This window comes from Cibotium barometz, chromosome 12 (assembly GCF_041138505.1).
Source record: "Cibotium barometz isolate CiBa-2024 chromosome 12, ASM4113850v1, whole genome shotgun sequence".
NCBI classification, from domain to species: domain Eukaryota; kingdom Viridiplantae; phylum Streptophyta; class Polypodiopsida; order Cyatheales; family Cibotiaceae; genus Cibotium; species Cibotium barometz.
This window is the reverse complement of record NC_141057.1, coordinates 34,117,666-34,261,844: the sequence shown is the minus strand read 5'-3', so window position 1 is coordinate 34,261,844 and position 144,179 is coordinate 34,117,666. Positions and strand designations below refer to the sequence as shown.

The 144,179-nt window shown below is 43.3% G+C and overlaps 3 protein-coding genes across 6 annotated transcripts in view; 1 reads left to right on the top strand and 2 right to left on the bottom strand.

The window, feature by feature from the left end:
- Positions 1 to 23,042: 23,042 nt before the first annotated feature.
- LOC147633333 (isoprenylcysteine alpha-carbonyl methylesterase ICME-like) lies at positions 23,043 to 37,134 on the top strand. Of its 3 annotated transcripts, none has more exons than XM_086806391.1 (10): positions 23,043 to 23,545; positions 24,193 to 24,269; positions 24,550 to 24,619; positions 25,054 to 25,134; positions 34,790 to 34,864; positions 34,940 to 35,041; positions 35,114 to 35,293; positions 35,951 to 36,016; positions 36,327 to 36,470; positions 36,654 to 37,134. In XM_086806391.1, exons 1-10 carry the CDS (start codon positions 23,253 to 23,255, stop codon positions 36,904 to 36,906), a joined length of 1,341 nt encoding a protein of 446 aa, XP_086662517.1. In that variant the 5' UTR covers positions 23,043 to 23,252; the 3' UTR covers positions 36,907 to 37,134. The 3 variants fall into 3 exon arrangements, with proteins under 3 accessions (XP_086662517.1, XP_086662519.1, XP_086662518.1); XM_086806392.1 differs by having other exon boundaries at positions 23,080 to 23,545; positions 24,196 to 24,269; XM_086806393.1 differs by lacking the exon at positions 35,114 to 35,293.
- A 21,412-nt stretch (positions 37,135 to 58,546) lies between these two features.
- Positions 58,547 to 120,400, bottom strand: LOC147633332 (uncharacterized). Its single transcript, XM_086805838.1, has 10 exons — positions 120,235 to 120,400; positions 102,563 to 102,635; positions 102,199 to 102,257; positions 93,320 to 93,379; positions 92,951 to 93,014; positions 63,548 to 63,601; positions 63,418 to 63,470; positions 63,239 to 63,328; positions 63,075 to 63,145; positions 58,547 to 58,800 (listed from the first exon to the last, which is right to left on the bottom strand). The coding sequence occupies exons 1-10, from the start codon at positions 120,322 to 120,324 to the stop codon at positions 58,749 to 58,751; spliced, it is 666 nt and encodes a 221-aa protein (XP_086661964.1). The 5' UTR covers positions 120,325 to 120,400; the 3' UTR covers positions 58,547 to 58,748.
- Positions 120,401 to 144,026: 23,626 nt separating this feature from the next.
- The window catches only part of LOC147633331 (small COPII coat GTPase SAR1A-like), a 19,089-nt gene continuing 18,936 nt past the window's right edge, over positions 144,027 to 144,179 (bottom strand). The window contains exon 4 of one of the 2 annotated variants that reach the window (XM_086806389.1): positions 144,027 to 144,179. This exon is cut by the window's right edge and continues 594 nt beyond it. The gene's annotated coding sequence lies outside the window, so the exon portion shown is untranslated. The other variant, XM_086806390.1, reaches the window with a different exon arrangement.

The following is a 144,179-nucleotide window of genomic DNA, read 5'->3' as shown; positions in this document are numbered from 1 at the left end:
TAAAAGTAATCTCGAGCTGTGAAAGTAATCTCAGGAACCCGAGATTACTTTTACAGCAGAGCACTTTCATTAAGTAATCTCGGGTTTCCGAGATTACTTTCACAGCCCAAGATTACTTTATACAACATTATAGTTTACGTCAATAAACATAATTAGCAATAGAGTTAATAGTTGAGATTACAACAGTACACTCAGGTCTCTGTTGTAAAAGTAATCTCGGGCTGTGAAAGTAATCTCAAGAACCTGAGATTACTTTCACAGCCCGAGATTACTTTTATAGCAGAGCACTTAGGTGTCTGTTTCATTAAGTAATCTCGAGCTGTGAAAGTAATCTCGGATTCTCGACATTACTTTCACAACCTGAGATTACTTTATACAACATTGTAGTTTAGGTCAATAAACATAATTAGCAATAGAGTTAATAGTTGAGAATACTTTACAATAGAGGTAATAGTGTGGTCAGTAAACCAAAAGATGTCGAATCTCATATAGAAGATGTTGAATCTCATATATAGAAGATGTAGAATGTCATAAATAAGATATCGAATCTCAATGACCGTCTCTTTTACAATACTTATGAAAAAATATAAAATTCAAAACCATAACTTGCGTCGTTTGACAATACATGAGCCATGACTCATACAAAAGTTGCAAAATCTCATATAAAAGAGGTTGAATCTCATATAGAAGATGTATAATGTCATAAATAAGATGTGGAATCTCAATGACTGTCTTTCTTACAATTCTTATATGAAAAAATATAAAATCCAAAACCATAACTTGCGTTTGACAAGATTACACGAGCCATGACTCATACAAAAGTTACAAAATCTCATACAAAAGAGGTTGAATCTCATATAGAAGATGTAGAATGTCATAAATAAGATGTGGAATCCGCCCTTGATCAAAAACCACATGGTAGACATAACATAATATCCACAATCATATCCATTAGGTTATTGAGGAATCTTATACAGAAATTATAAAACCACATAAGCAAAAAAGCAGTTTTGTTTTCTATAATAGCTAATTGTTAAATGGTAAACATACGTCCACTATCGCGCGGTCTGATACAACTTATTTGGATCCAAAAGCTCACTCTATACCACAGCATGAGAACTATGGTGTGCTAAAAATGCAAGCACCCTGCAATAATAACATAACCTCCATCTTAACAAACTTGTGGGATTACTTCTTTGCACAACGTATACAATAAAATACTAAAAGTAGATTTACACCTGTAAACACGTGGCAAGTAATCTGTCAAACAGTGCAAAAACAAGGAATCAAAAATAAGATTGCACTTTGCTCTCTAGGTAACCCATTGACACGTTGAATGTAGAATGCCAGTAGGGTCCAATGAGATCTGTATTATTACAATTATCACAAGTGATTTCACTATACAAATGAAGTTAGCAACATTCAAGATTTACAAATCACAAGTGGGCCTACCTATCGAGGATCGGGAAACACCTGTCAATATCCTCTACCATCCTGCTCATCACCTATTAGAGATTTTTTGTTTCTCGCTCCCTTTTGCGGAGCAAAAGGCACATGCACATTCTCAGAGAGTCTCAGACCCTAAACTAAAAGAAATAACAATTACGAATTTTGAAAAAAATAAAAATTTCTTGGTATAGTATTTCTTGAACAAAGGCTTACTGGGGTAGTGACAACATCATCTCTCATGTCATGGACATCGACATCTCCCACTCCATTCAAACCAGCCTCATCATCGTCTTGAACATCGGCCTTGTCGCTATCATGAACATCCATATCTCCCAACTCATGGATATCGACCTCATCATCGTCCCCCATCTCATGGACATCGATCTCTTCTTGATTTGGCTCATTTCTCCTCTATAAAACCTTATGAATATTAGTATCTAAACAAACGCTTTATGCATAATTTACCATTGCGAAAAGACTAAATAACTATACGTACCGCAACATTATAGCCTTGTGCAATTCTTCTTTGCATGCCGGCAATGCGAGGAGGCATTCCCTTCTCGCACTCCATCCTTTTCTTTACACAAGCTTCTTCCCACTCCTCATAGGAACGCTTTTCCTTGTCATCCTTCGACTCCCAAAGAGAGTGTGCTTTTTTTACCACCTCTTTGTGGAATTTCTTCTTTGTATTTTTAATCTTTAGATCAATGTTTGTAAAACGAGCTTCACATTGATGAGAGGATCGTGTGGGTAGAAGCCTAGGGGGCCTTTTTATTGTCTTGGTCTACCCATGGGACGCTCTGGAATCTCAACATCAAGCATATGATCCTTTTTTAGGTGACGTATCATATCTACTCTTTTACTATAAATGATATGTCTTTTGAGGCACGCTGGCAAATAACATGCCTATTATCTCTCGATCTTAACATAAAAGGGAGATTCCTAAAAGGAAAGCCATATGCATGGTTACGAAGTGACTCACACTTTATTCTACTATTATAGAAGCAACATGAAGTCATAATGTCAAAGACCTTGTACAAAAACTAGATTCCACTTTATTTTTAAAATTTTAAAGATCTCTTACAAATTACACAAATGAGACTAACCTGTGTTTGAATAGTGCCACAAGAGTAGTCTTAGTTGACAAAGGTACTTTTTGAAAATCTGCACTACAGGAAAGAGAAATACACATATATTAGCGGAGGTGTTTGCATACCACTTACATGTTAAGCATTCATACATACAAAAGACACATACACACACACACACACACAATCTCTCTCTCTCTCTCTCTCTCGTTTAGACACATACAAAGAGTGTTTGCTTATATCCGCCTCTCTTCCACGCACATTTCATTTTGATATCATGTACATGCGTATGGCACACATACATATCCAATCACATTATCTCTTAATAAGAGGGTGTTCACACACCACTAGACTCTCTAAAATATCCAACATCTAAAACTTGCTAAAACCTCAATCCAAATGAGGTAAGAGTCCCAATGGTTATTGCACCAAACATATTCAATCATGTTATCTTTCTTTTCTTAATTTTGATGCCCTTCACTTTTTTATGTTGTTTTTCGTTGCAAGTTCTACGAGTTGATATGCCCTCTGGGTAGAGAACAAGATAGACGAGCCTACAATAAGCAATCGAGCGCTTCAATTGTACAAGTGTGGTCCAATGCCAAACTCGTCGATTTTGAAGAACAAGGGTGCTCGACAAAAATCAATGCCCTCATATGGATCACATGTGGTCTAATGACGGCTATGATGTTAGAACTCCTCTCTCTCTCTCTCTCTCTCTCTCTCTCTCTCTCTCTCATGCCACACGCATGCATATGTTTGGCCATTCTAAATATGGGAAATTCACAAAGCAATAGGTGGTCCTGCAATGATAGAAGCTACACCTATCTCACAAGAATTAGAAGGGAAATAAGAAAAGGAGGAATAACAAAGTGCTAATTCCACGTTTGGTATTCCAAACTAGTTGCTATCATTCATGACTACCAACTGAGATTGCCACGGACCTATCTGCCACCCTTTCATGGATTGTTGGCACTTCTAATGATCAAGACTGTTCCTTCCAAGCATTTATGACTCCCCCTCACAAAAAAAAACATATGTTGCATGCAAAAAGCTAGAGACGCTTCCATTGTTGTATATTACATTTACTGTATTACTTGTAATAGAAAGCCATGTCATGCACTATCTATCCAACTCGAAACCCCTCCACTAACTACTTAGTACCTACTAAGGTTTAGGGATGACCATGAACATACCCAAAAGATTCTCTCTCTTTTATTAAATGCAACTAAGGTTCAACCTACCTGGCTGGCAATCGAGAGCAGGCTGGAGCTGTATGTTAACGTAGGCGCAGCAGCTGGGCTGGGGATATATTTCATGCGCTCCCCCTTGTCGTGTAGCGGGGGAGTGCATGACCACCTGGAACCCTCATGCCAGCTCAGCAGAACCACCTCGGATGCTGCCACGCCCGTAATTTCCCGCCAGCCTCAAGATAATAGAAAATGTTTTCAACCGGCTCCATTAACTGCGGGATTCATTCCCCGAACAATTTTTGAATTTGTTTTAGAATAATCCAACTCGAATTTTTGTAATTAGCGGGGGATAATAAATATCAAATTATTTACGTCTCGACTCACATTTTATTTATTTATTTTCAAAGGTACTATAATCTCTCGCTGGCTGCAGTGTGCATGGCATGCATGGGAAAAAGGGAAAAGTCTAAGAAAAAAAGAGAGAGAAAAAAAGAGGTATATATTGCATGGCTGGAGGAGAAGAAGGCTACCCCACAAAGAGCTGGAGAAGAAGGCGACCGCCCGCAAGAAACCGAGCCATTCTCGCCCAGGTAGAGCAGAGTCAGCAGACGACCACCGTAATTGTTTATTTTTGGTTAAATTTGTTGCTATATCTAATTTTAATTTTATGACAAATTTAATTGAGTTCTGAAATCTCCTGTTTAAAAATAAATAAAATTGGTGCCAAACAGAGAAAGATTTCCAAAGTCAAAACATCAAGCCCAAGCTCGAAAAGAATATATCATTTCTCTCATTAGCCTTGTTTTGCAAATAATGATCATACACAAACATGATCATTTCTCTCATTAGCCTTGTTTTCCTAATAATGATCATACACAAACATGAAGACGGTGTCTTTTTTCTCAACATTGTCTTATTTCAACTTGGCGGACAACCTTCTTTACATATTATATAAAGGAAACCTTTCACCAAGCTGACAAGGAAGGGAGGCTCTTAGTGAGGTTACTCTTTTTTTTTAAAAGCTTTGAATTTGTATCTCTAAAATTTAAAATTGAGAAAAGAGTTTTCTTCCATCTCGAATTTCACATGAATGCAAATCAACAAATATATGAGTACACTATAATACACAATCAATTGAGTCTCGTTCACATGCCCACATTCACAATCGGCATAATACACAATTGCCAAGGTGCTTTTTATAAGAAAGACTTTTCGATCAACATGCATCAATGCTATACATGGTTCAAAAAAGTTCATATCCATTAAAAGGAAGCTACTTGAAAAAAAAGCACTAACATAAGCATAATGAAGAACAAAATAAAGCCCAAGTGTTTCATGTCACTAGCTACAATGATCACTATGCATCCCCATCCAAAGATTTGGCATCCAAAGTCGCTTGCATGGAGCGTTTTTTGGTAGCTGCGGGCCGTGGAAAAGGAAGAGCACTATTTTCTGTATATGCTTTTCTCCCAAGAGGACGCTCAATGAATGGTCTTGCTCGTTGTATAGAATTTCCAAAACCGTCTTGTATAATCTGAAAATTCTCAGCAGGATGCAATGCTCCATGCTCGTCCCTTGCTTGCACCTCTTGCATTTGAAGCAATAACCTTTGCATTAATGCATCAAAATGTGCTTGTAAGCTTGGTTTTCCTTCCACCATGTGTACAATGCGCTCATAGCAATCTGTCGCATTAGGCTTCTTCGCATTTGGCTCTTGAGTACCTTGTTGAGAATGGTCTACATTCTCAATGCTATGAGTCTCCTCCATGACAGAAATACAATTTGAGCCAATACGTGTCATGGCCATTGTCATACAACTCAAAACACTTACCAATGATAGTATTTAAATTAAAACCATTTAGTAGCATGACCTTTACTTGGTGCTTACACATATTGCCCTTCATTGCCCATCCACAATTACAACAATCCCAATCACAATCGGCATTATACACAATGTAATGGATCTTGGCGCCCGAAGATTGACTTTTTACCTTTGCCATAACCCTTGTGCCTTCATTAAAAAATAGTACATCTCCATCTGGGATGCTCTGAGCTCTTTCCAGTGAATGCTCAATCAATCTTTTTATGGCTTTATTTTTGACAAAGCCACACTTCTTTGCCTCATCTATATACCAAAAATACGACAAACATGCCGTCATAAGTTTGTGCAAAAGCCAATCAATTCTATGTCCCCATATGTACTTCTTGCCACATAAGAAACGAGACTTTAAAGTAGCATGATATGACTCGATAGCTCCATTTGTATCTTGATTTGCATGTGGAAACATCCTCAAGCTTCTTGCCCACATCTCTACAAAAAGATAAGGCCCAGGTGAGTACTAATGCATAAAAAGTACATTAGGTTCCAATGATGTATTAAAGCTTCAATCAAACTTTTAACTTCTTAAGCTCAGAAGGTTGAACTTACCAACTTTTGAAACCCAATAAGTACGGAAATATTCAATAAAGGCCTCCTCATGTGAAAAGTCGGCCAAGAACTCCAATACACTATCTTTTATATTGTCTATGATGGCCTCCGAAGCTCCCCCTTGGACACGCATGTTCATAATTGCACCTAGGCGTCTAAACATGATAGCTCTAACTTTCCAATCTTGTACCTTCTTCACTAAGTGCTTCAACCAACTTCGACGAACGTGCCATAAACATAAATAAATTGGTATATTGAATACCACCCTATTTTCAAGATTGTAATAAATTAGAAATAAAAGTTAGCTAGTTTGACAAAGAGAAAGAGATAATACTTTGTGAGCAATACTGTGGGCATGCACATGATTTACCTGATGGCATTTATCTCGGCGATTACATCATCAACAAAAAAGGCATTTGGATCCCATGATTTGTTGTAGTCAAGTATTTTATTGCGAAGACTTGTAAGCCATTGGACAATAGTGTCCATATCAAAGCTTGATGTTATGATCCACGCAACTGGGACTCCATTTTGATAGTTATCAAATACTAGCACAGTGTAGAGTTGGAACTAAACAAAAAATATTCAATGAGATAGAATCTTAACATTTCTACATATAAAGTAGCATGCGAACACTTTGGGCATCACTAGAATGCAGCTCATGAGTACTACTTGGATGCTTCCTAGCAATATTTAAGATGTCTCTAAGTGATAGGAAATCATCTCGTGACAATGTATAGCTAGGATTGTTCACTTTTTTTTTGTGAACAACTTGAATATGTGCCTCATGCACTTGCATTGGAGTGTAACGTTTGCAAAGCATTTCAAAGACCCATGATTTTATTTCCAAAGAGAGCCATGGTGCAAAGGATAGGTTGTGGCCCAAAGTTGCTTTGATGCCTTCATTCTCATCAACATGATGCATTTGAATATAACGAATGCAAGCTACATCTTCTAATAGATACAATCTTTTTACAAAGAAATGACATTGACAACCACACATATTTCCCTGTCTTTGGTGTCTTTTCATTGCGAGGAACCATGATCTCCTTTCCACGCACATCTTTAGGACCATAAGCACACCAAAACAAAGTCTCCTCTAAGTAGCTATATGAAGAGTTGGTTGCTTTAAGCTACCCTTTTCATGCCTTCGCACGGATTGCCGTCTAAAATTTGTTTCTGCATCTGTAAGAGACTCTTCTCCTTTTAAAAAATCTGTTAAGCGATCCCAGTGAAAATAGGCTACCCGAACATATCCATATATAGACTTTTCACACTTTTTATCGGTCCATTGTAGATGATTAGCATTGAAAGGACCCAGCGATGGATATTGAAGGTGGATCCTAGTGTCCATTCTGCGCACACACAGACTAGCACTCGAACAAATAGAGACGGTAGCCTTGGCGCTTTGCTTCTTGTCAGCAATAAACCTGTGCTACACAGAGCCTACAAGAGTTCGGCCAGTGGTGATAAGCATTCCAAGGTTTTGAGCTGAAGTGCCTAGGAGAGTCCCACCTGCCAAAATTCAGGGCGAAATTCCAAGTGATTAAATTAATCCCCGTTGGGCTGGTACGCTGCTCAAAGGAAATTAAAATCGTGCTTCACAATATATATTATTGTGTGCTTTTTACAATAACCAGACTCACCCGAATTCGAAACCCGACCCACATGCATATGAAAATGGCGCCCTTGGCGTGCACCGCCTCCACTATAGGCTTCCACGCCTGGACGTGAGCTGGCTCGTAGATTGTAGGTGAGTAGGACTGCCTGCAATGCGAACAGACAGTACACCGCCACGAATCAATCAAAGTAGCCACTTTCATTGGGAGCACTCCATTATTGTGCAAGTGAAGTGTATGCAGATTCAAGCCACTATCAACAGGCAGGATCCTGGATACGGCACTGACCAATAAAATGGAAACAGATTTTATAAATTCAATGATTACATTTCAGCATGCAGCCGCGGCCATCATCCGTCGGAAGGAGGTGGAGTCACAGTTGTTGAAGGCTCAGTCAGCCATTACCCAGCTCTCCATGGCTTGTCTCGCTAGAGCAAACTGCCTCTGCATCAATTCTTCCTGAGCCTTTTAAACAAAACAGACAGCCTTTTAAACAAAACAGAACTCAATTAAATTTGTCATAAAATTAAAATTAGATATAGCAACAAATTTAACCAAAAATAAACAATTACGGTGGTCGTCTGCTGACTCTGCTCTGCCTAGGCGGCGGGAATGCTCGGTTTCTTGCGGGCGGTCACCTTCTTCTCCAGCTCTTTGTGGGGTCGCCTTCTTCTCCACGGCTAGGGATATGCGTCCCTTGCGATCTACTCGATAAACAGCTATTCAACTCAAACCCGATATGAGTCCATGGACGCGGCGACAAGAGAAGAAGCTCCGGCAGCAGCCGGCTATGGCGCAGATGGGGGTGTGAGCCATGAGAGAAGGGCTAGGTCAACTTTCCACGCGCTTTTTCGGGCTTCGCTTCTGGGAGCATGTACCACGCTCCCCCCCCCTCAAAGATACAGTTTTGAAGAAGCTAGCAGCAGCAGGCGGAAAGCAGATACGACTTCCAGCTCACCCTACGCCCTTGAATGAATTCAAAAATTGTTCGGGGAATGAATCCCGCAGTTAATGGAGCCCGTTGAAAACATTTTCTATTATCTTGAGGCTGGCGAGAAATTACGGGCGTGGCAGCATCCGAGGTGGTTCTGCTGAGCTGGCATGAGGGTTCCAGGTGGTCATGCACTCCCCCGCTGGGAGCGCATGAAATATATCCCCAGCCGGGCGCACCGGTCAGGCGGCAGGTAATCTGGGTGAACTTTCGGCGCAGTAATGTCAGCCGATGCAAATCATAATCGCCAAAGCTGAGTAATCTGGGGCGCACCAGTCAGGCACAGCTAGCGCACCCTCCTGCTGCGCTCGGCATACAGAGCTTGGAGAGGACTGAGAAGCATTGAAGTAAGAGAGGGAAAGCAACGCGTGCAAAGAAGAAGCATCGCCTGAGGAGGTAATGCACCAAAAGAAGTAGAGCTAGTACAAGAGGAGGCGCTGCAGTGGTAGTGCTGTAGAAGGGAGGAGACATCCCATTGGGCAAGCTCAGCAAGGTGGCAGCAGAATCGTGGCATCGCACGGCAAGAAGTGGAAGCTCCATTTGATGCAACACAACCTGGCACTCAGAGAGCAAGGCGATCGACATAGCTCAACAGTGAAGAGAGGAGCTGGTCATCATGGCTTAGCAAAGGAGAGAAGAGGACGCAAGTGGCAGTAGCCGTCGTGGTTCTCAACAGAGGAAAGGCGGTAACCTTGCGGCTCTGTAAGGAGCGGGCAGCCTGCCCCTTAAATACCCACTAACAGCCTACTAATAATATGTGTGACACTTTTTTGGCAGTGTTGTGCCATAGTTTTTAATTTAATTCCTTTGCTCTTGTTTGATCTCTTCGCTGAAAAAAAAAGCATGCCAAAGGAGAGGAGTAGGTTGGTCATTTGTGGTTGCACAGTGTGCAGAGAGCAAAGAGATTGCCATAATGGCCGTCGGCTGCCCAGTAGAGAGAGAAGAGAGGCTGTGGGCAAGTGGTAGCTTTCTACAGACTACGAGAGAGATGAAGACCATGTGGACATAATTGCGCCTCCCCCATGGCAGAGGACCTCCTCCTCCTCCAGCCGAGCAGTAGGCTTACCAGCTCTGAGTTCCAGGGAAATAACTGCCTCAACCTCCAGCAACTGTCTAAGTGATGGCAATTCAAGCTCCAAGCATCTATGACAAATGCATCGAGTGCGGGGAGCATCTTTCTCATGCAAAGCTGAAAGTAGAAGGCAACATTTCAAACCTACAAGGAGGTTGTTGGTTCAGCATGGTCTTATTATGGGATGCAAGGCCAAGATTGTTCATGTCTGAGCTCTCATTATTGAGAACTTCTTGGAGCATCGGCTGCAAACCCTAGTTTTCAACTCTAGGAAGGAAAAGACCACCCAGGGTAAGCCAACTCCTTTCTTGCTCAAGAAGATTCACAGAAGTAAATTGATTACCTTGGGTAGCCTAAGACTCTTTTCACAAAAGCATGCAAGTAGAGCTACCCACTTGGTAGTAGTATAGAGAGCCCTCAAGCATGCACAATTAAAATAAAGCAAATCAAAAAGCCCTCAACTACTCAAGGTAAAAATAAAGCAAATCAAAGTTGCCCCCGAGCAGAGCAGAATGAATCCTTGCGCCTCACAATATATCTGCCTCTTCATAGATGATTGCAAGGGCCTCAAGTAGAAAGAAGCCAAGCAGACCACCGGGACACTTTTTCCCTCACTAGGAGGTTTTTTCCCTCGTGCGTATGTACATCCTCTTATCTACTCATTTTGGGGGATATACTTATTTTTTGTATCCGGCACACATTTGTTTATTCTTATCTAGTGAGTTTGTGTACTCTCAAGCTTCTCTATCTTGTGTGTGTGCAGTGTTGCAACCCTAGCTTCCTTGACACTTGCTCTGGTAGTCTGCCTCTCTCCTCTCACGATCTTGTTTTTCTATCTCCAATTGAGATATCCTCTTAGGAGAAAAAGGTATATACTGTAGTGTGTTGTATTTGGAGTATACAAAGTTTTCGGGGTCCGTAGCACGATTCGGGTGCGTTTCGGGCACCGCAAGGTTTCTGCAAACATTCTGGAGAGGCATCATTTTGGATTAGTGCTGCTCGATTTTGGGTGTTTGCGCTGTGTAGCGACAAAGATTTGGTGTGTAGCAACATCTACAGTGTCTTGAACAACATCGACCATCATACTTTCGCTAGTAACACTCTATTCTGTATTCTGTGCTATTTTTCATACACTGTGCAAGTGATTCAGTCAGTTGGTAGCCATCCGGGGGGTTGCATTCTGTGAATACTGAGTACTTGGAGTGTGTTGAAAGATTTTGCATTTGGTAGACAGTCATGGTTGGCAGTAGTGATGTATTCAACATGTTGTTTGCTGAAGATAAACTTGATGGGACTAACTACCCATTGTAGTCCTATATGATGAGGCATGTACTAGTTACTAAAGGCTTTTGGAATGTGGTCAGTGGTAGTAAAACTCGTCCTGTTTCACAACTACCAGTGCAACCAAGTGCTGCAGGTACATCTGAAAGTAGAATCTGATACAAATGTGACTCCTCCACATGCACCACCAGTACCTCCCACTGTTGCTCAAACGAGATGGGATGGAAGAGATGCACATGCACATGCACATGCATAGCTTGCACTTTCTATGAAATGAAGCAGCATTCCTCATATTCGATCATGTAAGACTTCAAAATAGGCATGGGATGCACTTGCTGTATTATACTAGGTGTGCAATGAAGCACCTGTTGCATATCTGTGCAAACAGGTGGAGTTCGAGCACATAAATAAGGGAGACTCAATGGACAGCTTCTTGACCAAGATCAAAGATTTTAAGGAGCAACTCGCTAGTGTGAATGAGATATATCCTGATAGGACATTGGTGCCCACAGTTCTCAATGCATTGTCAGATTCTTATCATAGTTTTGCCTCTACCCTTAGACTCATGATGAAGGGAAATCTAAATGCCCTTACATTTAATGAGCTGGTTTCAGTACTCTTGAAAAGAACAGCAGTCTAGGCAAAACAGATATGTTATGCGAGTTGGTGAGCAAGCTTTTGTTGCCATTCAAAAAGACAAAGGTAAAGCTTCTTTGCATGGTGGCTTTAAGCCAAAATCAGAATCCTCGAGTAAGGATGCAGAGAAAGAAGGTGATAAGCCTAAAAAGAAGGGCAAGTGTTACTATTGCATGAAACCAGGGCACTACATAAATCAGTGCAAAAAAGACTAGAGAAGGAGAAAAATAAAGAATCGAGCATGGCTGTGGTGGTTGATGCATCTGCACCAACAAGTGCAAAGAAGAAGGAATCTGTAAGTTTTGCTTAAGATGATTGGGCATGGACTGTACATTGCAGTTATGACCCTTCTGTTCATGATGTATGCTTGTCAATGGCAAAATCGAATGCTTGGTACTTTGATAATGGTGCTAGTAAGCACATTACTTCACAAAAAAAAATTATTCTTATCTTTGGAATCTGTCCCAAGTACAGGAACCGTCACATGTGCAAATGGTTCCTCATATCTTGTCAAAGGAGTTGGTAGAATTGTTCCCATTGCTATAAATGGCATTAAGAAGAACTTGCTGCCAGTTTCAGCCTTAGCCTTGTCAGGCTTGATGGTGAAGTTTGTGGATGATAGATGTACAGTTCAAAATAGAAATGATGGTTATTCTATCATTACCTTAGGTACCTTGTTACATGGCCTATACAAGATAGATGTATTTGAGAAGTTGCAGCATGATGCTTGCTTAGTCTCTATAACTCGTGCTATGAGTGATCCAAAATTATGGCATGCACGATTTGGCCATCTCAATTATGGCAGTTTGTTACACTTTCAAATATATGATATGCTGTCTGAGTTGCCAATGCTTGAGACCCCTGCGAGACATGTATGTGAGGGGTGCATTCTTGGTAAAATGCATCGAGCATCATTTCCAAAGGATGGATCTGTGAGAGCTGTTAAGAAATTATAGCTTATACATAGTGATGTATGTGGTCCTATGAGGACACCATCTATTGGGGGATATTTCTACTTCGTCACTTTTATTTATGATTACTCCAGATATAGCTGGGTGTATCTATTAAAGCAAAAGTCAGAGGTTTTTATGTACTTTAGGAACTTTGTATCCATGGCTGAAAAATGCATGTGAATGTAAAGTTGGCACCCTTCGTTCAGATCGAGGGGAGGAGTACATGTCCAAGGAATTTCATGCATATATGGCTGAAAAAGGCATAAGGCATCAATACACAGTGCCATACCAAGGAAGAACAAGTCTCTCATGGAGATGGTATGATGTATGGTGAAAGCCCAAGATTTACCTCATGGTTTTTGGTTAGAGGCAACTATGTACGCAAACTATATGTTGAACAAATGCCCTACCAAGGCCTTGAAGTCTAAAACTCCTTATGAAGCTTAGCATGGTAGGAAGCCTTATGTGGCTCATTTGTATGTTTTTGGTTGTCTTGCTTATGCTCTTGTGCCTGAGCAACAATGCAATAAGCTTGATAATAAGGCAGTTAAATGTATATTTGTGGGATACAATTCAGAAAGCAAGGGATATAGACTCTACCATCCGATCTCAAAGCAGATTCTGGTAAGTAGAGATGTTGTTTTTGTCGAAAACTCAATTCAGCCGATGCTTTCATGCAAAAAACATCAGAATGTATGCTCATAGGACATGTTTGATTCGTTCCTACCTTTGTTTAATGGAGGGTAGCCATATGTAGAGCACTTGAATGCTTAACCAAGTGTTGAAGCTTAGCCTTTACAGGTGCAAAATCAGCCTTTTGATGAGGCAATTATTGAGGATGTAGTGGATGAGGAGAGAGCAACCATAGAAGAATCTGGGCGTATGCCAAAATGGCTTGTGCAGACATTGAGGGATAGCAAGTTGGCAGCTCCTTTACTAGCACAACTCGTACAGGTTCTCATCATGCAGATTATTCTCATGTGGATCATGTTCTCATTTCTACTTTATGTACTGAAGAGGAACCTGTTTCCTTTGAGAAAGCACAGGATGATGATCATTAGATGCATGCTATGCAGGATGAGTATAACTCTATACTCAAGAATGACACCTGGTATTTGACAGATCTACCTCATGGCAAGAAGGCCATTAATACTAAGTGGGTTTACAAGTTAAAACGCAAAGCAGATGGTAGCATTGATTGCTATAAGGTCAGACTTGTTACAAAGGGGTATGCCCAGCAAAAGGGAATTGATTATGATGAGACCTTTGCACCCACATCTCATATGACTACCATTAGGTGTCTCATTGCTTTGGCAGCACATTATGGGTGGAATGTACATCAGTTGGATATTAAGACTACATTCTTGAATGGTGATTTACATGAGGAGGTATATGTATCACAACCTCATGGTTTTGCTGTGAAAGGAGAAGAGTCGAAAGTATGCCAGTTGAAAAAGGCCCTTTATGGCCTTAAGCAGGCTCCTAGAGCATGGTGTAAGAAGATTCATGCATACTTGGTTGCAAATGATTATTACAGCAACAGTCCAACAGAGAGTGCTCTCTATGTGAAGAGGAGTAAGGACACATTTTTGGTCATCATTCTATACGTTAATGACATGCTGCTCATGGGACCCGATAATAGATCAGATTTCAGCCTTTAAGACTCTGTCATCATTTGAGATGTCAGATTTGGGCCCCTTACATTACTATTTGGGGATTCAGTTTATGCAGTGCAATGCCAATGGCATTGTTATGCTGGAGTATAGATATATACAGAAGCTATTGAAGAGGTTTAATATTGAAGACTGTAAACCTGTGGCTACACCTATGGAGATAGGTACTCGACTTAGTCTTCAAGATGCAGGAGACTCTTTTGATGCTAGTTTGTATCATTAGGCTGTTGGATCCCTTCTTTATGTGTGCAACACGAGGTATATATACAGTATGCGGTCTCACAGTTGAGCAGATTTATGCATAGCCCAGGTACAAAGCATTGGTAGGCTATTAAGCAGGTTTTTCGCTATTTACAGGGCACTCAGTATTTTGGATTATTTTATCCAAAGGGGGGTGAGTCACAGCTACATGCTTTCAGTAATTCAGATTGGCCTGGATGTTATGACACACGAGTTCCACTAGTAGGTTTTACTTTCACCTTGGTAACTCATGTATATCATGGCTCAACGAAGCAGCCTACAATGGCCACTTCTAACTGTGAAGCTGAGTACAGGGCAGATTTTATAGCTACAGTTGAGTGTGTGTGGCTCAGACGTCTTATTGGATGATTTGGGTATTGGACAGGCATCTAGCACTACGATTTTCACTGATAACTAGAGCGCATTAGCAGTTTTACGAGGAACCTAGTGTTTCATGCTCACACTAAGCACATTGAGGTGCATTACCACTATGTCAGGGAAAGACTCTTTGCAACAACAGAGATCAGCTTGGTCTATGTGTCTACACATGACAACATGGCAGATTTTTTCACGAAGGCTTTTCATCGTGAATGATGTGTGTGAACACACTTAGGACCACCAGGGCACTTTCTCCCTCACTAGGAGGTTTTTTTTTTGCGTGCGTATGTACACCCTCTTATCTACTCATTTTGGGGTGTGTACTTATCTTTTGTATCTCGCACACATTTGTTTATTCTTATCTAGTAAGTTTGTGTGCTCTCAAGCTTCTCTATCTTGTGTGTGTGCATTGTTGCAACCCTAGCCTTAATTCCAACACTACAAAGCCTTTGAGGTAGAACACAAGCTTTGCGGTAGTGCACACCAAGCGTTTGATAGGCTACCAAGTTGGAACATTGTCTCATGGGACTGCAATGATTGCAAGATGTGCTGGACAAGGGTTGTTACAGGTATATATTTAATCATATTTTTGATGCATAATAGTCGTAGAAAAATATGATTGCAAATGGAATGTGCGAATGTGCACAAGGTTATTATATGTGTGAATGTGCACAAGGTTATTATATGTGCGAATGTGCACAAGGTTATTTTATGAGTTATTTTTGTTGGCCACGTGCCAAATGTTCGTACAAATTATTTATGCATGCTTGTGCATGGCGTTGCTATATTCTTAGCACATATGCTAGAAGAGTTTTCATTATTTACACTTAATGTGTGAATAAGCTCTAGCGTTTGAGCTCTTTCTGTAAAAAGTGAAAAAGCAAGCCCAATTTTGTATGCACAGCTATTAATAGCTCCTTGGACTATTTATTGAATATAATTCTCAAAATACTCATGTTGTGGAAGTGGAGCTACACGCATGAGGGGGGAGATTGCACCCAATAGTGTCTTAATGGTGATGTTGTTCTATTTCTCTTATTTTATGCTATGCTTTGTTCTATCATATCAATTTGGTTCAAGTCTATGCTTTCATCTTTGATGAATTTGTGAGTTTTTAATTATTTCTTCAAGAAGTACAAAAATGTCCTGTGCAGTGGTATCAGAGCCATGGGTACTTGCACTTGAAGAAAAGCAAGAAGCTCACAAAAGTCCAAAGGGTAAAGGAGACAAAGCTTCAAGAACTCTTGGAATGCTTCATGGGAATTTTGTAGACCCTTGGGATGGAGATTGAATGTTTCATTCATTTTGTCGGTTTCGTGTTTTGTAAAGGAACAAAATGGGTTTTCTTGTGACTATGATCAAGAGGGTGGGAAACCATGACAGAGTACCCTATTAAATAGCTCAGCTAGAAGAGGGGCAATGGGGTCACAAGCGTGGGTGATGTGCCCAGCGGAAAGGTCCTCATGGTCCCTGGATTATCTAGGCTGAAACTTATGGATGGCCTTAGTGACATTATGAATAGAGGGTGGCTTAGCAAGGTCAGGGTGGCTTAGCAGGGTCAGGGTGGCTGAGATGAAGTGATACTATGGCTGATGTTGGACGTGTAAAGATTTTAGGTATGATGGAACCAAATGTTGGGATGAGTAATTGGGGTGGCTGACCTACGTTCTTGGAGCTCCTTCCATGCCTCTTTGTTGTGGAAGAGAAACCACGCTTAGTTTCACAAAAGTGGTTTTCGCAAATTGAATATGGTTTGGAGATCCTTCTTTACAAATGTATGAGCAAGGCATGAGAATAATTCTCCTACACTTAGATTTCAGGATAGTGGCCAGGACGGGATTTCATTTCAATCAATTGGAAAACTCAATTTGCATTAAGCGTATGCTTAATTTTAATTCCCTTTTGCTTTTAAATTGGCAAATCATGGCATCAATAGTAGCAGCAGATTCAACGAATTCAGAAAAAAGACAAGTGCAGGTGGTTTCAAATTTACAGGTGTAACTCATGCAGCGGAGCAACGTTCAACATGGCAAAATTTCAATATACATACATACATACATACATATATATATATATATATATATATATCGTTGTCCATTGATTTCTCCTTTTTCTCTTAACCGGCAGACTGCACAGATTGTTGGCTGCTTTTCTATCTTCTTCTCCACCATGGCGACGAAGGCAAGCATTCGTGGGCAGTTTCTTTGTTTCTTTTGTTTTCTTTCTCACAACATGCGATGAACATGTTAGTATACACTCAATGCCCGCCTCTCAACATGTATCTCACTTTGATGTATAATGCACATTTGTTAGGCCCCCATTATGAGGAGTAGCCATGGTGCATATGTCTTTAGTGGGAACCCCGGCTTAGGCGCCGATGGGGTCATTATTGTGACCATTGATGATGGTTAGGAGATGGCCATGGGCCCCCCTGATGAGACGGGGGTTCGGGGGCGGGAGCCCCAGAGGCGACGATATGAGGAATATTCCCTCGAATACTAGGTCCATCATTAGTGGATGGTGGTTGGTCGGTGGTCGGTGGACCGCGTTCTTAATATGCGGGCGGTGACTGTGTCTATGCAGTGTAACCGCCCTCGTTGTATACGCGTCTACCACACCGGCTACAGTACTATAGATGGACATGGTTGCCATGAGCTAAGGTATCCAATGCTTGTGAGTATCCAACCCCTTCTACACCTCGTACGTACTCCATCTAGAGTCTGTCTAGATGCCATCTACGTTCTACTTGAGAGCGCACAGGTGGATAGCACCATCACTTATACCTCTTTGGTATAATCAGGATTTTAAATTCTCTCCATTATGTATCTATTGCATTGTCTATTGTGCTTTGTCTTGCTATCTCTTTTCGTTGTGCCATATTCTTATAGAACGTTGGGTAGGCTGCTTTGTGGAGTTAATATTAAGGTTTATGAAGTTTAAATAAGATTTAGCTTAAGTTTTTCTAAGCTTTGATCAAAGCCTAGTCTTAATGCTTTTATTCTTATAAATCTTACACAAGCTTTAAAATAAAGCTTTTGTATATCTTCTAAGAAGGATTACAAGTGGGCATCATTACTAATAATTCTAAATCCTTCTAGCTGCAAGTTTCCATCTCAGTTATTTGTTTTTAGAATTTATTGACTTATTTATGAATGGGAAGCAGTATTATATTTTCGACAATGATATTTTCTCTGAATATGGTGTTTATCGACTTCTTTGGCATACCAATAAAGGTGAACAGAAATATGTTTTATCTCTTAGGGATCAGTGGTTCATTTCGGCATCATTCATCCTCAAATTGGGAGAGGAAAGAAATGGGGTTTTCACAAAAGCAAAAGGAAATTCACCAAGTGGAAAATGGGATTTTTCTTCTTTAACAATTTTTGACTCTTAAGAAGGCTTTTTCAACAAGCTATTACTTGGACTATTTCGACATCAAGGAGTTACCTTCTACATTGGATGTATTTCTTGGTCAATATTCTCAAGTTTTTTTTTTTTGAGACTTTGGGAACCATGGCTTTTTCTTGGTTATTCAACATCAACAAAATTCAACCCACGAGCTCTATTTCGAATATATTTTGTCAACTTCTCAAATTCAAGCACATCAGCGACACTATGACTCCACATCACATGAGCTAAGTATTATTATTTTAGCAAATTTTCATTTCTACATTTTAAATATGCAAGCTCTATCTTTTCACATCTTTCTTTCAGCATGAATCCTTACCCCTACCATTCATCAAAAATAACTTAAGTAATTCCAAAAATCAGATAAGTTTATTACTTTTGTAAATTTTAAATTACCGTCTTACAAATTATTTTGCAATAAAAAAAGTACTAAAATTTGATGATGAAGAAGACTTCTACTATGACTACTCCGACTCAACGAATTTTGCATGTGCTAAGTGCCTATATTCTCTCTCTTTTTTATTTTTTAATTCATCAATTAATTACTATGTTATTTTGTTTGTTTCTTGGAATATCAATCCAACGTAGTTCAAGCTAAGTAATAACTACACTTTATAAGTTTTATAAATTAATAATTGAAGTTTGATATTATATTATGAATTGAAACTAACCTGCAGATTAGTAAATGCAAAATCTCTGATGATTTACTAGTTAAGTATTCGCCTTGTGTAATTTAACTACTTGTATAAAATAAAAAATTTTATTTGTTGATTCATTTTCTTCTAACTAATATTTTGCAGTCCAACCTAAGTAAGTTTCTCCATTTTCCATAATTTTAATGATCAATAAATTAAAACATTACATATGCTTGCGACATTTATGTCCTTTTAATGATGTATTTTTTAGCAAAGCTATCTGACACTTGCAAGTAAGTTGTTACCCTCTATAACTTAGTAAATAATTCCTCCAATATTTTTTATATAAACTTTATCTTTCAGACAATGATTCCAGTACTTTTCAAGTAAGCTTCTCATTACTATTCTTGCAATAGTGATCATACTTCAAATATAATCTTATTATATTTAACAAGTATAATATTTTTAATTCAATTGTTAAAGAAGTTCATAGTTATATCGACTAATTTTTTAGGTAAACCGATTTCTTATAATATTGTTCGAACTCTCTTTTGTGGCCGTGAATACAAATAACCAGTTTCATACAAATTCGATCATTTGACAAATTCGTATCCTTTTTCATATCTGACTCTTGAGGTAACATATTTATTTCATTTGATTATTCTTGCAATAAATTTTATTTAACACTTTTTGTAAATTTTAAGGAGAGTTTTTATGCATAAAAAGTAGAACTTCTTGAAGGAATTGACCCTTCCATCTTGAACTATACTTTATGATTTTTTTTCACTATGTATTAGTCTTGTGGTGGTATGTGCCACGAGATTAATCCTGTGTGAAGGATTCCGATGCATACTTATCTCTAGATTTGTGTGGAATAATTTTTGGTGGTATGGGACACTAGAATTTATTACACATAGAAGTCCTTGCTACAATGTCTTTCGTTATAATTAGAGAATATACTTGAATTTATATATTATACGATAATTGATCTCTTTTGCTCGCAAAGCAAACATGCAACTGAGGTCAATTGCTTATCTAGGTAGGAGGGATGTTACATAATGTTCACCCTTTAGTTGTACGGGGACGTCTGGACACTAGTGTGCCATATTAGTGAATTGATATTGTGGGTGACCCCACATTAAATACTAGTTACCTAGTGTTATTGGCATGGCTTGAGACCATGCTCGACGGGTGTATGTTGTTGAGGTGTAATAAGTAGTGCCATGCTTATTGTAACCAAAGTGAAACAAGTGGACTATGCTAGACAATTGCACGTGGCCGAAGTGTAGCAAGTGGTTTATGCAATTGATGTGCCATGCTAATTGAAAGTGCAACAAGTGGCAATACACTCCATGCTAGATGATGTGTATAATAATACTCTCATTGTAGTGAAACAAGTGGTAAGTGTATGTTGTGTTTTGTGCCTATTAATGTTTCATATTGGGATTAATTATAAAGAGGACAATTGATTGGAATAACTAATATGTTTACGTTTGAGAGATAGGTGATGAGCAACGTGTGTGTCGCACATAAGGGATCTTGTCTATATCATATTATTTCATATTATTATTTGTGATTTGATGATGAGTGCGAGGGTCACCAATTTAGGTGTCGCACGATGTTGCAGTCCATGTTCACCCGAGCCTCTGAGTCGTGCCTTTGTGCCTCTAAGCCATGCTCGGTCAATGAACCTTTGAGTATGTTTGTGGTATTCCATGTCTACAAGAACCTCTAAGCCATGCTTGATTAGCCTCTAAGCCATGTTCGTACCTGTGAGTTTACCTTGCAAATCAGCCTCTAAGCCATGCTTAATCAGCCTCTAAGCCATGCTTAATCAGCCTCTAAGCCATGTTCGGACCTCTGAAGTTACCTTGTAGGTTATGACGTTGATAGCAAAACGAGCACAGCATGACGTTGTTGTTGTAGCATTTTCTTCTACACAACTGACAACAGTTGCTTCCTCAAACGGGAGGACTTTTTACAGGTATATATTTTATCATATTTTTGTTACATAATAATCGTAGAAAAATATGCTTGATTTAATATACGTAGAAATCAGCCTAATAAATGGAATGTGCGAATGTGCACAAGGTTATTTTATAAGTCATTTTTGTTGGCCACATGCTAAATGTTTGTACAAATTATTTATGCACGCTTGTGCATTGTGTTGCTATATTCCTAACACACATGCTAGAAGAGTTTTGATTATTCACACTTAATGTGTGAACAAGCTATAGTGTTTGAGCTATTTTTGTAAAAGTGAAAAAGCAAGCCCAATTTTGTACGCACAACTATTAATTTGTATGCTTTATTCAAGTCTATGCTTTATTCTTTGATGAATTTGTATGTTAGGTGTCGCACGATGTTGCAATCCGTGTTCACCGGAGCCTCTGAGTCGTGCCTTTGTGCCTCTAAGCCATGCTCAGTCAATGAGCCTCTGATTGTATTTGTGGTATTCCATGTCTACAAGAACCTCTAAGCCATACTTGATTAGCCTCTAAGCCATGTTCGGACCCTTGAGTTTACCTTGCAGTTTATGACGTCGATAGCACAACGAGCATAGCATGATGTTGTTGTTGTAGCATTTTCTTCTACACAACTGAGGACAGTTGTTTCCTCAAACGGGAGGACTATTTACAAGTATATATTTTATCATATTTTTGTTGCATAATAATCGTTGAAAAATATGCTTGATTTCATATGCAAAGAAATCAGCCTAATAAATGGAATGTGCGAATGTGCACAAGGTTATTTTATAAGTTATTTTTGTTGGCCACATGCTAAATGTTTGTACAAATTATTTCTGCACACTTGTGCATTGCGTTGATATATTCCTAACACACATGCTAGAAGAGTTTTGATTATTCACACTTAATGTGTGAACAAGCTCTAGTGTTTGAGCTATTTTTGTAAAAGTGGAAAAGCAAGCCCAATTTTATACGCACAACTATTAATAACTCCTTGGGATATTTATTGAATACAATTCTCAAAATACTCATGTTGTAGAAGTGAAGCTACACGTATGAGGAGGGAGATTATACCTAATAGTGTCTTGATGGTGATGTTGTTCTATTTCTCTTGTTTTATGCTATGCTTTGTTCTATTATATCAATTTGATTCAAGTCTATGCTTTATTCTTTGATGAATTTGTGAGTTTTTAATTATTTCTTCAAGAATTACAAAAAGGTCCCGCAACAAGGGTAGGGTGGGCAAGCACTTTATTGTTATGAACAGTTGCAAATCAAGGGTGTCTTTGCAAACGATGTGATCTATGTTTGTTGCTTGAAAGCTTGTGGGACGGGAGTCACAGAAAAAGGGCAAGAAATACATGCTGAAATTGAATGGATGGGGGTGCTTGAAATAGATCTAGTTATTGGCAGTAACTTGGCTGATATGTATGCTAGAGGACAAGGTTACAGGCATGGACACGAAGAAGGGTTGTTCGGCGGGCGCGCAGGGAGAATGTAGAGGTGAGTGGGGGCGCTTTTTAAAAGAAACATTTAATTAAAGAACAATAGCCACTTGCAGTAGAAGCTTTGCTTGTATCTTGATTTTGTTCCTGATTTGGATTTTTTGGGCAGATTGCGGCTTTGGTTACTAGGTTGAAGATAACTCGTGCGCATTGACAGCGGTTATACCGGGAAGGGCACATTCCCTTATGCTTATAAAATTTTGGGGAGGACTGTGCCAACTCCCCGCCATACTTTATGTATGTTTTTTTTTCATTCGCACAAACAATCACAAAATTCATATGACTTGAACGACGTTTAACTCAGATTCAGATATGCTAACAAATTTGTAATAATTCTTTTTGCGAGGTGCTTCAAGATCTTCATCAATCAAAAGCAGAAGCGTGCATCGATACCAGATGTGGCTCTAGGACCCCTTCTAAATATGTTTAGAGATTCATGTTCGTTCGATCACTTGATGTACAAGCGGATGAAGTTTGGCATTCTAGTTTATTTAAAGGATTGGTTAATAATTAACTTATCCGCTTAATAATTAACTAATGCGCGCTTGTTCATTCTTGCACGCACAAGTTATTGCTGCGACGACGTGCGATCTAACTCGTCCTCTCCCGCTGCTGTCACACTTAACAACTGTGTATCCTCACCATCATAAACAACATAGCCAATTCAATTCAGGCAAAGAGGCCACGCAGGGCGAGAAATCGTCAAATTTTAGGGCAAGTTTAGCGTGTATGAAGCATGAAGATCGAACAAGAAGACTGCTACACAGACGCTGGGACGAATTTCGAGCACAAAATTGACATCAGGAATGTCGAAGAGATTCATCAAGACAGAATTGTCTCTGCAGATTTACAGGAAAACTCAGCTGAGCAACAGCCTCTTCTAACAGAGCAGAGAAGCCTTGCAGGAGGATTCCTTTCATCTTTGCCATCATTTCGGCAGGTTTCTTTCATCGGTGGTGTCCTTCGCAATGCTGTTGCAGACACTTGCTTATGCACACGGCTCAGCTTGACTCTTCTCAGATTCTTAGGGTAATAACGATGCATCTCTCTGTACATTCTCTTTTAACCTAGTATATAATTGATGTGCAGATTAAAATTTTAAGAAACTTTTTCCTTGCGCAGGTATGGGAAATAAGTAGCTTTTTTCGAGTAGAAATTATATAACGGCTGTTTTTTTAAAGAAATTTAAAATTATTAGTTTAAAACATTAAAAAACGGAGCTTTAATTAGTACAAATTCAGAATAATAAAACCTAAATTTCTAAACATGGAAAATCAGCAGTCTGGAAAAAATAGCTGTTTTTTTTTGGGGGGGGGGGGGTAGAGAATTGGCTGTTTTTTAAATGTTATTTTGAAAAACCTTTTTATAAAACTATTGTCAATATTTATTCCAAAAACAAAATTTACATTTTCAAACATCAAGAAAAAAATTATACGAAGGTGGTGGAGGAGTGGTGGTGGTATAGGCGCGACCAAATTGCTTTTGGCATTTGATGAAAAAAAAGAAAGAAAAAATGATGGAAAAAAAAAAGATTGGCGTTGCTTAACGGACCAAAATTCGGTAAAAACTAGAGAATGATGGAAAAAAGAAAAAAGAAAAGGCAGAGTTTTTTTTAAATAAAAATTTGATCATATGTATATGTTTGTTTATTCGCTAATTAATGCCTTGCATTGCAGCAGAGGGTATCGGTGGATGATAAATTTGGTGACACTTTTGCTTTATGGCTTGTTTATTCTGCCAGGAATAGTGCAAGGTTTGATTCCTGTGCACCTTAACACCTCAAATAGCCTTCTCCTCTTTATTGCAATTTGATTTCATAACCAAGTCTTCTCCTCTTTGCTTTAGCTCTGAGCTAGTGATAGAAAATCATGATTGTCGCCACTATAACATGCACTTACTCTCTGGTGTGGAGTTTATGAGTAAGTCCAGGTCACAAGAGGGTAGTTTCAATGTTGACATGTAAGATTGCTGTGTTAGATTTTGTGTATGAATACATGAAGTGATATTGACACTCATATCTTTACGACTTTCAGTTGGTTGGCACTACTTTTTTGACAAGCGGATCCATCGAAGCATCCCTTATGGACAAGAACCAAGGAACCGGTAGGTTCACAAATTGTTACATCATGTACTCTCTCCATTTGGTGTGGGCATATGAGGATGAAGAGTCTGGATAGGTCTATTGCGAGTATCGTGTGAGTGAAGCCCTTCAGGAGGCTTTGGTATGAGGCACTGAATCTATTGTGTCATCGGTTGATCTATTCCTCTATAACTCAGGGTTAAGCCCATAAGCTGTTCTTATTATAGATCCGTGGCTCCAGGTTGGGAGTTGAATGATATACTGATCCTTACCTGCTCCAATGATGGATGTTAATGCATCCCATGCTTGCTGTTAGTTGATTTCAGGTTAAGCCCTGGTTTGAGAAATCAGGTCTCTACGGGTCCAGGAAAACACATCTACAAATAGGCCTGATTGAGAATGTTGGAATGCTGTACTTAACCTTAAAGATTTGTTTTTGTTTTTGTTTTTGCACCAGGTTGGATCTCTACTTGCCAGAGAATCTTGAAACTCCAAAGCCAGTAGTAGCATTTGTGGCTGGTGGTGCTTGGGTAATTGGGTTAGTGTGGCACCTTTCAAAAATCTTAGCTTTGAATATTTCAATTCATGCTTTGATGGGGATGATGTAATTGTCAATATAAACTCTGCCTGCTCTTAAAATTGATGGCATGAGGCATTTGTGACCTGTGGTGGTGCGTGGAAACTATGGTTAGTACGCCATTTTGTTTATATTCTGAATTTCTCAAATTGATGCATATTAAGAATTTTCAATTTCATTGTGATTTTGAAAAACTTCGCATCAAGTACTGGTCATGATGAATATTTCTCCTAGATGGGTAGCTGCTCACAAGTGACGCCTTGTGGGAGACCTGTTAGAAGAGGTTCTTTGTGAGACTTGCATCCAGATCAGACAGAGACACGCCCTTCAGCACAGACCACCCTTTTTTATCTCATTGGGCTTCCATAGAAGATTCTCAACCCTTATCTTGTTGAAATTGATGGAGTCAATTACTTTATGTATCTGAGGTGCAGTAAGAACTTAGCTCCCTTGCTGAGAGACATGGATATAGAGCCCGGTTTCTGTAGGACATACTCCACATTGGATCACAATTTCACATTGAGGAGGCTAGAGTATAGAAACGCTGGGTTTATTGCTCCTTTGTAGACTTTCGCAAAGCGTTTGACATTGTACCTTGAGCTCGTCTCCTGAACGCTTACAGGATCCAGGTATACCATCGAGATGATTTGGGGCATCATAGCACCCTTTACTGGTCGGGTCAGACCCATGTCACAGGAGGTCTATAGCACGATTGGGGTGAAAGATCTCTTCGACTCTAGTTGGGCTCCACATTGACGAGGTCTGATTTTATTGACAGACTGGGCGGCACAGGTTCCCATTTGGTAGTCACCTTGATCCCCATTTTATTTTATGTGGATGATATAGTGCTTGTTTTAGACTTAGCCGAGGGGCTATAGAGACATCTGGATGTATTACACATGTTTTTTGAGCAACAAGACCTCACAGTGAACCTTGGCAAGACCAAGATGACGATTTTTAACACCTGACACTCATTGACATCCAGGTTGCACTTCACCTACATGGAAGATTCGGTGGATATAGTCACATCCTATGTATACTTGGGAGTAACCTTCTCTGGTCAGATTCTTACTATGCATCTGATACCGTGGACCAGGTTGATGAGGGGTTATGTAGTGCCCTTTTCGAGAGACAGTGCTTCTAGACACACTTCCAAGAACGAGCACTAAGGGATGGCTTTTTGACACCTTAGCAACTCCAGCGGCAATGTATGGGGTCTTTTTCTGGGGACCAGAACATGGGAAGGATGAGGATTGAGAAGCTTCACGTTCTGATGTTCTCTTGCATGATTTGCAGCAAACCATCAGTACCACACCCCATCGTCCTTGTAGAGTTTGGAGCAGCACCACTGAGGGTAGATGCACCCTTCCAGTCTGTGACAAATACATTGTCTCCATACTTGGACGTACACAGATTATGGAGGCTTGTTTTGGAGTTGTTTGACAGTTGGTAGTGCTCATGGTACAGTCTAGTTGCATCTCACTCGGTTGCTAACCGGGTTATCTGATCTGATATCCTTAGCCTACATACTCATGATATATGGTTAGCATCTCTGAATCCACAAACAAAGATACAGTTTTACCGAGATCACTTCCTGTAAACCACAGCGGATAGATTCAATTAGAGGCTGATATATCTGAACAGATAGATGCCACATGCCATGCTTATTTCATCACCTTAGAGTGGAGACAAGGAGCGCAAAGTCTATTGACGGGGAGGACAGGATTTATAAACTTTGCTCTACGGAGGTTGAGATGGAGGAGCATTACCTTTGTACATGCCCAGTGTGTACTATGAGATTTGGGGGAGTTTTCATTGCATATTCTGAAAGAGATTTAGCCCACTGTGCAGGATCATTGATTCCCCTGATCCATGATGCCTGGGACTTTACCTGATGGAGCTCCACACATATAGAGACTCCCTTTTTTCAGGGAGCAAAGTCTAGCTCCAGGACTCCTCCCGATCAGCCGTCACCGGAGGGTAGCACCAGATGATAACCTTGAGACATTGGAGCCTGAGGATCCCCCAATCCTCTTCCAGTCCCCTACCCCCACCCCAAAAAAGTGTAAAAAAATTAAAATAAAAAAATTAAAAGGACCAGACGCCATACCGAGCCAATAACACACGGCTCATCACGATGCCCTAAAGTCGCTTTGGATAGAGCCCACAAGTTGCGGTGCACCCTACATCCATGAGTTCTTGGTCTGCGATAGCCCTCCATGTGAGAGCTTCAGATCAAGATCAAGGAGGTCTTCAGGCACACAGGGACACGCTCCTCCACGTGCAGTGGATGTGGGAAGCCTCTCAGAAGTCATAGATTCATCTATTTTGGAGATTTTGGATAGATGAGGAGGATGTCCCCCGCCCACCCCCCCGAAAAAAAACTATTCTTCCATTGCGATGTGCAATTATTTTGTCCTTTGTATTCATACTCACATGAGCTCTACCTTGTATTGTATGCTCTTATGCATTCAGATAATTACTATGATGTTGAGATAGACATGTCGATTGCTAGTTTTTTACCTTATATTGGATTCTCACATGTATCCACATAATCACTACGATGTTGTCATGTGCAAGATTTGCCATGGACATTCTCTGAGGCTAGTCCTGAAGGGCAACAGATAAAGGACTTAAGAATCAGTTAGAACCAGATTTTGGAGCAACAGAGTGCAAAGCATGGAAAGTGTTGGACTAGGATTGGACCAGATGACCTGTTGGCTGCATGGAATGCTAGAAGAACCTGTCGGTGGCATGCTGTGCTGTCGGCTGCAAGAGAAGGCAGGTTGGGAAGAAATTTTGCAATTTGTGTCCAGTCGGCCAGCTCTCTAGTGTGTCCAAAGGCCTATATAAGGCACTCAAGGCTCATTGTGTTTTTCATTCACTCCACTAGGGAGTGGGTCCAACATTAGGACTATTTTGGGGTGTTTCCACCTTTTTATGGAAGGCAGCCTATGGCTGTAGAACCTAGGTACCTTTTTGTACCACATGAATATACTGAATTTCCAGCTATCTCTCTCTCTCTTCTGTCTTTTGTCTGCGTTTTTGCATCAGCATGTTCTAAGTGGTGTTTAGGGCTGAAAGAAGACTCTCAGAGCTTCCGTGTGTTACAGATGTTGAGATAGACAGATAGCTAGTCTTTTTTTAAAGTCTTTTCCATGACTCAGTATTTCATTTTTTTTTAAAAACTACTTTTGAAGACGTGAATATGGCTCTCTCTCTCTCTCTCTCTCTCTCTCTCTCTTACACACACACACACACACACACACACACTTGAAGAAAGATGGGTCTTCTCAATTGTGTGTCGATTATCGTGCACTCAATAAGCTGACTATCAAGAGTAGATTCCCGATGCCTCAAATAGATTATATTCTCGAGAGGCTGAATGGAGCTAAGGTGTTCTCGAAGCTCGATTTAAAGAGTGGGTACCACCAGGTGTGGATTGTGGAAGGGGACATCCCCAAGACAGCCTTCCGTACGGAACGGGCCCACTATGAATTTGTGGTCATGCCGTTTGGCTTGAGGAACGCCCCAGCTACATTCAACCGCATGATAATGCGTGTTTTCCGGGATTTAATTGGAAAGTGTGTTCATATTTCTGGACGACATACTCGTATTTTCAGCTATGGTTGAGTAGCATGACATTGATGTGGAGAAAGTCTTTAAGTTATTGGAAAGCAACGAGCTCTACGTCAATGAGAAGAAGTCGGAATTTTATTTGTTCCAGGTGCATTACTTGGGGTACATAATTAGTGCAGAAGGCATTTGACTTGATCCGGCTAAAGTGGCCGAGATTGTCAATTGGGAAGTACCTCAGACAGCATATGACATCAGATCCTTTGTGGGTATATGGTAGGCATACTCCACCCACATAGACAAGTTTTCTGACCTCTCGGCGGATCTCACCGATCTGCTAAAGGGTGTTAAGACAAGAAGGCAACGGATTCGAATGACCCCACGAGCGTTGGAGGCATTCAAGAACCTCAAGGTGGCTTTATCAGAAGCGCCTTGTTTAGCACTTGCTTCGTGGGACAAGCCATTTCAGGTGATCACCGATGCGAGTAAAATCGCAATTGGTAGTGTGTTACAACAGAATGGTCATCCAATAGCTTATATGTCTTGTAAGTTACTACCCGCAGAGAAAAAATACTCAGTCTACGATCGTGAACTCCTTGTAGTTATACAGGCCTTGAAACATTGAAAACATTTCTTTATGGTCGTGACTTTGAGGTTCGCACTGACCATCAGGCATTATACTGGATTCAGACAATGTTAAGTACACAATGGAGTGACCGACAACACCGCTGGAGTCGGATATTCCAGTAATTTGGTGGTATGATTGAGTACCTTCCAGGAAAGGCCAATCCAGTGGCCGATGCTTTGAGTAGGAAGGGACAAGTGTTTTCGATTCAGACCACTAGACTCGACCTTGTTGTAATGGGACTAGATGACATGAAGCACACGTACGCGGATTCTGAGGAATTCGGTACACAGTGGGAACATGCATTGAATGCCACAGGACCATGCCACTTTCTGATACGCGATGGTTGGCTTTTCTACAAAGGCTGACTGTGTGTCGTCATGAAGTCGTTCAGGGCAGCTCTTCTCCATGATATGATGTCATTACTGGTGGTCATAGGGGCATGAATTCGACTTTGGAGAATTTGGAACGGCAATATTATTGGCCAAAGATGAGGTGAGATGTGTTTTCATATGTACAACGTTGTGATATTTGTCAAAAGGTGAAAGCTCCTCCTGGAAAGAAGATAGGGTTATTACAGTCCTTGTCAATTTCTGAGGGACCTTTCCAAGGTATTTCAATGGACTTTGTCACGAATCTGCCTCCCCGTCCGAGTTGAAAGAGTGCACAAAGCGGGAGCAGAGTGGCACTAGAATGTGCTGAACAGCGAGTGCACGAGAGAGAGAGATATGGAGAAAACTATGCTGAATATACTGAAGCAAAACAGTCCCAAGCAAGAGACACTACACGTCTCATAAGTGAGGGAGAAAAATATGTACAAGATTGAATGAATGATAAGAGGCTAGCCCCACCTCTTTATAGGTGAGGAGGGTTGGCCAATTGGAGCTCAATAAGCTGGCCGACTGGAGCAGAGGAGCTGGCTGACTGGTAAAATACCAAAAGGACTGGGAAAAATCCCAGAAAAATATGGAAAAAAGGGGTGGCCAGCCCACAATCAAGGGCCATACGAATGGGACCAAAAGGACACTAGAAATGGGTAGAAATTGGGGATGAATGTACTAACACTCCCTCTCAGCACCAGATGCTGAACATAACTTCGAGAAGCCGAAGAAGTCATCCTCTGTCAAAGACAAAAGAAAGTAGCAACAACAGGTACCACGAAAGCTCTACAAGCAATCTCCACAGCAACTCAGCTACAAAATTAACAAAACAAGCTGCCAGGTACACTGTTCTTCTAGAAGATATCAACCATGAAGGTTGCATCGTGCTGCTCCAAATATCGGTGCCAAACCCAAATATAAACACAGTGTCACAGGAATCCCTAGAAGCCTGTAGCTCCAAGAAGATAATACCCTCAAAAGAAATAGAGTCCATCGGCTCCAACTCTGTACCAAGAGTAGCCAAATGCTGTATAATAGCACCCTCCTTGAAGGTCGGCATCGCCAGATGTAAGAACTCAACTGCCCCCTCTGAAAACTAATGTCGGGACTCCACAGGCCCAACCAAATCCAAATCCCAACCTTCAATCCTTGGAAGTACGATTGTGCCTCAGGCACGGTCGGGGACATACCTGACCACGATCCAAAATCCTCACATAGAGTAAGGGAAATAGAAACATTCACTGTAGTGGTAACTGAAGTAGTAGTAGCCTCCTCAATAGCATCACACAGCATAGAAGCAGGTTCCTCCATAGAAGGCAAAGGGACCAGCAACACATCCTGGTCACTGGTTGACGAAGAAAGAATCGAAGGCGAAGCAATAGGAGAAAAATTCCCCTCAGAAGCTGTGAGCAAAGATAGCCCACTGTCTTCCTCAAAAACATTACCAGAGATATCATCTTGGCAAGGAGAAGTATGCACAGAAACTGAAGGCAAGGCAACAGGAGAAACAAACCCCTCAGATGCAATGAGCAAAACTGGCCCAATATCCTTCGCTGCAGGAACATCTCCAAAAGAAGTATCCACAAGATCACTGGCTGCATAGCACCCAGAAGCAGAAAGCATCTGCCGATCACTGGCATCACCATACAGGTCACAAAGCAATTGCCACACATAGAAGGTAGAAGCATCATCAGGAGCATAGATGAAGTGTGGAAGAACCGAATCCTGACAATTTAGGAGGAGAAAGCCATAGATCTGTCCGTCTCAATCTTCCTCCACCAACACACATCCTCCGTAGAGGCAACGTCCGGCAAGCACCGATTCTTGTACGATAGAAACTCCATCAAACCATACTCCCTGAGAATAGAAGTAACCTGCAACTTCCATGACTGAAAGTTACCACCATCCAACTTGTCAGCCTCATCAAGGAAATAACAAGAGAGTGGTACGGGAGCCAAATCTGAAGCTGTCATCATTGATCCAATCAATAGGACCAACCCTCAAAAGATAAAAACTGTCCAAATCTCAAAAACGCTGATATAGGGTCTTTCCTCCCACCAAAACGCAGCCCTAAGAGGCTGGACAGCACCCGAGAATATGCTGTAAGAGGGTGCAAGAGGGAAAGGCAACAACAAGGACAGTAGCTTGGGCTCTCCTCAAGAAAAACGCACAAACTCTGAAGAAGAAGTGTCCTCCACAGGTACCAAGAGTGCCACCAAAGCCTGCAACACCAAATACCCCCTTTGCAAAGGAGAAAGCCCACTGGAGAGGAAAACGCAGCACACAGAAGGCTGCTTTCCTGAAAAAACAGGCCGCCTATGTCCAATCTCCACGTGGAAAAGAAAACACCGGTCAACAAGTACCTGATGGCTGTGTTGATGAAGCCAATCTGTAGGCGAAAAGACCAGCAGGTGCTGTCCAGAAAACGCAGCAGCAAAGGGCTGCAAATCTGAGAGAAAACGCAGAGGAGAGGGTGCTGAAAACAGTGCTGAATGTGGGGCAGCAAAGAGGTTGCTAAACCGGGAGCGATGATACTATGAAAGAGTGCACAGAGCGGAAGCAGAGTAGCACTAGAATGTGCTGAACAGAGAGTGCAAGAGAGAGAGAGATATGGAGAAAACTATGCTGAATATACTGAAGCAAAACAGTCCCAAGCAAGAGACACTACAAGTCTCATAAGTGAGGGAGCAAAATATGTACAAGACTGAATGAATGATAAGAGGCCAGCCCCACCGCTGAATATACTGAAGCAAAACAGTCCCAAGCAAGAGACACTACAAGTCTCATAAGTGAGGGAGCAAAATATGTACAAGACTGAATGAATGATAAGAGGCCAGCCCCACCTATTTATAGGTCAGGAAGGCTGGCCGACTGGAGCTCAATAAGCTGGCCGACTGGTAAAATACCAAAAGGGCTAGGAAAAATCCCAAAAAAATATGGAAAAAAGGGGTGGCTAGCCCACAATCAAGGGCCATACAAATGGGACCAAAAGGACACCAGAAATGGGGAGAAGCTGGGGATGAATGTGCTAACATGGTCATCAATAAGTGTTTGATAGCATTAACAGTTAAGCGTAACATGCGGAAGCTTCGGGGAAGATCGGTAACTTCAATGCTTAGAAATCAGCACACTTGTCGTGATGAAATTAACGCACAAAACTGAATGAAGATGTGCAAAAAAATAGAGAGAGAGAGAGAGAGAGAGAGAGAGAGAGAGAGAGAGAGAGAGGACACAATATTGGGTTCCGAATACCCTCTGTAGGGCCCCCACCACGAATGCTGTATTTGCTTTTATTAGAATGATGTAAAATACTGAAATAAAAGACTGACTGAACCTTCTTGGCTGAGATGAATCTCTGCCCTTGACCTTCAATCCTTCACCCCTTCTGCATTAGCTTGATCTAGGTTGTCCTGAACCTTGCTTCAGCTTCAGCACTTAGCAAATGATGAGATGAATGGAATGAACTGTGGGCTGGGTATTTATACCCTTTTTTGGACAGCAGTCGGCTGTCTCAAAATACTCCACGACTAGAAAATACAGCACAAATTCAGATTAAATGCTGCGCATGACTAATAATATGGCTGGGCAATTAGGCGCATGGATATAGGGGGGTTGGGCACTGTGTGCTTGCTGTACTGGCGGCTGGGCAGCCTGTATGGGCTGCCCCACACTTGCCCTACAGCCATCCCATGGCTAGATAACCAGTCGGCTACCCATGCCAAGCCCCTAGGCCTGTCTGTAGCCCTCCCATGACCTACCCATGGCTGGTGGGTACAGCCCGGGCCTTCTTGGCCCTTATGGGGATTGTCTTATACTTTTCCCATGCCCACATGAGTTCTTGGGGTAGCCCTATGGGCTGGCCCCTTTTCCTAAATGCAAACCCTAAGTGTCTACACAGTGTTCTGGCATCCGGTATCATACCAGATACACAGATTCGCTGACATCATTCCCGAGGGAGACTCACAGCGCGGACTGGCATTGTTTCATGTCCAAGACAATGCACACCTGACCTTGGACTCGTGCAGCACAATGCACACCTGCCGACAGACACTGATCTTTGGGCAGCTGGACAGTAAACAACCAGGCATGGACCAGCCATGTGTAGACAGCTTATGATACATTGTATCTAGTCGTGGACAACTAGTGCAGTTGGGCAACCAGCCAACCCTAGCAGCTGACCAGCCCTCAGTCCACTATATAAAGGCAGTTTGAGGGTCATTGTCACATTTGGATCTTTGAGCATTGTCAAGCCAACTTAATTGTCAGAGATAGGGTTTAGCAGCCAGTGCTCGAGTTTGCCAACAAGGTCACCTAGTTGCTCTTGTAGATGCACAAGTCCGATGACGACATGTTGAGAGTCTTCCTTTACAGGTTGGACTCCAGGTTCCAATGGGATGTCTGTTTTGGTGTTTCGAATCTGTAATCTTCAATCAGATGTTTGCACTTGCGCAAAAAAATGCTCAGATGAAATACAATCATGACAAACCGAAGACTGGGTTAATCCAAAACCACTGTGCCTAAGCCGCAAACCACTGGCAATTAAGTGTCAAATTCATTGTTTGCCAGGCTCCAGAAGCTTCTAGCTCCAAGCTGGCAGACACCACACTTGCACTGACCCCAAATCAGACGGCACAAGTAGGGGATGACAGGGGGCTGTTTGTGTGTCCACGCATGAGTTCCAAAAGCAAGCGGTTCCTCAACATGAGGACTTGCTTGAGGCCCTTGACAGTTATCATTACAATGGGGTCATCTGAATGCATTGCCTTTCAATCTTGACACCAATCAGCAAATCAGTGAAAATTGCTCAGATATTGAAGAATTTGTCAATAAAGGTCCTGTGATGTAAGGAGAATTATTACCAAAAGTAAGGGCATGGACTTGGACATTTAGTTTTACTAGAAATGAGAGGATATCAGTTTTAATCATATGTAACAGCTTTTGAAGGATTTTGGTACTTGGGAAATATGTTCATATGGAGGTTTTTTAGGCTCTCAAAGGAAATCATGTACACCTTGTGATGCTTGTGTTATACCAGGTATAAAGCATGGGGCTCCCTTTTAGCGCTTCAACTGGTGGAGGAGGATGTGATTGTTGCATGCATAGACTACAGGTGAGCTATGTTTAGAAACTTGCGAGCCATCAAGGATGCCCAGGTCTGTTCTTACAGTTAGGTTTGTTCTGGCAGAAACTTTCCTCAAGGGACCATAAGTGACATGGTGGAGGATGTCTCACAAGGAATCTCCTTCATCTGTAACAATATCGGTAATTACGGCGGTGACCTCGACAGGTAAGTAGGTTGCACCATAATTGAATTTTTAAATAGTTTCTCATTCTGCACTTAACATGGCGTCTCTGTCAGGTTATATTTAGTTGGACAATCTGCTGGAGCACATTTGGGAGCATGCGCATTGTTAGAGCAAGCAAAGAAACAAAGTGAAGGAGTGAGTGGGGGAGTATCAACTCAAGAGCATGGGAAAGAGGAGACGCTGCTGCTGTGGAGGGCTTCTCAGTTCAAAGCCTACGTTGGCATATCAGGCGGGTCAGTGCAAGTGGACTTGGCTTTGAGCTAGAAGAACGAGTCATGCATTTGTCAGTTGAATAGATGTATTTCCATGAGAAACGATTGGGCTTGTTGCACGAGCAGCCTTTGCCTATGACCTGAATCATGCTCAAGCAGGCTGTCCCTTGGATTAGCCTGCTGTAAGGGATGGGTTTTCTCAGCCCGAAGGTGGTTAAGGTTCTGTTGCAAATTGAATGCAGTTGTAGATGATTGGGTGGAGCTTCTTCTTGGGGACTCCTTGTTATGGCTGAATAGAGAGCAGCCGATGCTTGAAGTTGTGTTTCTATGTCAAAACTGTGGTGGATCAGTGTGAATTTAGTCCAGGAAGGGCTCAGAGCAAGTTTACAGCAAACGTGAACGGATGGCTGTTGATTGATGGGTGCACATGAGACTGTTGTCTGGGCAGGACGGCTGGTGCTGGTTAGTGCAGGAGGGTGGAGGGTGAAGGCAGGTAGGAACAGTATGAGCTGCAGCATGCTTGTCAAGGTGGAGGGGTGCTATAGGGGCTTCAGGAGTAGGAAAAGGCTTCCTTCCGATTTTTTATGTTAAGGCTTCTAGATGTGCTTTTGATTAATCAGATAGGATCTGAACTGTGTTTAGATGCCCCTAATGTTCCTGCAAACTCTTTTCCAACAGATATAATCTATACAAACTTGTGGATCACTTCCATAACAAAGGCATGTACCGCACCTTATTTTTCAGGTAAACTGGTGGTGGTGGTGGGCCTCTGCATTTTTTATTTATGTCATATGGGACAGCCTCATGCATTCCCACCACAGTATTCACACTTCTTGGCTACATGGGCCGTTTTGGACCCTTGACATTAATAGCACCCCCCCCCCCCCCCCCCCCCCTTCTCTGTCCCAGACAGAATGTGGGGAGGGTAGGCAAAAGTTGCAGAGATCGTCATATAGTAGATATGGTTTGCCATGCATTTGATTCTTGTGCTCATACAGCCAGCCCTTGCATTTACAATTCTGTTAAGTTTTTGCTTTGTAATTGATTGCTTCAGCATCATGGAAGGTGAGGGATCTCTCCTCCGCTACTCTCCAGAGCTTCGCTTGGAGAGCTTGTCTGTTGAGAAGGCAGGCTCTCTACTACCGCCTATCTATTTGTGCCATGGAACAGATGATCGTTCTATACCATGCAGTTCTAGGTAAATAAACACATCTCAAATGTGTAGTGTTCTGTATGTATCTTACACAGGAAGGTAGAGAGAGAGAGAGAGAGAGAGAGAGAGAGAGAGAGAGGTATTAACGTCGGTAGAATGCAACACGAGGGCATATACGACCAACGGTGGGACTTGAGAGAAGCCTGATATCTTGATTCTCTTTTACAGCACATCATTTGCAGAGGCCCTCACATCCGCTGGTGTCCAAGCAACAACCATACTTTATGAAGGCAAATCACACACAGACCTGTTCCTGCAGGATCCTATGCGAGGTGGCTACAATGCACTTCTGGAAGACATTCTTGTGGTTCTAAATTTGGGAGATACACAATCCCAGGGAAAAGATGCTTCCACACGCCTGCAAAGAAGAATGGTCCCAGAAGTTCTTCTACAGTTCGCTCACAAAATCAGCTTCTTTTGATATGGAGATGCAACCCCTTTATCGTCTCCTGCTGTGACAAGAGAGTATTCAAATAGGTCTCCTTATGACTCATGTATTTTGGTGTAAAGCCCAGCTCACCATCTTTTTAAAAAGTCATGTTGAACCAAACTTACAGTAACATGCACTATGGAACAAGAGCACCATTATGTGCTTCATAGAGTACATGTGCTCACATACTTGGTATATAGATTCATTTATTCACCCCAATTCTTTATGCATGTGCAAATGCCAAGGACTCCTTTTTTGCAATAATTGCAAAAAAGATGTTCATGAAACTCTTGAGACAATAATTGCAAGGGATGTGAGGCGTTGCATTGCATAAATCAAAATCCATGGTAGCTTTTGTGCCCTCAAGGTCAGTGTGATATCATCACACTTCATTTAGTAATGTGATGGCTTCCGAGAGAGAAAGAAAGAAAAAGTTATATTAAATGTCTTCAAAAGACCCAGTGGGTCTATGAGACCAAAAGTGATACGATAGTGTCCATGTAATCTCACCATGGTACAATAGAAAACAAAGACGAGAGCTATGAGCTGGGAATGTCAAATCCGAGCCATATGATACATAGTGGGACCGTCATCATCATACAACCTATGGAGCTAACGTCCCGGTAGGGGGAGGGGGCCATCAAGGATATCGAGCATGGGGTTAGCATGTAGAAGGCTCTGCTCTGTGCCTCCCCAAGATCTCCTCAAGTTGGGCTGATGTTTGTGTTGTTGGTGAGGTCCAGAAAGTATGGGGCGTTGGGCTAGTGGCCCGGTCTTGAGTCACACGAGAGAGAGAGAGAGAGAGAGAGAGAGAGAGAGAGAGAGAGAGAGGGTAAATGTCTGCTAAAACTCCAATGGGGCCTACGAGACCAAAGTGATAAAAAAATGTCCATGGCATATCTCATCATGGAACGGAAAATAAGATATAACAAATCAAAACTCTCACTGGATTGATACAAAGGTGTCCATGGTAATCTCACCGTGGAATACAAGGAACATGAAAGAAGAGAGGAGCATCAGCTCCCAATAGATGGTATACCACTGTCTAAAATATCAAAGCATGGGGCTAATGTGTATGGCCGAGAGGTCTCCCTCAATCTACGTCATGTGGAAAGGTAGCCCAATGGCGATGGAGCATGTCTTGGTTTTGAAGCTGATAAGGGGATCATGGCATGTTGGAATGTGGAGGTCCGGTTTGAGGCTCCTCTTGGCGGGCGAGGTGGGTCCGTAGCAGCCCGAGGTGGGTCCATGGGATCCACTGTATCGGGTGCCCTCCTCTTGGGTCTTGAAGAAGCTGGTCATGGTTGGTTGGCAAGAGAGGGGTCGGGGTGCTGGGGCCGAAGCTCTCTCAAGAAAGTGTCCTTGTGTGTTTGCGGAGCTTGAGTAGGAAGAGCTCTAGGCAGCGAAGTTAGTGATCTCGGAAAGTGGCCAAATCTTTCATGGAACAGACAGTGAAACCTCCCGCGGATTTCGTAGTATACTAGACATTCACATATGTAATGCTCCTCTGTCTTAACCTCTCTGTGGCATAATTGGCATATCCTCTCCTCCTTGGGTCTCCATATGAGCTCCCTAGCTTTGAAGGTGCGCTCAGCTCTTCTTGTCTCCACTGAAATCCGTATTTGGCCAATTGCAATCCGCATGGCATGGGCATGTGAACACTCACGTAGCCTGGTTGCTGGATGAATCCATCCTCAAAGTGCTTTAGGAAGTGATCTTTGTAGAGGTGCATCTTTGTTGGGAGCTCCGAAGGTGTGATCCATGTGCAGTGGGCGTAGAGGTTGAGAAGATCTCACCGGATAACCCGGTTGGTGTCCTCATGAGAGAGCTAGAGAAAGGGGGAGTCCAAACTGTACTGAAGGGGTGGGAGGTGGTCCATGCGGAGCCCATATCCTGAGAACTAAGTGGAAACTCGGGCATACTATACTCTAGGGTGGCCCTCGAGTGCTAGCTGTCTCGAGGACTCAAGGGCAAGCCTCGGGTACTTTTGGGGATCCATGTGACTCATGCAATGGAGGTGTGTGACTGTTGGAAGAGTGCATCCATTACCATCGAGGCCGCAACAAACTCTGCCTGGATAATCTGGTGTGGGACTTTGTAGATCGTACGGGACAACATCATGACCTGGGGAATGTGTTGCCAATCCTCATCGATACATCTGGCCCTCAGAAGGCTGCTTCATACACCAAGGGTGGTGTGATGAGGGTGTCAAAAGCTACCCCTTCGTCCTGGGCTCTTGGAAATGTGCCTAGAAGCACTGCCGCTCAAGTAAAATCAAGGCTGTATATCCTTGTGTCACTCTAGCATGTGTTGCGGGAACCATGGTGAAGCGTGAGCCATTGAAAGTGACACCAAGGTAAGACATTGGATGAGACAATCTCCACAGGATCCCCTCTGTATGTGAAGCTCAATCTGGATGTGTAGGGGCGGGAGGCATAGTAGCAGGGGAACGCCGTTTCCACCCCTTGGGAACGGTGGAACGCGTTCCCCCAAGGCTGAGGTGCCTAAACCGGGTGGAACGTGCATGGGGGAAAGATTTGGCATGGGAATGGCCAGGGGACGTGGGGGAACATGGGGGAACGGTTTCATGGACAAAGGACCAACAAGGCTTGTGCATGGAGTGTCTATTGATGTCTTATAGATTTTCCCATAGGATCTTCAATGGGAGGTGTTCTAGGTGTTCCACCATGGAATGCATTGACAGATGATCACTACCTTTACTCATTGTTGGGTGTGACTGCTGCATCAATAGATGACAATGGTTGGACTCTTGTTTTGTGTTGTGCATTAAGTGTGGCAATGGTAGAGCGCTCTGCAGCACATGTAAAATTGGAGATATGTTTTAGGTGGGTTCAACAACTCCCAAAGCTTACTCCATCAATGAGAAATATGGCTTCAAAGTGAAGGTGAAGTCTTAAACTTTAATCTTTAAGAGTAATGCCTAATGCCTCCTCCTCTTAAAAAAAATCATATCTCTTGATCCGCTAAGGCTATCGACAATCTGCTTCCATAGATAATTGTTTCTAGATGTAGAAAAAAGTCCTATGGAGGAAAATTCTCCCATTGAGGTATCGCCTATAGCTTATGGTCTCGTGTGTGCAGCCTATCAGGTCCTCAGGTCCTTCAACTCCTCCACGCCATTCCTTTCATATAAAGCTGTGTCACCATCACGTTCCTCTCACTCGCCTCCGCAAACTCTTACACACTTTTGTCAACCTTGACATCATGATGCAACAACCTTGCTAAAGTCAGATTCACAATCGTAGACCCGGGCTTCAATTTCCACGGCCTACTCAACGACGCCCCTGTTGCAACCTTCTTCGTCTCCATTGGCTCAACACATTCCTTTGTAAAGGAAGATGTCATAGCCAGGGTAGGCCTATAGTTCTCGTCCACCATGCCCAAGCTCTACCAGGGGGTGAGAGAGAGAAGAGAAACATGTTGGCGCATGGGTGTGAGAGAGCGAGCCATCTTTATTTATTTTTAAACTGCCAAGGTTGTGACGTTTCAAAAGAGATTTTTTTTTTCTGATTAAGGTTAACATAAACCTTAATATCAAATGTTTTTTAAAAATCCATCACCTAATTAATGAATTTGATTTTTCACTCATTGTAGGCCCCTATTGTCAGATTTTCTTTGGCATCCTAGGAGTTCTCTAAGCTTCTTGTTTATAATTCTTGGAAATGGTCTATGGATTAAGAAGGAGAATGCATTCCATGTAATGGTTTGTGCAATCTTGGTTGCAAACCACCTGTGTATGAGTCCCAAGGTCGAGCCATTGCTCATGAGTTGAAGAAATCATTGGACTCCTACATGTTGGACTCCTTTATGTTTTTGTTAATATTGTTCTTGCTAGCCATTGTACTGAGAAAAAAAAAATCAATTTTTGGCTTCTATAGATGATGCTAATGTCAATGGTGGCTTCAATTTATGATGCTTTGTGGGTAATTATTACTACTATTTTTCTAAGTGGTGATGGTTGAATTTGAGCTTGACCTCTCTATTGATGTGGTAGGCTCATTGATGGCATAACTTTTTTATAGTTCAAGTGTTGTTTATTGTGACTCAACTTTTTATGGTTCAATTTTGGCTGGAGTCGTCGGGCTTACTTTATATCATCTTGTGTTACCAATTGATAGATGGACTCATGGTTTAAGTTTGATGGATAAATGTCTATAAGGATAACTAGTAACAACCAATAACTAAATAAAAACAAATTTTATCTTTTTTAATGTCAATAATAAAGGCATTTTTTCTCAAATTTCTACACCACAATAATAAAGGCATCTTTTGTACTTTTTTGGGGAAGAGCAAGTATGTATTATTTAGATTTTTCTAAATACATGCAATTTCAGATAAGGGGTTGTGTGTTTTGTGGAGCACTTTGACCCTCTCTCTTCTCTATGTAGCTCGCCGTTCCCCTCTCATTTTCGTAAGATTTCAAACCGATGAATGCTCATAACGTGAATACCATTCATCAATACACATGACCACGTTCTAGAATACCATACCTGCTTGAAAATACACAACCCATAGCAAGAGGGGAAAGAGGGAGGGAGGTGGGGAGAAAGATATTGCACAATCGAACGCTCTACAATGAGGTTGCTTCCATAGAGGTTACAAAACTCCCAAAATACTACAGGTCAAATGATAATCCATGCATTCAATTGTCTAAATTAGGGTAGGTTCTATGAGACAAGGCATTATAAAGCTCAAGGTCCGATAGGATAGGTTGGTGGATGAACATTTTCTCATTCTGGCTCAAGCCTAGCACACGTAATTAAATGAAGCACAAGTGCTTGCATGCAAGATATGGCTTCTTCTTAGGTTCTCTATCTGCAAAATCTAGACATGTACAAAATGGTTTTCACATGCACATCATATTTTCCCATGTGTGCATCATCCCCGTGCGATTCGATCTTGAAAACTTCATACTTGTGCTCCAGTCTTTGCACTTCTTCTACCACCATAGCTTTCATTTTCAAAGTAGCCTTTATTTTGTTTTTTGCCGCTTCCTCTGATATCGACTTGTAGTACTTACACTTATGCCATTTCGCATGCTTGAGCCACTAGCCTCTGTTTTAATAGTGGGCCCATATGGTGGTTCTTTGGAAGTTGCAGTTGTAAAGAACCTTGAAGTCCCACCGCTACTTGGTGGGGTGGGCATAACACCTTCTGCATTCTTGCTCTCCACCTTGGTATCCACATTCCCATAATGAATATACCTCCTCATCTGTGAGGTTAGTTCCTATAGAAACTGACCATATCTTGGGTGGTGGATTGGGCTTTGGGTCTATGTTGGTATCCACAATATAGCAATGAAGCATGTGGTTAGGCAGGTCAGAACCCCATCCATTGTCTAATGAGACCATTAGGGTGCTTGTTGATAGCCTTCAAAAGATGGTACAAGCACACCCTTTATAGATGTGTTGCCCACACCTCTTGCCCACACCTCTTACCCCCATAAGGCATTCTGCTACATGTGACCTTGTTGCCCAATGCATGTCCTTTGGAGTGCCCACATTGTTTCATTCACCTTGTGCTCAATGACATTGCACTCTGTGACTTCCACTATTCTTTATGGAGTACTTCTTGTATCATGCTCCTTAAAAATGATCTTCAGTGGCCACTTGTCTTCCACCAGTGGTCCCATCTCCTCTGCAATGTTGATGAACTCTTGTTCCCCAATGAAATGTGAGGAACCACCTTCTTACACTAGTGCTGCCATTACGATTTCTTTGGCCTCACACATTTGTACCTTCCTTGCTCTAGCATTGCGATTTACTCCTAGCACTCTGGACACCATTTGCTTTGTCCTATCAATTAGTGCCTGCCCGTACATTATGTTAATGGAAAAACCGATGTGTATCATTAATCAACTCATTGTCTTGTTGGAGGGCATCATATAATAGATGTAGAAATTGCATGTAGTAATGCACATTGCTCGACACACTGAGCAGTAATGGCAAAGGAGCTTTCCAGATGCATTGCTACACTCCTCTCCAGTGGTCAGTGCCTTTAGCATGCTTTCAGTAAAATGTGATGTATTTGACACCCTATGGTTCTTTAAACTCGAGCAAAGTTTATTCACACATTTCAAACTACCTAGGCAATGGCTTCTCTGCCGACACACTCCAGGGAAGGCAATGCTAGAGGTTTGCAGCTTTGACCACTAGTGGTGATCGTACTTATGCTCCATGGAGTCCATTCCCGAACGTGTTCCCATGGTTGGTGGGAACTCAAATGCAATATCACCATTATATTGCCTAGGAATCTCCACGGCCTTAATAACCTCTTTGACATTCAACAAAATATTTGTTAATGTGTTTCCCTTCTTCATGCTCCAAAGGTATTACAAAATGCTCTTACCATATCAGTGGATGAGCCTGATGCACTGGTTTTGTGGTTAGCTTGTAAGGGGCTACATAAATCTATCACACACATTAGTCTGAGTTCGTAGTCCTTTGGGCGCGGCAGGCTATCTAAGATGGCTATTGGTTGTGGGTTTGAGTTTAATGAAGCATCAACTATTACAGAGTAATTGGTTGAAAGAGAGTCCTCAAGTATATAGAGCTCCTCCCCCTCATGATTAGAGATTGCCTCTAGAGGGACATGCAACTCTCGGGACCCAATATTTACTATTACTTGCAATCCATAGAATGAGTGGGGAGCTACTTGTTCTTGTGAGAACTTTGCACTCACGAGAACTTGAGCATTGCTGAAACTCATTGTGAGAATATGGGTATGTGATTGTACAACTCATTGTAAAGAGGAACAAAAAAGAAGTACACAAGAATAAGAAAGAATGACACAACAGGTACCAAGTACACACAAAATGAATGGTGATTAACATCCTTAAATAAGTTGGCCATTTTTAATTTGATTGTTTTAAAGTAATTATTATTTTTACAAAAAAATAATAAAATAATAATTCTGTGATTTATATACATATATTTTTAAAAAAAATTTAGCATCCCTACATTTGATGTCCCTAATGTTCTTACTAAATCTAGTGAGTCAAATCGGAACCATGTTAGCTCCACAAATGATGTCATCCACATCATAGAAATAATAGTAGGAAATAAGACACTAAGGATATTTCATCTGCATCCCTTGGTGTTGTGGTTTTCCACATGCAATTCTAAAAGAGAATCCATATCTAGAAAATAAACAATATGCATATCTCCAAATGTAAAAGAATTATTGTATATTATATAACAACCATTAAAACCCTGATATAGACAACCAAATGGAGGAATTTTGGAGTATATTACCTCCTTGTGTTTTGCTTGCAAATTTTATCATTTTTTGGTGTCCCTCTCTCCTCTCTCCTCCCTCTTCTCTCCCCCCCCTCTCTCTCTCTCTCTCTCTCTCTCTCTCTCTCTCTCTCTCTCTCTCAAAGGATTAAGAAGTCTTAGGACATAATTCCTTGCTCATAAAGGAATCATTCTTATTTGATAAATGTTATAGATGGGCCATCTTCCTAAATAATAATATGCATAAAATGACATCAAGTTAAAGCGTAGTAGATGTGCCAATGGAAACTCATGGATATCTTCCTTCTATAGGGAAACACAAGATAAAGATGGAATTCCAATAAGGCATGGTGAGATGAAATGCCATAAGAGACATGATGGAATGCCAATAAGAGGCATGATGAGATGAAATGCCAATAAGAGGCATGATGAGATGAAATGCCATAAGAGGCATGATGGGTTAGAATGCCATAAAGAAATTAAAGATGGAATACCAAGAAGATACACGATGGTAGAGGAGCTAATTTCTTCACTTCTTTGCATCAATGACAAGTGAATCGTGAATGGGATCCACAAGCATAATTATATCACTATTGAGAAAGAGATTTGTGCTCACCTCATCACTACCAAGCCCCCTTCTAGGGAGAAGTTTGAAGCTTTCCGACAAGCTCTAAACTTATTACCTCTACCAAGGTAGTCTGCTACACCTTGTATCAATTCATCCCATTCTCTTCAGGGGGTAGTCTGCCACACCCTGTATCAGTTCATGCCATTCACTTCAGGGGGGTTTGGTAGCCTTTTGCCTCCAGGAAGTTCAGGTGTGAATAGAACTATCACGGGCACTTTTTACCCTATGCTAGGGGGGGTTTTTTTCCCATGTGAGAACACACCCTTAGTATGTTATCAGTCATGCCCTCTAAGGGCTACTAGTACGTTGTACTCCAAGTTCGAAGTTGACATGGCATCATCAGCTTTTTGAAGTTGACAAAAAGTCAGCGGAGTCGGCAGACGTGTAATCTGATTTGTTGAAAGTAAGCCCCAACCAGAAAATTAAACCCGGCCAACTTCGGAATGCGAAGCGCTAACTGCTAAAGATAAGAAATCATAGACAGAAAAACAGACTTCCGAATAATGTAGAGCAAAGTGCTAAATGCTGAAGGCCGAGAGCCAGGTGTGCTGAAAGTGGAGAGCAAAATGTTGAATGCTGAAGACTAAAAGCTAGACACTTAATGCACAAAGCAACTAAGGCAATATTGACTAGCACAGTTGAATGAGCTGGCAAAGAAAAATCAGCTAATGCAAGAGTCAAATGCTGAAGAAGAATGCTAAGAAGCTGATAGTTCAAAGCTGAAGAACACATAAGTCCAATGTTAAAAGAAAGCTGAATGACTGAGCATCAGCTAAAAACCTGTGGGGCGGAAAGCTGAGATAAGAGCTAGTGCGAGGGTGAGCCGTGAATGTATGATGACAATATTAACAAAAATAACGCAAATGTACAAAAGAAGGCAAAACCCTAGATGTGAGTGAGAGTGCGTAGAGCAAGATCTTAGAACATGCAACAAGGCACCAATACAAGATGAAGGTCAGCAAGAGTGTCGAGAAGCCAAACTCTAAGCCCTAGGCATTGTCTTAAAGAAAACACTGCTCTAATACCAATGTTGGATGTGAATCTACACAGACTCACAAACAAGACATGCACATAAGCTTAGACAGCAAGAGAGACGATGGTGATACCTGGAATATACTCGATAATAATGATCGTGTGGAGTATAGCGTACTAGTAGCCCTTAGAGGGCTAACATGGCTGAAAACACACTAAGGGTGTGTTCTCACAGGAAAAAAACCCTTGCCAGCACCAGGGTAAAAAGTTCTCATGACCAGCTCTGTTCACACCTAAACTTCTTGGAGGTAGAAGGCTAACAACTATCACCATGAGTCGAAGATGTTTTTCCTTGCTTGTGGTTTGAGAGGCTTGGGTGCCTAGGAGATTGATGCTTGGGGAGGTGTTGGGTTTGAGGCTTGGGTTGGTAGTAGCTTAGTTAACTGATGGTTGCTATTTCCTAGGGGTGTAGAGGCCATTTCTAGAAAAACTCAGTCATTTAGTTTGGTGCCCCCCTCCCCCACTGAGGATAGACTTTATATCTTGCTCTCCAAGGTTGTCTTTGATCTTAATTTACTACTGCAAAGAGGAGAACAACAATGGAATCTTTACCAATCTTTCATGGAGGATCAAGTGAGAGTGTATAAGACTTTTTGGATGACCTAGAGCTTTTCTACTTTCAGTTAAGAAGAGACACACTGTCACGAGGAGAAACTAAGGACTATACACTTATTTGTAAAGGATGAAGACAAAGTATGGTTTAGAGCCTTGCCAGGCTGATACTTAGAATAGCTCGCCTCTATTTTTAGAAGCTTTCATGACAGAGTATGGGAGAGGAGAAACTTCTAAAGCTATTTGGACTCATCTCCAAACAACTTAGACAAGGATTTTAGAGGAATATTACACATATGAAGCTCAGTTTCAGGACCTATGGGGGAAGTGGAAACTATCACTACTACAAGGAGTTGCACTGGATTTTTAGATATAAGACAAATGTATAGAAGGACTACATCCCATTCTTAAAAAAATAAGATTTGTAGAAGGACTACATCCCATTTTGACAAGTAACGTACATGGTAAATTTCCTCATAATTTTGATGAAGCCATTACTATAGCTAGGCAAAAGAAGAGGAAAATTATCTGCAAACAGGAAATGACTAGGGGTAGGGGTAGAGAGGATTAGCAGGCAGGTAAACCAGGGATGTGCCCCAGGTTCTCATCGGCTTCAGAGGATTACTCACGGCGAATTGGAAAATTTGAATCTACATATGATGCAAAGTTTGGAACAAAGATAGACTATTCCAAGGAAAAAAACAGACCAATTAGGAGGCAACAATAGGAATATGTATGCTACAATTGTAATGAAAGAGGTCGTGGAATGAACAACTATCCATACCTTAGAGGAGATCCGGGGAGAGTACTTCCTGTCCAAATTAGACCAGCCACCATATTACAGAGAATGGAATAAGTAGGAAGGGTGTCTAATTAATAGGATGGGCTACCCCCACCACGTGTGCAAGAAAGAAGGCCTGTGTGGAAGTAGGAGGACCAACCCCAGTAACTCTACCTGTTTAGCCAATTCAGGGAGGTGACAGAAACATTAATATCATAGAGGTTGAGGAAGCTGAATTGGAATAACAGATGAAGATGCTGATCTCATCCATTGCAAAAGAGGAAACTCAGATCAGCATGAAGGGTAAAGTGTGGAGTTATACAAGCCTTGGCAATTACAATATGTGGTATAGAATCTGAAGTGGATATGCATGTGATGCCAATAAAGGGAGATGGCTACCCGTCATACTTGGAAGGCCATGGTTGATAACTATGAAGGCTATCCAAAAATGGGAAACAGGTTTGATTGTACTCAATCTAGAGATGGAAGGAAATAAAGGAATGCCAGTCATCTATGATATGAAACAGGGAAAATAGGTTAAGATGAACTATGAGACCACAATGGATGAAGAAAGTATAACTGAATACATCACCACTGATGAGGAAGAATCTATCATTATAGATGAAGAGGATTCTAGTGCTGAACTATATGGTATAACTCTATGCAAGCAGGAGGAAAGAGAGCCCCAACTCTAGAACAAATTCAGAAAAATCAAAATTCAAAAAATTCATAATGTAGAGTACATTAGAAATCAGACATGATGAGAATTTGAAGAAGATTATTTCCAAAAGATCTCACCCTAGTGGATCAAGGGCAATACCTAGCCATGCTTAATAAGTTCCCATATTTGTTTATTACTGAGTATACTAAAATTAGAGTATAATAAGTTTCCAGATCTGTTTATTACTCAGTATAGTGAAATCAGAGTATAATAAGTTCCCATATCTGTTTATTACTGAGTATACTGAAATCAGAGTATAATAAGTTCCCATATCTGTTTATTAAGTTCCCATATCTATTTATTACTGAGTATACTAAAATCAGAGTATAATAAGTTCCCATATCTGTTTATTAATGAGTATAATAAGTTCCCATATCTGTTTATTATGAGTATACTGAAATCAAGGGAGTTCAGGGATTTCAACACCATATAGATTTCAAGGAAGGAACCAAGCCTGTTGCTCAAAGGTTGAGGAGGTTGGGAGTCATTTAGTATGAAGCTCTATTATGAAGGAAGTGAACAAACTATTAGCTGCTCTAGAGTCATCTTTCCTATAGCAAATTTTGAATGGGTGTCTCATGTTGTCTCATAACACTAAAGAAGAATGGAAAATGGAGAATATGTGTGGAATTTAAAACCTTGAATGCAACAACCAAGAGGGATCATTTTCCTCTCCCATTTCAAGATGAAATACTCAATGAGGTTGCAAGTCATAAACTCTATACTATTTGTGATGGATACTCTGGTTGTTTTCAAATCAAAATAGCTGAAGAAGATCAGAAAAGACAACCTTTGTGACCCCTTGGGGATGCTTTGCAACAAACAAAGTGATGCCCTTTGGATTGACAAATGCCCCTCCTACCTTCCAGGGGTTTATGAACCATGTGTTTGAACCTTTTTTTGGAGCTTCTATAAGGGTTTTCATGGGTGACTTCTATACATAAGGCAGTAGATCTACACATTTGGAGAAAGTAGAAGTAGGTTTTAGAAGGTTGGATGAATTAGGAGGCCATCAACAAATGAATCCTAAAAAGTGTCGTGTTGGAGAAAGGAAAGTTACTCTTTTAGGGCATGTTGTGTATGAATAAGGGATTGGTAAGGACAGATCATCAAGCTAGATATGTCAAGTCCATTTGTGTGGCTTTTACATCGATGTGGAAAAAGTGAAAGCTTTGATTAATATGTCCTCTCCCAAAGATACCAAATAGCTCTTCTTCAAAAGTTAAAATACATGGCAAGGTTCATTAATCTTCTCTCTCAACTAGTAAAGGCTTTCACTACATCCAGAGATCACCATTACTTTTAGTGATCATCCAAGGGCTGCAAGCCCTAGCTCGTGTGCTACTAGTGTGACACATGTTGTAGATATACCATGTGGTATTTTAGCTCCTATATAATGTGTTCCACTGTCTTAGTGGGCATGCCATAGAAGTGCCTCGTAGCCCACGTGATTTCATCCAATCTTTCTTGTGTCCTTGAGTGGAGGAAGCCATGTGTCATAGATAATCATGCATGGGGGGGATGCGTACCTAGTGTGGGTAGCTGATAAGGCTACACTTGGTGAGGGTGCATCAGAGAAAGAGATGGTAAATTGGCAGTGGCATGATTATCAGATTTGTGAGCTCCAAGTTGCTAGCGGTCTAGGAGTTTACAGTTGGTGGCACACCACACATCACGTGCCACATTCATATGTATCTTAGGGATCATATATACTCATATATACAGCATGCCCATGGTGCTAAGTGGTAGGATCGTTAGTTTCAAGCTTGTTTGAGGTACTTCTCGATGGGTGTAGTTTATCTCTATGGTTGACTTTGTAGAGAACTACACATTTATGCCATAAGTAGGAGATCCACTTAGAGTATTAATTCTTTGAGAGCATGTATCATTTGTTGCTTTATACTATTATATTTTTGTCAAGTTATTTCTTTAATATTAATCAATGTTATTTACCTAATTGATGCACTACATTTGTCATTGCTGAGATAGGTGACCATTACGGTGCACATTAGTTATCACCATGCAAAGGAGGTTGTGGATGGTGTTGCAAGTACCCTTGAGGAACATATCATCATGTATCACTTTTACATTGGTGACGACTGCTCACATGATGCCCATTTTGTGCAGCAAGGGGGTGATATGCCGAGGGCAATTCAAGAGGGCTTACTAGTTTTATTATGGTTGTACAGATGGCACTATCATATGATCATTATCACACAATCATCTAGGATTCTTTGAGATGGGGCACGAGAAGAGTGAGCATGATGGAGCAGGCATGCGTGTGAAACATGCCCTTCAATGTTACCATGTTACCAGATTCCTCGAGATAGTGAGCGGTTTCGAGATGCATGACAAATGGTGGATTGTTCCTAGCATTTCGTGTGATGAGTGTATCCTCTTCTTTCCCCCAATGTGATACGTGGATCATTAAAAGGTACTTTTGGTGTGTAGATGGTAGCCACATTGACCTTGACGGACCTTGACTGTGCCACAGTTCAGGGCATCTACACTCCATCAAGAGCTCGTCCACATTAGTAACCCTAGGATCTTTACACACGACGGTATGCGTGCTTTTGTGGAGCATGCATTAATGGTGATTGGGATCATTGTTGCTACATGAAAGAAGAGTGGGAAGATCCTTGGTTTGATCAATTTTTGAGACATGAGTGTATTTGTTCCCCGTGACCAGCTTGCCTCCTCCTCGAGTGTTATGGGTGCTTTGTTTCATACAGACTATGATAGCCTGATAGATTTCTTAGAGGACGGTGATGTATTTGCTATCATTGTTCAGGAAAGGGAGTAGAATACTATTTGTTGAGGTGCACTAGGCCCAAATGCACCCTTCAGCATGACATTTGTGGATGGGCATGCATACATGTTCTTGTCAAGTCCCTTGTTGGTGGTGGATACTAACCAAACTTAGTACAAGGAACCAAGTTTGGTTTCCATCGAACCACCCTCTAACCAAGTTTAGTTTCCATCAAACATTGTCCGAGGAACCAAGTGTGGGAAAAACAGGGTTTTCAAGAGCCACCCTCCAACCAAGTTTAGTTTCCATCGAACCACCCTCCAACCAAGTTTAGTTTCCATCAAACATTGTCCGAGGAACCGAGTGTGGGAAAAACAAGGTTTTCAAGAGCCACCCTCCAAAAGAGGTGCTGAATCCAAAAAAAATCCCCATTTTCTCTGAAACAAGGTTTTCAAGAGAGCCACCCTCCAAAAGAGGTGCTGAATCCAAAAAAATCCCTGTTTTTTCAGTATTTGGTCTCCAAGATGATGTTCCATGCCAACCATGGTCACCCCCTCCCCCCTCATACCAAGTTTGGTTGGCATTTAACATCAGCCTGGGAACCAAATATTGGGAAAGCATGTTTTTTTTTGGTTTGGCACACGGGTGGCTCTTGTTTTTCTTGCACTTGGTCCATGGACAACTTTAGATATGGCAACTAAAATTTGTACAAAAGGGACGAGCACTTGCACCAAGTTTCCCTCCTCATACCAAGTTTGGTGGTGATTGGACATTATCCCGAGAAAAATGGAGATTTCAGCAAAAGATGTACCAAACCCAAAAAAAACTCATTTTCTTAGAACTTGGTCCTGGGACGATATTAAATACCAACCAAACTCGGTACTAGGGGGTGTCCCCCCTTATATTGAGTTTGGTTGCAATCCGATGTCGTCTGAGGGATCAAGTGTAGGAAGAATGGGGTTCTCAAGGGCCACCCTCCAAAAGAGGTGCCAAACCCTAAAAAACCATGTTTTCCCAGCACTTGATCCTCATGACGGTGTTGGAGATAATGCCAACCAACTCGGTACGAGGGAGGGGGGGGGGGGGTGACTGTCCCCCCTCATACCAAGTTTGGTGGCCAACCAACTTTGTTCAAGAACCAAGTATGCGAAAAACGAGGTTTTGAAGGGCCGCCCTCCAAAAGGTGTCCAAACCCAAAAAACCTCGTTTTTCCAGCACTTGGTTCCTCAAGACCACATGGGATGCCAACCAAACTTGGTACGATAAGGGAGGGCACTCCCTCCCATCTCATACCAAGTTTTCATAGCACTTGGTTCTCGGGACGATGTAGGATGCCAACCAAACTTGGTATGAGGGGGGAGGGCATGCTCTCTCCGCTCATACCAAGTTTTGTGGCCATAGGATATCAATCGAGGGACCAAGTATGGGAAAAGGGGATTTCAAAGGGGGGCACGCTCCAAAAGAGGTACCAAACCCAAAAAATCCTCATTTTCTAGTACTTGGTAATGCTATAAAAGAGGTGCCAAACCCAAAAAAAAATCCTCATTTTCACGTACTTGGTAATGCTATAAAAGCAAAAAAAAAAACTAATTCTAGGAGTTTACAAAACCAATATCGTAAACATGGCGATAAAATCATGTCTCATATATATACTATTAAATAGTGAGATGAAATAGCTAGTAGGCTAGTAGGCTAGATACAATGAAAGTGAGATAACCTAGGTTTAGTAACTACTAATATGCTCAGGGACCCAACCTCGTCATCCTCCTCCCTCAAGGGATGACTTGAGCAACCACAATAGGGAGGCTGTTTTGATGATTAGATTTCTGTGGGGTGGCTGTTGCCTATGACTACCCTATCTTGCTCTCTCTTCTCCTTGCTTGTGTAAGGCGTCTTTGTCTGTACATCCAAAATAAAAAAATCTTGAGCGGTACGTGCCTCACACGCAGCAAAAGTATGTTCCTCTGTAGAACAATGATGCATCATGCATCAGAAGATGCCTGCTTGCTTGCCTGAGTTGAGGTGCTAGTCCATCTGAGGTCCCATGAGGACTAGCACCATTGACATGCCCAAATGTCATCAATGTGCTCCCCTCGAGGCCTCACCTGGCAGCACTGGTGTTGTCTACTCTGGAGCCCACTAGATCTCGAGAGGTGGGTCATCCTTGAATGGGACTAAACCCCCATGAACATCTGTGCTCTACAAGGTAATGGGGCAGACACCTTTTTGGACAAAGCTCTTGTGATATGAAAGATGTGGAATAGAGCTCTACATGACAACATAAAAGCTCTTGTGATATGAAATTATTGTAAGTTTCCATTTAAATTCCCCAAACCTTCTCTCATACTAGCTATGAGACCCTTACTCCCTAAATCTAGAGTATATAAACATCAAAAACTAACCTAGAGGGTACAACGACTCACTTGGGGCCTTTCCCTACATTATCTCAAACAAGAGGTGATCCGAGCAGCTCCTCGAGGCTCAGTTGAGAAATGCGAGTGATTTCTCCAAGTAGTTTTCCTCTTGTGGGGGTCCATTCTATAATTCCCTTGAAGAATAATTGACCCAGTGGCTCCCCTCAACTATTGGAAAAGCCCTCAACTTTAAAATTATAGATGATACCTCCAATTATAATCTCTAAAATATTTTTCTTCCTCTTGATACCCAGTTCACCTCTCTTCTCTTGACCACCCAAATCCGTTGATTGTGCCTAACCGCATCCGATTAACCACCACTCAACTACACAATTGGCGGATTCGATACTCACCCCACTCATCACTTTTTCTTTCACTCACACACATTTGAAAGCAGGTCCACACACACTCCTCCAATAAAAACGGTATCACATTCAAGCGAATTCGATACTCACCCCACCCATCACTTTTGCCTTCACTCACACACACATCTGAAAGCAAGTACAGACACACACTCCTCTAAAAAGAATAGTATCCCATTCGAGCATGCTTAATAAACTAAAACATAATATTTCATCATAAAGCATCATGTATATCCATCATAAAGATCATCATGATCGGAGGTTGTATTGTTACGGTAATTAATTTATTAATTGTTTGGTGACCCAACAAGTGAAAAGAATATCGTGGGTGTTCAAGCTAAGTTGATTATGAGTGAATCCAATCAACGGTAACACGTGTGTGACGTGCCGAAGTTAAGTAGGACAAGCAGTCAAAGAGCCAAGAATCAATCCAAAGAGCAAATGCCAATAGCTAAGAAACATCCAACAATGCGAGCAAGGACACAACATTGACATGAAGCAAGAAGGAAGCTACAAGGGATCTTCATCAAGCAAAAGCAAGGAGATATCAAGCACGCAGCAGCACTACTAATCACTACCCATTTCTTAAACAAAAATTTGTTGAAAAAAAACCTACTTCTTATAAAAAGTTCTTGTAACCAGCCTCTGGGACCGATGACGTACCCAAGCTAAAAATTCATCTCTCATCTAGAGCTAAAGCAAGGACACAACATTGACATGAAGCAAGAAGGAAGCTACAAGGGATCTTCATCAAGCAAAAGCAAGGAGATATCAAGCACGCAGCAGCACTACTAATCACTACCCATTTCTTAAACAAAAATTTGTTGAAAAAAAAACCTACTTCCTATAAAAAGTTCTTGTAACCAGCCTCTGGAACCGATGACGTACCCAAGCTAAAAATTCATCTCTCATCTAGAGCTAAAGTAGCATTTTAATTATGTGTGATGCATGGTAGTTAATCTAGATAATGATTTTTACTTGTTAGTATTATTTTTTGTAAGTGATTTCAAAGTAATTATGATCTAACACTATGGACTATCTTTTGGGTATATGATCTAACACTATGGACTATCTTTTGGGTATAGATAATAAGTTTGGGACAACGAAGGTGGACATTGGACGGAATTATCTAGCCGTACATATGTTTGCAAAATAATTAATTTTATATGGCTTGGCCCATTGTACATATATGGGGCAAGGTTTATTTTCGATGAGATACTTTAATCAATTTTTTAAAAGCCCAAATTTGAGAAAGCTATACTATTTATGGCTTCAAGGGCTCAATTTATGAAATATGATTTAAATACTGCATGTAGGAGAGGAGCCACACACGACGGAGAAAGGATTACACCCAATCTTGTGTTCTTTGATTTTTATGCTCTTGAATTATCCTATGGTATCTATGGTTTATTTTCTTTATTTATTAATTTATAGTATATTCAAATCTCCATGCACCAAAGATCTTGTAACATCTATATTCACAACAAAGTATAATTATTACAATTCTATTTTGACCCGAGGCTCTATACTATCCATAATCATAATAGCCCTAGAATCCTATACACATTCCTCAGAATGGATTCGTCCACACACTTAAGTAAATCCCATCCACTACCAGCTCTCGAAGGTCTACGCTCCTAGTCTCACTTTAAAGAACCGACTGTTGAGAAACATGAATACCATGTACATAGCTATGGTTATGGAGGTTGTACTAATCTTACATTAATCTAATGTGATTAGAGTAAGCTAATCTAAGATGGGTGTAGCTTAAGTTTACTATGATAATGAATAGACTAAACTAATTAAACTTAGACTCAAGCACAATTAGGATACAAGATTTGAGATTTGTACTTATAAAAAGGCTTGAGAGCTTGCTTTATGTTTCATTGCTTGCAATGGCCCCCTTTTATATGAGGATATATACCCTTGGGCTTGTACATCAATGTGATATAATTTAGCATTGCTCATGTGGCTTCTTGTTGGACTGTACTCTTGCTTGGCTACTCATACTCACTTCCTTTTGTACACTTTGACACCACTTTCTCAACACCTCTCCTTGGTGCCAAATCTTTGGAATACTCAAGGTGGTTGGATGTTCACTCCCACATTGGATTCACTCACAATGTCTTCACACTATGTGAAACATAATTAATTGGATTCACCTCCACATTGGATTTACTCACAATGTCTTCACATGTGTCGCACGTGTCATAGAGTTGATTGAGATTAACTCATATAATCAAACTCACACCACACGTCTTACATGTTACCGTTGATCGAATTCACTCACTTCTTGATTTCCTTATGTGCCTTTAATGTATTTAGTGTGGATACCATGTTGTGTGCTGTATCATATCATGCACTTGTTCTTTGAGCATGCTTAGGATAGCGTTTAATGCATCTTTTCTTTGTTTTTAATGTTTATGCACATGTGTTTTCCCATGATGAGTTTTCCAAAGATTTAATCCTTCCCTAAATGTTGCCTTGAAGTGCAAAATGCTTGCCACATGCAAACATCACCTTTTCAATGCCTATGTTTGGTTTCAGTGATGTTAAATTTAGTGAAGAGGGACAAGATGGAACAAGGGTCACACGTTGTGTCAAGGGATGGTTGTTTAGGTATATGCTAAAGGTTTTGTGCATATGCCAAATGTTTGGCTAGCCCTCTTTGCAATGAGTAAGACATCAAAAAATTCATTACGCTTCAAGTTACGTGATTTACCTCATTGCTTACTCTTGCAAGAGGTAAAGGCAAGTGGCCTTGACACTCATCATGCCAATTGTTTTGAGATATGGATCTACTCAAAGGCTTTGCAATTGAATGTTGTGTACATGGGAAAGAGGCCCCAGCTCATTCATATAAGATGGTGGTGAGTTGGATGGTGCCTTAGGCATAAAGTTCAAGTTCACAAAGACAATGGCAGATGTTATCTTAGTATATGTTATCCATATCTTGATGAAGTGTAGGTGTGTGGAAAATTAGCAAGAGAGTATGGGGAAAGTGCCAAAGATGGTGAAAGATAGGTGTGATTGCCACCAAGGGGTGGGGGTGAGATTGTGAAGCCATAGATGCAAGGCATGAGAGAGAGAGATAGAGAGAGATTTTATTACGTCTACTAAAGATCCAATGGGGAGAGAGAGAGAGAGAGAGAGAGAGAGAGAGAGAGAGAGAGATTGGAACTTTAGTAGACGTAATAAAATCTCTCTTTGTGCATATGCCTTTCATGCCTAGCCCTCGAGAGGGACAAAATAGATTGTGGTCTCATGATTGGTTAAACAATTTAACCGACATGGCCTTCAAATGGATTGCCTCCCCCCTGTATAGTCTTGACTCTACTAGTTTGGATCTCTTATCCGTCTCAATCCAGCACAACTTCATACGCATAGCACATGGGTGTCCCCATTGGAGCTCCAGTTTTAAAGCTCCAATTCTACAGAGAGCACTTCTTGTGAGTCTCCAAGGATGGATTCATTGTGAGCGCCAAGTACCTTCACAAGCACATGTCACTTACCATTGGCCAATTGAGAGTATCATCACTTCGTCTACGGATTAAGATTGGTAGAGCAAAGGGCATTCCTCGAGAGACACTAGTATGTAGGGTATGTTAAAATCAAGAGGTGTAGACAAAGGAGCACTACATGTTCGGATGCCCACCCTACCATGAGATTTGTGAGAGATTCCACCGTCTTTTTCGAAATGGATTTAGCCCTCACAGGTCATGTAGTATGAGGACCATAGATGTTTAGGCATTTATTAGAGCTCTGCCATCACAAAGGTCATGCAAAATGAGGACCGTAAATGTTTAAGCATTTATTTTTTAGAGCTTTGCCATCACAAAGGTCATGCTAAGGTAGCACTTCAAGAGATGGCCAACTTGGCTCCTCCCAACCCTCCATCACATATTTCTTTGGGTCACAACCACTAACTATAGAGGCCCAATTGGAGTAATAAATGACGAACCTAGTCCGTGATGGCCTACATGAACGCATGATCAATTGGCCCTATGTACACAAGGTGTCACCAGTGAGTGAGTGACATCCCTTCTGAGAGCCACGTGCCCCACATCTCAAAGGCCAATTCCCTCCATCCAATATCCGAGATGTCCTTGGACAACATGGCAAGCAAAAGGAAGATGCTATTATGCTACTTTGTGCTCTATTATGGAGGAGGTGAGCATCATTGTATGACCACATTGCCATCATGTAACATCACATAGATACTTATGTAGGTAGTGTCATACCATTTTTCTTTTCCATGGTCCAATATTCATCATGGATATGTTGTATTGCCTTTTTGGTCTCATAGACCCTCTGGGTCTTTTGAAGACATTAATAGAATTCTCTCTCTCTCTCTCTCTCTCTCTCTCTCTCTCTCTCTCTCACACACACACACACACACAGAGTTTAATGCATGCAGTGCATGGCTTATCTTCATCTTGTTCAGTAGCTTGCATTAGGGATAGAAACTCAAGCCAGGCTTTGACATCACTTAATTAAAGAAGCCATAGAGTGAATAGAAGTACTAATACATGGCACCTATTCAATCAGTAAATTATTCTTGTTTTAGGTGTGAATGAAGAAAACATCAACCATTTTTGAAGTTTTAGGTTTAACCAAAAAGAAATACATAGCTCAATTAGTAAATCATTTTGGTTTAGATGTAAACAATAAGGAATCCATGGCTCAAACCATCGTAATAGGAAACCGTTGTTTCCTCGTCTAGAAACGCGAAAACGCCATTTCCCAAGAGTCGTTTCCATTTCCGTTTCTCCGTTTCCTAATATACAATAAAAAATCACCCATTGATTTGTCTCATCTAGTACTTGCTTAGTGATTTTCTACAAATTTTGCTCACTATTTATTTCAAATTATGATGGTGTAATCTTCAAACTTTTCCCTAGTTATTAATTTTCTCATTATTTTTATATTATGTATCATACATCCACCGTTTCCTAGCTGTTTCTGTTTCCTAGTTTTGAGCCCTTGCCATTTCCCAGAGGCTGGCCGTTGCCATTGCGGTTTCCATTTCATGCAACTATGGCTCAAACCCATGTAGAAGAAAGGGGACCAAAATTTATCATTCTATAGATCTAAAAAGCTTGAAGCTCGACTCTTAACAGCATCTTAGCCAAATCCTGTATCCGCAATAGATTAGTCTCTTGATTACATTAAGTTAAAAAATCAACAATTTCAACAAATAAGATATTTCTTCAATCATTATCTGTTCTGCTGGCCAAAACCACCACCAATGAAGCTCGAATAGATGATCTATGCTCCAGAAGGTAGAGAAGTGAAATGTCAAGAAGAAAATGCAGACTTAGAGACACAACTTGCAGGTCTAGTACGCTAGTGCTCCCTTCTTTATCAACACATCCAGCTCAGCAGAAAACCTGTGGTCATTTAATGAAAGTCAGGTTAGACAATTTAAGCATGAATAAATGCTGCTGAACAACATAAACCATGTAGACACATAAAAGAGGGTTAAGAACACCCAATTCTGATAGCTAAGTGACTTCAACAATGGCTTCCGAAGTACACTCTTGAAGTAGTTTAGCCATAGCTTCATGCCTTGCCACATCCTTTGAATGAAACCCAACAGTGTTTGTTGCAATCCATACAATGGCTGTCCCAACATGGGAAAGAAGCCATGGCAGATTAGAAACTCTTGATGACAGGAAAGAGTAAATGAAAGGGGATGAAGGGGGTCTCCTTCAATGTCTGGCAGCTCTCCTCTGTGTGTGTGGGCATGTTTGCTTACAAGCACACATATCTGTTTGCTTCATCCTATTTACCTCCTTGCTTGATTCCGGAGACAGTCTTCTGTATGTTCTAGGAAACTTCTAGTGTAAGTAACTCTCCTCAATTTCCACATCTTTTTTCTCCTACCTGGTCCATAGAGACACCCATCCATGATACTAATTCAAATCAGCTAAGACAAAATACCCTTCCTCTTTTTCCTTTCTAGGCCTCTGGAGCTCCTGCTCTCCTCCCATAGCAGCACCCCCCCCCCCCCTTCCCCTCCCCTCCTGCCCTTCTTGGTCGCCTCTCTATTCCTCCGTCTCTCTCCTCGCCCTCTCCTTTTTTTCTGTGTTTTTCCTGTTTTTTTTTCCTTTCCTCTATTTTGTGCCCCCCTCCCTCTCCCTCCCTCCCTCCCTCCCTTTTTGCCTCAGCCTTCCGTCCTCCGCTTCTTCCCTCGCCTCTCGCCGGTTTCCTGTTGCTTGGGTTCGAGTTCGCTCTTCATCGGCGATTGGCAGCTGTTTCGGGTCTCCCTCCTTCGGAGGACTCCATGGCAGCCGCTCCATCTTCCCCGACCGAGGCCACTGCCCATTGCCATTTTTCAGAAGCGGACCTCCAGCGTTTGGCATTAGCAGTCTCCTCATTGAAAGCGACATCCCTGGTTTGCAAGATTGTGGGTAGCCAACCCCCCAGGGGTCAGATTCGAGATCTCCTGCAGGCCGCCTTGTTAGGCAAGCAAGGGCAGATTTCTAACATCCACCTCCTTGGCCACGGTTACATCCATGTGGATTTTGACTCAGCCGCCATGGCAGATAAGAGTGCTCAGTCAAAGCCCCTTCCTGTTGCGGAGCGCGCATGCGTACTTCACTCAATGGTTTTACGGCTCAAGCCCACATCCGACCCGTTGGCAGCTCTTGCAGGATTCCCAGTCACAGTTTGCTTTACAGGCCTTCACAAGGAGTACTACTCCCTTCTCAAGGTGATTGGCCGCACCTTGGGCCAGGTTGTGGAGTCCCCTTAGACGACAGCCTTGGTTGTCGCTAGGGTAGCCGGCATTCCGTCCATTAGTGTGATTGTAACTGCTCCAGAGGCTCTCCCCAAGATCATCACCTTGCCCCGCCTCAACGGTGGATGTTTTCAGCAGCGGGTGGAGTACTCTGGTCTCCAGTGCTTCATCTACCGCTAGATGGGATACCTAATGAGATCCTGCCCTCGTCATCGCTCGGCTGGCGGGCTCCCCCAGCTTCGGTTCCGTCGCATGGCGCTCCTCCTGGGGGGGAGGCACCCCCCGTTCCACCGCTGTAACAGCAACAACAAAAGCCGATGGTTACGGAGGGCTGGCAGCCTAGCCGACATTGCACCCCCCTCCCCCCCATGGATCTAACCTGGCATGCAGGACCCCTGAGGTTACGGTTCGATCTGAGAACCGTTTACCCCCGCATAATGCGGGAGATTCCTGTGGATCCTCGGCAGCCTTACAGGCTTCCTTGGTTTCAGCTCCAGAGACACGGTGCCCCCGACGACAGCTAAAGGATAACCTGCAACAGATACGAGAGATCCAGCTGGATCCGCGGTGGCCTCAGACGCTCCCTTGGCTACAGCTCCAGATCTTGCAGAGTTGGATGCCCCTCCCTGTGGGCCTGGGGTCAGCGTGGCTCTTGGAGAGCAGTTGGAGGTTCCAGCCGGGGGGCCCTCTCTACCGGTTTGCTACCAATTTATTTTGTCGCAATCTAGTAGAGAGGCTCTGCCCTCGAGATGACTCCTTACATGCATAAGACGACCCTTGTTACAGGACTGAGTATTTTTACCTCTTTTCTTAAGAATTGTGATTATGATTAAACATGTTTAGCATTCACTGATCATGTTTTATTCTGTATGCCATGTAATAATATTTTTATTTAAAAAAGAGAAAAAACTATTCGATAGTCTTTTGGGAAAAGCCTTTGTAATAGATTTTTCTAAGGGGAAAAGCATAGCTTTTTCCCCCAAACTTAAAAAGGGGGCCAAGGCTCTTGTTTCACCACAACACAAATTGGGTGAAAGCTTCAAGGAGATCTCCTCTACATGGAACAAGGGGATTTCTTCTCGGGAATTGTACAAGGGCTACGCCAACATCAAGTAATTAAAGAAATACCGCAAGGGGCGCCACTGCATTTTGGGGCCAATCGGTGTCCGTGTAATGTTTGCAGGAGCACTCTAGCTCCCCCTGTTTGTTTTCCTTTTCCAAGTCCTCAAGGGTGTTGAAGTGTTTTGTGTGCGAGTATTTGTTTCACCGCCCGTCAAATTATTTGAAGGCCGGTTTCATGGTTCCATTTCCGGGATATCATCGACTTTCTCAAGGAGGCGAGCCCGTGGTTGTCACATCAAAAGCTTCAACATGTCGAAAGTGAAAAGGAAGTGTAGGAGGCAGTGCAAGATTGAGTCTTTGCCTATATGAGGTGAAGAGCAAAAGCTGAGGATGAAGCTCACGAGAAAAGACACCAAGGACAAGAAGTAGTCTGCCAGGAACAAGAAGCAGTTGAAGTGCTATGGTGCAAAAGATGGGTGGAAGGCTATGGCTTTCGACACTTTGTCACCGGTGGTATCTTCACGGAGGCTTCCTGGGTTCGGCTTCTTTCTATGTTTAGCAGCGGTGGTCTACTATGCTTCATCGGGGACTTGTGCTTACCACTTGGGTGGAGTGCAAGCAGGTTTTGGGTGCCTGAGAATGTATCAGATGAGGCTCAGACAGAAGTGGAGGAACTTGATGAGGTTCTTATTCCCGAGCAGATACTGGCACATAAGGAAAGAAAGGTACGAGGTAAAGTTTCCCATCGCTATCTTGTGAAGTTCAAGAACTATTCACCGATGGATGCGAAGTGGATGGAGGAGGGTGGCTTAGCAGATTCACCTCAGGTATTGCTGCTTTATCTCGATGTCTTTGAGTTGGAGCCGACTCTTGCTACGGCTCATTCAGGTTCAGCAGAGCTGGGGTATGGAGCATTGCCTGATGCTCAAGAGGGGGGTAGCACCTCCCCTCCCTTGTTATAGACAAGCTCAGTTGTCACATGAAATATATACAATGCTGAATAGAGACTCACTGGTAGCACCGCTCTTGAGTTCTCAATGACTCAATCGTAACTGACTAATCAATGAATGAATATGAATAAGGCCTAGACTCCTATTTATAGTGTCTAATGTTGGTGAGTTGGCTACCAACTCTACCAACCCTAAAAATAATGTGTTTTCACAAAATAACCCAATAACTTTGTCTACTCTGGGCTGCTCATTGGCTGCTTGGAGAATATTGCAAAGATCTAGCACAATAGCCCTTACAAACACATTGGCCACGTACTCGGCCTCTAAGCTGGCCAATGGGTAGAAGTATGTCCACAACACACTTTGGAGAGCATGCACGTGACAACTCAACACAGGTTGTGAGCTACAAACGCATGGATTGGCTACACAACAGTTGGTGAAATTTCAAAGCAAAGAAACAGGTTATTGCAGAGCTATGGGCCCGATCAACCCACGTGTGTGGTTTATGGACACACCTATTAAACAAGAAACAAATTTGTCTTTACTCAGAGATAGAGCGACTTCATGCAATTATGCTTCTCAAAGGTACATTCCACACACTAAGTGGAGGTTGAATGTGTTTACTATAAGAGGTTGCTGGTGTGCGCAAGCACAACACACACACAACACTGGGTGTATGTCCATGAAGTGTGCTTATAAAAAGGTGTGTGGATACTCCTCCGAAATTGATGATGTGCCCACACATTACACCTGGTAGAAATCCTCTAAAGTAAAGACTTCAAATTAAGCATTTATACTAGTAAAGGGTTTCATCAAGCAAGTGTGTGCATGTGCTTGAGTGTGGGTGTGTATGTGTGGATGTGCAGATGGCATTAAGAAAATAACACTAATATGGACCTCAACAACATACCGGTAAACTGGAAAACCCACAACATTATAGAAGCATCCAGTCACTGATCTCACAAATGAGCCTCCAATGCCCTGTAAGAATACTCAGGTTTTTCTTTTAGAAAATCAAGCAACCCGGTAAAAGTAAACATGCCAACACTTGAAAGAAGTATGCATGTCAAAAACCTGAATGCCATAAGCGCCAGCCTTGTCCATAGGTTCCCTTGACTTGACATAGGCATTTATTGCTTCCTTTTCTAGATTACCGAAATCAACCTGGCACAAAATTCCATATAAATCTCATCCATGGCATCAACCTATAACTTAGTTGAATTTTTTGCTAGAATGGCAAGCCAAAATCTCACCCTAGTCTCCTCCCAAAAAGTATGCACAAGAGGTGGTTTACCGAGAACTGGATCTGGCACAAAGACAGCAGCGTTAACTATGCACAGAGTTCCGCAAGACTTAAATTTTTTTGGTTCAGATGGAACTCACCACAAGCTGAGGGAAGGATGAGGGAAACACCAGTAAAAACCCGATGTTGTCGACCTGCAAATTCAATATTCAAGTAAACTTAGGAGGTGACAAAAGCCCTTATAATGACATACACAAACCGCCTCAATAAAGGGAATGAGCAAAGGTAGAATGGATCGTCTTATATAAATAAGTAGATAAAGCCCCAAAACAAACCAGCACCATTGGATTGCAAAGATGAAGAACCATTTAATATTTTTCTCTATATACGACGACCCTTTCCAAAAACTAAATGGCTTGCATAGTGTTACATGCGTAGCAGAAGTCTACTGATTAAGGCATGCTTAATGTATGCTCTGGTGCAATTCACTTTAATTGTAGGAAAGAGAGGAGAAAAAGACATGGTCACCTCCTTCTGGGCAAGAAGAAACACGGTCGCGTTGCTCGCTGAAGCTCCCGCCTCCACCCTGCATTGTGCGCCCGCCTGCACGCCCCCTATCTCTATCGCCTGTGCGCCTCCCTCCTCTCCGCCTGTTCGATTTTTCACCCCCCGCCTGCCTTCGCTCCCCTCTGTTCGCTTCTGCGCCCCCCCTTCCTGCCTCGCTGCTGCACCTCCCCCCGCCTCTTCGTTTTTTGCCCCCAACCCCCTCTTCGCTTGTTCGCCCCCCCTTCCCCTCTGTCGCCTGTTTCGCCCCCTCATTTCCGCCTGTTCGCGCCCGCCCCTCCCCCTTCAGCAGCGCCCCGCCTCCCCTCCTTCTCGTTTTGTTGCCGCCCCCCCCCAGGCTTCTACTTCGTTCCCCCCCTCTCCCTCCTCTTTCGTGTTGTTCACCCCCAGGGGGTTTTATTTATTTTTCTTCATTTTCATCCGGTCTTCCGCCTCTTTGGGTGCAGCCCGTTTCTTGCAGGTTTTCCGCATTCGCTTCGCCTTCGCCTGAGCTTCAGACTCTGATGGAGACTCCTCCCGCCTCGCCTCAGAGGGACTCACCCGCAGCCCCCTCGCCCGCCCCCGAGGTCATCCCCATCAGGCTTTCTCTTTCGCCGGAAGAGGAAGCGAGCCTTACTGCAGAGGTGGAACGCCTCCAGGCTCATTCCACCATCTGCCGTATAGTCGGCACTCGCCCCAGCAGAGGGGAGATCAGGGATCTTCTTCAGGCTCGCCTTCTTGCAGATGTGGGCAAGATCCTGGATGTACAGCTCCTGGGCCGGGGCCACTATCAGATCGAGCTCGAGGCCGCCCAGAGCGTTGCCAAGGTCCTTGCCATGAGTCCTCTGGACATCAGGGGTGCTCGGGCTTTCTTCAGACCTTGGCAGCATGGATTTGACCCAGCAGCGGCGGAGCAGGGAGAGCGCCTCTTCCATATTACAGTTTGTTTCCCTGGTCTCCGCCGGGAGTATCTTCCGCTCCTCCCCAGGCTCGGAGCATTGGTGGGCTCGGTACTAGAGACGGGCCCCTCAGCAGCTTCAGTGGTGGCCAGAGCAGCGGGGCTACCTTCGGTCAGAGTGTTGGTGCCTGACATCTCCTCCCTTCCTAAGGTCATTCAGCTACCTAGGATAGGGGGGGGGTGGATAGATCAGAGAGTGGAGTTCTCGGGGCTCCCGAACCAGTGCTTCATTTGCAGGCAGGTCGGTCATCTGGCCAAGGCCTGCCCTCGCAGGAGACCTCGACCCTCACCACAGCAGCAGGCTACTGATGGCCCGCCCACAGATTCGGCTCGGCAGGCTGCCTCAGGGACACCTGCTCAGGCCACAGAGACCTCGGAGTGGCAACCTGGACAGGGGCGCCGCCGAGGGAGACAGCCACAGCAGCACGCACAGAGACCGCTGCAGCAGCAGCGCCAGTCTCAGCCTCACTGGGTTCCCGTGAGGAACAGCTTTGCTCCCCTTCAGGAGGAGACCCCTGCAGCGACTGAGGACCAGGAGATGCCAGCTCCCCCTTCTTCACCCCCCCCACCCCCGTCCCCTCCCACCGCCTCGTCTCCACCTTCGCCTCCTCCCGCCTTCGCTCCGGTTTCGGCAGCGGCTCCCTCTCCACCTCCCTCGCCTCCCCCTCCTCCCCCTCCGCCCGCCTCACCTTCCCGGGAGACCCTGGCAGTTCCCTGGCGCTCACCTGCAGTCCGGAGAGCGCTGAGCACTGACCTCGCTCGAGCATCACCGAGGAGACCTATGCCGATTAGGGCCTCACGGATTTCATCTATCCGCAGTCGGCTGAGTCGCCTTGGCATTAGACAGCGCTCGGAGGCCTTTGATTATACCTTTACACGGCTTTTTGGAGCAGAGGGCCCCCATGAGCCAGCACCCATTCGAGTTCATGTAGTGATACCTCCGGCCCGCGGGGAGGAGGCACTAGACTCAGCGGTGGCCTTCTCGTTCCCTCTATGTGGACCTTGTGATCGGGAGTGGACTCTAGAGCTCGCTCTCAGCACTTTGAAGACTCAAGCAGTTGAGTTTTCTCACCACATGAGCGATCTGGAGGTGACTGATGTGATAGGCCGACTTTGGGAGTTGGCTCATTTTTTCTTGGATCCCGGGAGTGTGGATACCTCAGGGATTCGGCATCTGGTCGTGCGCATAGTGGCAGACTTGGCGCGCGACCCTGGATATGTGAGTATACACGAGGTTTCTCTGTCAGAGCAGGAGGCAGTCGCCATGGGCCACAGCCACTGGCGCCTGATCCGGGATTCTTGCAATACACCGGGTGGGCAGATCCGCAGCCGTTCGGATGGGGACTATTCTCCATCCAAACCGCTTGCGAAGGCCCGCCGTACGGCTGAGACAGCATCCACCTCAGCAGGGCATCCATGAGGATCATCTCATGGAATGTACAGGGCCTTGGCGGAGCACACTTTATACGCTATCGAGGTTGCTTGAGGCAGGAGCTTCAGAGATGCCTGGTTGGTGGCAGCATTGACATTTTGATGATGCAGGAGCACCACTTGGGTGAGAGCAGGATCCGGAGATATGGTTCGGTGATGCCTGGTAGATGGGACACTTTTTGGTCTGCAGGGTTTGGTCCTTTGGGTGGACAGGGAGGAGTATGCATGGTTATTGCAGATGTATGGCGGCAGGCCATTGTGGATCGAGGGATCATTGTGCCTGGTAGAGCACAGTATGTCATTCTGAGGATGCGTGATGAGCTATTGGGTGTGCTCAACATCTATGCGCCCAATCATGCTAGTGCCAGAGCAGAGTTTTGGACTCAGGTTACAGATGCATTGCCAGAGGCCGCACATTGGTGTGTTGGGGGAGACTTCAACATGCTTGAGGACCCGGCAGATAGGGTGGGAGGCAGTCATGTTACAGTGCACGGCACGGAGCTTGCAGCTTGGGACCGGTTTTGCATGTCACTGAGGATCACTGATGCATGGCAGCATGGGGCTTTCTCCCGGTCTCAGGACAGTCTTAGTTTCTCTCGGTCGGATCGCCGGCAGGGAGGGACTAATCTATCTCGGATTGATCGCTTTTATGTGGGCGATTGGTTGGGGGAGCGAGGGGGCTCCGTCGGCATTCTTGCTGGCACTTCATTTTCAGATCATGCGCCAGTTATATTGACTTTGGAGGAGGGGACACGGGAGCCCAGCTTGCAGTTGAGGATCCCAGAGAGGGTACTTGCAGACCCCAGTCTCGCTGAGGACATTGAGAGGATCTGGCATGATAGTCAGTGCTCTGACCAGGATGCAGCGGGCCAGTGTGCCCAGGGACTCATTGATCTTAGCTCTTTTCTACACGCTGCAGCTTTGACACGACTGGGAGAGATTCGCGAGCGAGAGCAACGGCTGAGACGCAGCCTTGCTTCGCTACAGCGCCTTCAGGAGCAGCAGCCTGCATGTGAGTGGGTGGCGTCCCAGCTGAGCCAGGCACGCCAGGAGGTTAGAGAGGCAGAGGAGCAGAGACATGAGTTTTACTATCATCGTCAGGCCTCTCAGTGGACGCAGCTTGGTGATAGAGTGACTGGGGAGTTTTTTGAGATCACTGGACCCCGTCATGCGCGAGCAGGGGTTCGCCAGCTTGGTAGACCGGATGGATCGATAGCTACTGAGCTCGGGGAGATCAGAGCCATTGCCATTGCTTTTTATAGTGACTTGCTTTCAGCGGAGCCAGCCACTGAGGATCGAGATGTATGCAGACAGACTGTGTGGGCCCATGTGCAGAGGAGGGTCACAGACCATATGCGCACAGTTCTAGGTGCGCCTCTGTCAGAGATTGAGCTTGCCGAGGCCTTGAGGGTCCTGCCGCGACATAGTTGCCCAGGGGAGGACGGACTGACGCCGGCCTTTTTTATGCGCTATTGGGACCTTTTGGGGCCAGGCCTCCGCAGGGGCTTTCAGCATGTTTTGGACACTGGGGTGATGCCGCAGAGCTTTTCAGAGGGCTTGATCTATCTTATCCCCAAGGGAGAGGGAGTATCAGATGATATTCGGCATTGGAGGCCTATTACAATCCTCAATACTGTCTACAAGGTCTTGGCAAAGGTCTTGAGTTTGAGGATCCAGCCCTTCCTGGGGGAGTTGATTCATGCTACTCAGATAGGATTTGTCAAGGAGCGCAGTATCCTTGACAACATCTTTACTTTCTGGGAGGCGACGGCCCGAGCTAGGTTTCTTGGCGAGGACTTGGTCGTGATGCTTCTCGATTTTGAGAAGGCATACGATAGAGTTGATTGGGGATTCTTAGAGGGCACTATGCTACGCCTGGGCTTTGAGCCAGGATGGATCAGAGGGGTGGCAGCTTTGTATTCCACAGCTCGCAGCCAGGTGCTGATTGCAGGAGGTCGAGGGCCGAGTTTTGAGCTGACCAGATCAGTCCGTCAGGGGTGTCCTCTCGCCCCTTTCCTTTTTCTCTTCTTTGCGGAGGCTATGAGTATGTATTTGACGGCAGAGGAGGTTGGTTTGAGAGGACTTCAGCTCCCAGTCCGGGGGGAGGATTTGCTTGATGCTGAGTTTGCAGACGACACGAGCTTATTTTTGCATGGCCAAGAGGCCAATCTTATTCGGGCAGAGCAGTCGCTCCAGGTTTTTAGTGCAGCTTCGGGAGCATTGATCAATTGGCGCAAGACAGTGGCCTTTTGGATCAGTAGTGCTCCCACTCCGGCATGGAGTCCGGACCCCGGTTTTAGATGGATTCCTCCCGGCACAGCAGTGCGGTATTTGGGATGCCAGATTGGCCTCGATTTGTCACCTGAGCAGCAGATTGCCCCGCTTCTTCTGAGCATTCGGAAGAAGCTATTGTATTGGAGTACAGCTCGACTATCCTTGGCTGGGAGGGTGGTGGTGGCAAATCAGGTGCTGTTAGCGACTATGTGGTACATTACGTCTTGCTGGATTTTCTCGAGCTCTTGCATCAGCCAGGTACAGAGGCTGATCAGGAACTTTCTGTGGTCTGGGCGGGACGGTCAGCCAGCTCGGGCAAAGGTTGCATGGGCAGTTATTACACTTCCGCTGGCTCAGGGCGGTTTGGGCATTGTAGATCCAGTTGATCAGAGTAGAGCCTTATTGGGGAAGCTTATTGTTCGGGGGTTGCTTCCAGGCGCTGAGCCTTGGAAAGAGCTCCTCTTGCAGCGACTGCAGGCCCGGGCGCCTCCTGCAGGGGGTACTTGGGCACCAGAGATTCGCTGGATCTTCATAGAGATAAGGAGGACAGGCCTCAGTAGAGGATGGGAGGACAGATTTGCTTTGAGTATCCTGAGAGCTTGGGAGCTGCTGAGACCGGGGCTCTCTCAGCGGCCTCCTTCTTGTGTTAAGGAGCGGGCCAGGCAGCCGCTCATCTGGAGCCCAGCGGTTCGTACAGAGCAGGGTCATATGCTGGGTTCTCGGCCTCGTCTAGCCTGGGGACCTTTAGCGGCAGGCCCAGCTCGTAGTTTTGGAGACTGGCAGGCTTTCTGCAGTCTACCAGAGGAGACCCAGTTGGAGAGGCTGAGTCACTTCAGAGGGGGGTTGATTATGAGGGATGATATTCAGGAGGCACTTACAGAGGAGTGGTTCACACCTCTCGAGCCAGTGGCCCCACGGTGGATGGGAGCCTTTACACAGTTGGAGATCCTGATTGCTGTCAGAGCTAGCACTGAGGATGGCAGATGCCTCTATTATGAGATTCAGGATGAGGGCAGACTCCAGAGAGTGGAGGTGGAGTCGCCTTTGGTTGCAGAGTGCACCTTTCAGAGGATTCGGGTAGTGGCTGCCGCTTCTCGGAAGTGGCATATTGACCCCGACCCTGCTGACGTGCTCCCGTATTGGCGCATATGGGCATATGCAGCGCGCCCCTTGGCCCGGCTACAGTGGGACCTCGGAGAGTACGAGTGGCATGATCCTTATGCATCCCTTGAGGCCACAGAGATCACATTTTTCCAGTATACTGTTCGGCTGGGACGGCATATTTTGACGGCGAGGAGGACGGTTTCTCCAGCGACAGCGGGGCATTGGCGATTGCAGGGACTATCACAGGAGTTCCTGGAGGATTTCTGGGCTCGGCTCTGGGCTAGTCGACAGGCCCGCAGGATCTCGGCTTTTCAGTGGCTGGTCGCCCACAGGGGCTCAGCAGTTGGCACTTGGCTTGTTTACAGCGGTCTTCCGGCGGCCTGCGTCCGATGCGGCCACCCTATGGAGACACAGAGACATTGCCTTTGGGACTGCCCTCAGGCACAGCAGATTTGGCTGCGGATGCTGCGTATTCTGGCCCCCCTCTCTCCAGAGGGTATGTTTACGTGGGGTGCCGCTGCTTGGTCGACTTCGTCAGGGCCTGCTATGGGCTATGAGATGGAGCAGGGCAGTCAGGCCATCAGATTTATTAGGGGCCAGCCTCGCCTGGTTCCGGCACCGGATTTCTCATCCGCCAGCTGGACACAGGAGAGGGATTTACGATAGGAGCTCCTCAGCAGCCTCACCATCTGGTTCACCTGGAGGGCTCGGTGCTTTACGGCCTTTGAGGGGAGATTAGAGCCACCAGCAGAGACTGTTCGGGGGATTTGGCAGGAGTTGATCCACACCCTGCGAGGACAGTACGACCGCATCCGGGGAGACTCAGATGAGGCGATCTTACGGCGTCAGGCCTTTCATACCACTTGGCGCTGCGGCCCGTTCTACACCCTACACACGGGATCCCCCCGTTGGCACTACAGGCCACCTGTTTGGCTCTTTCCCCCCCCCCATTGTATGATTTAGCCGCTCAGTTCTTTAGACTGATGCTTGTATTTTGCAGCACCTAGGGAGAGTCTCCCGGGCTGCCATGATGTATTCACTGCTCTTCTCTCTGTTAGGAGCAGGAGAGATCTCTTTTGTAGCCCTACGGGCGTTTTTTACATAACTAATGAAAGGATCTTTTCTCGGAAAAAAAAAAAAAAAGACATGGTCACCCGATTGGGTAGCAACCACCCACTTAAGGACTCCCACCTTGAGTGTATCTGCTTGTATTGCTGGATATATAAATGGAGTAGAAATGCTGAATCAAGATGACCCCTGTGAATTACTAACCTCTGTGAACTGAGCATGGGCTAAGTTACGGGCTGAACTGGAGGCATGACTGTGCTCATACAGGCTCGTTCTGTGCTTGGGTGGGCTGCCTGCTGGGCTCAGAAAGATCTGGATCCTTCTCTTGGTGGGTCAAGGGCTCGTGCTGGGGATCTCTGTTGCTCTTGAAGGCTGAATCTGCTTGTGCTTGAATGCTTGAGAGATGAGAAAAGAGGCTAGTGGGTGGCCTTATTATAGGCTATTTTACCCTAATCAGGCAAGCTTGTAGGCTGCAAACACATGGCCGTGGAGGGCTAGTTGGCTGGCATGGACTTTAAGCTGTTGATTATTAACCTTAATAATAAGGCTTTCCTTCACATGTGTGGGCGTGTAAGCCTGGCCAGCCTAAAGGAGGCTGCCCCTGCCCAAACAGGTCGCCCAACTATGGCAGTTCACACTGTACCCGACCTGTTCCAGCCAAGCTTCATCCCCTGTGCAGGCTGCCCAGATGTCTGCCCTCCCTGGTGTGCCCTAATCAGCCTGGCTTTGCATTGTATGGTGCCCATGCTGCTATGTGCACATGATACACAGATCCATAGACACAAAAACAAATTGCAAACATTGTGATGGCCACTTAATTAACGTGGAAGCCTTTTACGTAAGCTTAACAATATTGCATACACCCGTAGATATTATTTTGAGGAGAAGGCTGATGAAGTTGCAAAGGCCATTATTGGCTGTTATTCATGGCATGGAGGTGTCCATCTAAGTCCACGACCATGTCAGTGCACTGATCAGTGAAGGCTATATGGGCTGCTTGTAGAGGAACAGGACAAGCAAAAGGCTTAAGGGAGAGCTCCTCAAAAGGGCTATGTATGTAGAGGCTCGAGGATTCAAGTAAAAGAGAGAGCTGATGTGTAAAAGCACGAGCGCACATAAGAAAGCACAAATTGGTGTCTTTGCATATCATACTACATTATTGTTTGAATTAAGAGAATTGTTAAGATCTTAAGGGTCAAGCCTGTTATAGTGGTACTAGAGCTGAGTATCCATTCATCTTAGTGGAATCTTAATAGTTTCTTAATTGAACATACGATAACGGATGACGTGGCCTAGTTAAACCAAGGACACCCCGCAAGAAGCTAAAATTTTGAAGCTTTATGCCATTGGGTACAAGAACTTAAGAAAGAGAATGGTGAAACAAGTATGTTCACTGAATAAATATCCACATGCTGAACCATATCAGTTGATATAGATACCCACATGTTGAATCTACTGACAAAAGTATCCATATGTTGAACCATAAGAAAGAGAATGGTGAAACAAGTATGTTCACTGAATAAATATCCACATGCTGAACCATATCAGTTGATATAGATACCCACATGTTGAATCTACTGACAAAAGTATCCATATGTTGAACCATATATATGGATGTTAATATCCACATCATAGAAGCCGTAACTGTTCATTTAGGGATATAGTGCTGTCCAAAACCCACCAGTAGTATAAGAAATATGCTTGGTTCTATTCTGATGCATGTAAAGAAGAAAGTATAGCCTCACTGTTGAATACACGCTTTTGAGCCCAATACCAGTAATCTTTCCTTTGCATAATCAAGAGTCATGTGGATCATCTAAAAAACAAGTTCATCATGCAACCTAATATCCAGTCTATGCTAAATCAATGTATCAACCACCACTCTAGAAAAGGTGAGCAAAAGCAAAAAGCATCTATGCAAAGGTAGGGGTTGTTTTCACTCAAGTAGAAAAACCTCACTTTGATACCACTAACAAGTCCATATCACAAGAAACGTTTCATCGTTTTGACGTGTTTTCTTTTGTTTCATTTCGTTTCGTCAAAATGGAAAGGTTTCGAAGTGACACTTGTCAAATCAAATTGGGAAAAAGAAAGAACTAAGGAAAACACATGAAATTTCAACAATTGGGTGTGAAATTAGATGCGCTTGAGGTCGAAAATATGAAATTGGAAAAACATCCTTTCTTCCATGCAACAGTAAATCGGCATTTCCGTACTGCAGTTTTTCGGCGCCCATTCCGTACAGCAGCTAGCTGCGCCATCTTTACTACTGCTCGGCTGCTCTTTTGCAACTGATGCGCCACGCTTTGCTGCTCTTGCCACCGCCAGCTGCACCACCACCTATTATGTAGCGCCCGCCATTGCTAGCTTGCTCCGCGCATGATGCCCCTATGCAACACGCTTGTTGCCACTTGTGCAACCTACAAGTCGCCATTGACTTTCTGCATCAAACCAAAATTGGGGCTTTTCGGAATTTCAAAGAAATTGCACAAATTGGACCTTAAAGCATCAACAGGATTTGGGGCTTTTCAAAAAATTCAGCTCCCGATTCTTACATCAGACTAGTGCTCTCTATCCCTACACTTGAAATTTCAATACATTTGTACATTCACAGCCACCAGTGGGCCACTTTGTAGTCATACAGGTTGCATGGTGCATTTAGTGGACATTGCCTTTCCACTGTGTTCGGACACTTGCAGTGTGTGAGTAAGATATCTTGTTTACAGGAACAATGGTTGGCAATGATGTATTTGGTATGCTTACAGTTGAGGACAAGCTTGACGAAACTACCTACCCGTTGTGGGCTTACATGATGAGGCATTTGCTAGTTGCCAAAGGCTTATGGAGCCTTGTCTCAGGTGATGAGCCTACCCTGCTTTGCCAGTGGTAAAGTAGCCCTCTCCCACAGGCAATCAGGACACGACATCCTTCCGTCATGGTAGCATGTGCACCTCCTCCTCACGACAAGAAAAGGTGGGATGCTCAAAATGCCCAAGCTCATGCACTCATTTCTCTTTTGGTGATGAAAAGGAGAATTATACCGCACATTCGTGTGTGTCAGACACCTAAGTTGGCTTGGAATGCACTTGAAACACTTTATTATCAACTGCGCAATGAGGCACGTGTGGCCTATTTGAAGAAGGCAGCTAGACATGTTGCATCCGGACGAGGGAGACTCTATGGATGAGTACTTGATGCAGGTTAAAGACCTTTGTGAGTAGCCAACCAACATTAACGAGCTCATACAAGACAATTCTCTCATCACTTCCATTCTCAATGCACTACCTGACTTGTATTAAGGTCTCGCCACCACACGGATTATTTATGAAGGGCAATCCCAACGCACTCTTTTGTTGAGTTGGTGTCCTTACTCTTGCAAGAAGAGCAATCTAGGGTGAACAGGTCTAGCATGAGGATTGGGGATCAGGCCTTTGTTGCCCAAGGCAAGAACAAAGGCAAAGCTTCTGGTACTAGTGGCTATAAGCCAAATGGTGGTTCAGCCCCCTCTTCTAGTAAAGATGCTAACAAGAGAAATAGTGAAAAGCCCAAGAAGAAGGGCAAATGCAATTACTATCGAAAACAAGGTCATTACATCAATGAATGCAGGAAGCACCTTGCAAAGGACTAGTGCTGAGAAGGAGGAGTCCGCAAACTATGCAAAGGATGATTGGACTTTCAATGTGCAAAGGAGGCTAAAGTTCAAATTTAATAAATCCAAAGTTTTTGGCTATTGATGACTGGACTATTATTTATAGGAGCAATAAGCACCATACATGTGAGTCTTGGGTTATTATTGATTCAGTGTGGTTTGGACCTGGACCAAGAGGCTTATTCTTGCCATAGACATGGCATATCACAGGCGGTCTTGCTGAGGGTCCCTTAGGACAGGCTCTGGTGGTATGGGATGCCAAGGCTACTCGGCTTGGCCTATGGGAGTGGAACCTTAAGTGTTAAATCCCCACCGGATCTCCTCGTGGAACACTCCTGGTACATGACTCAAAACTTGCAACAAACAAACAAACAAGAAGGGGGTGCAGGCCTGACTCACCTCCCAACCTCGATCGCCGTGGGCAAGCCCACAAGACTTGGCTGTCCCCACCGAGCCACGAGTTGAGCTAACTAGATGGATGTACCGACCAATCTCTACCTCGTGACGTCCCATACCGCCATGAAGCTACCCTCGCGGGCCTCGAGACTGCTGCCGACCTCGACTGCATGAAGCAGGTGCACGTCTGCACTAGATCCAAACTCCTGACCATAGAGCTCTCACAAATCACGCGAGACTCTATATGGCTAATGACTTAACCTTGGCCACCCTTTTATAGGCTCTTGGCCGGTCATCAGGCGTCCACACTTGGGCACCCGCCCGTCCATACTTGGGTGCCCGCCCGTTAGTCTATCCCTAACTCAGCTCGCCAATCAGCCTACCTAGCTCCAAGCTTCCCTAAACCTCGAAGCTAGTCTTGTGTGCGTGTAGCACACGGTAGATACACACTGTGCACATAAGAATGGTCAGGCGGGCGGCCAAGTGTGGACGCCCGATGACCGGCCAAGAGCCTATAAAAGGGTGGCCAAGGTTAGTCATTAGCCATATAGAGTCTCGCGTGATTTGTGAGGCGAGCCTGGATCTAGTGCAGACGTGCACCTGCTTCATGCAGCTGAAGCCGGCAATAGTCTCGAGGCCCGCGAGGGTAGCTTCGTGGCGGTATGGGACGTCACGAGGTAGAGATTGGTCGGTACGCCCATCTAGTTAGCTCAGCTCGTGGCTCGGTGGGGACAGCCAAGTCTTGTGGGCTTGCCCACGGCTGTCGAGGTTGGGAGGTGAGTCAGGCCTACACCCCCTTCTTGTTTGTTTGTTGCAAGTTTTGAGTCATGTACCAAGAGTGTTCCACGAGGAGATCCGGTGGGGATTTGACACTTGGTCCCTGCCTCACGGGAGGTCGTAGATGTGACCTACAGTTTGGTGGTGAGCTTGCATGCACCCTTCTATGTGTTCTAACCTTGTGTGTTTAGCTTGTGTATCAGATTATCTTATGGAGGGAGTGTCACCATTTAGTCCCTTCACCAGTCTTGACCAATGTTTCACACACTGAGCAAAGCCAAGGTGTCAACGGGGATTTTTCCACAAAAGAAAGCTAAAGCATTTACTGGCAAAGTTTGGCTTGAAAGATGGCTACGCAGCATGAGCACCGTGGGATTTTTATCAATAAAGTGACTTATAAAAATTATAAGTTGATGTGTTCACATATCATTAAAGATGGGCTGGACATATTATTATTTTGGGCATGGACAGGTGGACAAAAGGAGGCACCTAGAGAAAACTTGGGCTACAAGCTTGGGAAAACCACAAAAGTTGATATTTTGGGCAAGTTCAACCACTTTATTTCTAAATAAGCAAGAGGAAGGATGCACATGAAGAAGCGGAGTCAGGCATCAGTAGAAAAACGTTTTCTCTCTTGCTGCTCCTGGCCGACTACAACTCTTCTCCCTCTCTTGATGCGCTGGCCGTACAACATCCTCTCGCTCTCTCTCTCTTGATGCACTGGCCGTACACAGCAGTCAGTACTGGCCATACATGCCAGCCACACGTGTGGTTTGTCTTCTTGTGTTCTTCACTCTGAGTCTTGGCCTTGTTATGGGCAGATTTTGGAGGAATTTGGGACAGTTTTGAGAGCTCTACTAGGGCTGATTTGAGGCTCTGTTTTGGTGCAGAGTTCGAGGCTGTTTTTGGCTCCGTATCGGGCTGTTTAATGGACTGTTTATGAGCTGATTCATGGGATTGTTTTAAGTCAGTTTTTCATATGGCTTTTTGGTGCTGTGTTTTTATCTTGGCACTAGATAGAAATCTGGGCAAAAGATTTGCTGATGCTTTGTGGAAAATCCAGTGCTCTATGCACCCGCACCTTGCTTTATTGTAAAAGCTTCTCTCTCAATAAGAAGTTCCTATGGGGGGCCGGCCGTTCCAGCTCAATGCGATGTATTTATATTGTTTATGATTCTTCCGCTGTGTTTTCATGCTCTGCCTGGTATTTGAAGTGTTGGTTTATCACTCTGGGTCCCCTCTTCGTTACACTGGTATCAAAACATAGGCTTTCTTGGAAGCAAGAGGCTTCCTTCCAACAATGAGAAAGAGTAAAGATCAGAAGTGGGGACTACACTGACCAATAGTTTTGCTATTGAGCGTGGAAGCAGTCATGGGCAGTAGACAGTTTGGTCTAAGGATTTATGCATTCAGAGATTTTATCCTCGAAGTATGGACTTTGCTTTATGTGCCCGTGTTCAGCACTTTCTCCATATGGATTATTGTGGATTATAAATCAAGTTTATGAGCAAACTACATGGAGCTATCTCTCAAGATATCTTATGCGCATGCTGACGAGATATTTCTTTTGGCTTCATGACGAACCTGGCAAAGAAAAGCTAAGTATACTTTGAGTTTTGCAAAGTTGATGCTTTTTGGCAATTTATTGTAAGTGTTTTTGGACACTTAACCCTTGTATGCCTGTGCAAGGAGAATTGTGTTGTTTGTTTGCCTTGAACTGTTTTAGGTAAACATTATGGTTGAAAGCTTGGTTTATATGGTTTTTCTTACGGATATATCCAAGGACTATGAACAAAATTTCTAGCATATCTTTGCTCGAGGATATATACAAATGCGATGGTTCGACGCATCTATATGGCTATTATTGGCTCAGTGATTCTTCTGCTTTATACACAGCTCTTTGGCTCCTTTTGCTTGGATGGAGTATGTTTTTGGCTCCCTATTCTATGGGATGCAGTGGATTTCTAGAATTTATGGATATCTCATGGATCGAGGATTTCTCTATGGATTTCTATCATCGGCCGAAATGCCTATAAAACTATTGGTGCCCGAAATGCCTATAAACTATATGCAGCAGAAATGTTTATGGAGCACCAGGATATTTATGCTTGTGACTCATTCTCATCTTATGTTCTACACTTGAGCCCACCTCTCCTTCCAGGTCTGTGATCAGAATATCACCACAGAGTATACTTGGTAGAGTGAACTTGAGCCCACCTCTCCTCAAAGGTGTGAGGTCGGAGTACCAACACAGAGTGCATGTGGTAGAGTGAACTTGCGCCCACCTCTCCTCCAAAGTGTATGCTTTGAGTCTCTTTCAGCGCTGGCCATACAGCATCCTCTCTCTCTCTTGATGCGCTGGCAGTGAGTCCTGGTTGTACACAGCAGCCACACGTGTGGTTTGTCTTCTGGTGTTCTTCACTCTCAATCTTGGCCTTGTTATAGACAGATTTGGGGCTATTTTGGAGGAATTTGGGACAGTTTTGAGAATTCTACTGGGGCTAATTTGAGGCTCTGTTTTGGGACTGTTTTGGCACAGAGTTCGGGGCTGTTTTTGGCTCCGTACCGGGCTGTTTTATGGACTGTTTATGAGCTGATTCGTGTGACTGTTTTGAGACAGTTTTTCGGATGGCTTTTTGGTGCTATGTTTTTATCTTGGTACTATATAGAAATTTGGGCAAGAGATTTGCTGATGCTTTGTGGAAAATCCGGTGCTATATGAACCCACACCTTGCTTTATTGTAAAAGCTTCTCTCTCAATAAAAAAGTTCCTATTGGGGGCCGGCCGTTTTGGCTCAATGCGGTGTATTTATATTGTTTATGGTTCTTCCGATGTGTTTTCATGCTCTGTCTGGTATTTGAAGTGTTGGTTTATCACTCCGGGTCCCCTCTTAGTTATAGGGAGCTTTACAGTTGGTATCAGAGCTAACCTGATCATGAAAGCAGGAAACCCTACAAGGTTTGTCTGTCTCGCATGTCAGCACCCTATTGTTTTAAGTGAAAAGCACATAGAGTGTTTTTTTTCAACTTATAAAAACAAGGCTTGGGATGTTCAACCCATACTATCTTACTCCAGGCATGACGAAAGACTTTGGAGATGGTCTGTTGCCTAGATTCACAACACGGTTTCCATCTGTCATGCATGAAGCATTAGTAGGTGGGAGGGTTTTCGCATACTTTCTCGTCTTTTCTCGCGTAAAAGCATGTTTTTCTCTTTTTAGTTTCTGAAATTCAGAATCGGTACTCAATTTCTTGCAGCACTATACACTTTATCCTCTTCACCTCACCTATGGAGCCGGAACTTCGCTTTGATGACAACCTATCGGACCATGAGGAGCACCCTCAACCCAATCGGCAGCTTGTTGAGTACGAGTAGGAAGAGGTGGAAGGGGTAGAAAAATCTTACGAGCAGGAAGAAGTGGAAGGGGCAGAAAAATCTTACTTTTAGGAGCAAATGGCCAACCTCCGGGCAGATTTGCAAGCTGGTATTCACCAACTTTATGGGAACAGGTGTTACTTCTTCAGAGTGCACTGGTTGGTTCAGCCCCTACTCCAGGTATGGTTGCTTAGCTCCTTCCTTCACGTCAAACGCTTTTGCGGGTGAGAAGAAGGAGAGGACAAAGGAGGTTGTAGACTCCTAGCTCAACTGTTGGATCGTGCACTTTGAGTTTCATCCTTTCTCGGATGCTCGGAAGATATAGATGGTTAGGGGTCTCCTGAAGGGGAAGGCCCTTACTTGGTGGAGAGAACTCAAGGATAAACCCATTACTTCGAGGCACAATTTCGCGATGAGTTCATGCAGGCAAAGGATGAATTTGATGTAGTGGCCAAGTTTGCGGACTTGGCTATGAAGCACATGTCTTTCAACATGTATTTACAAAGATTTAGGGAGTTGTAGTCCTGAACGGCACACATGGATGCCACAACATTGTGTGGGTTTTTTATCCATGGGTTGGCATGGGGACACAAGCTCCACGCGAAGAAAAATCATAGCAAGAGACTAGAGGATGCCATTCGGTATGCTAGGATTTATGAGGAGACGATGGCTAGTCTGATTCAGAGAAATGTCTCCCAGAAACCTCAAGCCACAGAAACCTCTGAGCAAGCTTCCCAACATAAACGAAAGTTTAAAGCTGAGAAGGCTCCACAAAACCAAACCCAGGCTTTGGGTGATTCCAATCCAGAGAAGGATCAAAGCACTAGCAGAACTTTCGTGAGGGCAGGTGTTTCACTTGCGGTCAAAAGGCTTGAAAGCAAGTTGTCCGCAGGCGCAGACCAAGCCCATGGCTGCTCATTTGACCGAAGTGATAGAAGTTGGGAGTGAAGACACAAACAAGTGATCACTTGTATCGTGGGTGTGAACTTGGCGGCGGGACATGGACACATCTGGGACAGGTGTGTGTCTCGGTTACCAATATCGATCCAAAGCTATATAGAGTCCCTAGATTTTTTTATTATGAATCTAGATAGGATCGATGTTATACTAGGGAAAAAATGGTTTTGTAGTCATGACGTCCATCTAGATTGGAAGGGTCATGTATTGTCCTTTGTAATAAGAGATAGTCCTGTATGTCTAAAGGGTGATTTTGCAGTCCCACCCTCTATTTTGTAAATTCAGTAGGACTTCGTAATATAATGGAATATTGTATTTCATCTGGTTAATTGTGGTTAATAACAATTAAGTTAGATGTTGGGACACATAGGATTTAGAAAGCATCAGGGCGGGTTTCGCATATGTTTTTAGGGCAGGTTTCACAGATGTTTTTAGGGCGGGTTTCACAGATGTTTTTAGGGAGGGTTTCGCAGATGTTCTCTCTTGAATTACTTTATGAACTTCTAGCTTGATGGTTGGTTGATCATAAACTTCTAGCTTGATGGTTGGTTGATCATAGGATTGTTTTGCATCCCAGGGTCTTAGATTGTTCATGTTGCAACTTACAAGATGAGCCAGCTAGGAGAGGATTGGGACAGATCCCAAAGGTATATCTCCTTGGGACGCTCCTATAGGACGAGTTATTGGATGTGTGGTTTATCTGCTTGTTTCTTTTGTACCTATAGGTTGGACCATGTCATCAAGTGGAAGTCTAGTGGCACCAAGACCGAGTTGGGGAAGGACTGATCACCCTACACCAACTTTAAAGTCTAAAGGAGATTTTAAATGGTGTTCATCTTAGTGGTATGGGACGCTAGAATCTGCAGCATGTAGACTTTCAAGGTATGTCTATATTTCTTACCTAGGCATGTCCTATCCTTATGGCGATAGTTAGCCTAGGACAGAGGGTGGAAGAGACGGTGGGCAAGAGTTATGCAAGAATAGAGATAGTGGGTAGGAGTTATGCAAGATTGTGACCAGGGCAGTTTGGGTAGGGTTGCAGATTCTGTGTAGTATTGGGAGGGCGAATCTTTTCTCCAGTTTAGTGCTGACTTATATGATTCCTTGAGAGGGCTATGTCAGACCGATGGGCATTTCATTCGGTATTGGCAGTTTTTCTAATCATTCTCAATCCAGTGGGTGGGCAGAGAGGATGGAATCAGGTTTTGGAGGTTATGCTTTGTGCATACGGCTCTTGGCGACCATTTTATTAGGACAGGTACATCTCTATGGTGGAGTTTGCCTATGATACTACTGAGCATATGGTTCTGGCATTTAGCTAGAATATGTTCGATTTTGATAGCTTGAAGGGGACACAATTGTGGTGCGTGATAGTTTTAAGACTCTCTAAGAGGGAGGTATGCGATCCCCTAGGTACGAGGAATTATTGGATCCTGAAAAGGATGGGTCTTATGCGCTACCGGAGCTATCTGCCTAAGGGCCGGCCTCAGATCCCAAGCTCGAAGTAAATTGGCTACAAATCTATCCTCAAAAGCTGGACTAAAACCGCTGGCCCGCATCTCTGTGAAGATCCATCTGGTACTCTGCGGCCAAGGGCCCCCTAGACTTGGGGTGCGGGCTGAAATCCGGGCCAAGAGGGAGTCCTTCCAAGGCTCACCACCGGGAAGGAGTCCTCTAACAATCAGCTTGCCCAATAGGGCATGGCTCTGAATAGCACGGTCAATGAGGCCTAGCCTCCCTCTACGTCGTGGCTGAATGATCACTCTCCATGCCACCTTGGCCCTGGCAGGCCTCCCGTCATCGCCGGCCAATAAGAAATTCCGGATCAACCGCTGTACTTGGCTAATACATGCTCGAGAGAAGGGCCAGCACGAAGTGATGTGCCACATGGTAGCAAGAACCTAGTTCGCCACCACCACTCTACCTGCAAGGGAGAGTCTCGCAAAACTCCAGTACAAAAGCTTCTTCCAAATACTCAGAAGAAGAGGGGCGAGCTGCTGCTCAAGAGAGATATTAATGCCCACCTGGCAGCCAAGATAGCAAACTGGAGTGTCCCTCAGGATCCACTGGAAAGCCTCAACTGGGTGCCAAGTCGAGGCGGGCGCGGAGCCTACCCAAAAACCACACGACTTGTGCCAGTTGATCTGTGCTCCTAATGCGCGACAAAAGATCTCGATCGCCTCTGCGAATCTCTAGAGATTCCCCACATCTCCTAAAAGGTAAGCTGCTGTGTCATCTGCAAACTCTGAGTCAAGCAGCTCCTCCCGAGTACAGAGGGGGAGACGCAATCCCTGAAGCCCAGTTTCCTGGGCTGAGAGAAAAGCAATAAACCTGCTATTATTGGCCCTTGCTTTATTTATTAGCTTTTTAGCTATAATTAGCCCCTAGCTATTATTTATAAGCCCACAGCCGGTCCAAACCTCATCCTATGCCCTTAGCCTACGTGTGAACCCTCTAGGTCCCCACACCCTCCTAAGCCCTTACCAAGGTTAGTAAATGCCCCACCTTGGGTGAACCTAACCCTAGGCTGATCAGGACATTAACAGCTATGGAGACATCTTGATGCATTGTAGAAGTTTTGTGGTGAGACCTTACAGTCAATCTTGGCAGCAAGACCAAGGTCCTGATCTTTAACACCTCATACTCGAGGCTAGCTAGCATGTCTTTTTTATACATAAGGTACTCTGATGGAGATTATCACTTCATTCATATACCTTGGGGTGACTTTCACAAGACTCATCTTCTCCCTATGAGGCCAGCTGCAAAGGCACGCTAGGTGAAAGAGTATGCATCCTTGGCTTGCTTGGAGAGGCAGTGTTTCCACGATCACTTTCAGGAACCCCGGACCAGGGTCTGGATCTTTGATAGCATGGTACGCCCTGCAGCACTCTATGGGGCCCCCTTTTGGGGACCAAACTTGGGAGACGAGGTGTGGAAGAAGATAGAGAGACTGTAGATTCTTATGCTGTCCAACATGATTCAGAGCAAGCAGTCGGTACCACATGAGATTGTTTTGGCGGAGTTTGAGGTAGCACCCCTTGGTGACATATGCCTTATTCCAGATGACCACATATATACATTGCCTACACACACACTAGAGGACAGCCACCCCCCCAACTTTGGAGTCCTCGATGCAGCTGGACCAAGGTGGACATCGCCGATAGCATGTTGATGTATCTGTACAGGTGAGATGCAGAGATTCTTTCGCCACCTTACCCGCTTGCGAAAGCATGTGTTCTTTGCCAAATGTGAGGCAGAGCTATACCATTTCTTCTTCACAACTCAGATGCTTGGTGCATTCTTGAAGAAAAGAAACCACCCACACCCATCAAAGATCCTCTAACATGGGAAGCCTATGCACGACATCTTTATGACATGCCGAATCAGCCCATACCAAAACCACAACAAATCCCATGCCCCACTTCGGCCATCCTCTTCAACACTACCAATGTCACCAAGGCCATACGCAAGCTGCACAATGGTCGGGCTAAGGACCATGAGGATCTCCATATGGAACACTTCGCACATGGACATAACATCCTCGTCGTAGGGCCTTGTGTGAAGGCTTGCCCCCCTCTTGGACCACCAGTACTATTGTTCCCATTCATAAAGCAGGAGACCCCACCAACCATAACTACAAGACCATCATGATAGGCCACACAATGGCCAAGATTTATGGGGCAGTATTGGAAGATGAGATTAATGTTTTGGTAGAGAGACAAAGACAGACAGGCAGGCTTCAAGAGGAACTACTTGACTGTGGTTCATATCTTTACTTCTGAGCCATTAATGAGGAAGCAAGAAAACAGAAGCAATGCGTTTATTGCTGTTTTGTGGAAAAAGACTGCAGGTGATGATGCTTTCATGGATGATCGGAGCAAACCATTAGTGCCACATGAGATCATTTAGCTGAGTTTGAAGCATCCCCCTGATCACAAATGCGCTTTATAAAAGCTATCACCTGCATGCATGATGTGCATACATTGGATGCAGACCACCTTCTGCACTTGGCCCTTAAGTCCTCTATGCAGCTTACCAAGGTGGTTCCAAACGTAATGAACGATACGTTTAGTACGTATGAAAAACGTGCTGAAAAGATTCCAAACGTAGTGAACGCTGCCCCCGATATATATATATATACAAAATTTATAGTTTACTTATAAAATTTTGAAATATGAAGTTTGAAGATTCATCAACGAACATTAAAGCACTTACTAATACTATACAACCTTTAGTTTCAATTTTGCGGGAGGGGGAGAGAGAGAGAGAGACTTGAGCGTGTGCGGGAGAGGGAGAGAGAGAGACTTGAGCGTGCGTGGGAGAGGGAGAGAGAGAGAGAGAGAGAAAGAGAGAGAGACTTGAGCGCCGCATAGAGACGCCCACAGGAGAAAACTTGAGCGCCACACAGAGACGCCGCACAGAGGCTGCCACACGCACGTAAGGAAAAGCAAAAAAAAACGACGTTGACTTGCGTCCGTTTTTTTAACCTATAAAATCAAAAGTGCACGTTCACTACGTTTCCAAACGTTAGTGAACGTTCCAAATGTTTGGAACATTTGGATTACATCCAAACATAGTTTGGATGCAACTATGCAGCTTACACAAGAGGGTCATAACACGTCTTGGTGCTCATGAGTGGTTAGTTGGTTTGCCCAACATGGCCTTCAGATGGACCACCTCCCCTCCCTTTAGTACAGCCTTGACTCCCCATTTTTAATCTCTCCTTGCAACAAATCAACCGTCTTGACAAGGCTTCACATGAGCCACACCTATGTATGGGAGTGGTTCATCCAGTAGGGTCACATCTCATTAATTTCTAGAATCAACCACTAGAATTTTCTTCCCATTGACTGATCGAGCAAGGATAATTGAAGTAAGAGATCACAGCCCCCTTAGGAGGATTTCAGTGGCTGCACCTTACAGAGGGTGAGGGTGATCAGATGTCAGGCACACGAGTGGCACATAGACCCCCCGCTGGCCAAGGTGGCCAGGGAGAGACTTTGGTGCTTATGGATTTGGGAGAGCCAACCCCTCACGCACCTCGAGTGGGACCCAAGGGAGTGGACTTGGCATGATCCTACTGATCGGGAGGAGACTCTGGATACCTCCTTTTTCGCATACAGAGCATGGCTAGGCCGCTGGATTCAGATGCTAGGTTGAGGGCACCTCGGCACAGCAACAATACATTCAGATTCACAGGGCCTCTCACATAGATTTCTCTCAAATTTTTGGAAGAGGCTCTGGGACAGTTTCGGATCAAAAGATCACCCTCTTTCTTTGGTTGACAGCACACGGGAGCTTGGTGGTTGGCACGTGGTTGGCCATTGGTGGTCGACCAGCAGGTTGTCCGAGGTGCGGCTATCCTCAGGAGTCTCAGAGACATTGTCTTTGGGAATAACCAAAGGCTCAACAGGTTTGGCAATGGATTCTCCGCATTTTCACGATGGACAAGACCTCGACCCTTATCATTTCATGCGGCACTGTCGCTTGGGCCACAGAGGCTAAGATTGTCATGGCTTATGAGGGGGAAGGTGGTGGGCTAGCCCTTTTGGTCTCACCTTCGCATATCGGGGCACATATGGAGAGCTCGATGCAGCAAAGTCATCGAGGGTACCCACACTCCGCCTGCATAGTCCATTAGAAGCATTTGGCTTGACATCATTCATACGCTCCGTGGTCAGTGGGGGAAGTTGCAAGGTGGCTCTGACCACACGCGGAAGCAGCGGGAAGCTTTCTTGAGGCTCTGGCAGCCTAGCCCTTTTCTCATAGATAGAGGTGGTGATCCCACTTGGCATTACAGACCACCTGTGTGGTTATCCCCCCCCCCCTCCCCCTCTCCCTGTATGAGATAGCCTTCTCCTCATAAAGCAGCCAGCCGGAGGAGAAGTGCATCTCTCTCCACCTTTGATCCTTGCCCCGTATGTGGAGGCGAGTTTGTATGTAGCCCTTCATAGGTTGTATGTAGCCCTTCGTGGCTGGTTTTTTGTTAACTAATAGAAGGATCTTTTTCTCGGAAAAAAAAAGGGATAATGGAAGTACTTGCCCCCCCACCCAATACTTGCCATTTGATGGATAGTATGCATAACCAAGAAAAGCATCTTGAATCTTTGGAGAGAAAGGTAATAAAAGTAGGAAATAAAAAAGAAGCAGCAGCAGTACAATAGCAGTAGAGTCTAGGTAGAATATTTCTATATGAAAGAGACTTAAAAAATAATTTTATGTTATCTCCACCAGAGCTTCCTATGAAACTTTAGTTCTACACAGAGCACTCTTTCAAAGTTTCCGAAGATGGATCCATTGTGAGCCCTAGATACCTTCATACACACGTCACACGCCATGTCGGTCGCCATTGGACAATCAAGAGTATCATCCCACTGTCTACGAATTGAGTCTGGCAGAGCAAAGGGCATTCCTCTGGAGGCATGGGTATGCAAGGTATGCATGACCGGGGAAGTGGAGACGTAGGAGCACATGTTTAGATGCCCACCCTATTACGAGATTCACAAGAAATTTCATTGTCTTTTTCGAGATGGATTTTGCCCTCTCATAGGTTCTGCAGTATGAGGATCAGAGATGCTCGGGTTTGTACCTACTAAAGCTTCCTCGCCCGTCCAGAGATCATGTTGAGACAGCACCTGGAGACAAGGAGTCAAAGCCAGCAAGATGCTTCTCAGACAACAATTACAAAGGTTACACTCGCCTACGACATAGGGTGTCACCCAAGCTCTGCAGGGATGGAAGGATTGCACATGCCACCGACCGACAACATACCAGACTATGGAACCCTTTGACACCACGCACCCGTGGAGTCACTAGAGAGAAGGTACAATCCCTTCTATGAACCACATGCCCTCAACCCCAGAGATCCTAGCTTTCCACTCATCAATTGTAGGAGGCATGGACATGGTAGTAAAGGGTATATAACTACTTTGTGTATTTCCAGAAGGCCTTCGATTTGGTCCCCCGCTCCTAACTCCTAGATTGCCTCTACAGGCACTTCAGTTCCCCTCAGTAGCACAATTGGGGTCAAACAAGATTTACCGCTCTCTCCCAGGTTGTTCGGGCTATTCATCAATGAGATCTCATCATTTGTGGACAGATTTAGGGGGACAGACTCATGACTGGCCCAAGCAGTTGTGCACATTCTACTTGATGCCGATGACATAGTCTTTATCTCTTACTCATGAAGGGACTACAAAGACACTTCGAAGAATTGCAACGCTTTTGTGACAAGAGAGACCTCAAAAATTTGAGACATCCTCCGATGAGAGGTGGACATCTCAGTGTCTACTCCGCTATGGACATTTGAGCTCTCCATGTCTATTATTACATTGTGTACACATGGACGTACTACATAGTACGTAGGCCTTGTCTTTTTCTTTTTTGTGTTCTAACATCCAATCTACATATGGGTCATATATAACATCTTTTTGGTCTCATAGACCCTTCGGGTCTTTAGTGGACGTTAATAAAATCTTTCTTTTTTCCTCTCTCTCTCTCTATTTTTCCTACCACATGTTTCAGCTATTATAGGGGTACTTTCTAACATTATCATTCACATACCTGTTTTGGTTCTTTAGCTATATTGTTTTATCTTTGTCCATAATATAGTTGTTATGTAAGTGAACTTTCTTGAGAATTTAATTATATTTATTCAATAAAAATTATAGTTAGAGATGAGAGTATATTAATATCTCTAAACAATTAGAGAAATATAAAGAAAATAAATTTATGATAAAATAGCATACTTATGATAAAGATCCCCAAAAAGTAGGTCGGTTTTGCATATGGTTGAATTTAGCGAAACGGTCCATGTTGAGTTGTAGACCAAGCCTATTCCCGTAATTTTAAGTACCAACTCGACTATATTCTGACGAAAAAAACCTGAGAGCTACAGCGGCTGCAAGTTGCAAGCCTCTACTTGTATACAAGGAGTCAAGACAGGCTGAGACAGGCAAACGTCTACAGGGAGTATTAGTTCTCTTATTATTTTCCTTATATGGTTTAATTATTTCATGAGAGAGAGAGAGAGAGAGAGAGAGAGATTAAACATGGTTTGTAAGAATTGCATGTTCCTTGAATGAAGCTCTCTTTTCTTTCTATCTTCTCTTTTCTCCTCTGATGAAAAGATGTATGATTGTATCAAATTACTTCATACCTTGATAAATCATTGAAATACTCATATGTGAAACTGCGGGTCTTATATATGGGAGATAGATTGGACCCAATGCTTTTGTCTTGTATTCATAAACATTTTTCCGTTTAGGTTTTTTCATTTAATTCTTCTTCTAAGGTTGATGTATTAACTTGTAGTTAACTTATTTAAAGTAATTTGTAAAATTTGTTAAAATCTTGTACTTGGAGAAAAATTCCTGTAATAGTGGTATCAAAGCTACAGGCCCAAGTACAAGATCTTTTCACATGCTTAGGAAAAGAAAATCAAAGATGTGGGTTATGGACTAACTTATTAATAATTGGACTATAGTGCTTTTTGCCTGTTTACAGAACATCATTGCAATCGAATCTATGTAGTAAGGTACTACCTTTCTACTCTTAACTCAATCTTATGATTGCCAAGCTTTATATTTATTACTCAAGTTTATTTTAACTTCGAATAGGAATTAATCTTTTCATCATTATCTCCTTTGACATTAAGGTAAGCACATATATTTAGACTTGTTGATTTGAGCTATTTCAAACCTAAGGATTGCTTTCCTCAAATTTGAGAGATTCTTGCTATAAATATCTTATAAAGGTATTTATACAAGCCTCATTGAAATTATGCCTTACATTTTGCACAAGTTTATTTTGTTCGACTTAATTTGACCTATCTTTCTTTTATGTCTTGAACTTTGTTATTTTTCATTCATAAGAGTGAGTTATTATTAAATAGTTAAATTCAAGTTTTCATTTTATCAATCAAGATTGTTAGAGTTGTTGCTAGTCATTCATATTTATATTTGTATTTAAACTTTCAATGTATTGAAAAGTTATTTTTATCTATTGTTTATTTATAATCTCACATCCTCTCAAATAACTTTTCAACACTTAAGGTTAGTATCTATTATCTTATATCCATAATCAATTTATCTTTCATTGTTATGATGCTAAGTTTCTCAACGAATTATGTTCAAGAAATTTATATTGCTTATTCATAGAAAACATAACGATTCACATCTCTTGGAGTGTTAAGTTGTTTCAATCACACCATAACAATGGAGAACAGTTATACTCTATTTGTCAATTCTTAAATGGATACCTGAACGGTTTTGTCCCACCTATCCCAACCTCACACAATCTTACTTTCAAACATGGGCCACTTGATATGATGCAACTGAGGACAGTTGCTATCCTGGCAAGAGGGATGCCACGGTTTGTCCGTCCATCTTTCTGTGGTTAATCAGGGACACCTAATTATCACTATGTTCATAGCATGGCACTTAGGTGATTCCGAATATTCCATGTGTAGGACGTATGAAATTAGAGATAGCTAGAACTAAGTATTGGATTTATTACTTATGTGCTGTCGTGAACTTTTAGCATGTGTTGCTAACTTGTAGTGTGTTTAAATGGACAACCTTGTGTAGGTTGGTGAGATTGACGGGCTTTGTACTCGTAAGCCGGAATGGCTGGGACGTGATGGTGGTAATATGGTGTGAGTAATTACCGAGAAAGGTTTTCTTAGCCACATTGGATGACAGTTATTTTCTCGCGAAAGAGACATTGATCTGATGTGTTTGATCACCCTCTGGGGTCGTTGGGGATACCCATGACTTAGAGAAAACTAGACTTGAGTACGGATTAGTACTCATGATTGTTGTCGGTGTTAGTAGTTGTGAGCTGCTGACATTGTGTGATAGTGGACAACTAGAATAGTTGGAGAGAGTGTGAGTATGTGTTGCTCATTAGCCAGGGTGAATATGGCATGAATATAAGACAATGGATCGAGATGGTTGATATCTTAACAATAATATCGGGCTTTTGGTATGACAGGTATGCTTCTTATAAACTGTTATTATTTTTTGGAAGAAAAAAAAAAAGGAAATATATTAATCTCTCTCTCTCACTCATGAAATAATTAAACCATATAAGGAAAACAATAAGAGAACTAATACTCCGTGTAGACGTTTTCCTGTCTCAGCCTGTCTTGGGTCCCTGTATACAAGTACAGCTTGTAACTTGCAGCCGCTGTAGCTCTCTGGTTTTTCGTCAGAATATAGTCGAGTTGATACTTAAAATTACGGGAATAGACCTGGTCTACAACTCAGCATGGGCCGTTTCACTAAATTCAACCGTATGCAAAAACCGATCTACTTTTTGGGATCTCTATCATAAAGATGCTATTTTTATCACAAATTTATTTTCTTTATATTTCTCTAATTGTTTAGAGATATTCATATACTCTCATCTCTAACTATCATTTTTATTGAATAAATATAATTAAATTCTCAAGAAAGTTTACTCACATAACAGTCCTTCTCTCGATTAAGAAAGAAACTGTCCTCAGTTGCGTAGCTTGCAAAACCTGGCCTAGAAATTTGACAAAAGAAAAGTCCAACAAACCAGCAGGGTTGTACACATGGTACATTAGATCATACATTACCAATAAAATGTGTTTGGCAAGTCCTACCAAAACCATCAATAACAAAGTATGCATGTTGTTAAATATATTTCTTTTTTTCTTCAAAAAATTAATAATAGTTGATAAGAAGCATACCCGTCATACCAAAAGCTCGATATTCTTGTTAAGATATCAACCATCTCGATCCATTGTCTTATATTCATGCCATATTCACCTTGGCTAATGAGTAACACATATTCACACTCTCTCCAACTATACTAGTTGTCCACCATCACACAATGTCAGTAGCTCACAACTACTAACACCGACAGTAATCATGAGTACTAACCCGTACTCAAGTCTAGTTTTCTCTAAGTCATAGGCATCCCCAATGATCCCAGAGAGTGATCAAACACATCACATCAGTGCCTCTTTCCCGAGAAAACAACTGTCATCCAATGTGTGGCTGAGAAAACTCTTCTCGGTAATTACTTACACCATATCACCACCATCACGTCCCAGCCATTCCGGCTTACGAGCACAAAGCCCGTCAATCTCACCAACCTACACAAGGTTGTCCATTCAAACATACTACAAGTTAGCAACACATTGAAAAGTCCACGACAGCACATAAGTAATAAATCCAATACTTAGTTCTAGCTATCCCTAATTTCATACGTCCTACACATGGAATATTCGGAATCATCCAAGTGCCATGCTACGAACATAGTGGTAATTAGGCGTCCCCAATTAACCACAGAAAGATAGACGGACAAACCGTTGCAAGCTACGCAACTGAGGATAGTTGCTTTCTTAACCAAGAGGACTGTTATGTGAGTGAACTTTCTTGAGAATTTAATTATATTAATTCAATAAAAAAATATAGTTAGAGATAAGAGTATATGAATATCTCTAAACAATTAGAGAAATATAAAGAAAATAAATTTATGATAAAAATAAAATATTTATGATAAAGATCCCCAAAAAGTAGATCGGTTTTTACATACGGTTGAATTTAGCAGAACGGCCCGTGTAAAGTTGTAGACCAGGCCTATTCTCGTAATTTTAAGTACTAACTCGACTATATTCTGACGAAAAAACCCTGAGAGCTACAGCGGCTGCAAGTTGCAAGCCTGTACTTGTATACAGGGAGCCAAGACAGGCTGAAACAGACAAACGTCTACAGGAAGTATTAGTTCTCTTATTGTTTTCCTTATATGGTTTAATTATTTCATGAGTAAGAGAGAGAGAGAGAGAGAGAGAGAGAGAGAGAGAGAGAGAGATTAAACATGGTTTGCAAGAATTAAAAGTTCATTGGATAAAGCTCTCTTTTCTTTCTATCTTCTCTTTTCTCCTCTAATGAGAAGATGTATGATTGTATCAAATTACTTCATACCTTAATAAATCATTGAAATACTCATATGTGGACTGCGGGTCTTACATACAGGGGGACAGATTGGACCCAATGCTTTTGTCTTGTGTTCATAAATATTTTTCCGTTTAATTCTTCTTCTAAGGTTGATGTATTAACTTGTAGTTAACTTATTTAAAGTAATTTGTAAAATTTGTTGAAATCTTGTACTTGGAGAAAAGGTCCTGTAATACTAGTCACTTCATTGTAACACTTTTGGTCTCACAGACCATTTGGTCGTTTGTAGACGTTTTTTTTTGAACTTTCATTCTTTCATTATTGTATCACTTTGGTCTCATAGGCCCATTGGGTCTTTAGTAGACGCTTAATATATCTTTCTTTCTTTCTCTCGCGATTGGTTGCCCTTCAGTGTCTCAAGTAATGAGAGCTAAAGAGAATGACATGGCAGCCAAGTAGGAAAATGAGAGATGGCTTCCACCCTCAGTGTGAGAAGCACTTCCGACCATGCCAAAAATCTGATGGACACAAGTTCAACACCCTAACAAATTTGTGTCATTTTAATTATTTCTCATACACCACCAAAGTTTCTATCTAAGATCTTTTCTAACACAAAGCAAATCACTCAAGGGCAAGTAAATAACCAGAGGTTTTTTTTTCAAACCAGCTTACACTTGCTGTTGAACTTGCTCTCTACTTCGTAGATTTTTTCTTTAAGAAATGTGTCTACAACTTGCTCCTTACCCTATAGGATTCTTTCATTTGCTTATAGAATGTGTGCAAACATGCATCTTTTACATCTCAGCACCAAGTTAGCAGCCTTTGAAGCTTTGGGAAAAGACTGATTTGAACTCAATGCACTTTTATGAGGAACTAATGATTAGCTTGACCTTGTTAGCCTGCCCCGGTCTCTGAACTATTGCATGCATTCCATGATGGTAAAAATGAAAACGTTGGCCACACAAAGTACAACACAAAAACAGCAACGTAAGGATAATCCACATGGATAAAAATTAGCCTGAATCGAATGGCAAGGACTCCTATTAATGAGCATTGAGCACCATTTTTAGGAACACATACCAGTCAATTTTGAAAGCATGCAAAAAGCATCATCTTCATCTTTTGGCTTCTCTAGAATCAAGCCCTGCATAAGCAAAGCACATCATCACAAAACAAAAGAGGGATTCTTATTGCTAAAAAGCAACACTTCAGTAATTATTCAAGGAATACATTGGCATGATCACAAGAACATGCAGACTTGCATGTATGTAAAACCATGAACATTGAACTACGCCCATAAGCATGCTAGCCTCTGGGTGTGTGAATGCACAACACGGGCGCGTGTGTGCATGCGCGCGCGTGCACTCAAGCATGTCCCTCAACGTGTGCCTGCCTGCATGTATCAACCTAATTCTTGCAATAGTGTCATAAGTTGAGATTTGAAAATACATCAAGCTCAACAACTGTGTCAGCTCCAATGACAAGGTCTGCTTGCTTTCCATCAGCTGCCTGCCACAAAACAAAAAACCAGCTTCCGTCAAACTCTGTCAGATTATCTGCAATAAAGATTCCAACCAGTGCAGCAGCATTATCCACTAAAATCATCTAAAATTTCTATTTTTAAAAGAAATGAAGTCTTCAACCAAACCCTCAATCTCAGCTCTTACAAACAGGAAGGAATGCATGGATTTTGTTAACACTCCTAAACATGGAGTGTGACCACAAGTACTTAGCACAGAGACGCAACCCAGCTGCCTCTTGGGTGTGTGTGTGTGGTGGGTTGGTGGGTTGGGGGGAGGGGGGGTGGAGAGGGGGTGGAGGGGGGGGTGTCGTTTTGAAATATAAGGTTGTTAAAAAGAGTTTTTACTTTATTTTAGGACGAGAGAATTTCTGATTTGTCCAGCCAGTGCTCACTTCTTTTGAGCCTAGAAAAAATAATGGTGGGAAGGACTTTGCAACAATAGATTGATCTTACGTTGATGAGTGGGTACAGAAGGTACAGAATAGAGAAAGCAACTTCATCGCTACTAGCATCCTCTTGAATAGCAGGGGTAAGCATGGTGGAGCTTTGAAGGAGCTGACAAGATCCCGTGTGCATCAGAAGGCACAGTAGAGCGAGTAGCAGTCAATACCATTGACTCGCATGACTAGGGAGAAGCCAAAGGACCTCCCCTCTCAGGTCTTAAGAGAGAGAGAGACTCCTTGGCTGTTAGCCCCTCGGTGACTCCTCCAGCTCACCTTTTTCCCAAAGAGAGAGAGAGAGAGAGAGACCCACACTGACTGCTTCCACATATGCAACCACCTCGCGTAGAGAGCCTCCCATCTGAACTCGTGTGACTGCCCAACTATCTGCACAGAAATTCCTGCTTGATGCCTGCCTGGCTGTAGCTCATAGATGTAGTCGCCTAGTCGCTTTTTTACTTGGTAGTAGCCCATGCTCAACTACCTAATCACCTGTCTAGCTGCCCCTGTGCAGCAGCACCCTGCTGTAGGCCATGTGCATCAGCACCTTGTCAGCGCCCACCAGCAGCAGCAACTCATGCGTGCAAGTGTAGCAACACCCGTCAACAGCACCCGACGGCGGAGGCAGCAGCAGCAGCTTCAGCACGGTAGCAACAGCATCAGCGCCGGTGACGGCGGCGGCGGTACCCGACGGCGGCAACACTATACCTGGCGGCGGCGGCAGTACCAGGCGGCAACACCTGGCGGCACCTGGCGGTACCCAGCCTCGACGGCAGTACTCACTGGTGGCGGCAGCACCCGGCTGCGGCAGCAATACATGGTGGCAGCGGCAACGGTACCCGATGGCAGCGGCACCCGATGGTAGTGGCGGTGGTACCCGATGGCAGTGGCGGCGGTACCCGGCGGCAACGGCACAGTACCTAGCGGCGGCACCTCTGTACCAGGCGGCGGTACTCAACAGCGGCAGCGGGCAGCAGTACCTAGTGGCAGCAGCCCTATACCCGTCAACGGCAGCAATACCCATGCATCAACGCCACCCATGCGCCATGCCATGGCCATCACCCCTGAAGATCCATACAGCAATCTCCACACACACCTTCCTCTACCTGCTCGCCACCCTTATAAAGAAAACAATTCGCTTTTCTTCTCAAAAACGCAAAAGCAAAGTTTTTGAGAAAACGCGTGCTTTACAATAATATTATTATTTTTAGCAATCAAAGGTTTAAGAACCTTATAACTTTTAAAGTTCCTTTTTGTCCCCTTTCACACTTGGGCTGACCACCAACATGGGTTTCCTTTTCACATTCAACTGATGCCTATCCACACTGTGCGTCCCGTGCCCGTGCCCATGCCCACCTGCTTGTTGTCCAGAGGGAAAAACACAGGGTCGTAACATACCCCCCTCTTGAAAAATAGCAAGCGTCCTCGATTGCACTCAATAACACAGTAAGCATCCAATGAAGAAAGAGTCCCCATATGACCAAAAGCAATGCCCCTCCAGTGCATCTGGGTGATGAAACAATCATCCTGAACAATACGGTCATACCGTCACGTCGAAGTGACAAACAACTCTTGCTTGTTCCTTCAGAACCTGTAGCAAAAAGTCTAAAATCAAGTGGAAACACGTAATTCCTGTGTTAGCCAAAAAAAAACAAAACCATGCATCATTCTACATATGACAAACATATGCATGACACATATATGCATTCGCAAACAATATGCTCCTCAAGATGCTCTACCCACTCCAAAATAACAGTCTCAGGGCTGCTCGCAAGTCTTACACCCATGAATATCCACGACTGGAGGTACAACATGAGCATATGAAAGCACTTAATGCATCTAAACTATACATTCACTAAGTACTTTCCACATATGTCCCTCTAGATGCTTTATACACTCTACTTATGGCCATCCCTCACGAGCCACACTCAATGATACACCAACATGGTGAAGTACCTGATGTATCATACCAACATACATGCATCTCATCCTGACACATCTAAAGTATTGCCCAATGTATTCTCAAGGATACCAGGATCCAATGGCACCAGAATACCATAATACCTCGGAAAGTGTATCAATACATGCACAAATAGAGTTCAATCCATATATCAATGAACCAAACCAACTCTAGGACTGCTCGCAAGACTTATGCCCTTCATAGAGTCTCGAAGCTTTAGCTCAGGTTACTACAAACTCTGAGCTCAACGAAACCATGCCATTCCAAAGGAAACAAACTCCACAAATAGCATCATCTCAAAATCCAATTGACCAATCCTATGGTCAAGAACAACCAGAACCATATGACAAAGATCAATCTTCCTCAGTCATACCTTAGTTCCAAAGGCAAGAACCATCTCTGTTAACCATAAGTATAGACAGAGTTATCCATAGTTGCAGTTATAGTTCATGGTGCGGCCGACTGTGAACCATACCAACTTTACCATCTCATGTGACTAGTACACGATATCATAGAAGTCCCATAAGCAGATGTACTATCAGCCTCAGTACCTTCGGGTGAATACAAAGATGTCGCCAAGTGACTCCTAGATGACAACTGAGCCTGTCTGTAACAAGGAAGCGGAGGTGCTACCGCCCTCTTGAGCATCAGGCAATGCTCCAGACCCATGCTCTGCTGAACCTGAATGAGCCGTCACAAGAGTCGGCTCCAACTCAAAAGCATCAAGATAAAGCTACAATACCTTAGGTGAATCTACTAAGTCACCCTCCTCCATCCACTTCGCATCCATCAGTGAATAGTTCTTTAAACTTCACAAGATAGCAACGGGAAACTTTACCTCGTACCTTTCTTTCCTTATGTGCCAGTATCTGCTCGGGAATAAGAACCTCATCAAGTTCCTCCACTTCTTACTGAGCCTCATCTGATACATCCTCAGGCACCCAAAACCTGCTTGTACTCCACCCAAGTGGTAAGCACAAGTCCCCAATGAAGCATAGTAGATCACCACTGCTAAACATAGAAAGAAGCTGCCTTCCGAACCCATGAAGTGTGAAGATACCATTGGTGACAAAGTGTCAAAAGCCATAGCCTTCAACCCATCTCTTGCCCCACAACACTTCAACCTCTTCTTGTTCTTGGCTGACTACTTCCTGTCCTTGGTGTCTTTTCTCCTGAGCTTCATCTTTAGCTTTTGCTCTTCACCTTATACAGGCAAAGACACACAATCCTGCACTGCCTCGTGTACTTCCTTTTCACTTTCCACATGTTGAAGCTTTTGATGTGACTCTCATGAAACAACCACGAGCTCGCCTCCTTGAGAAAGTCGACGATATCCCGACAATGGAACCATGAAACTGGCCTTCATAAATCTGACCGGCGGTGGAACAAACACTCACACACAAAACACTTCATCACCCATGAGAACCTGGAAAAGGAAAACAAACACGGGGAGCTAGAGTGCTCCTGCAAATAGTACAAGGACACCGATTGGCCCCAAAACGCAGTGGCGCCCCTTGCGGTATTTCTTTACTTGATCAAATATGAGTACAAAGTACAACTTGTCGAATCCTTTACCAATAGGATCGCTTTTACGAACCCTTTCCCAAACAGCAATAGGGCTGTACCAAACCATATGTCCTTCCTTTTTTTTTTCCCGAGAAAAGATCCTTTCATTAGTTATAGAAAAACGCCCGTAGGGCTACAAAAGATCCTCTCCTGCTCATAAGGAAATAGAGCAAAGATCCAAGCTAGGCAGCTAGGGAGACTCTCCCTAGGTGCAAAAAAGTACAAATATCAGTACAAAGACTGAGAGGCTATATTATACAATAGGAGGGGGGGAAAGCCAAACAGGTGGCCTGTAGTGCCAGCGGGGGGAACCCACGTGTAGGGTATAGAAGGGGCCGCTGCGCCAAGTGGTGTGAAAGGCCTGGCGCCGCAAGATCGCCTCATCCGAGTCGCCCCGTATGCGGTCATACTGTCCTCGCAAGGTGTGGATCAACTCCTGCCAAATCCCCCGAACAGTCTCTGCTGGTGGCTTCAGTCTCCCCTCAAAGGCCCTGAAGCACCGGGCTCTCCAGGTGAACCAAATGGTGAGGCTGCTGAGGAGCTCCCATCGTAGATCCCTCTCATGTGTCCAGCCGGCGAACGAGAAATCCGGTGAAGGAACCATACGAGGCTGGCCCCTAATGAATCTGATGGCCTGGCTGTCCTGCTCCATCTCATAGCCCAAAGCAGGCCCTGACGAAGTCGACCAAGCAGCGGCACCCCACGTATACATACCCTCTGGAGAGAGGGGGGCCAGAATGCGCAGCATCCGCAGCCAAATCTGCTGCGCCTAAGGACAGTCCCATAGGCAATGTCTCTGTGTCTCCATAGGGTGGCCGCACCGGACGCAGGCCGCCGAAAGACCACTGTAGACAAGCCAGGTGCCAACTGCAGAGCCCCTGTGGTGGGCGACCAGCCACCACTGGAAAGTCGAGATCCTGCATGCCTGTCGACTAGCCCAGAGCCTGGTCCCAAAATCCTCCAGGAACTCCCGTGAGAGTCCCTGTAGCCGCCAATGCTCCAATGCAGCTGGAGAGACCATCCTCCTCGCCGTCAAAATATGTCGCCCCAACTGAACAGTATACTGGAAAAAGGTGATCTCTGTGGCCTTGGGGGATGCATAAGGATCATGCCACTCGTACTCGCCAGGGTCCCACTGGAGCCGGGCCAAGAGGCGAGCTACGTATGACATATGCGCCAATCAGAGTCCACATCTGCAGGGTCTAGGTCAATATGCCACTTCCGAGAAGCGGCGACCACTGGCTCGAGAGGCGTGAACCACTCCTCTGTGAGTGCCTCCTGAATGTCATCCCTCATAATCAGCCCCCCTCTGAAGTGACTCAACCTCTCCACTTGGATCGCCTCTGGGAGACTGCATAAGGCCTGCCAGTCTCCAAAACTACGTGCTGGGCCTGCCGCCAATGGTCCCCAAGCTAGACGAGGCCGAGAACCCAACATATGACCCTGCTCTGTGCGAACCGCTGGGCTCCAGATGAGCGGTTGTCTGGCCCGCTCCTCATCACAAGAAGGAGGTCTCTGAGAGAGTCCCGGTCTCAGCAACTCCCAAGCTCGCAGGATGCTCAAGGCAAATCTGTCCTCCCATCCTCTACTGAGGCCTGTCCTCCTCGTCTCTATGAAGATCCATCGTATCTCCGGTGCCCAAGTACCCCCTGCTGGGGGAGCCCGAGCCTGCAGCCGCTGCAAAAGAAGCTCTTTCCAAGGCTCAGCGCCTGGAAGCAGCCCCCGAACAATAAGCTTCCCCAATAAGGCTCTACTCTGATCAACTGGATCTATAATGCCCAAGCCTCCCTAGGCCAGCGGAAGTGTAATAACTGCCCAAGCGACCTTAGCTCGGGCTGGCTGACCATCCCGCCCAGACCAAAGAAAGTTCCTGATCAGCCTCTGTACCTGGCTGATGCAAGAGCTCGAGAAAATCCATCAAGATGTGATGTACCACATGGTCGCTAAAAGCACCTGATTCGCCACCACCACCTTCCCAGCCAAGGATAGCCGAGCTGAACTCCAATACAAAAGCTTCCTCCAAATGCTCAGAAGAAGCGGGGCAATCTGCTGCTCAGGTGACAAATCTAGTCCAATCTGGCATCCCAAATACCGCACTGCTGTGCCAGGAGGAATCCATCGAAAACCCGGGTCTGGGCTCCATGCCGGAGTGGGAGCGCTACTGATCCAAAAGGCCACTGTCTTGCGCCAATTGATCAATGCTCCCGAAGCTGCACTAAAAACCTGAAGCGACTGCTCTGCCCTTTGAAGATTGGCCTCCTGGCCATGCAAAAATAAACCCGTGTCATCAACAAACTCAACATCGAGCAGGTCCTCCCCCCGGACTGGGAGCTGGAGTCCTCTCAATCCAACCTCCTCTGCCGTCAGATACATGCTCATAGCCTCAGCAAAGAAGAGAAAAAGAAACGGGGCGAGAGGACACCCCTGACGGACTGATCTGGTCAACTCAAAACTCGGCCCCCGTCCTCCTGCCATCAGCACCTGGCTACGAGCTGTGGAATATAGAGCCGCCACTCCTCGAATCCAAACTGGCTCAAAGCCCAGGCGAAGCATCGTGCCCTCTAAGAAACTCCAATCGACTCGATCGTATGCCTTCTCAAAATCGAGAAGCATCACGACCAGGTCCTCACCGAGAAATCTAGCTCGGGCCGTCGCCTCAGTGCCACTATGACAGAGTCATGACCCCGCAGAGGCGTAGGCACCCGAGATGTGGTTGCCAGCAGCCAAAGCCAGAACTGATTTCCGAAATGCAATTATTGGTGCAAGAGACCAATGACCAGCAAAACTTTGAGATGTTAAATCTCTCCAAGTATAAGGAGATGGACAAGACTACGGGTGGTAATGGCAGGAGCCACCATGTGTGTGGAGAAGAGCCTATAGAGAACCAGTACAGAAATGGAGCAAGGTGCATTGCACGCCCCAATGCTCCAAGATAAGCACAAGGGGATGTTCCATGCATGTGTTAACGGCCGAGCATGTGGACATGGACCTCACTTGCAGCTGCCTGAGAAGCAAGATAGGATATGGTCCAACTTGGGCGGTTTGGATAGTCCAACAGGCACCCCCAGAGATGCCCAAGACGTGCACCAATGGATGATAAGACACAAGTTGGGCACACTCTAAACATGTATAATGACATTCCAGATGATATTTTTAGGCCTGAAAGCTGATGGGTGATCTGAATCCGACCTGCCATCAGGTCCATATATAAAGGATGTCAAGGGTCATTTGAAGGCATTACCCAGAATCTACAAGACCAGAAGCAAGGCGGCAAGCGCACGTTGTGGATCATCAAGAAGGCAAGCTGAAGGGTAGCAAGATTGGACGCCCTCATGTGCGTTAGAGCATGCACAAGTGGAGGATAGCCAGGAACCTTTTGTATGCACAGAGGATAGGCATGCTTGAACTGGATCTCAGTCAAGATCCAAGACCATCATTATACGAATTCATGTTTTGGAATATACATAGATTAGGATTTGCATCTCTTGTCAATTGTGTTTTTGCAAGTGATTTGAGTAGCGTGAATATGCCAGCCTTAGCATTAATTACAAATTAATGCATGGTTCCACATAGTCAGCAAGTTACACAAAATGCCAAAGATTCCCAACATTCTGTGCGGTTGAGGATACCTCAACAAATCCTAAACAGAGGCAGAAATGAAAGTGCAGGTATATCGATGATGATCGCATTAAAGAACAGCAAAAGCAGGATAGCGGGAAGTTGCCACAAGTGGGCGGCAATGTCGAGAGTGTGACCATGGTGGGATGGCAAAGTGGGATGGCAAATTCTCATTCATTGAAGGGACGACAACTTCTCCCATAAAGTCAATCCGCTCCATCTGGAACCTCATCTGTACATCCACGGCCATTGGGAGCGTAACTAGAAAACCTCCAAGGCCATGCAAGACTGCCTGGGGCAGCTTCTCTGCACATCTGGAGCCTCAGATCTTTCTTATCCAAATGTAGGGATGGGATCACTTGGTATTACATCTCTTAGTGTGGCTTTTTTCCCTGTGCCCTCATATGTAGCCTCCCTCTAAAAGCCAGCCTTAGAGAAGCTAGACCAATACTTGCAGCTGAATTCAGAGTGCTTATTTTTTTTCACCCTACTTCCTTAGTACCAAAGTGTTTGTTCAATGTAGTTGTTAACTCCTCCAGTCACAAAAGGACCAACCCCCATAATCATATGTTCATAGGTCTTTACATATGAAAAACTAATGGTATATCCAATTGTTAAGCTATTTATTGGTGAGGAACCATTCGAGAAAGGACCTCCAACCTCGTAGTTCCACCATCCCACATGCATCCTCTACTAGCTTCAGAGACCAAATTTTGAACTGAGCCACAGCACAAGGAGCAACGCAATCCTCTGAGAGTGGCAACCCTGCTCACCAAGAGTATGGTCAGACTAACCCAATGTGACCAACGTCTGAGCAATCCGATGCTCAATCAGATGGGAACAACCCACGACCTAGAAGGTAGACAAAAGTCATCAATTGAACCTGACCCATCCGAGACCCTCATTATTGAAAATGATGAGACATCAAGCTTAGTGGCATGATACCTTGGTTATTAGAAGCAAAAATCATGTGAACCTTCTCTTAAAGTGAACCGCCCTAGTGCAAATGCCTCCTTGATTACAGGGCAACCTTGGTACCTCCCAGTTTTAAAAAATTATGGGTTTACACACACACACACACACACACACACACATTTAGGTGTTCAGGTTGAAACCCATGCCCATTCTACACAGCATGGTGAGATAGCTACTCGGGCAGGGCATGCTGATAATGAAAGCAAGACATGATACCAGGCATTTACAGATGAGAATGAGGTGATACCCCAAAAGTGCGCCGAGAAACTTCAATTGCTTTGTGCAAAGCAGTTTCTGCAGCATATTCTGCATTAAAAAACACATACTTTTATGCCATGGAAAAGCATTAATGCAACCTAAAATACCTACATTAAGTCATTAATTTATTTCTTGAAACGCTGATCTAAATTCAAATAAAGTTCCTACTTTTTTTGTACGAGCATGTGTGCATGCATGTGTCCGCATGTGCATGAGTGTGTGCATGTATAATTTATAGCATACATAAAGCAAGATCTTCTAAAAAATGTTTGCTTACCCCCTGCTGAACATGCATGCGCGTATATATTTTAAAATATACATAAAGCAAGGTCTTCTGAAGAAGGTTTGCTTACCCCCTGCTGAAGAAAAAGTTGATTTTTCAAGGGTTTCATCAAAGGTCGATGGTATCACCTCCACATTCAATCCCTGTCAAAAAACCCAAATTCGTTATACAGCAGCATCTACCTCTTGCTTTAAAAATTTTGCACATGAAATCTCATCATTTCGAGCAAATATACACTCTTGTAACCCAGTGAAACGAAACACAATCCCTACAAAGTCTTTGCTCTTGATCTCAACAAGAAACAACAACAAAAAAGAGCCAGCAAGTACGAAAATCAAGAAGGCTCAGCTGTGGCTTGAGCCATCAGCCCCCGCCTATGGATCCTGTGAATGCTGCTCACAGAAATTAGCTGGACTGGCAGTTCAGTGATCGTACTAGTTCAATGTTGGTGTTGAAGTTGGTGTTGATAATGGTGTTGGTGCTGAGTCGGCATATGAGGCCAACTCTCGCGTGGGAGGCACATCTAGCAACCCCTGAGGATTTGACAAAGGATTCAGCATGGAAACAAGCTTTATAGGGTTGTCCATGCTCAGAAAAGCAGTGCCAAAGCATCACTAGGAGATTTCCACAAAATGGATAGATCAGAGGTCCTCCAACGCCTTAAGGTTTTGAGGTCTAGATGGCTAGACCAATTTGTGGAAACCTCCAATTGAGCGTGCATTGGCATGAACAGGGTGACCTCCTGGGACTTGGCTCCCCACTCAATTTCCAACATGGTATCAGAGCCACTGGTTGAAGTTCAACCTCTTTGAAGTGTAACCTCTAAGCCTTTAAAACATGGACAAGTTCAACCTCTGAGCTAAGAAAAAGCGGACAAGTTGGCACCAAGGGGGGGTGTTGAAAAAAGTAATGCCAAAGCGTAGCACTAGGAGATTTCCACAAAATGGATAGATCGGAGGTCCTCCAATGCCTTAAGGTTTTGGGGTCTGGATGGCTAGACCAACTTCAGTAAAGTACGCATTGGCATGAAGTTGAAGACAACTAGGATGGGTGACCTCCCGAGACTTGGCCTCCACCCAATTTCCAAAAATTTAAGTGGACAAGTTATAAGTTGAGCCCCTTGTATTTCAAAGTTTTCAGACTCATTTAAAGGGATGGACATTAAGGCCCCTCGGTTTTTAAAGGGATTCACATTCATTCATGCGTTGTCAACAAGTATAACCAATGGGCACATGTATTTGGACATTTTTAATGTTTGGGCAAGTTGTGAGCTTTTGCATGCCCCAAACACATGGCCATGGGCCTTCTCCACATGTAGGGTGCATGTCTAACCTTAATCTGCCTTCAAAAATAATTAAAGAGAGGCGCTTTTAACAAATCGTCAACCCTACCACGCTATGTACAGCATCGTACTTGCTACCTATACTTATCCATCCACATGTACATGCACCGTACCTGTCCATACTACTGATTGTACATGTCCGTACTGTTAGAGATCATCATCCCTTGCTACTGGCTCTTCTTTAGTGTCCTGCTTGAGCCTTGAGCCCCTAGGGCTGACCATGTTAGCATGAGGGGCTGGTCACGTTTCACCCCACACCTTTTTTCCCCCATTTTATGGAGTTGTGGGCTGTTTATGCCCAGTCGTGTAGCTGGTCGGCAGCCTCTATTTGGACCTATATATTGCCTGGCCTGCCCCCCCTCACACACATTGTATTCGCCACTTGCATGCCTCCTTGGCCTCTGCGTTTCTGGCTTGTGTAGTCCCTCGCTTATGAGGTGTACCTACCCCTCTTGCTCAGGCCTTCCACCATCTTCATCATCTTCTTGATTGGTACAGAGAGTAGGTACACTCCTACGTTTTCTACATCTCTCTCTCTCTCCCCTGCGTTTCCACTTTCCCATCTTCCGCTGTGCATTTGGTCATGGTATCAGAGCTCCCAATTCTGTTGCGGTGGTAGAGCCTCTTCCTTCAACATTTCCAACCTACATCACCTAAGGGTGTTGTCCGCATGTGTGAGATCAGCGTTATGGAGATTCACGACTCCGGGGTAAGGAGGATTTTCCATCAGCGTTTTCACCTTGGGAGCAGTTGCGGGGCAGCATTGCTGATTTTGGCCAGCGTTTTGCTGATTTTGGAGCGTCTACACCTGAGTTTTGGTCATGGACTTCACATAGTGGCCAGTGTTTTGCTGATTTTGGAGCGCCGGTGACTTGCAGCATTAGTTGCTCCCTCTTCTTCAGCGTTTTTTTTCAGCCCACATCACATTCAGAGCTGTCCGCCAGTCTGGTGATCTGCATTTTTTGACATCCACGACTTCTAGTGGCTTTGACTTGCAGTTGGAGCAGATCTACATCAGTGTTCTCATCGCAGTGCAGTTTCGAGGCTGGATTTGCTGATTTGAGTCAGCGTTTTGCTGATTTTGGAGCATCTATACCTGCATTTTTGGTCCTGGCCTACACAGTACCCGGTTTCTACCTGTTCCTTGCCTTTTGTTGGCGGCGAGTGCAGAGTTTTTGCTGGACAACAGCGTTTTAGGCTGGGTTTCCCATCTCTAGTGGTGTAGCTAGCACTCAAGAGAAAAACAACGCAGTATGAAATAGGTGAGTGAATCTATATATAATGGTGAATGAACATATGTACAAGAGCCCTCTAATGTGAGGTGACTGAGAGTAGAAAGACCAGTGCAGAAGCAGAGATGATGTGGGAGCTGAAGCACGGTTGATGATGAAGGCTCACGTCGATGTGAGGCAAAGCACTCCAAGAGGTGGTCGGTGTCAAAGGCTCACATCAATGGATGTAGAGGCACTCCGAGGTGGTAGTGGCAACGGGAGATGAAGTGATGCACGCTCTGGTGACAAGGGTGCTGCAGTACCTGAGGTGGTAGATGAAGAGCAGAGGGCTGCCGTCCCGAGTGGTGTAGTGGTGCAAGCTCTGGTGACAAGGGTGCTGCAAGACCTGAAGAGTGCAGGCTCTGGTGACAAGGGTGCTGCATACCTGAGGGGTGGTGAAGAGCAAAGAGGGCTGCCGTCCCAAGTGGTGTCGATAGTGAAGATAAGCAGAGAGTGGGCTGCCGTCCCAATGGTGTGATGCCAAGGTCCCACATTGACACACTGGCAGAAGGAATGTATCCCCCTTTGGAAACAAAATCTGATAAAGTCAGAGAGGGCAATCGTGATGGCAAAGGTGGTGAAGGTGAGTTGATGTAGATGGGTTGATCGTCTCCCAAGGTGAGATCTTGAACGGGGCTCTCCTCTGAGTAAGAAGTCCCATTCCCTATGTGGTCCAGATCAGAGTTTGGAGAATCAACTTCTAGTGAGAAGAATTGGTCCTCTAGGAGTGCGAGAAGATGATCCATGCTATGTGCTCTCGAGGTCTTCAATCCCTTTGCTTATGATAGCTCTGATACCATGTGAGGGCAAAAGGACAAAAGGACCAGATGTACGAGAGATCAGAGCAAAACAACACAGCATGAAATAGGTGAGTGAATCTATATATAATGGTGAATGAACGTATGTACAAGAGCCCTCTGATGTGAGGCGACTCCGAGTAGAAAGACCAGTGCAGAAGCAAAGATGATGTCAGAGTTGAACATGGTTGATGATGAAGGCTCGCGTCGATGTGAGACAAAGCACTCCGAGAGGTGGTCAATGTCGAAGGCTCGCGTCAGTGGATGCAAAGGCACTCCGAGGTGGTAGTGGCAGCGGAAGATGAGGCGAAAGACCAATGCAGAAGCAAAGATGATGTCGGAGCTAACGCACGGTTGATGATGAAGGCTCGCGTCGATGTGAGGCAATTCCATTTATGGAAGAATCTTCTGCTCTCAGTAATGCTTATGAGGACTTTGATACCACTACAGTTTATATTCTTGCTTCCCTCCCTCATTGTGAGAAGTCTACCTCTGCCTCTCTTTGTGATGCTTCTGAGGATGCCCTTCCACCTACTAGTTCTGCATTTGGTTTGATGTGGCGTGCAAGGTTGTCCTAGAGGATGGGCTTTCAAACCCGGTGGGATGCTTTGGATCTCTCGTTGCTGGCCGTGCCTAGAGCACAGTGGTACTTCCGGAGATTTCTGGATTTGGATCATAATCAGGTGGGGCTTGTACCAATCCGACGACGTCATTTTTCAGAGGGGATGTGGAGTCCTTACATCTGGCGATCCCCACCTCAATGGAGGGTGCTTGTGTACTGCATTGGGCGACTCATGGTACGGAGTTTGAGCAAATGGAGCCCATTTTTTCTACAGAGTCCTTACATCTCGATGCTAACCTTTCCAGAGGATGCTTCTTTACAGCGTTTGGCAACTCTTGTTACAGAGTTTGCGCAGATGGACTCAGAGGGTTCCAATGAGGAGCAGCCTGCTTCTCCTAAGATTGATTATCTACAGGATCTAATCTTGGTTGGGGGAATCCTTGGAAGAGCGGTGAAAGATGATCGCTACGCTCAGGCTTCCCTTTAGTGAATCCCTTCGCTCCGCTTGCATTAGGCAGGGTTCAGGAGAGGTTTCTCCACTCTTGACCATATCTTGACACTCAGAGATATTATTGAGGAGGAAAGATCATATGGCAGGACGATTTATTGTTGCTTTGTGGATTTCCGCAAAGCTTTTGACACAGTACCGAGAGCCAGACTGATGCGCAGACTACAAGAGATGGGAGTGCCCACCCACAGAGCTGATTTTGGGAATCATGGCTCTATACAGGACAGTTGTGGGGCAGGTACGTACTACTCAGGTTATATATATGAGATGGTTCACTCCACTATTGGGGTGAAACAAGGCTGCCCTCTTTCTCCCACCTTATTTGGGATGTATGTGGATGAGGTTTCGGACTATGTAGAGCGGGAGGGTGACAGAGGAGCACAGCTAGCAGGGACATGGATTCCGCTGTTATTCCTCGAACAAAGCTCTGGCTCTTTGACACTTTGGTCACTTCAGCCATGCTGTATGGAGTGGAGATATAGGGACCCTCAGTGGATCACCACAGCCGAGAGCTGGTAGCACTGATGGATGGAGATGTATGGAGAGGCCCTTGGTTTCTATGATTTCGCGGATGATTAGGGCCAAGGCCTCCGTACCACATGATATTATCCGTGCAGAGATGGCTGCCCCCCCATTGGTAGTAGAGGCACTCACTCGATCAGTCTCCTTTATACATAGCACTTGGGCTCTCCCTAGAGAAAGATATGCTCGCTTAGCCCTGGAGTCTTCACGACAGTTGGCATCACAAGGAGACAGATCATGTTGGTATGCACAGATGACAGCTTGGTTCCAGCTGCATGGCTTTAGTATGGACAAGCTACCTCCATTTCAGTACTCCCTGGATGCACCCTCCCTCTCTCTCACATGGGCAGAGATTACCAGACTTATCAGGCAGGAGTTGACTCTGCTGGACACTAGGAGGACATGGATACAACCGACACACGAGCTTGGTACGAAGATGGCTTTCTATAGAGATCATCCTCTCCAGCTCACGGAGGATGGGTTTGTGATTAGACCCAGCTACATGGATACTCATCTTTCTCATGGGGTACGGTGTGCATTGGTCAGATGCGCACATCCTCACACCAGCTAGAGACTGAGACTGGCAGATTCAGAGGAGTACCAGCTGAGGCCAGGATTTGTCAGTTGTGCCAGATGGAGCCAGAGACAAAGGCAGATTACAAACTTCTTTCGACCAGAGATTGAGCAATCAGGCCAGCAGGCATTGCAGCTAGCCCCAGAGTATAGCCGCACCAGAGGTACACTAATTGATCGGGCTATAGAGCTGGGGCGGTCCAGGCGCCCCAAGATGAGAGGCCCATCTTGACACCGGCGGAGACTACAACAAAGGATCAAGACCATACTAGCACGGCATGGGAGACGTCCAGTCAGAGTACTCACCATGGAGAACATTGAGGATATCCGCCATCGACCAATGAGAGACATCTTTGGATAGTGATGTATATGATGCTTACCTTTGTTGCTGGAGTTTTCCTTCCCAGATGTTATCCATTAGGAGCTCCTAGTACCTTGCTTTTCCCCATAGTTGTTGTTTCAGTTTCAGTTAGTTGTTTAGTTGTTTTAGCTTTTCTTACACAGACATTGTATCAGATCCACCAATTGTTGTAACCTTTTTGGTCTCATAGGTCATTTTGGCCTTTTGAAGACGTTAATATATCATTTCATTTCTCTCTCGGGAGATATATGTAGAACTATTGGGGTTAAGCAAGGCTGCCCACTCTCACCTACACTCTTTGGCCTATACATTGATGAGATCGCAGTATTTGTGGATAGTTTCGGAGGTAGGGGTTCACCATTGGCTCAGACGGTGGTGTCCATCAGTAGTGTCCATATTGCTATATGCTTACGACATTGTCTTGATCTCAGATTCAGCCGAGGGTTTACAGAAACACTTAAATGCATTGGACAGATTTTGCAGGGACAGAGACCTTACGGTCAATTTGGGCAAAACCAAGGTTATGGTCTTCAACACATCTTATGCAGTCGCCTCACGATTTTCTTTCATATACAGAGATGCCCCAGTGGAGATTGTGCAGAAGTATGTGTATCCATGAGTCACTTTTACAAGCCCTTTGTTTTGCATGACCACAGCTACCACTGACCGACTTGCGAGGGGGCAGCCTCCCTAGCCCGTATGGAGAGACAGTGTTTCCAGGCACATTTCCAAGAACGCCACACTAAGTGCTGGCTCTTTGATACTCTAGTACGACCAGTGGCTATGTATGGTGCAGCCCTTTGGGGGGCAGGCCTAGGGAAGGATCACTGGAGGAGCATAGAGAGGCTACAGGTGATGATGTTGTCATGCATGATCAGGAGTAAGCCATCTCTACCACATGACATTCTACATGCAGAGTTTGGGGTGGCCCCAATGGTTACACATGCCCTTTTTCATATTGTCACTTATATACAGCATGTATACACGCTTGACAGAGATCGCCTCCCACGACTAGCACTAGAGTCATCTATGCAATTATATTGTCACTTATATACAGCATGTATACACGCTTGACAGAGATCACCTCCCACGACTAGCACTAGAGTCATCTATGCAATCATACAGCAAGAGGGAGAGGCAGCGATTGAGACAAGCTGGACTGCCCTCCTCCTCAGTGACACGACCACCACCATTACCGACACATGCATGGTACTCTGAGGTAGTCAAGTGGTTTAATGCTCATGACATACAGATGGATCGTCTCCCCCCGTTTCAGTATAGCCTGGATTCCCCATACCTTGATCTTTCACGTCAGGAGATCAACAGGATCATCCGGTTAGATCTACTCGGGCTACACATACACCAAACATGGGTGTCTCCGTCAGAGATTGGTAAGAAGTGTGAGTTCTACAAAGATCACTTCTTAAGACTCTCCAAGGATGGATTCTTTGAGATCCCAGGATACATACAAATACACATGTCACATGCCATGCGTATCACAATCGGCCAGCTCAAGGTATCCTCCCACCGCCTCAGAGTAGAGACTAGCAGAGCTGAGGATATCCCAAATGAGGAGAGGACATGCAGAGTATGCATCACAAGAGCAGTAGAGGATGAGGCCCATTATATGCTCAATTGCCCGGCTTACTATGAGACACGGGGAAGATTCCATTGCCTCTTCCGAGAGGGATTCGGACCACTCACACGGGTGATACAGTTTGAGGATCAGAGGTGCTTGGGCATGTACTTGATGGAGCTCAGACGACATAGGGATGTAGTGTTGAGGCAACATGCTGAGAGACAGCCCCGGCTCCGACAGGACACCTCACAGAGAGCCATCACAGATTTCTTTGTGGTACAGACATCCACATCGGAATCTACTGCCCACAACAGTTCCTCTACTACAACATCAGAGCCCACCACCCGTACCCACGCTCCAGCTCCACACCCCAGACGAGTTCTTAGTGAGAGAGCTCAATCCATTCTACGAGCCAGACGTCCCCGACCCAGAGCATCAGGACCCTCCACCACACAGAGATGGATTCGTAAGGTTCTCCGCCAACATGTCATGCTCCCATCACAAAAGCCTGACATTCACTCCACTATCAGATCGGTTCTTGCTAAGGCGGGTATCGACATTAGCTGATCACAGCATATCTCACTCTACTTAGGATCATCTGTTGATCACATGTACTTTCAGATGTTTTCATTTTACTTTTTCTTTCAGTTTTCCATGGCTCAGTATATCCATGGTACCATTGTATTACTTTTGGACTCATAGGCCCTTGGGGTCTTCCGTAGATGCTAATATAACTTTCTCTCTCTCTCTCTCTCCCCCCCCCCTTGAGCTATGCAGAGCCCGACGCTCTCGACCTCGTGGTCCCCGCCCACGCCCGCGTCACTACAGGAGGATCAAAGCCATCATCTCCCACCACCACAAGACTTTCCCCCGCCAGCCCAGCTTTACTACATTGGGTGCCATGTTGCAGCGTCCTATGTGGGATATTTTAGGGTGATGTGAGAGCTGGACACTTTTTGTTTTGGGATCAGATCTGACATTTCAGCTCTTATTACTTTCTTTGATTTTTATTTTTAGTACCCATGATGATGTATTTCATGGACATAATGTAACCTTTTGTGGTCTCATAGGTCATTTTGGCCTTTTGTAGACGTTAATACAACTTTCTTTCTTTCTTTCTCCTGCGTTTCCACTTTCCCATCTTCCGCTGAGCATTCTTTCATGTACAGCCTTATACCTACTGTTTATTGCTGAGTTCATCCGGCCGGCCTGGTTCTGAGGCTGCTGATCATGCTGCCGTACCTGCATCTCCTGGCCATATTGAAGCACCTGCACCTATCTTGTACATGCAGCCCATGATGATGTTGAAGGCATTCCTACTGTTGGGCGCCTCTTTTTGTACCTGAAAAGTGATCTAGATGGGCTGAACATCTATGGTTTGCAGCCCAGCAAATCCAGGTTTTTATCTTTGGAAATTTGCTACACAGGTTAGACAAGTTCTCTCTGCATTTAAAGTACATTGTTGGAGATACTTTTCAGGATTGCACCGGCTAGTGTCTTTGCTATTTAGATGGAATCGTGCCAATTAAAGTTTATGTTGTTTGCAACATTGTATTGACACAAGTTATGGTGTTCTAGCTATCCAACAAGCTTATGATAAATCTTGAAGATTGCGAGGAGTAAAACTGTACCCTCTACAGGAAGAGACCTTTGGGTATAGACATTTATGGTTTAAAAGGATATTCATCATACATTAAATATATTGTTTGTATCTTGATAATTGGGAGCATATGAAGTCCTATTTATTGACTCCTTGGGTAATGAAAATACCTCAAAAGGGAGGCCCGGGGAAGAAGAGGAAGAAGGAAAGGAGAGAAAAACGGGAGGGGAGATCGGCCCATTTTGGCCCTATTGGGTGTCCCTGCACATATCTCTATTTTCAGCATTGTGGATGTACAACATCACTCTTACAAGGCTACTCATTGCACCGAGCACACTCAGCAGCAGTGGTCGAGTGAGATAGTCTGACATAGACTCTACTAGAAACCAAATGGGAAAACACAAGACATTACAACAATGACTCAAACAACTGGAGTGCTCAATACAGAGAACTGCAAGCTCCCCAAGCTCCCGCTCCCTACTGTGGAGAGTCCTTTTGTAAGCCTGGAGAATCCGGTAAGTGAACACCGCCAGCAGTGACTAGCGGTGGATTTAAAGTTGATGCATGCCACTGAAGTAGCTGTTGAATGACCTCCTGCATGATTGATTCTTTTTGGTCCACTTTCGTCCCTTGGGAGTTCCCACTAGACGCTGTTCCCAACCCACTTTGGAGTTCCCGACCACTAGGGAGTTCCGGTAGACTTGGGAAGTCCCAATCCACTTGCATGTTGGGCAACCTTGGTGGCTACAGGTGGCCCACCACCACTAGAGTGCTCACTGTCCTCAGTGAAGCCAAGAAGAAGAAGCAGCACATTGAAAGAATATAAATGTTCCTAGAGTGGGCGAACCTTCCGCCCCCTTGGTTCCGAAAATGTACCACGTGGCTCCTACAAGCAGCTCATGCATAAATGCTTGACTTTGGAATTAGATTTTTCCATACAACCATCAATATCTCATACACATGAAGAAAAGCTACTTAAATGTGGCAGGAAAAGCTACATAGAGTTGCATCACCAGTAACCTGAACATGAGTAACCAGAACCAACTCATCCGTTTGAAGCTTCTTGGCAGAGTTTTGATTTGAGCACCAATCTTCTTCCTGATTTGTGTTGAAATATGGCCTCCTCTTTCCTCAGCTCCTGCAAAAAGTATGGAGACTATGCAGCATGCGTCTTGCCCAGCTCGTTCTGGACCTCCACGAAGGGCTGGAAGATGCTGCCTGTTAGGGCTGTGTTCGCCTGATCAGGGCAACACTGGCACTGACACGCAGCCAGCCTATGCTGTCTATCCGATTGACACCTGTTGCCCTCCTAACTGCCCTGCAGAAGTTCCCTGCTTCACTAGTTAAAAATAACACACGTCATGTCAAAGTCTATGGCACACCCTGGAAAACAGCAGCAGAAATCAGGGGGAAGAAATTGCAGCACAGGGGGAAGCGTATTGGGATCGGCTGAGGGGGGAAGTCGATTGTGGAGAGCCGGGCACAAAGTAGAAGGGCCCTGCAAGGGGGGGGGGGGGGGGGGGGGTTAGGGTGGTTGGGGTTGGGGTTGGGGTTGGGGGGGGGTGGGGGCAAGTAGATGTTGATGGAGGGGCGAGAAGAAAACCTGCAGGGGGAAACGTGGTGAAGGGGCGAATACAAAGGTGGGGGGTAGGGGTGACTAGAGAGGCCGAGGGTGAGGCGATGATGGGAGGCGTGGAGGGAGTGGGGCGATTACAGGGGCAACCAAGTTGCACAGAAGTGGCGACCATCTGCTGTTGGTGACCAGGTGGCGACCACGGGGCGTAGGTGGCATGGAGGAGGCGAGCAGATGTGTCACAAAATTCCTTACAGCTTATATTTTTTCTACTATTCATGTGTGGCATGTGGAGCCTGACATGACATACATGTATGGCTGGTGTAACCTGACATGGTGTGTCTATGTGGCATATGGAGCCTAACATGACAGTACAAGTATGGCTGGTGTAGCCTGACATGATAGTACATGTGTGGCTTGTGGGGCCTGACATGGTGTACATGTATGGCTCATGGAGCCTGACATGATGTAATTCTCTAGGACTAGCTATCTTGGAGATCTTTTGTATTTATGTTCTGGGAAGGTTCTAGAAGGATAATGAGCCCTGGACTTTTTATCGGATACAACGGAGCAGATGGGTGTTTCTTACAGTCTCGCTGCACTCATGTGTGTGCATGACTTTGATTTTATCTTTGAATGACTTGTCTTGTTTGCCTGGACAATGCCTAAGATTTCTGCCTACGTTGTCCATGGGACCGAGGACGCTTGGGCACCCTATGGACGTGTATGTGCACACCTGTTTGGGACTAACAGGTGGTCTACATGTGTTTTGCAGGCGGTAAGTATCCCCAAAAACTCAATTTACGGCTTTATGAGTTCACATGCTAATAATTATTGGTGCAGGTTCACACTCACTTATAAGTGAGCACTGAGTACACATTGAGGAGGACTTATTTAATACATGTGGCGGCCAAAAGTTAGGCACTGGACAATATTTGGGCCTCCTTCAAGTAGGCGCCCCCTTCTGGACCTAAAAAGCACACGAGTGAGCTATTTCCGGCGGGAAGCCTCTACTATTGAGAAAAAAACTCCAGATTGGAGGGGGGGGCCCATGCTTTTCTAGTGTGCATGGAGCTGGTCGACTAGTTTTCTCTCTGTCTTACAGCCTGCTGCAGCCATCTATCGCGACTGAAACCTACCAGCTATCAATAGAAGGCTAGCCGATTGTGTTTGCAGATTCTTCTACTGCTGGCCGACTGTTTACAGGTCTGAAAAGCTACTGGCCAGGGCATATAAACAGGAGGAAGAGCTGATTTAAGGGCTGGGAACAGATCCTCTATTGTTTAAAGACCTTCTGGCTTGTGTGCAGCTGCTGGTCGATTTCTTCTATGGCTATTGAGGGCTGGTTGACTCCTGTAAACAGCCTTTGAGGGCTGGTCGACTTGCTCTATGAACCAGACAGGAAGAAGATGATGATGTTGAGTCATCCCAGGCTGATGTGGGAGTGCTATGGGCTGTCCATAGTTGTCCTGCATGTGCTTGATGCCAGGAATGCTCACTTGTGCTGAGAATTGTCAGCAAATTCAATTTATGTTATGTTTTCTTGTTTTCATACTTGTACTGGAAGCGATAGGTGCTAGCCAGTGGAGAATCCCTAGACACCCATGAAGTTGTATTTGGAAGCATCTTCTGGCCTCTATTGTGGTGTACTGTGCAGATTTGTCATCTCTTTTTGTCTGGCATGCTTATGCGTTTTCAATTTTTCATGATTGATAAGATTTTCCGTGTATAGCTGCCCTTCCGTTTACAGATGTGTGAAAGCAACAGGTGGCTGAGGGTTGGTGGAATGCACCACGGCTGGCCATGAGAGAAAAGGAAACAGGGAGGCGATGAGAGAGGAGGAGAAAGGGGCCCTAAGAGAGAAGGGGAAAGGGGACGATGAGAGAGGAGGTTGACCGTTGGGGGCCATGAGAGAGAAGGGAAAGGGAGGCAAGGAGATAGGAGGAAGGGGGCAACGCCCCCAAGGGGTGAGGCATTTTCTTCTCGGAAGCCCACCGGGTATGAGGGCTTTTTAGTGGGTGAGCCTCACAGCAAGTCCCACACAGGGTACTTGGTCGCTGTCATACCTAGACTCTTGGGTCTCCTTGGGTAACTACCTTAAGGGAGTGGAAATAAGCGATCAGACCCCGACAAGGGCTATCTGTCAAAACTAGTGACAAAAGTGTTTGGCCATTCGAGATTAAGGGGGCATGTCTATGCCAAGTTGACCCCGGCTCAAAAAACAAAACAGAAAAAGGAAGGCACCCATGAGAGAGAAGGGGAAGGGAGGCGATGAGCGAGGAGCAAGGAGGAGGGGAGCCATGAGAAATGAAATGATATATTAATATCTCTAAGAGGCCATAATGGCCTATGAGACCAAAACTGAGAGTACATCTAAAGTTGGTGTCTCATCACAGAGAACAACCAAATGAAACTGAAAAGTACAATAAACTGACTATCTTACAGTTATAAGAACTGTAAGTAAGACTCCTAGATGATACTGAGTAGAAAATACTGAGAGAAGGGTAAAGGGAGACGATGAGAAAGAAGGGGAAAGGGGCCATGATAGATAAGGGGAAAGGGAACGATGAGAGAGGAGAGAAGGGGCGATAAGAGAGGAGGAGGTTGGGGGCCATGAGAGAGAAGGGAAAGGGAGGCGATGAAAGAGGAGGAAGAAGCAGACCATGAGTGAGAAGGGAGGCGATGAGAGAGGAGGAGGAAGGGCATGAGAAACAAGAAAGGGAGGCGATGAGAAAGAAGGATAAAAGAGACAATGAGGGAGAAGGAGGTGGGGATGAAAGAGCAAGAAAGGAAGAAGCTGAGGTGGTGATGGGTGTGACACCTTTTTGGACCTTTTTTTTTGGAAGGTGAAGAAATGAGTGGACGGTGGCTTTTTTGGGGGGAGGGAGGTGTCAGAATGTGCAACGGAAGACTAACGCACGTAAGGACGCATCACCATCGAGCACCACGAACACCCCCAACGGGCACTGCAACATCCCTCCACCGAGCTCCCATCTCCCGGTGAGCTGCCTCCCAAAACACCGCCAGAGGAGATGACTATGACAAGGTGCCACTCTAGCCTATATATGGCTCTTCAACTTCCCATGCTTCCACTTATGGGATAATCCAAGGCACCTTCTAGCCATAGATCACACGCTCGAAATCGCCAACCTTCCAACACCCTCCCTCGATTCGAGCTCCGCAAGCCACCGAGACACGAGGGGGTCGCCCAGGACCACACACGCCCGAGCTCTGATACCATGTCAGAATGTGTAGCGGAAGACTAACGCACGTAGAAGACGTATCACCATTGAGCACCACGAACACCCCCAACGGGCACTGCAGCATCCCTCCACCGGGCTCCCATCTCCCGATGAGCTGCCTCCCAGAACACCGGCTAGAGGAGATGACTATGACAAGGTGCCACTCTAGCCTATATATGGCTCTTCAACTTCCCATGCTTCCACTTATGGGATAATCCAAGGCACCTTCTAGCCATAGATTACACGCTCGAAATCGCCAACCCTCCAACAGGAGGGTCCACTAAAAATTAGCCGGGCACCTTGCCAAAGTAGTGAAAAGACATTCGAGAGGCAAATTTGGGTGTGTGCAGCGGGGTGCCCGGCCATGGGTGTCCAGTGCAGCCAAGTGAGTGTGGCTGATTGTGTTTAGCCCGGCGAGGTGAATATGGCTGGCTACCAGTGGCATGGTTGCGACAAAGAGGGTGAGCTTGGGAATGAGCAAGTGTGCACAGGGGACAAGGGGTATAAATTTGGCACGGAAGAAGTGAGGTGAAATAAATACTTGAGAGGGAAAAAATAAATAAAGGAAGAAATAAATAAATAAATAAAAAGAGAATGTGGAAGAGGGTTCAGGGAAGAGTGGAGAAAAACAAGAACCTTGGCATGGCCTTTTGCGACACGTGAATAAGGTGACTGTCCTCCATAGGACCATTATTGTTCGGCTGTCCGTACATTCAATAGCCTTGATCTTTGGCATGACCAACTTGCACTGTGTGACAAGCAAGGCCTCCTGCTATGTGGGGCCAGTCAAGGATCTCCATGTCCTCACTGTAGAGAACAACACCTTCTTCCTATTTGGGCCAAGAAGATAATCCAATAGTGGACCCTGTTGGCACGTCTGCTACCCTGGCACTGCGCACGCCATGTTCCAGACCTCCTTCCAGCATGCTCTTGGGGAATCCAAAGCCTATCAGATCCCCAGTCATGCAGCACACCAGTACACCTGAGCCATGGTCTCCCGATGAGCAGTGAGTAAGCAAACTTCACCTCAAGTAGTTGGATCACCACAAAATCAAGGAGGAATGTGGTGCCTTGGATTACCACTTTGACACCTTCTACCAGACCAATGGGAGTCACCTCTCTCTCTAATCAGCCACATCCGCACACAGAAGTTGGCCAGCTTGGTAATGTGGGGACCCACAGCTTGTAGAGAGTAAATTCGGGCAACATCAGCTTGACTCCTGACCCACCATCCACAATAGCACTAGAGAGTGGAATGCCATTGATGTTCACTGTGAGGCGAGGACTCCAATAATCTGTAAGAGAGGTGCCGGACTGGCCTATGCCCATGCCTGCTATGCACCCATCCTTGACAGGTGGTCGCCCACCACTAAGCGATTCAGTCATACCCTTCCCTCCCATATGATGGAGCATGGAACTGAACTGCTGACGCACACTTGGGCTCATATGTAAGAGGTCATAGAGAGATGTGAGGGCGGTACCTGTTGAAACAGCTTTTCTAGGGAGAGTGATTCCATTGCAGGAGTCCACTGTGAGCTCCTCCTCCGGGGCTAGCACCTGTGGTTGTGGAGTGGCAAGAGGAGTATCCACCATGGGCAGAACATTCTGCAAATCTTTGAAGGCTTGTAGGAAGGCATGATCCACGATTGTTTAGGGAATTGGGGAAGAAGGCTCACCTTGCTCTGTTTCTGTGGAAGTGGAAGTGCTGGTCACCATTGCCTTCCTTTGGGCCCAGGTGAGCAATGTTGCAACAGTAGATCCAGATGCCGGTGAGGACGAGGAGGAAGGTGAGGCCGTGTGGGAATCCCCTATCTTTCCCTTTCCCTTCTCCTGCACAGAGAGTAGATGGGTACTCGGAAAGGAGGGAAAGGTGAAGTCTGGTGCCGAGGAGGTGCTTGTTCTTTGTTTGGCTGTATTTGCAGATTAAACTATTAAGTCGTGTGACTAGCATTGATTAGCAGCTAAACAGGAGTTTTTAATAATGCATGTTATACCTTTTCTTTCATAAGACAATTTGAAGTTGTGCTTTGTGATATAGACTTCCCAAAGACATCAAAGCTTTGTCATGGTTTCTAAGGATGCACGGTAGAATGGATCAAATCGACATTGAATGCATGAGTAGTCCAAGAGGGTATGTTAAAGAGCTTTATATGGAAGATAACTCTCTCCGAGAGAGCCAAAAATTCAAGCCGGGGAACAAGTTGTCCCGTGTATGCTTAATGGATGCTTAATGGCCAATCACTTGATGAATATGTCAAGACAGAGGATCTGGTAAGATGCAATAGGGTTGCAAGAGACAAGTATGCAATGTTTGACAGAGCTACAAGAGACATGTGTGTGCCATGTTTTGCAATTTGCAAGGCATGCAAGCCAAATGTCATTTAGTGATAATCTTTTACCTGTGCGGGGGCAGCCGCTATAGGCCGAAATGTGCCTAAGAAAGTATGCCATTAAGAAGTTTTCCAAGGAGGAATGTGCATGCAGTGCCGGTTTTTAACAAATTGTGCATGCATGTAAGCTTGGATATGTGAGTCATGAACTTGCACTATTACAAAGATGCAAAATGATCATGCAAAAGTTTGGTGTGTATGCCTTATGCAGGAAACTAGGAATGTAACCCTTTGTATAAGCTCTATGAGAATGATTTTGTTAACAGAGAAATAACATTTCCAGGCCACAGCTATAGAAGTAACTAAAGACCCTATTATACCAAGACAGTTATAGAGGTAGAAGGCCATCTACTATAGCAAGGCAGCTATATGGAGATGATGCTTGACCCCTTTCTTGAAGATTTACTAGAGTTCAAGCTTGGAAGATGGGACATCGTCCAATCAACTATGCATTTGCATTAACCAAGTTTTCCTCGGAATGATTTGCATGCCTGAATTTGCTTGGGTGTAAATTTTTTTCCATTTTGAGCATTGGATTTATATGCATGTAAATGTCCAAACAGACGAGGACGCCAAGGACCTCGTGAGTCGTAGGTACATGTGCTTGATTCTGTTTTGGACTAACAAATGGTTTCATATGGGTTTTGCAGTACGGAGCCTCACTTATTATAATGACTTTTATATGTGTTTTATATTGTATGTGAAAGCTTTTAATGTGGCTATGACCAATTGTCAAAAGACTAGACAAGTGGGGCCACCCTGTATTCGACCCTTCTCCAAGTGGACATGGGCACCCACCAAGTGTCCATTCATGGGAGTGTTGTAGGCTGGCCCCCCACATGGGCCTCTCCCATCCATACCAGCCCCCTTTCAGCATCATACTGCTCCATCCACTTATCCTCCAGAGTCCAGCCCCGTCTGTATTCTACAGCCTGCCTTCCAGCCCTGCCACTGTATGGCCTGTTTTTTTGTAAATGCAGCTGCTGTACGGCCCAAGCCACTGCTGTACCTGCCCATACCAGATTGTGCCTGCTCCATACAGATTCTGTTCCAGCCCTGAAGCTGCCCATAGTGCTCATAAAGTTGCCTGTGCTGCCATGAAGCTCCCCATGCTGTCCTGGTGCTGTTCATGTCATTGAAACCCCCCCCCTTAACCGCCACCCTCATTTTAAAAAAGCAAAAAATTATAAACACATGGGCGCCATGGACGCTGCCATGACATGTAAAAGCGTGCATGCGTGAAAGCGCACACGCATGCTTTGGATGGAAGTACATGCACATACATATGTTGAGTTCAGTAACAGACGGGTGACGCAAGGTTATGCAAGAGCACATGCATACACAAATCAAATGAAGCATGATTTTGAAATGTGATTTTAAAATGATTTGGATAAAACGGGAGGGAGGAAGAAATGCACGAACCAGGCTCCGCAGAAGCTCAGACCTGCGGGGGGAGGCGGAGGCCAGCACGAGTCGCTTGGTGGAGAGGAGGGGCAAGTGCTGTATCAACATCTCCTCCGCCAAAAACAAAAAAAATCGCCACCCACGCTGTAGATGGTGTTTTCTCTTCTTCAACAAGAAAACACTTTTCTCATAAAATATATATAGCTAAGACGCCTTAAATTTTGCATATTTTTAAACATTGAAAATATAAATTCACGGGAGCGCCGTTTTGGTGCTGGCAATGGACGCTGCCGTTTAGTAGAGGCGTTGCCAACTCACTTCTTACGTCACCTAACCTGCTTGGCAAGGTTAGGGCACGCCCCTTCCCCCTTTTGGTGCATGGGCACCGGGGTACCCCGACCCTGCTTAGGGCTCAGGGCATCGGTTTCCGTGTTAGGGCTCAGAGCCCCAAGGGCCCCAAAGTTGCACTCCTACCATCATACTAGTAAGTTCCCCCTTGGCCCCCAACAATGGATCAGAACAAAAAGGCAATGATGAGACAAGACAGGATGCTTGAAGATTTCATAGACACAAAGAAGCAGCTGGAGGACTCAAGAGCAAGAATAGAGCCAGACCTTTTTGACGGTTTGACCACTTCCTATCAAGAACCCAAATCTAAGAGCTCCTAGTCCCCCTTCCCCACAACCTAGTGGAAATGCCCAAATCTAAGAGCTCCTAGTCCCCCTTCCCCACAACCCCCTGACAGGGCAGAAGCCAACACGCTAGTGGAAATGCCCAATAAGGTCCCCCTCTCAATGCCCCTGGCCCTGTAAAAGAGAAAGGAGATGGGTTTGTGCTTCCTAACAGGAGGAAAACAGTAAGACAGCACAGACCAGACTAGCAGAGGGCCTATGCTAATACATATGCCCTTCTAGATAACCCCTTTGACCTAGAAGATAGTGAGGATTCCCAAGAGTCGAGTCATTCCACTCCTCTAGATAGGAATAGGATCAATCCCTACCAACCATTAGAGGAGGTAAACCAGAATGAGGATATTAACATGGTGAACCTAACCCAACCAGACATAGATAATGGCACTCCCAATGAAATGGAGGTAGTGAAAGAGCTGAAAAGGGTCCACACTCTGGTGGTCTCCACTACTCCAACTAAAGGGGGAACTACGAAGCCCAACTCCCAAAAAAAAAGTAAATGAAGTGCTGTACCTTGAATGTCAAGGGGTTAATAGACCCTTCCAAGGCTCAAATGGTTAGACAATGGCTCAAAAAACAAGGCAAGCTTGATTTTATAGCCCTCATTGAAGTTAAAGTCAATGGTTTGGAGCTGGAAGAAAGGCTACAAGCCATTTCCAAAGACCACATCTAGATATACACTGCCCACTCTCAAGGTTCTGGGGGAGTGGCAGTAGGAATGAACCACGACCACCAAGAAGACCTAAAGGATGACAAGTGGGCAGCCTTTGAGATGACTACCTTCTCCTTCATAGGCATTTATGTTGCAGGCCCAAAGTCTAATAGGGTCAAAACTTGGAGGACCCTAAGACTGGTTCCAGATCCTATCATCCTAATGGGGGACTTTAATATGCTTGAGACTAGAGAGGATAGGTTTACAAGTGCTGGATAGATTCTCAAAGGTGCTGAGCTGCAATCGTGGCAAAGGACCTCAAATTTCTTTGAACTGTGTGACCTTGGGAACTTGGGTGACTTGACCTGGCACAATTATGCTGTGGGGGAACTAGCCAGAAAGGCCAGACTGGATAGGGGTTATGTTAGCAGAAGTCCATGTAACATATTTGTGAGGATTGAATGTAGAACTGACTTTTCCACATGCCTATTTGATCACTACCCCATTACCTTACTGTAGGACAACTATGACAAAAAGGTCCTCGATCAATGGTTTCACACTGACCCTGCTTTGTTCAATTTGCCCATAGTCCAAGACGAGGTTTAAAAAAATCTGGGAAGACTTCTTTGGAAGGGATCTCACCCCAGCCAAGGCTTAGAGCCTTGCCACCAAATCTACCCAATCCCTTCTTATTTGCATCAGGAAGGAAATGGCCAGAATCAGGAAGTTAAGGCAAGATCAGCTCTGCCTGAAGTTAAAGAACATGGAGGAATTGGCCAATAAGTAAGACCCCTCAGTGCAGGAGGAGGTGTGTAAAACTAGAGCTCAAATCAGAAAGGAAGAAGAGATCTCCCTACAGCATGCCAATCTCTTCTTCAGAGATTGATGGGCAAGCAAAAGGGATCTCCCCACCCCTGAAATATTCAAAATGTTGAAGGTAAAATAAAGCAAGGATAAACTTCCCTTCCTCAAAGATAACAATGGAATTAGCTGTGGTTCTGAGGAAGACAATAGAAAGGTAGTCTTCCAACACTTCAACAGTATATTCAATAAGGGTGGTGAGCTCACAAAAGATAAGGTACAATGCATAGCAATGATAGGAGAAGCCAGAAAACCCACCATCCCAGAAGGCATCTCAAAAACTATGGAATACAATATGTTAAAGGAAGAAATCAGCAGCGCAATAGACAACCTTAAGGGGAAGAAAATCCCAGGGGTGGATGGCTTACCCTCAAAACTCTTTAAAACCTTCAAAGAGACCTTGATGGGGCCCCTTCTAGATATTTGGCAAGAGGCTCTATCATATGGAGCTCTCCCCCTCTCAATCAATGAAGGATGGATCAAACTTATTCATAAGAAGGGAGAGAAAGATAACCTCGGCAACTCGAAAAGCTGGATTAGACAAGAACAAAAGGGCTTCATAAAGGGTCAATACATCCTGGATGCTATTATTACTCTCTGGGAGGACATGGAATTTGCTGAAGAAACCAATCAGGATTATATCTTCTTCAAAATAGATTTTGACAAAGCCAATGATAGACTAAGCCACTATATTTTGGAGTCTCACAGGCACATGGGGGCAGGTAAGCACTTTATCCACATGGTGGGGACCCTTTTTGGTAATGCCACAGCAAGGGTTAATGTTAATGGGGTGCTCTCTAAGGCCCTCCCTCTGACCAAGTCCATTAGGCCCCTCTGCTCTATGCTATTGCTGCAAATGGACTGAACTGGCTAATTAAAGACACGATGCAAGGAATTGCCCCCAAATGATGACCTAAGCAAATTCATAATGTTGTGCAAGAACTTTCTGTGGGGGGGGACCCATGGTCAAAGTCAATACCAAAGGTCAAATGGGACTGGTGCTGTCTGGAAACTTGGAAAGGGGGACTTGGTCTCCTAGATGTATCTAACCTAGTTGACAGAATGGCTGCTAAGTGGGTTCTAAGGAGCTCATGATGTTGAGAGAGATAGTTGTTACCAAAGGACATTGTTTTGGGGAAAGCTCTCTATCTTATGTAACTCTTTTCTAAGTTTTTAATATAAAAAGCCATTTCCTTGAAAGAAAGGAAAAAAGAAAATATAAATTCACTTTTGTTGCTACTACTGAATTTTTGAATATTATTCATCTTTTTAATTACGTTTTGAAAAGCGAGTCCTTCTTTTTTTTCTTACAATAGATGGGGAATCATAAATTATGAACTAACACCATATTTAGATGGACTAACACCATATTAGAGTAGTCTTGGCATACAAACTCAAAGGATGCAATCTTTAACATTTAATAGTGTAAGACTCCTACCCCTCTATCTAAAGCAGCAGAGTCACTCTAGGGTAGAGCATCTCACTTGGGGCCTCATTATATCACAATGTCCTAATGCTTGGCTATTCCATCACTCCGACTAGAACAATCCTTACACAGGAAAGGTGAATGATTCCACCAAGTGTTTTTCCTTCATAATTCTCACAAGATGGCCACATCCAGCGGCTCCCCGATGCTCAACGAGATGTCATGACCCCTCAATTATAAAGATAAATCTTCCTTCCTTGTTATGATTTGCCAACTAAACTATTCGTCCTAGGTTTTTCTCGTTAATAACACAATTTTATTTTGTTTGGAAAGTACTTGCAATGTGACACAATGTCATCATATCACAATGTCCTAACACTTGGCTATTCTATCAGCTCCTCTCACTAGAACAATCCTAAAGCAAGAAAGGTGAATGATTCTACCAAGTTTTTTCTCTTAGTAATTCTCATAAGCAAGTAACGTCAAATGTCATGACTCCTTGATTATGAAGATAACTCTTCCATCCTTGTTATGATTTGCCAACTAAACTATTCATCCCAAGTTTTTTTAATTCTAATAACAAATTTTTTTGTTTCATTTAGAGAGTACCCATAACTCGGGTCCACCCGACTGCCCATTCTCAAGGGTTTAATCCTTTTTCTACTTTAATCAAATCCTAGGCTCAACCTAGCCCTGTCTAATCACATGGGTCTAGCCTTTCGCCCACCACTAAACCTATGGAGCTGGTGTCAACACGTACCCCCATAAATTTAAAACTCCCACTTTACTCACACCCCACTTGAAAATAAGTTCACACACGTACACCTTTTTTAACACTCCTTTCAAAAGAAAATATACATCATACATTTCTTTTCAAATCATGCATATATCACATGTCCATGTTACACATCTCATGACGAATATCCAAGTAACACATCAATGTCACATCATCATCATCAATCTCCTCACATCACGATTGTGATTCTTAGACAAGGACATTATGCACTGATGAGCTCGACACTCTAGAACCTCTGTGATAACCAGAGAAGCCCTATAATGTCTCACATACACCTCAACAAATAATCCTAGGAGTCACTTCTATTGCTCGTCACATATCCCAAAAGTACGAATACTCCAGGTACCACCATCAAGAGTCATGTATGTCTAGGATCAGCACACATACTTAGCCACTAGGCAGTACCCTGCCCGCGGAGTCGCCTTCCTTTCCTCACAACAATCATGCTAGGAGCACACCCATGTTCAGTTGAGATGGGTCAAGATCTCGGATGATCGCCTTCGTATGATGCAGCCTACAGATGACACACAACAATCCATAAACCTATGTGGTATTTGTACAAGCTTTCCATAAACAAATACACATGCATCACATAAATACAGTATTAAGAGATATTCTAAACAAAATACACCATATTCCCATTCGAAGCAGTGTAAACCATTGCAAGCTCAACGAGGCATCACAACAATCCAACCACAACAGTCTAAACTTCGAGCAAGTTTAGTTCCTCCATCCACAATATATCCTGCTTGAAGGAACTCATCACCTCAACACAATAATCCTAGGAGTCACTTCTTTTTCTAGTCACCTATCCTAAAAGTATGAACACTCCATGTACGGTCATCAAGAGCCATGTATGTCTACACATACTTAGCCACCAAGCACTACCCTACCTATTTTACTCCAAAGTCACTTCCTTTCCTCACACCAATCGTGCTAGGAACACATCTACACTAAGCCAAGAGGGGCCAAGGTCTTGAATGATCGCCTTCGTGTGATGCACCCAAGAGATGACACCCACATAACAATCCATAGACCTATGTGGCCTTCATAGGCTTCTCCAAACAAACATATATGCATCACATGAATACATTATTCTAAATAATTAAGAAATATTCCAAACAAGATACACCATATTCCTGTTCGAAGCAATGTAAACCATCATAAGCTTGATGAGACAACACAGCCCTCTAATCGAAACTTCGAGAGCAAGTTGGGTTCCACCAGCCACATTAAAAGCAAAGTCTTGAGTGCCTTTCTAGAGACCAAATTAAATAACTTTTATTAGTGAGTAAGGACCAGGATCAGAGTCGAGAACGAGAAAAGTAGAGATTGAAAGGCTTAATTCAAAGTAATTCAAAGAGGATAAATCCATAAGATTTGTAAAGATGATATTAAGGGAAATAAGCTTAAGAAATCAAGATTCGAATATTTATAAGGAACCTTCAACAAAGAGAAGTTCTTATGAGTAATAAAAAGATCCTTAGAGATTTTCAACATAAAATTAAATCCCAAATAAGAGAAGAGGACCTTAAGTAAAGATTGATTAGATTGACTTATGGATTCAAGATTGAAAATGATCCCAAGAGGGGAAATATCTCATCCTACACTTGATTAAGGTACTCTCAATCTCTAAATTTAGGTTAATCAATACTTTCTCTCTCTAAAAATATGCTTTCCTTGGAAGAGATTGATTCAATCTAACCATATTTTATTTAACTTGATTTTTTAGAGTTAATTCTAAGGTTTTGACCTAATCTTATTCTTAATCACACCTACTTACAAGGGTCACTTCTCTTTATCTCTCTAGAACCTCATCTTCTCTCCCTAGAATTCTCCTTTTAAAGCTTTCTCTCTCTAGAATTGTTTGGTTAATATTTGTACTAATTCTAAAAAATTATTCTAAATACCAATCTGAACAATTTTTAATTAAACTAAGGTATTTTTCTCCACCTTAATGCTATTTCCACTCTCTACAATCCTTAATCTTATTTCTCTCTTTAGGCCTACGGCTTAGGCCTAGGGCTAACCCTAAATTAACAAATTTAGTATAATTCTTCTAATTTCATACCATCAATCATAATTTACCCTAAGGGCTAATCTAGACTTGGGCTTATGTCAAATTAAAGCATTTAGATCTCTCTAAAATAGATTTGGTGTAAGGTTTCTCCCATAATTTGATGAATTGAGAAATTATCCAATGGTTGGGAGTAGACTATCCAAAATCTACTTTGCTAAGGTCTAAGACATTAAAAGGGTTTCACAATAATTTAGTAAGATTCTACTAAGGCTTGGGTATTAAATTAAGGTGAAAAGGGATAAAGGCTAGACCTTAGAGGTCCCTAATCTAGGAAAATGTACATAAATTATATTAATTACATTGTTAGTTTAATTTAAATCAAAAATTTCAATTTTTAATGTAAAAGAATAGTAAAATTATAATTTATAAACGTTTGAATATTGTATCTTGCAAATTTGAGTTTGGGGGTACTCTATAGTGACCAGTGGTGGATAAAAGAATTGGCCTCTCCCTCCTTCAAAATCCAATGAATTTCTTCTGCAACTCCCAAGGTAAACTCTAAATCCTCACCTCTTACACCTCAATTGACTACTTTAACCCTTGATAATGCAACCTAGGAGTAATTTAGCAAATATTGCACTGAAATTGAAAATGATTGCTGCATGCCTCTCATGCACCATTAGTCATCTCAAGTTGGTAGCCAATCAAATCTTTAGACAACTCCACTTTAATCTTCATGCAATTTTCTCATGCGCTCTGTAAGAAATGGCACAGCGGAAAAGGATACGGCAAGAGAAAGTACACTAGACAATGCAATAGAGAGAATAGAGAGAATTTTAAAATTCTAATTATACCAAACAAGAGATAGGTACAATATGATGGTGTTGTCCATCTCTGCGCTCTAGTGTAGAGCTTAGATGGCAATCTAGACAGACTTTGGATGGAGGGCGTGTGCCAACTATGTCCATTTATAGTGTTGCAGGTAGTGCGGTGGACACATCCAAGACGTGGGCGGCCACTACCCACTAATGATGAAATTAGTATCCAAGGAATATTCTCAGACCCCAACTAACGCTTGTACCCCTCATTATCTCCTAACCATCAATGGTCACACCTATGACCCCTTCCAACATCTACGCTGGGGTTCCCACTAAAGATATGTGCACCAATGGCTTCTCCTCATAATGGGGACTGTACAAATGTGCACCATACATCAATGTGAGATACATGCTGAGAGGCGGGCATTGAACATATACTAACACACTCAACCATCTTACATGCATCCATCCATACATCTAGTTAACTGACATATCCATGCATATCCATGCGCACGGCTAGAGTGTTCTATTAGTTTACTTTACTTATCTTTACATTAATTACCATTTTTTCTAAAAATTACCATTTACTCTAAAAATTAAGCCTAAGATATTAGTTTTCTTTACTTATCTTTACATTAATTACCATTTTTTTCTTAAAAAATTAACCCTAAGATATTTACACTTACATTTAGCCTCAAACTTTAATCTTTTGTTGTGTTTAATTAAATGTGCACACTATTCACACCCTTTGCTAAGGCTAATGCACACATATTCCTTTGCATATTTTTACAAATAACTCTCATTAATTTATTACTCTGCAAATAAGACCTTTATTTCTTTTAAAAAATTACCCTATATTATTTTTTTATTTTCCTCCCCTACTTTTCTTAAACCCGAATGTTATGGGGGGACACGTATAAGAATCCCTAACTTAATTTTTTGCACATGATAACAGCTTGACTAGTTTTAATAAATTTTTATTTTCTAATTTTGGAATTTCTAAGTCTTCCCAAGTTTCAATAAAAATGCTCATCTTATGAAAAATCTCATATTCTCTCACTAGAAATATACATCCAAAATTCAATTTCTCAATTATACCAAGATAAGGGAAGAGAGATCTTACATTCTCCCCCACTTGAAGATTCGAGATGTCCTCATCTCATAAACTGGGATAGTCTCTCCTTAACTCTTCCTCTTTCTCCCAACAAGTAGTGTCCTCAGTCGAGAAAAAACTTTCATTTGATCAAATATTCCTTTTAAGGTTCTATTCTTTGATATCAAAAACTGATTCTACTTCCAATTCCACTTGACCTTGAGTGGGAAAAGCAACCAACATATGACTCGGATTTGGAACATACTGTTTCAATAAACTTACATGAAAGACATTGTGGATCTTTAAGTATGGAGGAAGCAAAAGTTTACAAGCTTGATCTCTAACTCTCCTCGTAATCACATACAGTCTATAATATGTGGGTGATAGATTCTTGTACTTTCCCAAGGACAACGAACTTCTTAGGTTGCACATGAACCATATCGCCTTCATCAAAGTCTCTAGTAGTCCGCTTTTAGATCAGCATATCGCTTTTATCTATCCTGAGTAGCTTTAATATCCTTCTTTATTGTCTGCATCATTTGATGGTCCATTTCATCTAACATTTCAATGGGTTTGACACTTCCACTCTGATAAGTGGGTTTGACCAATTCAATGGTGTTACATGATCTGATCTATAAAGTGCCTTAAATAGACTTATCCCTATGCTTCAATGATAATATTTATTATAAGAAAATTATACCCAGTGTAGATGATTCATTCATCTTTTTGGTTCTCATCCACAGAATGCTCGAAGAAATCTTCACCTGGTTTACTCTCTCTGTCGTCTAGAATAAATGCAGTACTAAGATCTAAAGAGGTTTCCGCAGTTTTGAAGAATGCAGACCAAAAGCAAGATGTGAATTTAGCATCTTGATCTCGCTAACAATCCTCATAGGCAATCCATGAAGTATAAATATTGCCTTTAAAAAGACTTTAGCACCATGAAGAGTAGTATAAGTCTTTTTCATTGGAATCAAATGAGAGACCTTTTTCAAGTGATATACAATAACTAATAAGGAACCATATCTCTCATTAATTGAAGATAATCTAGAGATAAAATCCATGCTTATACACTCCTATTTCATATGTAGAATATCTAGGATACAAATTTCCTAGCGTTTTTATCCTTTCGGCCTTAATCTTTTGGCATGCTAAGCATTCACGAACATGCTATGATACATCCTTCTTAAGTCCAATCCAAAAGAAACTCATCTTTACAACCATGAAAGTCTTGAGTCTTCACATAGCTAGGGTGTCCTACTATAAGGCTATCATGAGCGTCATTTAGAAATCTTTTTTTTAAGACTTTTATCTTCAGGAACACACAACCAATTATTGAAGTATAGATATCCATTCTCTAGCCTAAATCCTTAAACTTTCTTCACTTCCTAAGCCGTCTTACTCTCTTGCTCTTGAGTAAGGCAATAACAGGGAGAAAGAATTTATCTAATCCAATCTTCTTCTCCTTAATCTCAATGGTTAAGGGGTTTTAAATTACTGTCACCCAGTAAGGAAGCCTTCCTATTGAGCACATGGACAATAATATTCTCCTTGCCTAATCTACATGTGATTTCAAAATCAAACTCTTGAAGCGTTTACATCCACCTTCTTTACCTCAAGTTAAGATCATTATAGGCGAAAATCCACTTCAAGCTCTTATGATCTATAATCAGGTAAAATTTATCTGAGACGATAGTGTCATCAAAGCTTCAAGGTATGCATTATTATAAATAATTAAGACCATATAGGGAGTTTGGGAAAATCCCAATTTCCATTTTGCAAGATTAAAAAATAGGGGCGCGGTGAACCCTTTTAAGCTTTTGTTAAAACCATCTCATCCGACATATCGTTAGAAAGCTCTTGAGAAGAGTATGTTCTAAATCCACGTTCTCTGACAACTTTGGATTTGGTATGCTGAAGATACACTAAAAAGTATATTCAAAAGAAAATTCCCAAAGTAATGGGATTTTTCTAAACTCCCTAATATAATCTTAATTCCAGATCATGGACAACATAGTTACACATTGGGATTTAGGCATGTAGACTTAGGACATGGACTAGTGTGGACAGATTTTAAGATAAGTGGCTATATAAGTCAATTGGTGTGGATAACTTTTATATCTTTTATGACCTTCATGACATTACACACTAGATCTTCAACTTTCTTTCTCTAGTCTAAGCTAATCTAAACTAATATAGACTAATCAAGGCTAATTTAGATTAACTTCCTTTCAATGGTATTAGAGCACGTGGCTTTGATCTGGGTATTTTGATTAGAGAATGATTAGGATACTTAATCATTCTTAAATAAGAGTTTTTATCGAATTAGGATTAACAATAGCAATTTGCAACAATTAATTTTTTTTTAGCTTATGTTGATTTTCTTGATTAGTATTTGCTTAATAATCTTGATTAAAAAAACTTTAATCTCAAAAATAATTTTTGAGTACATTTAAAAACCTTAATCTCTATCATTAGTGCAAGATTTATCTTGATTAGTGGTTCCTTTCATCAAATATGTTCATAAATCCTTGTTTTCTTCCACATTTGTCTAGTTTCTAAGAAATCTTGGCAGTTTGGAGAGAACTGTCAGTTGCTATGCAAATATTGGTGGAGAGTTCATCAAAAAGGTGTGCAGATTATAGTGTATTGCATATTGGAGCAGATTATGTGTAGTTTATAGTTTTGTACTACAGAGTTCGCTATGAAGAGTGTACTTTACAGGATTCTTGGTGCAGATTTATAAAGTTGCAAAGACAAGTGTGGAAAGTTCAAAATCTTGGTGTCGTGTTCAAGATTCATTAAAGTTGGTGCGAATTTCACAATAGTGGACAAAATTTACCAAGAAAGCTTGCTTAGCAACAAGCAAAACTTATTACAAAGAAAGTGCAAAGTTTCTTGAGAAAGAGACAAAACATTAAACATTATTTTTTACTGCATAGAAAGATGCAAATTATACAATTTTAGTGCATAATTATGCAAACAATGTTGTGCCGAATGCATTTCAAAGAAATCATGGTGCAAGTGTACACAATTAACAAATTTTGATGTTAATCTCAATGATTAGTATATGCATACATGGATTACAAGCAACAATGAATTCATTAGTATCCTAACAGATTTCTAAGCTTGCCAAAAAGATTAACATCAGTTGATTTAAAGCCTTCTTGGGAATCAAACCCATACACTACAAGGCACCTTACCTGCACACAATGTGTTCATCATAGAGTTGTAAGAAAACAAAACTAAAAAAGCAAATTTACATCAAACATAATACCAAATAGAGTAATGACGCAAATGCAGTAATCTGCAAGAGCAGTTTACAAACAGATTTGCTTACCTTCACAAGGAGATGAGTACAAGGCATGTATACATGTTCAAGTACAATAGATGCATGTCAAATTTGCAAAGGCTAGAGTAGTGTATTAGCAGTGATTCACTTGAATTAAGGAGATTGAGTCTTAATGGAACAGCAGAGTAGATGGCAAGTTGACCACCTATACAGCAATACAATCATTTAGGCAACTATAGAGGGTTGTGCAAAGTGACTGTCCACCCTTGCTTTGTTCTCTTTGAGAAGGGTGAGAACCAGCCTATAGAACTCGGGTAACAACCACCATCAGCATCTTGGCCTCCACCACTGAAAGCCTCATTGTACATAGTACCTGATGGTGTAGCTCCTTAGACTTCACTTATGTGTGGTAAGACCTTAAAGGGCAACATGAAGAGCTAGCAGTTGAAGAGGTCAACAAGCCTTGTGAGGGTGCAAGCAGGCTATGGCCATGGCATGAGGACTACTTTAAGATCTTTGAAATGCATTCATGGAACCATCTAAACATGAGCAGACAAATGAGGCCTTGGTATGAGGTGTATCTAAGCTAACCCAAGGCTACAAAAAAAACCCTTCATGCCCTCAATCCAAACTATATCCCAGCACTCACGAGTCTCAATCACATTTACTTGACTTTCAGGCTCTAAAATTATGCCATTTGGCACCACATGAGCGACTTAGCAGCAGCAAGGGCTCCACCAGGTGGTTCGTGTCAGCAATGGCCAGGCATTAACAAGCACCTGACTATACCAGCATGAAGAAGATGAAGATGGGGGAAACCTGTGAACTGTGCAAAGTTAGGGTTTTGCATATTGAACAGCTGCTCCATCACCTTTGTGTAAGAGCTCGTGAGTTCTAGGCTACGTGTAACCACCATAGCTCTCTAAGTAGAGAGGAAGGCACATCCACATGAGAAGAAGGAAAAAAAATTATGTGTTTCTTTATCACAAAACAGTTTATCCCTAAAACTTTAGGGTTTTACCCTTTTCACACTCCTTGTCCACAATTCGGCCTTTCACACCTTGCTTTTCTATCACACTCTATTCTCCCAGTTAGGGTGTTTCTTTATTTCACAAAACACTTTATCCCTAAACTTTAGGGTTTTACCCTTTTCACACTCCTTGTCCACAATTTGGCCTTTCACGCCTTGCTTTTCTGTCACACTCTATTCTCGCACTTGGGGTGTTTGTGAGGGCAATCACTTGTCGTCAGAGATTTTAGTGCATTGTGGGAGTTTTGTTGGTGATTTCCTCATCCAAAACTTGATATAGAAGTGATAGGTTAGCTGGACGCAAGAATTAAGAAAGAAAGGAAGACCCTAATCTTATTAGAAAACCTCATTTAAACAATTAAATGATGAGTTTAAAATAACTCTGAAAGAGGAGGGATATCCCCATCTCTATCCCAAAAGATACATGGTTATAGCAAATCCAATCATATAACAACTGAGAGTGTCTGCACTTGAAATGAAGACCAAATCTATGGCATGCTAATCCACATTAGGAACATTGGCTTTGCCTACTCCTTAAAGGGCATTTGCTTTACTAGCACCACATGTTAGAACTCAAGGTCTAGTAGTTATAAGAGGAGGAACCAGACCTGTTGAGATGCCTCCACCTATTTTACCTTCCCAACCAGCACCACCGAGAGTAATTTCGATTCATCAAGTGGGAGCGGAAGAGGGAAGTAATTCCCTCGGTGGTTATCAATAACCCTCTTCCCTTGGATAGATGGTGCAGTGGGTGAGGTATTGAGCATTTACTCCATTTACTCAAAGGCTGTCCCTACCAAACCATTCTTACATGGAAAAAAATAGGATTGTGTCCGTATGCTAGTTAATATTATAATGACGACACAAGCCAAAAATGCCCAGAAGAATGGTGAGAAGGATACAGATGCCACATCTGCTAGTATAAAAAAGGAGACAAAAGTAGAAGAGTATCTTGGTTGGAAAAAACTAAGGATAAAGTAGAGATCCAAGATGGATAAGCTCTTCTTTGGCTCTCTACCTTCTATTCTAGAGAATGAGACATTGTGCTACTACACAAAGAAACCCATAGAAGGCAGTCTTGAGGCAAACCCTCAAGTATTACATAAAAAGTTAGCATAATATCCAAATCCTATCAAAGAGAAAGAGCACCTCTTGATAGCCTATGAAATGGCTAGTCACACTTAAACAAAGGTAGAGGGTGTGTTAGGACCATTGAAAAAGCCTACGCCTCATCATGTGGTACTTCTCTTAGAGTGAAACATGAGTCTGACAACGAAGTCTTATTGAACTCTGAGAAGGAACCCAAAGAGAGGAAATAAGAGACCTCCCTAGAAATGAGGCATTAAGTGAGAACCTTTTTGAGGAAGCCAAGAAGCCTATTCCCTTCCATCAGACATCCTTAAACATTAAGCAAGTCCCAACCTAAGAAATCTTTGGTAGCATTTAACTCCTAGGTTTTCTCCAAGATCTAAAGTTCTATCTATCATATATGCTATGTCTCTTCCAAAATCTTTGGAGAATGGGTTTTATCATATAGGGTCATTGAGAACTCTCCTACAATACCTTGGAAGTGAAAGCAAAAATACTAAAAGGTTTTCAAACCTTGGGCCTTTTATAACAAGATCAATTATATTTCCCAAAGACAACCTTTCTCGAGAAAAAGATCAATAGCCTAGGAATGTGGAGCTGTAGTGCAGACTATCAATTATATTTCCCAAAGACAACCTTGCCCAAGAAAAAGATCAACAGCCTAGGAATGTGGAGCTACAATGCAGACTATCTTGTCTACTCTATTCACCATTTCCTTGGGTCAATTTTTACAAGGTAAAATGACCATGTGGAATGATATACAAGATTGGCTAGAAGGTCATCTTAGAGCTAAATATGATGAATCAGATGATGATGAAGAGATTGACTCAAATTCTGAGTTGGAGGAGGGCATCCCTAAAGTTCCAATAGACAAGCTAGGTGAATACTATTATTATGAAAGAGAAGACATGAAGGCTACCATTATATAAAGGATATAAAATCTCAGCCATCCTTGATGGTGGAGCTCGTAGTGAGCATCACCACAAAAGCTTATTGGGAAAAGTGGGGAAAACCTAGGTTTGAACCCACGGGTCTCAATAAAGATGGTTGCTAGAAAAGCCATTGGGAAGGTTAGCCAAGTGTGCATGGAAACATATGGCATTATTTTGAACACACATTTGTTATAATGGATTTCCCTAGGCCTACTAATTACGATGTTATCATGGGGAGTGCATTTATGAGGCATCTATTAATGATCCACAACTAGGGAACCAACAATATTTATTTGTGAAAGAATGAGCAGAAATATTAAAGTCAATTTGACATATGATTAAACATGTGGCATTACTTTTATACACGCATTTGTTATAAAATGGATTTTCAAAGGCCTATTAACTATGATGTTATCATGGGGAGGACATTTATGAGGTGGCTATTAATGATCCATGTCTAGGAACCAAAAATATTTATCTACAAAAGTATGAGAAGATGATTAAAGTCAATTATCTAATCATAGTGCTCACCCAATTGCTAAAACCCCCCATTGATCTAGATTTAGATATGATGTCTCATTCATAAAGGTAAGTGTTTGTCTGATGTGCAAAAGCAAGATCTAGAATCTCAAAAATTAACACGCCGTGTGAGTTCCTTGTGCATTGCTAGCCCTTTTCACACGGCCAGTCTATTGTGGGCACAGTTGGTGAGCTATTGTAGACAAACCAAGTTTTAGTTGATGGGTGGTGGAAACTCTAAGATCACATGGATCTTATACTGATCTGTGGAGATGTCATTCTTGGAGATAATGTGTCCAAGAATGACACCATATTTAAACTAGAATTTGAGTGGGTTCAATGAGATACTGTAGAGTTTGCATCCCTCAAAGACTAGCTGTTTGCGAAGATGATCAAGATGCTCCTTCCACTTTGAGTGCATGAATAGGTCATCAATAAATATCTCCAAGATCTTCTAATGGATATCCTTGAAGGTTGTACACAATGAATGCATGCATAGTTCAACAAAAAATATCTCCAAGATCTTCCAAAGGATATCCTTGAAAGTTGTACACATCAAAGCATTAGAAGCTGCCATGACAATATTAGCTTAGCAAATGATGTCTCTTCCACTTTGAGTGTATATGCATAGGTCATCAATGAATATCTCAAAGATCTTGCAAAGGATATCCTTGAAGAGTGTACCTATAAGGCATTGGGGAAGGTAGCATAGGGGCATTGGTTAGCCATATGGCATGACACGATAAGCTTAGCCAATGATGTCTCGTATTGATCGATTAGGTTAGTTGTAGCCTAAGAAGCCATCCAAGTAGCTATAAGCTTCCACTCGGACTACTCTTTCCAACATGTGGGTTTGGTTGGTTGTATGTAGCCTGAGAAGCCATCCAAGAAGCTATAAGCTTCCACTCTAATGAATCTTTCCAACATGTGGTCAGTGTGTGCAAACTCTGGTAACATTAACGTTTTTGAGGTTGACACACACTCTAAGTTTTCCATTCTTTTCAAGGCTAACACACTAAGTTTTCCGTTCTTTTTAAGGTTAACACACTCTAAGTTTTCTGTTCTTTTTGGGAATGATCACTATCATGGTGACACCCACATGGTGTGATCAATTTCATACATAAATATCACACTGATAAGCTTATCTAGCTCTTCCTTTTGTTTGTACAGATCTTTGTTTGGATGGTTTTGTGCCTTCATGGAGAGGAATGGTGTTTTTCATCGGAGGATTCCCTTAATGTCAATGTATTTGTACAGATCTTTGTTTAAATGGTTTTGTGCCTTCATGGAGAGGAATGGTGTATTTCACCACTACCGGTGGATTCCCTTAATGTCAATGTATTTCTAGGTCAAAACATCATGAAATTCTTTGAGCAAGGTTATCAATTCTCCTTCTTACTCAGGGGTGAGGCCTTTGGCAATAAACATTGGCTTAGGTTCTTCACCTCACCTAGCAAGATTTACTTCCTTAACGACGACAAGGCCATCATATAAATCATGTGGCTTTCCCGAGCTTCTTTGAGCCTTCTCGTCGTGTATCACTCTATCCTCAATGTTGTAGAACTTAAAGTAGTAGGGTACTTGCATTAGATCTTCCTTTTGAGGCTCCACAAGAGAGATCTTTAAGTTTTTCTTCCTTCTTGACTTTATTGAGCTTACATGTGTCTCACCAAATCTTGGCTTGCTTGAAGCTTGTGGGATCCTCGTCACCTTTATAGATTAATGGCCTAAATTGTGACCTTGTTTAAATCAGTCTCCCATTGTCGGTGTAGGTCTTTTGTGAATCTATGTCCTCAACGTAGTGAAGTAAGTGAAGATCCATCTCCATGGGGAGAAGATACTTCTTAGGCTTTTTATGTAGTTTTCTCCTTCTTGGCCGAGTGATTGTGTATTGCAAAAGTTGATCCTTCTATGGAGGAGTCCTTGCTAGAGTAATCATTGGCTACTCCTAGTTCAAAGTCATTGTTGGCTCCCAAAAGGAATGCTATGCTTAGCATAAATAGGGAGGTTATTTCCATCTCATCCAATCTTGCAAACCTCGTTCCAAGATTTTGTGGAAGAGTGTCCATGGTTACCAAGACATGGACCCAATCCTCAGAGTCATCAAAATCTAGGAGAAGCTCATAGTCTTGGTTCTCATCTTCACTATCCAACAACTTATTGCAACAATTATACATGTTGACCGAAGTGGTTTAGATAGTTGTGTTAGACTCATTGGCAGGAATGCCTCGACCTATGGGATGAATGTTCCCTGTCTTTAAGTTTACCTTCATAGACTGTTTGCCTTTGTGTATATAAATGTGATTAGTTTCCCAATCATGAACCAATTGGGGGATTGGTACAAGTTCTTTGTTTAAGTTCACTCCATAAAATGAGATAACTTACTTTGCATTGAAAGCATTGCATCGGTGGCCTATGTACCATATTATTGAGGTCTCCTACTCTTTGTTGTACCATGGTCTCAAACAGAGAGGCATAGTCTATGGGTAAAGCCTATTCAAGAGGTTTAGGATACCCATATAGGGATTATATTATTGGTTGCTCATACGAGTCTTGTTGTTTATAAGACTCATAGTCTCTTATTCTTAGATTTTTATTTTTGCATGTAGGGTCACCGAGTACTATTGTACTAGTTCTTTGAGGAACTAGTTGAGGTGGTAGTAGCAAAGGTGGATATGGAAATTTAGGGGGTCCATACATACATCACGAGTAAGGGATTTTGGTAGGTAGGCACACTGGAGCTTGTGCCTATTGTGAGGAGTGACTACTAGTGGGGATGGCAAGGTGAATAGTTTCCTTGGTGGTGTAGGGAGCATCTTTCGGGTCATGGTGGTAGGGAGCATGTGTCGTGTCTATGTGTAGGGTGCATTTGTCATGGTGTTGGATTCCACCGTATTGGGTTTCCATAGTACCAACAATGAGATGTATCATGGTTCTTGTGGTGTTAGCAATGTGAGCATAAAATTGTTGTTATTTAGGCCTCAACCTTTAGCCTTGGACACTCCGTATGTGTATCATTTTGGTAGTAAATTATGCACCAAACCATATCTCTATGTGGAGAAGATAGATGTGGGTGTTGGTAATGTGAGCATAAAGTTGTTGTCTAGCACTCAGCCTTAGACAATTCGTACATGTACCATATCTCTACGTGGAGATAAGTGTGAGTGTCTTTTACTTAAGGGATTAGCCTTGAGGTTACGCTTAGATTTAGCGCTTTGTCCACTGCTAACCTAAATGATGTATCAGAGCCTAGCCTAGAATCCATCAATTTCTGAGCCCATTATCTTGCTAATCAACTGGCTAATTAGGATTAATAGAAAATTAATATTTTCACCTCTTTTTCAACTAACCTCTGCACCCCCAGCCAGTGGAGTTGCTCCCTCTCCTTGTAGGTTCAACATTAGCTCAAATGCTTCTAGCCCAACATAGCTAACTCAGTGGTGCTCCAGCCAAGTGAATCAGCGCAGCAAACCGCCGACCACAGCTCTCGATTTTTGCAGATTTACAGGTGTCGTTTTTTCTGAGAAAAATTGACATCTTGTCTTCTCCATTTGCAGTGGCTCTAATTCCTCTTAGCCCCGGGGGTTTTCAAGCATGCTCTACAAGCTGATGAAGTCAGAATTTTATTTGATCAAGTCTACAGTGAGATCCAAGCTCTTCATCAAATCTACAGGTGACTTTGGTAAAACAGAGATTAAGCATTCAATGTTTGGTCAAATCTTGTGTTTCTTGGCTTAATCCTCTACTAGACTAATTGCTATTGATGGCCTTGAAAGCATTTGAGCTCATTTGAACTCTAAGGCCTCAGATATGGGCTCCCCGCATACTCTGTTTTTTGCACACACAAAACAGAGGATTAATTTGCTAATTAGTGATTAATCAATACTAATCACTATATTTTGGTGTAATTGAGGATTCAAATTAACCATTAGGTATCTGATACAGATCCCTATAACTTCAGATTGCAATTCGAAGATGGTTTGATACTCCAACCATTTCGTACGAATTGGCTACCCTTGATTTAATGTAATTTTTGGTGATTTTATGTTGATAAATCTGTTGTAATCATCTCCTTAACACCAGATTGAGTTGTAAAAGGGTAGAAACTGCCCTTTAATCTTGAAATTGGATCAAGAGGTAAGACCCCCTTCACATCATCATGAGTACAGCACAAGAAATAGCCAAATTTAATGGGGAGCAGTTTTATACATGGTAGACAAAAACCATGTATTTGCTCATGAGAAAAGATTTGTGGGGGCTAGTTGAGGGAAGAGATGAATGCCCAGTGGTGAGAGGGGAAAATGAGTGGAAGAGCAGGAATGAAAAAGCATTGGGACTTATTGCACTCATTTTAAATGATGAAATCATTCATCACATCACAGGGATACAATGGGCAAAAGATGCATGGGATAAACTCAATAAATTATTTGGCACACAAGCTAAAAATTCAAAGATAAATATGTTAATGCAATTCTACAAATTGGATATGAAGGAAAGTGAACCTTTAATCACACACTTGAACGGATATAAAAGCATTAAGCAACAACTGGCAGCTATTGGCAAAAAGGTAGAAGATGATGAGGCACTAGTAGTGCTTCTAAAGAGTGTGGACAAAGGTGAATATGAGAACATTGTAGCAACACTAAAGAATGTACCTGAATTGAAGCTACACGAGATAGAAGGAGCTCTACTAGAGCAAGAGAGCAGAGGCAAAGAGAAGAAATGGCTCGACTCAACAGCAGGAGAAGAAAAAGCATTCTTCACCCGAGGAGGATTCTGTTGAGCACGAGGACGAGGAAGAGGCAGAGTAGGAGGAAGGACCTTCACTTGCCACAACTGTGGAAAGCCAGGAGACATGGCAAGAGACTGCTACGGCAAACCCAGTGGAGAAGAAACGAAATCGGTAAACTTCATGGAGGCTCCTAAGGAAGGGGAGTCGGATCATCCTGAGAGAGAGAGAGAGAGAGAGAGAGAGAGAGAGAGAGAGAGAGAAACCCCACAACCCAATGTAACCTACCCCAACAGAGTAAAACCACCTCTAAGCCACCGATGATGTAGGCCATGTGGTAGATGTATGTGTGAGCACTTTAGTCAAGGTCGTGGGCACTTGTAGTAGCCTTGGACACATAGAGAGAGAGAGTGTCAAGGACTATGAGTTTAGGGACTTGAGGCACTGGTCGCGAACTATCAAGTAAGAGGGAAACTTGGTATATAGGGTCCAGGTGTGCTAGGAGTATTCACTTGAGGGGAGGTGTTGAAATATACAAGTGAATAGGGTGTGTGCGGGAACAAGCCCTTGGCTAGAGGCTCTTGGCTAGAGGCTGTAAAAGAGAATGTGTTAATGTGAGAGAACCTATGAAAAGGTGAGAAGAATCTACTGGGAGAGAATAAAGGGTAGCATGAGGAGATTTAGGAGGTGTGGAGATATTCTGGGAGAGGTGGAGAGAATCAAGCAAAAGAGGTGGAGTGAATCAAGAAGAAATCAGTGGGATTAGATGCTTGGATGTAAACTCTATAAATTGAGGCATTGGCCTAATGAGAACTTTGCTGGTTTTTGATTATTTATGCCTACATTAAGTTATTAGTTAATTGCTCACTAATCACATCTTAATTATCATCTAATCTCTTTGTTAATAATGTTGATTCTAGCATTTGATCCACCATAGCTCATCACATTGCTGTAATTTTAACATAGGTGAGGGCCGTCATTTCTCACACGTGTCAAGGTGTTTTGTCCTTTGTTCTTCTTGTATGAGTTTCTAGAGAAGCAAGAGAGATGTGTACACAAACTATGCGACAAAGTTAGGCAATATGCCAACTTCATGAAAAGTTGAAGTACCTACATTGATCCACAAAATACACCGCATGAGAGTCCTTTCCACCTTATTTGTACAAAAATTCCTAATCCTTAGTCCTTACATATATACGAACAATACACAAAGTCCATAATCCCTAAACCTTACATCCAAAATCCTTACAATACATTTGAAAGGAATAGTGGCATGGAATGTATAAACTCCTTTTATATATGATAAAATAGTAAAGTGTAAATGTTTGCTATGGTAAATATATCCTTTGATTGTATGTAAATAATGAAGATCCAATTAATAAGGTCCTTGGATTACTAAAGACAACATGCATAAGATAATATGCATACAAACATACATACATACACACACATATATATACATAATAGTAAAGTGTAAATAAAAAACAATTATGATAATTTTTCTATAGTAAATATCCTTTGATTGTATCTGAATAATGAAGGTTTAATTACTAAGGTTCATGCATTACTAAACACAACATGCATAATATAACACACACACACACACACACATATATGTATGTCCCATTTTTTTGCCTGTGAATATGTATGCATATATCCATAGTCATGTGTTAGTGTTTGTGTAAATCTCTCTTGATACTCGAGGTACCGACAAATGAAACTACCGTATAGCCCTATACTTGCTCTACCAATTGCTCCTGTACTTGACAGAGTACCTGTGGTGCTACCCTGTAGCCGATTGCTCCTACTGTTTGTTTGTACCAACATGTTACACCATCTATCCAATCGATTGTGTACTTGTTATTGTGCGCATGTGTGTGTGTGTATGCGTGCGTGCGTGCGTGAGGATTTTGTACCTGCATTTTAGGTTTTCAACTCCTATGTTTCAAATTTTCAGCAAAAAATGACCTACATTGTAGCTATGTTTTAGGGTTTTTGCACGTACATCTCTATACTTATGTTTTAGGTTTTTTGTACCTATATTTTATAGTTGCTTTTCTTTTTTCAAAAGGTCTCTTTACCTTTCACTTCGAGATTCTTTTGACCTCGGAGATATATCGTTTTGACAGTTTGAGGTGTTTTCTCAATGTTTCTAATATTTGAGTAGTAGTTGTCTCCCCACCTTGGGACAGCTATAAATGTACCATACAATCCTTAATGAAGCAATGGTTTCACACACACAAAAAATGTTCATGTAAATCTCTCTATCTACATACATATTACAAATTAAAAACATAAAAAGAGAATTTTATTAATCTCCACATAAATACTAGGAGATTATGTGTGTGTGTGTGTGTGTGTGTAAATATCTCCACATACATACTAAGAAATCATAAATCAATATCTTTTACTCTCCACATACATATTAAGACTCTCCTCTCTCTCTCTCTCTCTCTCTCTCTCTCTCTCCACATAATATAGCAGATAAAAAGCCATCATCATCAAACACTTAGAGCCCAAAGTTACAAAAAGATAATAGTTTCATAAATGTTACAAAAAGGTCATAAGATTAGCATTTGATATGCTTCCAATAACAACCAAACTAGCAATTACTTTCAACATGTTTGTAATGTTCAACTCATTTTGGTCAATAAAGCCCCAAACCTATTCAAAGCTACTCTAAGACTTGATATTTACATTTTAAGCATATCAACATGTGCAACTAGCTTACCCTGTCACACTTTTATAACATCAACTATTTTTGGACACAATTAGCATCACAAAGGTATCTATCTCTCTCTCTCTCTCTCTCTCTCTCTCTCTCTCTCTCTCCATCCATAATATAACAGATAAAAAGCCATCATCATCAAACACTTAGAGCCCAAAGTTACAAAAAGATAATAGTTTCATAAATGTTACAAAAAGATCATAAGATTAGTATTTGATATGGTTCCAATAACAACCAAACTAGCAATTACTTTCAACATGTTTGTAATGTTAGACTCATTTTGGTCAATAAAGCCCCAAACCTATTCAAAGCTACTCTAAGACTGAATGTTTCCATTTTAAGCATATCAACATGTGTACTTAGCTTACCCTGTTGCTCTTTTGTAACATCAATTGTTTTTGGACACAATTAGCATCACAAAGGCATGCTTCTCCAAAACAATCACATCATGTATCTAGTATACAAACATAGATTGCTTCGATAATCTCTGTGATTTCGCGGTTTCCTATTATGGGGGCATGAACGGATTCTCTTGTCGAACTACTTTCACCACTTTTATTACAAATGCAATAACCAAGGTCGTCCCTCAAGCTCTCCACATTCAACACACAAGAGGTGATTCTATTGTGACCAAATGAATTATGCTTTCTAAAGTTGAGTTTACCATCTTCCCATGTCAAATCAACTTCTTCCTACTATAAAGCACTCACTTAGCAGAGCTCTTCAATTTCCTTCTGCATCACTTGAAAGCGTGCAAAATTCATTGGGACTTGACATCATCTCCTCTTTAGGTGGTTGAGGTTTTGGACACTCTTCATGATGGCTTCTATCTTCAACTTGTAAAGAAGCACCTCACAACTTCTTCACTATCCATACTTATCATCATTTAAGAGTTACCACTCTATCTATCTTTATCTATTTTAATCAAATATCTAATCTAGAAGAAATTATGGTGCGCGAAATTAGAAATTACTCCAAATTATCTATCAAACTTAGCCTACATTGGTCTTTTTGAATCGGTCGTTGACTCTCGCTCACTGGGTCCCTCATCTCTTTCCGCAAGAATGTATGATATGATATGCGAGTGCGAGTGCGAGTGCGAGTGCCCACGTCATTGCTCAACTAAGGTTTTTCACCATTTGCATGAAAATTTTCATTCCTCGGGGCTCTTTGCTTTGCTTGCTCTCGAGTGTGTAGACTGAGTTGCTTGGGATAACACATTGAGTGAGACATGGAGATGAGGCTTGGCAAGAAGATCGAGGGCTCCTCTATTGAGTATTATGCAAGGG

Excerpts from the sequence above, each read along its gene's own strand:
- LOC147633333 (XM_086806391.1), top strand. The coding sequence starts at position 23,253 with ATGAAGATCGAACAAGAAGACTGCTACACAGACGCTGGGACGAATTTC. Across the intron at positions 34,865-34,939 it reads GTTGCATGCATAGACTACAG|AAACTTTCCTCAAGGGACCA; the intron begins GTGAGCTATGTT and ends TTGTTCTGGCAG. Across the intron at positions 35,294-35,950 it reads TACGTTGGCATATCAGGCGG|ATATAATCTATACAAACTTG; the intron begins GTCAGTGCAAGT and ends CTTTTCCAACAG.
- LOC147633332 (XM_086805838.1), bottom strand. The coding sequence starts at position 120,324 with ATGTTGATACAGCACTTGCCCCTCCTCTCCACCAAGCGACTCGTGCTG. Across the intron at positions 93,015-93,319 it reads ACACAGTTGTTGAGCTTGAT|GGCTTGATTCTAGAGAAGCC; the intron begins GTATTTTCAAAT and ends TTGCTTATGCAG. Across the intron at positions 58,801-63,074 it reads GTGGGTTTTCCAGTTTACCG|GTTTTCTGCTGAGCTGGATG; the intron begins GTATGTTGTTGA and ends AAATGACCACAG.